General features: G+C 36.1%; 2 protein-coding genes across 4 annotated transcripts; both read left to right on the forward strand.

The window, feature by feature from the left end:
- The first annotated feature begins 1,943 nt into the window (after nt 1-1,943).
- LOC148956716 (uncharacterized) lies at nt 1,944-36,117 on the forward strand. 3 transcript variants are annotated; one of them, XM_089086992.1, is made up of 3 exons: nt 1,944-2,009; nt 27,543-27,744; nt 32,591-36,114. In XM_089086992.1, the coding sequence occupies exons 2-3, from the start codon at nt 27,558-27,560 to the stop codon at nt 34,375-34,377; spliced, it is 1,974 nt and encodes a 657-aa protein (XP_088943118.1). In that variant the 5' UTR covers nt 1,944-2,009; nt 27,543-27,557; the 3' UTR covers nt 34,378-36,114. The 3 variants fall into 3 exon arrangements, with proteins under 3 accessions (XP_088943118.1, XP_088943125.1, XP_088943110.1); XM_089086984.1 differs by lacking the exon at nt 1,944-2,009 and adding an exon at nt 2,023-2,073 and having other exon boundaries at nt 32,591-36,115; XM_089086999.1 differs by lacking the exon at nt 27,543-27,744 and having other exon boundaries at nt 1,958-2,009; nt 32,591-36,117.
- A 7,698-nt stretch (nt 36,118-43,815) lies between these two features.
- LOC148956717 (cyclin-Q-like) lies at nt 43,816-114,253 on the forward strand. Its single transcript, XM_089087008.1, has 2 exons — nt 43,816-43,913; nt 112,597-114,253. The coding sequence occupies exon 2, from the start codon at nt 112,600-112,602 to the stop codon at nt 113,362-113,364; it is 765 nt and encodes a 254-aa protein (XP_088943134.1). The 5' UTR covers nt 43,816-43,913; nt 112,597-112,599; the 3' UTR covers nt 113,365-114,253.
- The last annotated feature ends 29,926 nt before the right edge of the window (nt 114,254-144,179 follow it).

A 144,179-nucleotide genomic window follows, 5' to 3' on the forward strand; every position in this document is an offset into this window, starting at 1 on the left:
GTAGATCTTGTACCACAGTCCCGTTAATCTGCGAAGAAGGAATAGAAGGAATCTGCGAAGAAGAATTGTCTGCGAATAAGTCCCTTTCGACAACGGTAAAACCTCCTTGTCAATTCTCCACCAACTTTTTGCCGAAGCATGCTGAACCTTGGGGGAGAATTTCTCCTTATACCGAATCTGGGATTGCCGAATTGCATGAAGTGCATCCTTGTGAATATACGATACGTTTTATACGAAACTGTGAAGTATTTTTTAAAAATATTTTCATGGATGTGATTTACTTTGTTAATTTTATTGTTTTCCCACTTCAGATCAGTTTTGTTGTAGAATATCGGAAAAGGTATCTTAATTAAAGTTGAATGTTCGAGTGACTTTTTAAACAGTGACAGCCATCTTCCCATAGCAAATTGACCTTTCCCTGCCATTTGTGGTGTAATTCCAAAATTTTGGCCCACACTGGGCCTAAATGCTATCGGACGTTATTTTTAAGATATCCTACAATCACTCTTTCACATTTTATGTTTATGCTACAAATTTGAAATTCAATAAATTGAAATTTACTCGCTAGCTGTTGTTAGCGCAAAATTATTTGCTTGATTTTAGAAGAAAAGGTTGGATTCTGTTTGCAAACTTTGCAATGAAATTCAACGAGTCTTTGAGCTCTAAGTGAGAAACGTCAAAGCACCTTTCAAGATATTCCCCAAACCAGAACCAAAAACGTCGAGCCAAGGCACTGTGCCTTACTCTTGAGCGGGAAAATACAGGTTGATAATCATGGTAATTGACATAATCACAGATTCTCCTTTAAGAAATTTGAAATAAAAAAATAAAATATTGTTTAGGACAATTTGAGGACAATGGATTTCTAAATACTTGTGACATTTTTTGGATTATCAAAGGGGTTAAAGGACTTATTGGTAGTTCATATACCCTGCTACAAATTTTTGGAACTGGAACTGGTTTGTAGCAAATACGCATCGGCAAGCCCTCTTATTCTTGAAGCATTGTGAATTGGTTTCCCCTATTTTCATTTTCTTATACTTTGAATTTTCGCTCTTGTAGTATAGTGGGGCAAATTTTAAACCAATCGTAAAGTTTGAAGGTTAAAAGTGGATGACTACTGATCTGCTCATTTGAAGAGGATAATTTCTGTTCGTTTTGATTTCTTATTTCACTTTTTGTTTTCTTGGGGAAACCAAATTTGATTATGAGAAATTGCGAAACGATGTTGACCCACTTTAGAACTCCATGTTTAACGAAAAAAGACTTTATTTACGTAAAAAAAAAATGTAAAAGTTAATCCATCTTATTTCTAGGCTACCTTTACAAAAACCAAGGATGCCAATACACAAGAAAAGTATAAGGACATTTGTGATATTATGCTCCTGTTATGTGGTCTGCCATATTCTTCAGCTGCTGCAGAGACATAATTTTCCTACTTTGCAATTCTAAAACTAAATTACAAAATTGACTTCTGATGCAAAAACCTAGTTGTTAAACGAAAGTCAAATAACTTATTTGGCGTTCTAGAATGTGATGGGACTCTTAGATTGCATTTCCTCTCATGCACAAAAAGTAATCTGACTGACAAAAGGCTAGAAATGGGAGTGAAAATAATAAAGATGATGCCAGTCTTACCTACGAATAAAAATTCTCATTGGAAAATGACCCTCAAGGTCCCACAAATAATTTTTTGCTGTTTACTTATGTTCATCAGTTTTGTTATTTCACACTTAATCTTTTTATAGGAATTTTTTTTATTATATTTGACATTAAATGACCCCTTTGAAAAAGGTTTGCAATGCGTCTTTCGCTCATCAATACAAGTGGAAAAAATTAGCCTCCAGTTTTTGATTTTTCAAGGAAACATTTTGGCTAAAGAGGCTCATTTGTGAATGCCTGGGGACACATTTGCAAATTCTGAAGCCGGCAACCACGTTCGTAATTGATTCAATAAAAAAATTGTAAAAGGAGAATATAGAAATTAACCTTTCATATTTTACAGCAAAGTAGGAAATTAGATTGTTATATTTCTATATGAATGAATACTTTGATGTATTTTTGGAACCGAATGTAAAGTAAAGTTTTTAGCTGTCAATTTCCACTTTAGGCCTATGACCTTACCATCTTGGAAAGTGGACTAGGCTAGCCTAGGAGTTGGGTTCTGTGAATAAAGGTGCTAAATTTTTACCAAATCATATTATTGACGTACGAATAAAGTGAATATACCATTCGATGCCTTTTTTATGCTCTTTCCAAATATAATACTCACTTTTGTTGGAAATGAATCTTACCCCCACCCCTATATTCCAATTCAGAGTATATATTTGCACATTAGGAGGGTCAAGGTAAAGTTTAAACTTACCTCCCATTTACATCAGAAATAAAATTTGCCCCTCCCCTCTAATGTGTAAATATATAGGCTAGGCTACCCTGAATTTGTATATAGGGGTGGAGATAAAATTCTTTTCCAGCAAAAATGATTATTATATTTGGAAAGAGCATAACAAAAGGCATTGAGTGGTATATTCACTTTATTTGTAAGTCAATAATATGATTTGGTAAAAATTTACCCTTTTGGCTATCTTGGAAAGGGGTTAGGCTAGGAAAAGAAAACTTCCAGGGATTTGTCTACAGGCTAAAGTATGGGTCAATATATACGAAATCATATTATTGAGTTAGGACTAAAGTGAATAGCCTACACCATTTGATGCCTTTTTTATGCTGATTACAAATATAATAGGGTAAGACACCCAGTAGTCAGCTACCTGCCTGTTCTCGGACAGAATGTAACTAACAGGGAACCTACCTCTAGGCTAATGTGCTTAGAAAGTTTTTATACAAAGACAAAGCTGGTTTCCCTGGTCACTATTAGATATCCATATGGATATCTAATAGTCATAAAATCCATATGGTCAATAAAATCCAATAATCAATAAATCCATATGGATATCTAATAGTGACCAGGGAAATCAGCTTTGTCTTTGTATAAAAACTTTCTAAGCACATTAGCCTAGAGATAGGTTCCCTGTTAGTTACATTCTGTCCGAGAATAGGCAGGTTGCCAACTACTGTGTGTCTTACCCTAAGCATTTCTATTGGAAATGAATTTCAGCCCCCCCCCCCCAATATAGGAGATACCTAACCTAACCCTGAATTGGCATATATAGGGGGGGCTGAAATTCATTTCGGATTGAAATTCTTATTATATTTGTAATCAGAATAAAAAAAGGCATCAAATGGTGTATTTACTGTAGTCCTAACTCAATAATATGATTTCATATATATTGACCAAAGTATGTCTGGCATAGGTATTTTCAAGTAGGCTACCTGCCTCTACTCCTTCTCTCTTTAGAGGGTCCTGACCTTTGATAACCTTTAAAAACCTGTGTGTTATATAAGTGAAACCTTGCAAAATAGCTCTTCTGCTTCAATGAAGTACAACAAAATTGTTTTCAGCTTCACAACTTTGCTCAATCCCAATTTATAAGATTTTAAGGTAAAGTTCTACCAAATCATATTATTGAGTTAGGACAAAAGTGAATACACCATTCGATGCCTTTTTTTATGCTGATTACGAATATAATAATCATTTCTATCAGAAATGAATTTCAACTCCCCCTCCCCCCTTTACATGCCAATTCAGGGTAAGGTTAGGTATATATAGGGGGGCTGAAATTCATTTCCAATAGAAATGCTTATTAGGCTATATTTGTTATCAGCATAAAAAAGGCATCAAATGGTGTATTCACTTTATTCCTAACTCAATAATATGATTTGGTAGAACTTTACTGATTTTAAAGATATACAAATATATTTCCCAAATTTTGAAAACAAAACATTGATATGGCTTAAAATTCCTCTCAAGTCACAGAAATTACATTTTCATAACTAAGGCCAGAGAAAATTAAACTGAAAATTAAGGTAAAATGTTTTGTCAAAATTTCAATAGGTATAAGTGTAGACCTGTCATGAAGGCATATTTTAGGTCTGTCTAGAGGGAGAGGGAGTGGTAGGTACTTGAAAATACCTTCCCAGGACATATTTTAGCCTGTAAACCCATCCCTGAAAGTTTCATTTTCCTAACCTAACCCCTTTCCAAGATAGCCAAAAGTAGCTAAAGCAGAATTTTACCTCAGTTCCTGTTATTTCCTTAAATTGTGTTGTCTACCAAATAAGGAAGTATCCTGTAAGTTTTGGTTAATGAAGACATTGAGCCAATGCATTGGCTACATCCCATTCTTGAAGCCATGGCTTGGATGACCAGTCTTTGTCCACAGCTCCCTTCAAGGCCTCCATACACGGGGGCTGAGACTGCTCCTTCACTTAGGGAGTTCCAGAGCCCTGCAACTTTTATGTGGGAAGAAGTTGTTCTGTAGTCTGGTGTTGGCTTGTTTGCAGTACAGCTTCATGGTGTGTCCTCTAGTTCTTGTTGACTAGTCAAGTTCAGGCATATTTTGTTGCAAGGACTGAGTGTACAGCATTCTATATGCCATGATGACATTTCCATGCATCTGTTGATAGGAGAGGGTAGAAATCTTTAACTTCCAGGTTCAAATATATAGGGCCATTCATTTACTCATCTTTGTGCTAATATCTTACATCTTTTGAACAAATAATGCTTAAAAGTGAAATCTTAGCTCTAACATCTTACATCTTCTAGTGTTATTTTGCAAATGTCTTTCATCATTCTGCTCTGATCAGTGGTCTAAGAACAATGATGATTATGTCATCAAAGTTCTCTCATTATTGTTCTATGTGGCAGAAAGATGGCATCCTTCACACTTTTGCTAACATCAGTGAGCTGTAAGATCTTAGAACAAAGATGAGTTAAAAGAACAAAATCTTGGCAGAAAGATGTGAAATATTAGATGTAAGATCTTAAGGGCTAGGCACACATAGCTGATTTTGGGAACTCATTTCAGCAAGGGTGTATTCTATGTTGAGTGATTCTAATTAATGATGCTAAGAGGCAGGCTTAGTGATGGTTCTTTGGTGATTAATCATCATTAATTACATTGTAGACAAGGAATGGACTAGGGCTTTAGAGCTTTAGGCATGTAATTAATTCTTTTTAATGACTATTGTAAATTTATCGTAATTAATGAGGATTAATCACTGAAAAACGTCACTAAGCCTCGCCTCTTAGCATCATTAAATATAATCACTTGATGTGGAATATACCCTTGCTGAAATCAGTTCCCAAAAATCAGCTATGTGTGCCTAGCCCTTTAGTGCAAAAGAACAGCCCTTATGTTAGTTCCATAGCTGACATAGCCTAGTGACAAAGTAAACATACTACTCAATTCCTTGTTGGATATTCTTTCTAAATAGGCATGCTCTTCTGTTATAATTCATCTGCAAATCCACCACTTCTCCTATCTTAAAACTAAAACTCTCATAACTATGCATATCTCAAAACTAAAATAAAATTACAAAATTCTTACTTTATAATATCCAAGGTTTTCTATTAATCAAATTATCATTTTATCTTTCATTATTAGGCTAAACACTTCTTAGGTAAATTTGTACATATTAATATAGGTTAATATGTAAATTAACAGAGCATTTAGATAGCTAAGAAACAAACTTACCTCTAGAATCAGAATATCATCCTGAATCCAAATATGCCATTTGTTTCTGTTGCAGATTCAATTTTAACCTACTGTTTGTAACCTTAACCAAATATATAACCCATAATATATATTTCCTATGCATTTATTGATTCTCAATTTTGTCACTGTTGATTCAATTATGGGTAAGCAGGTTTTAACAAGATTTATGCTAACATAGGTATAGCCTGTAAGCTGTATCTAAAATAAGAGAGATGGTGTCTAACTACTAATATAGAGTATTTGAAAACGGAAAATTCTATTGAATTTATGTTTATTTTTCAGAATCTTGTTTAAAAAAGTTGTAAAGTAGTGAAAAAAGTGATTATAAAGGTTTTCCCCTGCCAAATGTATTAACTAGGACTCTTCTGCATATTATGAAGTAAGACTTGTTTTTTTAACATGTATGCTTATGTACTGGATTGCTCCTAGACTTACACCAAGGGTTTTAAAGGGCTTAATATTGAATCTGCAACTAAAACAAATGTCATGTTTGGGTTCAGGATGAAATTCTAATTCTAAAGTTAGGTTTGTTAAATATAATCAGGGACCAACTAATGCCTAGGAAACCTAGACACATGCCATTGCCTACAGTAAAATAGAAAATTTGGCTATTATATTTCAATATAAATGAATACTTTAAAGTATTTTTAGAAATGAAAGTAAAGTAAGTATTTTGAGCAGTCAATCCAAGTTCTATGTGATTAAAAAAAATATATAAATCTTCATAGGCATGAATGGTAAGGAAATAACAATCTTTATCAATAACAAAAGCATAAGCTAAATATTGACAATATTAAATTAAAGAATCAGATTTTTATGGTGATTCTAAGTATAGAAAAAGAAGAAAAACAGCTGTCTAAAAAGATGATAATTTCAATAAAAATATGCTGTAAAATTTAGCATTCATACATACCAATGAGCCAATATCTGAAGACACTATCATAAGAAAAGTTTAATTTTGTATTTTCCTCCAGAAAAGATATGTGTTTTTGTATTTTATTAATATTTGTGTTGTTTATTTGTTTCTACCAAGAGTGATTGTATTGGTCTATTTGTTCACTTTGAAATCTTTAATTTGTTATAGTTATGAAGTACAAAGCTGTGAAATATACTAGTTTTTAGTATTCATTTGTTTCTACCAAGTATTACAAAGTATTATTTGTTATTTTTATCTATTTCAAACACGGCTACTGTTTAGCCTTAGATGGTTGGCTGAAAAGGACAATCTTTTGCAATCTGTCATCCTTCATCCTCACAACATGCCCTAACCACCCAAACCTTTCGTTCGTTATAGCCCTAGAAAGCAATATTGAACCACATTCTGTGTACAGCCTACAGTCAGTCAGCCAGGTACCCAGAACAATCCATAATCAATTTCTCTAGAAAACATCTAGCAAATATTCATCTGCTTTTTGGAGTGCTCATGCTTCAAAGCAATATTTGACCAATGTCATCGCTGTAGCTTCAATATTTTCATTACCCAACATCACCTTTTCATCTTCACTTATTCCTAGCCTTAGTGACTTAGTCTTTTTAACATTAATTTTCAAACCTATTCTGGCACCCTGAACCTGCAAAATTTCTAAATATTCATTCATTTTGCTCACACTTTCATCTAGGATGCTTAAATCATCAGCATAATCTAAGTCCAGGAGACTTCTTCCTCTTCATTTGATTCTGTGGTCTCCCATTGCCTTTCCTGTGCTTCTTTGTCAAAGTCCATCAAAATAATCTATATAGAGGAGGATAGAACACAACCCTGCTTAACTCCTGATTTAATACAAAACCAGCTGCTAACCTCATTTCCTACCCTAACTGCTGCAGTGTTATTCACATACATGCCACTAATCACTTTGGGTATTTGTCTGGTATGCTATACAAGGATAAAACCTTTGCTAAAGCTCTTCCATCAACAGAATCAAATGCTTATTCATAATCTGTAAAACTGAGGACCAAAGGTGTTTGACAACTCAGGCACTTCTCAATTATTAACCTAAGAGTGAAAATTTGGTCAACACATCCACCTTTTCTAAAACTGCACTGTTCTTCTCTTAATACTTTGTCTACAGCATCTCTCAGTCTAAAAGGATCATATTACTAAGTAATTTGCTACCTACAGAGGCCAGACTAATGCCTTGATAATTACCACACTCACTATAATAATTTTTCTTATAAAGTGGCTTAATTAATGTTTCCCTAAAATCATTAGGTGCTTCCCCTTTTTCAAAAATTATATTCATAATCTTCAGTAACTCATTTCTAACTTCAGGGCCACCATATTTAAGAAACTCATTTATTACACTATCAGCACCTAGAGCCTTATTATTTTGTAATTATTTTAGTATTGTTGCTAATTTTTCCTCACAAAACAAATCTTCCTTTACATCCAAGGTATCACAAACTTTATCATTTTCCTCTATATCTTTTCCTGCAACTCTGTCTTGATTTAACAAATTCTTAAAATGTTTTGCCCATCTCTCTTTACCTCTTTCCTTATCACTAATTGTGCCCCTGTTCCTATCTTTAACTGGGACTAGTCCTGATTGACTACTCCCTCTCAATCTGTTAACAGACTGGTACAATATTTTACTATTATGCCATCTAGCTGCATCTTCCAGATCTTAGGCAATTATATCCATGGCCTCCACTTAACAGCTCCATAGTTCATATTTTAATGCTTTTTCCACTTTTTTACATTCCTTTTGTTTTCATATGATCCATCACTCACATAATTCTTGTACACGTCCCTTCTTTCTATTAAACATAAAGCTTTTTCACCAATATTCTTAGCTGCAGTAGTAGCTTCCTTCCCTAAGACACCTTCAGTAACTTCACAAATTATTTTTCTAAAATTTTTCCAATCATCTTCCACATCGTCAAATTTTAAAGTCTCAAGTTTAGTATTCAACTGTTTGTGGAAAGTTTCTCTCAAACTCTCATCCTGGAGTCTACCAACATCATAACTTCCCAGGAGGTAGTTACCCTTCTGAAATTTCTGCTTTAAATTAACCTATACACTACTAGATGGCGATCTTTACTTTTAAAATCAAAAACAGCACTCCTATATACCTTAGTATCTTGTATCGATTCTGCCAGTCTTTGGTTTACTATAACATAATCAATAAGGTTTGCTGTCTTACCATCACATGGATACCATGTTAACTTATGAGCCATTTTATGACCAAAAACTGTATTGGTTATAACTTGATTATTATACCTTCAAAATTGCAAAAGTCTGTATCCATTACTGTTTACTTTTCCTACACCTAATTTACCTAGGCTAGGATATCATTTATCCTTATTTTTACCAGCCTGGGCATTAAAATCTCTTAGTAAAATTATCATATTTCTATCTGGAACCCTGTATATTTGCTCCTCTAACTGTGAGTAAAATTCATCTGAGTCAGTAGTATCTCCATCAGTTGGTTGCATAGGGGGCATGTACTACTATAACTCATACCCTGAAATTTTAGTTGTAAAATGAGCAATTAGTATTCTATTATTAATACCTTCCAAGCCTAAACAAGACTTATCAGCTCCCTTATTCATCATGAGCCCTACTCCCTGTCTACATACCCCATCCTTCCTGCCTGAGTAAACAAACTCTATATCACCTAATTTTGTGTTTCCTACCCCTGGGATATGAGTTTCTGAAACTCCCAATAAGTCCATTTCAAATCGGGTGAATTTGTCAGTCAAAATGTTGATATGAAACTCATTTTTTAATGTTGTAAATTCCAAGTTCAAATTTTCATGTTCTTTAAATCATTGAAATTATTTTGGCCTCAGGAAAAGCAATGATGCTGGATACCAGTGCAGGATGAGGATTAATATCTCTTCTCCAGTCTACACCAAAGTGCTTAAGCCAGCTTAGAACCAGAAAGCAAGAAGTCCCTGGGATCTCCAGTATGAATGGAGGCTTTGTGCTATCCTGGGCCCATCTTGGTCACAACATGGTTTTCAGCACTTGGTGATGCTCTTCTATCAACAAGAGTCAAAATCCTGCATAGAAAATCTCAAGCATATCACCTCCAACTCATTATATCTTTGTGCCTACAAATATTATGCTACTACTCTGAGGCAGCCCATAGTAGACAAATTAGCTAGGAAGAGGTTTTCAGCCCAAAAATGCCCATCAAAGCAGACAAAGCCCAGAAGAATTGTCTGTTAATCAGAATCCTGTGCCAATGCTGTGTTGTTTACTAGGCTATAAGTTCCTTGAGGGGCGCCACTCCTCACGTGGGAATAGAGTTGACTGCAAGGTCCCCAGTCTTGCAGGTACCCTGAAAGGGTTGAGGCAGCCCTTTGCAGAGGCTGTTGTCCATAGATCTTACACCCTGCTGCAGTTGTCTTCCTATAGAGGATCCTACTGCAATGGTGTTCTGCATCACCATGCAATTTAACTCATTACTGGGAGAAGATTTGTAACTCATGGGACTTGTGGACACACCAGTGGGCCCTATTGAGTGTGCATTTGAGGGGCCTTCTTCCTCCTCCAGCTGTATTTATGGCCCTGGGCATACATTAGGGGGTGGGGGTAAAGCAAGGTGAATAACTTTTAGGATTTATTCATGTTAGCATTTCAGGTTTTCAAAATGTCGTTTTCAGTGTTTATTTGTTCCTAACACCACCAGTGCTACCACTGGCAGGGCAAGTAGGGTGCAGTAACACATTGGAGTATTCCCAAGGTTTCTACAAGCTCTTCCACATTGATATTCCAACCAGTGGGGATATGGCAAGTGTACTACCGGTTGGGCAAGTAAGGGCCCCACTATTTTGCCTGAGGTGCCATGACTTGTATCACCAATAATGCCTCTATAAATATCTCTGTGGAGGGGAGTGGGCCCTTTAGTCAAAGAGTTTGTGGTAGCAAACTGTAAGTAAGGAGTGGCCCAGTTCAATAGTAACCAAAACTCTAAAAAACGTAATTTTGATACCAGTAGATACATCAAATGAATTGTATTTTTATTCTGATTTCAAATATATAAGTTTCATCAAGTTTGATTTTACCCAACAAAAGTTAAAAGCCTGGAAAAATTTGCCTGATTTTCGGAAAAAGGGGGAAATACCCCCTAAAAGGGATAGAATCTTAATGAAAATCAAACCATCAGATTCAGTATAACAGAAAACCTTATCATAGATGTTTCAAGCTCCTATCTGCAAAAATGTGGAAATTTTTATTTTTTGCCAGAAGGAAGATCACAGATCTGTGTTTATTTGTTTTTCTTCCAGGGGTGATCATATCAATCCAGTGGTCCTAGAATATTGCGAGATCGCTTATTCAAACGGAAATTAAAAGTTCTAATGCCCTTTTTAAAAGACCAAAAAAATTGGAGGGAAATTAGGCCCTCTCCATTCTCATTTTTTTCCCAAAGTCACCCAATCAAAATTTTGAGATAGCCATTTTGTTCAAAATAGTTGAAAATGTGCTAAATATGTCTTTGATGTTGACTTAATCCCCCCACAGTCCCTGTGAGAAGGTCTACATGTTATGAACTTTACCTATTGTTTACATATAGTATTGGTTACTTGGAAATATATAGACAATTTCAGGAGGGGTCGGAGGAGGGGTTACGTGGGAGGATCTTTCCATGGAGGATGTTTTCATTGGGGAAGGAATATTTCTATGAAGGGGGTGCCGGATTTTCCAGCATTATTTAAAAAATGATCAGAAATTAAATAAGAAGAAGCAAGTTTTTTCCACTGAAAGTAAGGAGCAACAATAAAACTTAAAACGAATGGAAATTATTACGTATATGAGGGGGTTCGCCCCCTGGTCAGTACCTCACTCTTTACACTAAAGTCCTTTTCAGTTCTTTCAAAAGAGCTATCTATTCTAATTAAACAGTCTTTGTGATTCAGGGGTAATTTTTAAAGAATTGGAACAAAATTTGACTTTTAGTGTAAAGAGCGAGGTATTGACTAGGGGGCAAACCCCTTCATATACGTAATAATTTCTGTTCATTTTAAGTTTTAATGTTGCTCCTTACTTTCAGTGGAAAAAAAATGTTTTTTTAATTTAATCAATTCTATGATTATGTTAATTCTAAATACTTTTTCCCTAACCATACCAGGGTTTGGGGAAAATAATACAGCTGTAGCAAATAAATCACTTGAATTTCCAATGTCATTTTCTATAAGCCAAGGTATGAACTCAAACTAACGATGTTGCCCCAGGGACAGCCTCATGTGAACACAGCCAATCCAATTTGCCAAAGCCAAAACTAAATTTGCCTTGTCCATACATTTAGAATCAATGGTCTTGGATTTAGCTTAACAGTGCATTGACTCATACAGAATAATAATGTAAAACCAACTTATTCTCTCTTGAAAAGTTGTTGCCTTGACAATGAGAATTTAGGCCATAAATGAAAATTATGCTGTAGGTAAATATAAGCAAAAAAGGAAAAGGGGCATTTATCTGATAAAAATAGTATTTAATAGCATTTCTTTTTGAGTGGGCCTAAGTGTAGGCTAATACCAAAATTAGCCTTTCAAAAACCAAAGCTAATGAAAAAGAGATTGATAACTCAAGATAAGGTAAAATATTTTTTGTCAAGATCCAAACAGGCATCATCTATTCTACCTTCCAAGCCCTAGAAATAAGAAAAGGGAAGAGGAAGTAGTTTTGCAATACCTTCCTGGATTACACTTTTGGCCCTGGATTGATTCCTGAAAGTTCCACTCACTTGAGAACTATTTTCAAAAATAGCAAGAAGCCCCTAAGTTAGAATGTTTCTGCAAATCAAAAGACCCCTATGCCTATACATTAAGGCTATTAAATAGGATTATCTGCTATATTGTGTGAAGGACTATGGAGATGAAACCTATATTGTTCTATATTGATCTATATTGTGTGAATGGTAATGGAGATGAAACCTCCTTCTGTTATTTGAGAAAGGATGGATGGTCAACAGAACTTAAAATTCTGTGCTAGGGAGGGAAGGGGCTTCTTTTCTCTTATTATCATAAATGTTTGTACACTACAAACCCCTATAGGGCTAAGAATTTGTTCAGAGTTAAGTGAGGATTTAAATTAATAGTTTGCAAAGATATAAAAAATGTGCATCTATAATATCTCTAGAAGGCTTTCAAACTTTCAGGGAATGCTAAGGAGATAGAAGAGGTAATTGGACCTCCAATTTTGACTTGTTGAGAGGGTGGTCTAAATAATTTTGTCTCCAATCTTCCTAAAGGTTTTGGTACTATAGGGCTAAAATCCTTCTGGGGGAGCAGCAACGTAAATCAAAAGACACTATATACACCTAGGCTATCAAAAAAGCATGTGTGCAATATCTCAGAAACTGCTTGGGCTGAGTTTATATATTTTTTTAGGGTATTGGATAGGCTAGAAGTAGATCTCAGGTTTTGACTTGTAGAGAAGGGGACAGGGCAAACATTTTTGCCTCCAATCTAAGTAAAAATTTTGGATGTATTTTCATTGAAGTAGTAATGTAGACTAAACTGAAAGACACTATACAGTCATGGGTTCTCAAAATAGCTCATCTACAGTGGCTGAGGAACAGCTTGGGAGATTGGGTTGAAACACGTGTTTTTACAAAATTTTAACTTGGAAAGAGCAACTACTCTGTCAATGGCTAATGAATTATAACATAAATGATACAATTCAAGCATAACCTGATTTTTGAATGGCTCTTTTGTTTTGATGTTTAGTCACTTATTTGCTTTTTCTCTTTTTTTTTCATTTCCAAAGGTAGCTAATTTTCTTAAGCATGTTTTATTGTGTAAGCACTGAAGACAGCTTTGCAAAGATCTGTGCTGAAACATCTGCTTTGTTTTTGTGGTTCACTGGGCCAAAATTGTCCTTATTTGCATTGTCTTTCTTTATTTCTTTTTTCCTTTTTTTTGCCCATCATGCTTAGCCCGTGTTTCAGAAAGTATTCTCTTAAGCAAAAATCAAGTTTCTCTTCTTAAAATTAAGAAAAGTATAGTTGACCTTCTTAAGCCCTTAAAGAAATTTGATTTCATACAGTTGGTTAAAAGGGTTTCAAATATTGTTTTTGTTTGAACTATTTGTGATGTTTTTTTGCTTAAAAATATTTGTGGTGGCAGTTTTCAATAAATGGTATATAAACAATCAAACTTTCAAATGATTTAATGGAACTGCTCATGACTATATTAAATAAAAGTACATCTAATAGAGTAATACCAAAAGAACATCTATTTGGCTTATAAGACAGAAGTAAGAGCTTGGCTGTCTCCTCAAATTTTTGGCTGAAGTAATGAAACTTACAGAAATAGACCTAAGGCCCAAATGAAGGTAAGGGAACTTCAACCTTGTACCTCCTATATTGAGAGATAGGATGAGATGGCTAGTACATGTGCTTTAGATGAAGGAAGACAAATTGCCAAAAAACAATCCTTGTTGGTCAACCATCTAGGACCAAATGAAAAGCAGGTTGTCACCGATTGGGCTGGGAGGATTTCGAAAGTAAAGATTTAGGGCACATAGAAACTTCTTGGGAGGGTGGAAAGAGGGAGGCTTTAAATAAATTGGGATGGAGGAGGAGCTTGTACAGCTGTTTTGGCCTCAGGCGGCTTGATACTGCAGTGAGCTGCTACTAGTAGTATTTGAGAAAGGTAAAGTAGACCTTTTTTAATTCCTAGAAGTTTGATTTACCTAGCACAACAATCTTCCAAGTTAATAAAAGCTCTTAGGTGGCAGTTTACCAAAAAATTAGCTTTTCCATGTGATCTGATGCAATAGTTTGTTTTTCAGCTGCTATTTGTGAGATATTGTTATAATCTATAAGTATTTTTTGGGCCCAGTGGAGAATCATTTATCTATCTGGAGCTAGATATCTAAAAAAAATTTAATGATTGAATGGGAGTTTCAAATGAAATAAATCTAATCCAGTTATGAATATGAAGTTTGTTTTTTCATTTAAGATATCATCAAGAAGGTCTGCAAAAGCTTTTACTCATTTCTTCTCGTGATGACATTTTAAAAAGGCTGTAAAGGTTTTCAAAGATTTAGAGTCAAAGTCATACATTTCTGAAAGTTGTAACATCTACCTTGGCCTTCTGTCAGTTATATGAATTAACTGGAAAAAACCTCACTTACCAAGGCATCTGAGACTTGTACATTGATTTCACTTCGTATTTTTGTAGACATCCTTGGGGATAGGCATCATATATTCTTTTTTTGTAAGAGGTTGTATTTACCTTTAACTGTCTAAGTTTGACTTCAGTGAAAAACAACAGGGATTATGATAAGACCTTTCTGAGAGATTTACTCTTCTAGAAAGGTGACAAGATTTTGAAGTAAATCCTTATCTGAGACATTTTTAAGCATTTGAAGCTAATTGACTGCCAAACTAATGAATCAGGAGTTTTTATTGACTCCTGCTTTTTACAATTAGCATTCTTTAAGTATGGATTCCCTAGACTGAATTCCTTAGCTATTGATCCCTTAGAGATTTTGTATTTTGACATTTATGTTGATTTTATGACTTTCGGTGTAGTTATTGACTGTTTTTTTTTCAATATCAGACACACTTAGTTTTTGTCTGCTCAACTCAAAAGTGCATGTGCTCTCTTATTGCTAGTTGATATTCATCTTTTACAAGTATTTTTTGTAGACTGACGAAGGCATTTACCTATCACATCAGCTATTCTCAAGAAATATCAAAGTGGTATGATTCCCCAATATTTATTTTATCTTTATACCACTTTGTATTTTCAGATTTGTTACAACCGAAGACTTCAAAGGTGCAAGGGTCTATCAAATTTTTTTTTAAGATAAATAATCTAATAAATTCTTTCATTTAATTTGAAATTGGACTTAAAATATACTTAGAATTTACGCAAAGGAGATTTAATAGCTCTTTGACATAGCAAATTTAATTTTTATGTTTCCTTGTTTAAGAGGGTTCTTTTTGAAACACAAATTACTCGGATGGTACATCTCTATGAGGAGAATACAGCTTTCTAAGTATAAAAGGTCTGCAAAATTGTTGGAATGTATAAGTGTTAATACACACTGGGCTGTACAAGAAGCAGGGGGGGGGCATTCCAGGACTGGCCGTCATGACCTCTCATATTTGTACAACTTCTGTACAGGTGTCAAATTTACTAGTGAATATCTTTGAGTCTGATCTGTTCAACCATCAGGGGAGTTTGAAAAATTAAAGCCCAAAAATGCCACTTGGTCACATTTACATAGTTGTATCTAACTAATTTGAGGTAGCTGGGGATCATCTATGATGTAATTTTATGAAATATTATAAAGATTATCCATCTTTGAGGGAGGAGCTGCACCAATTCCTCTAGTATTTTGACATGTACTGATGAAAACAACCGTTAACTTCCAAACACATAATTTAAGTTTTAGGCACATTCTGTGTTGTGAGTTTTTGAACCTGTATTTTGGAAACAGAACGTGATTGATAGATAATTAACTACTGCGTCAGAAACATGTCTAATAATTGTTACATTTTAGCGAAGGTGTCATTATTAAAGGGAAAAGCAATTAGGTATTTTATTGCCAGAAAACTTTGCCTGTTTCAGCAAAGTGAAATTGAAGACAGTATTGGTGATGGTGAAAGAGATGTAGAAGTCGAGTTATTGAAAAACAACTCTGGCAGATTTGTAACCAGTGGTAAGTCTCCCTCATTCATCAAAAGGAAGGATGTTGAGTTAGTTCTGTATGACCCATCCATCATTGGTAGAACCAGCCACCTAGCAGAGCAACTATCATTTCCTGTTGATGTGAGCACCTACAACTTGGGATAGTCCACTTTTGATTCCGTGTTGTTTTTCATAGAAAGTTTTTGAGTATATAAAGTTTGTGTGTCATATTACCAATATATTCTCTGAGGCTAACCTGACTCTTATGCATCCTAATGGTAGCTGGTAATAAGCTTACCAAAGTTATGGATGCCAGGTCAGGATTTTGTTGAAATGATAATTTCAACGGGACCTGTGCCAGTCATCATCAGGTTCAAATTGGTAATTACTGGCACAGGTCCAAGTCAGAAAAGAAGAAATCAGATGTTTGGAAAAAAATATTTTATTTATATCCTTTTTCATCCTCAGTGATCGGAATTAAGCCTTTATTGTCATCTTTTTGGGAAGTATATTACTGCTTTTTCCTTTACCTTAAAATTACCTTTAATTGCATTTCCAGCGAGATAAGGTGGTGATGAGCCTCATGTGGAACCTCTTGCTGGTGGTGTGACATGACTAAGGTTTGGCGTCCCAGGTTAGCCTAGACTCTGCATTGGCCCAGTCCTGGTCAACTCCTTTTTTGAATGCATCTATGGTTTGGGACTTGATGGTTTCTTTGGAGAGGCTGTTCCAGTAAGGGACAGCGCGTAGAGGGAAGAATTGCTGGCGCGCTAAGACTTGACTTGGGAGAAAACTTTACTTGAGAGGTTGTTTTTTAGCAATTCGCGAGTAGTGATTGCATCTCCTCTCTTTCTTCAGTATACTAGGGTGGGGAGTTTGAGGGATACAAGGCGTTCCTCATATGGCTTGTCTTGCTAAGCTGGTGTGAGCTTTGTTGCTCGCCTTTGGACACTCGAATGCTTTAATGTCCATTTTATAATGTGGAGATGCTAGGGTCATTCCAAATTCCAGGTATGGACGTACAATAGCTTTGTACAATAGCTTCCTGACCACACAGGGTTTCCTGGTGGTAAATGTTCGTTTTATGAGCCCTAGGGCTTGGTTTGCTTCAGCAACTTGAGCTTGTGTGTGGTTGTGGAACTTCAGTTAATCATCAAAAATATCCCCCAGGTCCTTCTCCTCACTTACAGCTTCAAGCAGGTAATCTCCAATACAATAAGGTTTTAGAATTGTTGTGTCCAAGATGCAGGACTGCATTTTGACACGTTGAACTGCAAACCCCACTCAGATAACCATCTAGATAGTTGATCTAAGTCTTCCTGCATCGTTGAGTGATTGGGGCTACTTTGGGCCTGTCTTAAGAGCTTGCAATCGTCTATATATAGTGTCAGTGGGTTGTTCAGGTTTGTTGTACAGTCGTTAATATATATGCTGAACAATGAGTGCCCAAGATTGTGCCCAGTGGGACTCCACTATTGACAGAAATTTCACCTGAATAAACAGTTTTACTGGTGGTATCATAGACTACTACCCTCTGAGTTCTTCCAGTAAAAAAGGCTTCAATCCAGGCAACTATATCCTCATGTACCCTGTATGCTTCCATTTTCAGGAGAAGAAGTTGACGCTTTACTTTATCAAAGGCTTTCGATTGATCAAACAATATGACATCCACCAGAAGGCCATCATCCAAGAGTCTGGTCAGAAAGTCATATGTTTCAATGATATTTGTGTTGATTGAGTGACATTTAAGTTTATTGTGGGTAGGATTTGTTTTGGAATTTTTCTTTCCTTAACTGTATGTGTCCTAGCTCTTCTAGCCCCCTCAGAGAAGGGGGTCAACCATCAAATTGGTATTCAGAAGCTGACACCCCCGTAGCTGCCAATGCCATTGCTGTATCTCCAATCTCTAGTGATGACAGCCAGAATAACACCATAATAACAGTCTCAGAGTCTCCGAACCCAAAAACTGATTCCCAGCTCAATGATGATTTTCAGACAGTTATTAGAAAGCAGAAACGTAAGAAAGCCCTCCACAAGCCCTCCTGAAATAACAGAAATCCCTAATTCAGTTTCAGCTATGGAATTGAAGAACAAACAAATCATCCTTTTCACCGGAACAGTAAAAGACCAAGTGTTTACTACCAAAAATATCTCTAACATTAGAATGAATCTATTCAAATATCTAAGATGTAGTTTCAGTGTGAATGCTAATAGAGGTGGCTCTCTTACAGTTATGTTCCAAGACAGAAAGGAGGCCTGCAAAGCTCTTAATCAAAATAGAATTGGTAATATACCAGTTACCTCTAAATGGTGGACTCCTATAAAAAAAACAACACAGAAAATGGTGATGTATAATGTCCCAATCGAATTATTAACTGAAGACCTAAAAGATAGTCTCATGAATAATAAAGGAGAAATGCGGGAAGTCCATAGGATGGGCAAGCCAGATGCTAATGGGTTACTAAACAGTAAAAGTGTCATTTTTATCTTACCAGTGAGTATGCAGTTTGACTCATTGTTCTTTTTGGTCAACCTAAAGCTTATAAATCTTACCAAGAAAAGCCTATTCAATGCTCAAAATGTTTTAAGCTTGGTCACTCATCTAAGTACTGCTCTTCCTCAGAGACAATTTGCCCCACCTGCCTTTTTAATCACCCTGTGTCTAGTGAAACTATATGTTCTACAGCTCCTAAATGTATCAACTGTGGAGGTGATTACCACTCTGCAAATTGTATCTTATGTCCTAATTATATCCAATCGGCCAAAGTTTTAAGGATAGCCCATCAAGAAAATGTCCCATTTCCTATAGCTGCTATGGAGCTTGCTAAGCCTTCCAAAGTACCATCATCTCCAAGAATGAATGAGGCTAAGAAAGCATCCTCAAGCCTTCTACCCAACTCTTGGCTGTGCACTCCCAAAAATAACCAAACCAGGTTAAGTTATCTCCAATTGAGATATCCATCCCTCAGCAGGGTATTTAGCTCCCTAACGTAATCAAAGCAAGCCCAGCCCTCCAAAATCCTAGATTTAGTCAGAAATCATGGGCTGAAAGACTGGCAGCATCACCTAATATATCCTCTCAAATAAACACTGCTCAAAAGAGAGATGATCTTTATATGACAAAAATAATTAAATATATAGCTTCAGTGTATCAAATCATTTAATAAAATCTGCCTAAAGCCCTAAAAGCCACTATATCTAAAGATATAGCTATATACCACCTCTCTAATCATGCGTTTAAAGAAATAGGAAAGGAAGTGCCATCAATTCTCACCAAATATAGAGCGTGTCACCTATTCAACTCAACCCATGGCAATTAAACTACAGATGTTACAATGGAATTGTGTCTCTCTTAATTCAAATAAACTTGGTGATCTCATTCACTATGCATCTACGAATAAAATTGATATTTTCTGTCTACAAGAGACCAATCTTCATCAATTTAAGAAAATAAAAATGCCTGGCTTCAAGTGCTATGGGTGTGACACATCTACCAATAGAAAGGGAGGAGGAGTTGCCATTTTTGTTCATGATTTTGTCCTCATTCCCTTCGACTATTAAATCTTACAGGGATGAAATTGATATCATAGGTATTATACTTAACCTGGCTAATGGTAGTCATCTTGTCATTAAATCACTGTATAATCCATGTGAAAACAATGGTATTCAAAAGGTTTTGGAGTGTGAACTTTTAGGAAATAATTCTTTTTTTTGGTGATTTCAATCGCATAGCCCACTTTGGGAACAAATAGTCATAGTAACAAAGCAGGAAGAGGCATTGAGAATAATCTGTCCAATATTCGAGATACCTTGATGTTCACTCCATTCAACTTTCAAACCCAGAGAATATTTCATCTGATACTTTCTCAACTATTGCCTTGCTACTTGGTCCTTCTTTATGTTATGATCAAGTTCAGATGGTAAAACTCACCTCTCTACAATCTGATCACTCTTCAATTCTAACATTAATTCAAAATATATGCTATTAACCCAAACCCCACATAGTAACTTTAAACAACTCCAAAGGGATTTGGCCTAAGTTTCGGGAAATTTTGAAGGAAGCTGATTTTTGCTTTTTATCAAATAGTTCTGATATTAATGTTATTGAGTCCAATATGAAATCCATTCTGTTACAGTCAGCTAAATCTTCCATACCCATGACTAAGCCAATTTCTTATAATGGCTCCAAGAGACCCAAGAATTGGTAGAATGAGGAGTGCATGGTTGCATTATGGGTAAAATGGAAGGTTTGTAAATTGTTTCAAAAGAATCCTTCTCCAAGCAAGCATGTGCTAAAGTAAAATTGGTATGTAAGAAAGCTAAACAGTCTACATGGTCCAATTTTAGTGCAGGTATTAGCTTCAGAACCCCAATTTCAAAGATTCACAACTTCATTAGCCAACTCAATAGTGGTAAACAGTCTAATGATGACCGTAAAAATGATATCATGCAGGATGGATCTCCAGTTTCCTCAGGTAAGATGAAAGTAAATTTTTTTTTGGATATTTATAAAAATGATTGTTTCTGATTTTCATTACCCTTGACCTCCATTTTCTACCCTTCCTTGTACTTCTTTACATAGAAGGTCCTTGATGGAACCATACTCCCTAGATGAATTTAATGCAGCACCCAATTCTTATATCAAGCCTTCCCCAAGTCATGATGGTATTTATATTAAATGGATTTTGGGGTTCCGGGAGGTTTTCCATAGTGCCCTACTAAGTCTATATAATCTTGTTTGGTCAAGCCAAAAGTTCCCAGATGCTTGGAAGATTGCCCGGGTCTTTCCTGTTTTAAAACTTTCTTACCCATCTAGTGACCCCTAGTGTTACCGGCTTATATCTGTTTTACCAGCTTTCAGTAAAGTCCTTGAAAGGCTTATTATAAAAAATATAAATGTTTTTACTTTTATATCTCTAATAAATCAAATAATATTAACATTTTGATTACTAAATATCAGTATATGTATATTAAGCTGACAATGCATATTCATTTGTTTTTTTTTAAGTAAAGTGCAAATTATGTTCTGGCCTTGGGAAGGCATAGGGGTTTTGAGCCTAACTCATGTTAATTTTTGCTCGTTTTGAGTTTGACTTGGTTATTTATTGTAATTTCTGTTCGTTTTGGGTTTCATTTATTTATCGATGCTGATTTGTGGCAGTTTCACGCTTGGTAGATTATTTGATTTTATTTTTGCTCATTTTTGGCTTAATGGAGCTCTTTAATTTTCTTTGAAAACTTATTTTGTGGAAAAAGTTTTTTTTAATTAATTTCTGTTCGTTTTATATTGACATAGTCTTTTAAGGGAAAAAGAAAATAATACTTTAAATCTTTTCTTTTTTTTAAGACTATAGTTTGGCCTGCTTTTTGTTTGTTGGGGAAAAATTTTCAGCAATTTTTAACAACATACACCCTTTTAAAAATCTGGACACTTATAGCAGTGTTTAATTTAGTTTCATACCTCCTCTAGTTGACCTGAAATGGAAAACTTGATACCATTCGCAAAAAAATCCTTTTACTTTCTTTGATAGCTTGGATACACTCACGCTATTTTGATTTGGTTAAATTTTAAGAGCAAAAGTAGCCCCGAAAGTTTGAACATAATACCCTCAGTCGTTCTTGGGATACTTCTGAGATGCCCTATTGGGAATTAGCATTAACACAGTGAATTGTGATTCAACCTTAAGGCAACATTTAGTTTTTAAACATAATGGGCAAATAGAAGGGTGGGCGTGGGAGGGGGATTAGCTGCCCTCTAATCACTTTTGACCATTAAAAAGGGAATCATCCCTTTCTATTTTCAATCGAATGAGCCCTTTTCGAAGTTCCTACAACTCCTTTGATACGAAGGGCCCTGGTCGAAAGAAAAAAAAATTAAATACATTGTACCCAAATCGATCTTAACTATAAAAATGTCAAGCCTTCTAATCACTTTCGACTATTAAAAAGGGTACGGGCCTTTCGATTTCCAATCAAATGAGCCGTTTTTGAGTTTCTACGACAACGCTTTCTATAAACACCTTATATGCCTCCAGGGCATAAATTACAACCCTTACCTTAAGGGCTGTGAGGGGGGTTGTCATCCTCAAAGACTTAATTTCCAGAACTTTCAACTATGTTAAACAAAATGGCTATCTAAAAATTTGATTGGATGTGTTTTGGGAAATGGTGGGCGTGAGAGGGGCGTTAGTTGCTCTCCCATCACTTCCAACTCTTAAAAAAGGCACTACCTTTTTCAATTTCCAATCAAATGAGCCCTTTTTAAGTTTCTACGACAATGCTTTCAATAAAAACCTTATATTCCCCCAGGGCATAACTTACAACCGTTGCCCTTTCGATTTCCAATCAAATGAGCCGTTTTTGAGTTTCTATGACAACGCTTTCTATAAACACCTTATATGCCCCCAGGGCATAAATTACAACCCTTACCTTAATGTGTTTGGATGTGTTTGGGGGAATGTTGGGCGTAAGAGGGGGGTTAGTTACCCTCCAATCACTTTCGACTATTAAAAAGGGTACTAGCCCTCTCAATTTCCAATTGAATGAGCTTCTTTTGAATTTTTTACAATAACGCTACCTATAAAACCTAATATGCTCCCAGGGCATGACTTACAACCTTTGCCCTGGGGGCTCTGGGGGGTTTCTCCGTCTTAAATACATAATTTCCAGAACTTTCAACTACGTTGAACAAAATGGCTGTCTCTAAACTTTGATTTTTTTGTGTTTGGGGAAATGGTGGGGATGAGAGGGGGGTTATTTAATCTCCACTTACTTTCGACAAATTAAAAAGGGTACTAGCCCTTTCAATTTTCAATAAAATGAGCCCTTTTTGAAACTTCTAAAACAACTTTCTATATTAACCTTATATGCCCCCAGGGCATAACTTACAACCCTTGCACTGAGGGCTCTGAGGAGGTTATCATCCTAACAGACCTAATTTCCAGAACTTTCAACTACGTTGAACAAAATGGATGTCTCCAAATTTTGATTGGATGTGTTTGGGAAAATGATGGGCGTGAGAGGGAGTTAGTTGCCCTTCAGTCACTTTCAACTATTAAAAAGGGCTCTAGGCCTTTCAATTTCCAATTGAATAAACCCTTTTTGAAGTTCCTATAACAGCGCTTTCTATAAGAACCCTGTATGCCCCCAGGGAATAACTGACAACCCTTGCCCTGAGGGCTGGGGGGGATGGGTTGTCATCCTTAAAGACCTAATTTCCAAATCTTTCAACTACGTTGAATAAAATGGCTATCTAAACATTTTGATTGTTGGGCGTGAGAGGGGGGTTATTTGCCCTCAAATCGCTTTCGACTATTAAAAAGGGCACTAGCCCTTAGAATTTCCAATCGAATGAACCCTTTTTCAAGTTTCTACAACAAAGATTTCAATAAAAACCTTATATGCCCCAGGGCATAATTTATGACCCTTGCCCTGAAGACTGTGGGGGGGGGGGGAATGTCCTGCTCAAAGGTAGAATTTCCAGAACTTTCAACTGTGTGGAACGAAATGGCTATCTCAAAATTTTTATTGGATGTGTTTGGGGAAATGGTGGGCGTGGAAAGAATGTTAGTTGCCTTCCAATCACTTTCGACTATTAAAAAAGGGCACTAGCCCTTTCAATTTCCAATTGAATGAGCCCTTTTTGAAGTTTCAACAACATCGCTTTCTATAAAACCCTAATATGCCCACAGGGCATAACTTACAACCCTTGCCCTGAGGGCTTGGGGGGGGGGGCTGTCATCCTTAAAGACCTAATTTCCCAAACTTTCAACTACGTTGAATAAACTGGCTATCTAAAAATTTTGATTGGATGTGTGTGGGGAAAAGGTGGGTATGAGAGGGGGGTTAGTTGCCCTCCAATCACTTTTGACTATTACAAAAGGGCACTAGCCATTTCAATGTCCAATCGAATAAGCCCTTTTTCAAGTTTCTACGACAAAGATTTCAATAAAAACCTTAAATACCTACAGGACATAATTTATTACCCTTGCCCTGAAGACTAGGGGGGAGTGTCCTGCTCAAAGGTATAATTTCCAGAACTTTCAACTGCGTGGAACGAAATGGCTATCTCAAAATTTTTATTGGATGTGTTTGGGGAAATGGTGGGCGTGGAAGGGGTGTTAGTTGCCTTCCAGTCACTTTCGACTATTAAAAAGGGCACTAGCCATTTCAATTTCCGATCGAATGAGCCCTTTTCGAAGTTTCCACGACAACTCCTTCGATACGAAGTGTCCTGATATGGAAAAAAAATACATTATGCCAACATCGTTCTTTACTTAGGCAGCGGGATTGCGTTTCCTATGGTAGAAGTTTTTTGTTCAAGTTAATGAGTATAGGGAAGAGATGAACTCCATTACTAGAAGTCTTCCTCAATGAGTGATTTTGAGTCTCCTTTTGTTCAATTTTTATGTTTCAGAATTCCAATTATCTCACTCGTTGTTTCGTCTTCAAGCAGATAGTCGGATTATATGGAATACGAGAAAGGATACTGTAATACTTCAAAGTTTTATTAAATAGGATGCAAGATTAGTTGAGAGATTCTCTTCAGCCTTTTGTTTTCCGAATTCAATTAGTAAAACTAAAGACGTTATATTTGCTAATTGTCCAAGAGATCCTCCCAATCCTTTTCAACTTTTCTCTAGCGAAATCCCATGTTGTAGCTCAGTGAAGCTAATTGGCCTACGGATAGATTCTACAATGTTATTGCATGAACATATTAACTCTTTGAAATCCATGATCAGTCGGAGACTTTGTGTGGTAAAGAGGCTTGCTGGAAGTAAATGGGGATGCAACCCTAATGTTATTCTGGTTTTTTATAAATTATATATTAGTTCTAATCTAGAATATGATGTCAAATTCTTATTATTTCATATATCATCTGCAATTAAAACCTTAGAATCGTTGCAAAATTCGAATATTGAAATTGCTCGGGATCCGCGCTGGCATACTCATCTGTTTAAATTAATACAACTGTTTGGTTTGGTTTCCTTAAGTGAATGAGCATCCGGTAAAAGGAAGAAATACTTCTCGCGAATTCAAGCTTATGGAAGTAAGCATGTTGTGTATAATCATACCTTTGCTTTGAAGGCAGCTTGCACCAAAAGCCATTAATCTTTGTATCAGTTTGAATTGGATGTCCCAAATTGGAGTCAGTATTCTCCCTATGTGTACCCCTTTACTGGCACTCCGCCGTGAGAAATGAGTCCACCTATTTGTCAAGTAGAACTTATTCCAATAAAATAAAACCAAATTCCCAATCACGATGTTCAGGCTGTTCTTGCTATACAGACCCTGAAATTGTACCCTCTTCAGAAGAAAATTCACTCTGAAGGTTCCAATCAGGGGGAGAGAGCAGGAGCAGGAGTATGTATTCCATCACTGAACCTTAACTTTTTTTTTAACCCCTTCCTTTGGGATCTTCTATTTTGTCAGCTGAATTATGTGCCATTCGCTTGGCCCTAGATCTTCTCATAAATTATAGCATTGTAGAGGAGAATATTCTTTGCTTTTCTGACTCCAAATCGGCAATACTGTTGCTCAATAAAAATTAATAGAATTGCCAATGATAAGGACCTGTTCAACATTAGAAGACAGCATCTGAACCTCCAGGCTAAAGAAAAACAGATTTTATTTTCAACATGTTCCAAGCCATAAAGGTATCAAATATAATGATACTGCTCATTTATTGCCAACAAAGGCTTTTTTTTTAAGTACAGTCCTTCCCGACGATCTCAATTTACTTAATATTATTAGGCAAAAATCTAATGTTAATCGTAGTAAATTGACTTTATATTGCCGTCTGAAATCAGATGCCCTTCTTCTTAATAGTATGTTATTTAGTTGGAAGATCACTCCCTTCTATGCCAGGTCTGCTTCTCAACTGATGAAACTATCCAGTGTGTCTTATTTGATTGTCAGCCACTGAGTGTGGAGACTATTTCCTTTAAACGCCTCTGCTATATGGCTAATATTCCAAATACCTACACTGCAATCCTGAATTCTAACCTGCCTTGGCACGTGCATAGAAAGATTTTTAAGGCATCTATTTATATTTTAAAGAAGAGTCTAATTGATTAGTGTTTATTAATTCATACTGAAGTCATTCAAAAGAAGGAGGTTATTCATCATTTGTTTTGGAGAGTGCAGAAGAGAGCGGGAGTGAGCGTCAAAAATCGCTTTGGTAACAGCGGGCCTATAGGTCTTAAATTACTGGGGAAAGGTGAATCAAGTACCCCCACTGCACACAACCTATCAATAGAATTAAGAAGTTTAATTGAGATGATTGGTTTGTTTTAACTGATAAGAAGACTTGGTTACAGATGAGGACAATGGATTTCTAACTATCTGATGATACTTTTTGGAGAGCTAAGGGGTGAAAGGACTTATTGGTAGTTCATATACCCTGCGACAAATTTTTTTGACAGGAACTGGTCTTGTCAAAATTATCGTTTAAACAAAATCAAGACCTGAGATCCATAGCATAGGTAAGCTTATTACCATCTACCATTAGTATGTCATATTACCCATCACCGGTAGGTAGTATGACAAACTGACCATGCCCAGGATCATGCCTACTACTGAAAAACTTTTAGCAAGAAGAATATGAAAAAGATCAGAAAGATTCTACATGGAACCCAGTAGGCTATATACTATCAAAACTTTGGCAATATACATAAACATTTCATGGAAATTAAAAAAAAATGTGTCTTGCTACATGACTATCCCCTATTCATGTCCAAACCTGATCACTTTGTTTTTCAAATTAAAAATAAAAATATCAGTTTAGAGCAGTTTTTTCTTTACAACTTGCATTGACTAATGAAAAAGTTAGAAAATATACATGTGAAATCCACTTGTAGCTTCTGCACAATAGTGCCAATATAGTAACCAACAGTGACTGTTTTTATTAAAAGCCAAACTCTAATGTACTCAAATCTTTAGTGGCAAATATGGAAAGTAGTCGATTTTGTGCTGTATGACAACTGTTGGATTTAGGTGATATTCAATAGAAAAAGAAATCTACTCTTAACCTACATCTTCACTACTTGTGCTTAGGGGGTTTCCAGATGGGTTCTCCTTCTCCTCTCTAAATGTGGAACATGCACTTTTTGGTTTTGTAATACCTTGGAAAGACATGAAATAACTTTTTACATGACAAACTACTTGCTTTTTTCTGACATCTTAAGTACTCTAAGCATAATACTAAGCATTATACAAAAAATTCTACGTATCAGTATGAATGTCAAACGGAGTTTATCAATCATTTCATACTTTGCTTGTCATTGATTTTCAATTTTTTCCTATTTATGCTTTTCTTTATATACAAATGTCTTTCAGGAGCACACTACAAGCATGGATATTAATATTTATTCAAGGGATTTGGCAGTGTTGGAAGATCCAAATTCTTTTAGTCAAGAGCTTGAATCTAAAGTTGATCTAGAGGATCTGGACAAATCACAGAAAGAAAATCTTGACAATAATTATTTATTCTTGGAGCCCGAAGAGGCCTTGGCAAAAGCTTGGTTAGAAACCATTGATGGTAATTTTTCCAATTATTGCAGCAAATTCATTTTTGACTATTTCTGAAGTTGTAATATAACATGGAGATTCTCTTTTTCAACTTATATTAATAATAAATGTAACTGCATACAAAGAATAACATCCACGAGCCTGTTTTTAAAGCATTTTTGGATATCACATTCAGTTGCAAAGTTTTCCAAGTTCTGGAACTTAAAGCCAGAATTGTATCAGCATCAGACTTCCTGTCTATTATTGTGTACCGTAAGTGGTCATATCTGAGGAAGGGGATTTATTTGATGGCTTTCCCAAAGACATGGGTTAAATAATTTCAAATTATACTTTTGGGCTTAGTTCTTCAAGTTTTTCTCATCAGATTTCCTCCATATCCCATTAGTGCAGGGCAGAGGGAGAGGGTATGGATTTTGAAAATATTTGGCTGGGTATTCTATTATTTATAGTTGTAATAATAGTGTTAGTATTTTAAATTCAAATGCTGATATTTCAAGGGAGAAGGGATCTAAAATTTCTCATGTCGTATTATCCTGTTTAGTTGCTAATTTTCTGAACTCACGTTTATATAAATTACATGGACTAGGACCTTGTAGACGTTTAAATCCTGGTAACTTTTAAAAAATGTGAGGTTTTAGAAATGTGACTTATAAATACATATAGGCTAGTTAAGATAAGATTTACTACAAAAATGGACTATCACTAGCCTTTAAAGGCTGAATTTGCATTCTGAGTCAATAACAGACAATAACAAAAAAAACATACAAAATAAAGTCCAATAAAAAGATCAAAATTCTGAGGTCAGGTAAAAGATAAAATTGATTATGTACAAATTCAAAACTGTTTATTATATCAGTAAAAAAAAGGATAAAAGATTTTATGTATCGCAAATTAGTACAAGGAAAGGGAGATAAGGTGGGGATAGGCTGGGACACTGTTCGGGAAGGACGAATTCTATCAGGTGCATGGTATTCAGGGAAAGGGTTCGCAGTACAGGGGTTCGTAAGTGCCAACTTACCAAAACGGAGGCACAAATTATTTCTTCTGCGCTTGAGGGTCTCTAGTTTTGAAATTTTTAACAAATGCAGACCTTGCCCTCTTTAAAAATGATTCTTAGAGCTTTCTTTTGGACATTTTCAATCTTTCGTGTTGCTTCATTTGAGAGGCCAGGGTGTCACACAGGATAAGCATTCTCTAATATGGGATGCACAAAAGAAATTAATACTTGTAATAAATATGATTGGGGGCAACTAAATTTAGTTAAAAGTTTAAGGAGGGAAAGCGAGGAGTTTGCTGGTCGTAAGACATTATTTTTGTGGGTATCCCATTTCAAATTGGAAGAAATTGTAACACCAAGGAGCTTAAGAGATGTGACAGAGGTTTCAGGAGGTATAAAATGAAGATTTAGAAATTGCAGATTTAGGAGGGTTAACTGTCATGTCAAGGGAAGAGGCCTCACACGCAATATCTTGGAGTATGCCCATCGGGTTGCTAAAAATGTTTTTATGACATATCTCTATAACTGTCAAGTCATCCACAAATTTCCACTTATTGTCATAAAGGGTTGAAAGGGTGTTGATCAAAAGAGAAAAAAGGAGAGGGCCTAGAATAGTCCCCTGAGGAATGCCATTAAATATGGGGAGATGATCTGAGAAGCAATTTAGATATTTAACTGCTTGAGATCTATTAGAGAGAAAAGAGGCAACGAGCTTAACCAGGAAAGTTTGAATGTGGGATTCATTTATAAATTTATCATGAGTAAATTACGGTTATTCAAATCGAAAGCTTTATGAAGATCAAGAGAAATCAGATTAAGCCAAATGTTAGGTTTTTCAAGTAATTTACCCATGGTATCAACAAGATGGATCAGGTAATGAGAAGTTGACGTGGATTTGAGATTACCAAACTGTCTAAGATCAATGAGGGGGAGGACTTTAATCTTAAGCCAGTCTGCGAGAAAACTTTTGTGAAAAAGTTGTGGCGAGGGTAATAGGACTAATGCCATCAAAGCCAGGCTTCCCATTTTTCTTTTTGATTGGGGCAATAAAGCCTTGTTTCCAATATTGAGGGAACTGTCCAGATTTGGTAATCTCATTAAACAGGATGGATAGGGGCTTTGAAAGGTAATCACTGAAAGCTTTAATATGAGGAACAGGAATATCTAGTGAGAAAATATGGGGGAATGAAAAAGGAATAGGAACATCTGGAAATACGTAAGATAGGGGTGGGAGTCTCTGGACAATGGAGATCCAGGGACGTCCATTGACAAAATCTTGGGGAGTGGGATGGGAATAGATTTTGCTGTCTTGCTGGTCATTTTTACTGACTGCTTTTATTTCCTATGTAGGCTATACTAATATGCGTAATACGCGTTTCTTTGATGCCCTATAACCTAAAGACGAATCACTTCCTGTCTTGTTTTACTGTTAGAAGCATTAGGACAAAAACAAAAAAACTTGTAAAAGCTCCGCAAACAGTGTCGGATATTGAACCCTGGATTTCTGCTAAGAAAAGCAGTTGGATTAGACTCCATGTGTTGTTTTGTTAGCAGTAAATCGATGTCCTAGGTTCCAATGATTTTTCTTGATTAGTTTAGCCAAATCAACTTAAACAACCTATTGCTTAAACCTCGTATTGTTCTTGGGTAATGAAACGGTTACATGGGCGAATATATATATATATATATATATATATATATATATATATATATATATATATATATATATATATATATATATATATATATATATATATATTAGAGTAGTTAGGCTATGAAAAAAAAAAATTGGATGAGACTTTCAAAGAGCCATTCAAAGAGGGAGGGGGCCGGGACAAGCTTCCCCGAGTGCCATGGCTGGAGTGTTGCCCGCTTTGATCAAATTTTCACTTTGTTTCGGCCTTCTTTGCTTATATTTGAGTCGAAAGGAGGCACTGTAATTGATTTTTCCGTAGGTGCCACCAAACCTAGGGATGGCTCTGAACTTCTAAGCATACATGAAATTTCTTTTTCTTGCTAAGATTGAGGGACAGTTTTCACCATGCTTACTTTAGTTCTTTTACTCCACTTATAACATAGTCATATATTTCTAAATTTCGAATCTTGTTATAAAAGCCCCAGCAAGATATAAAAAGTGATTTTCAATTCTCCCCCTCAGGCAGTGTGAACAAGAGTACTAGATAATTTCTACGACCAAACTGGCTAATCATGACAAAACGATAAAAAAAACTGTCAAGAAGAGAGAAACGAGGATAAAAACAGCCAGTGAAAAAAAAATGCAGATTATAATGCAAATTCTGCACTGAGGGTGGTCAAGCGGAGGTCTTGACCGAAATATTTGCATTGTAATCTGCGTTGTTTTCACTGGCTATTTTTATCCTCGTTTCTCTTTTTTTGCGGTTTTTTATCGTTTTAACAAGAGTACTGTATATCTTACAGTACTATTTGAGTTTTTTTCATAACTCAAACTTTCAGAGTGCATCCATGAGAGGGGAAAGATACAGTGACCATGAGTTTCCCAACTTTAAAGATATGGGAGGTAGAGGGCCAATATAATCCCTCCTTCCTTGCTTGAAAAATTGAATGTTTTACGTGGACAGGTTTACTTTTTGCAACATAAAGCTAAGGCTTTATTTAAAATAAATTGCTTGCAAACTCTCTTAGTTACAGTAATATTTACAAACTAGTAAAAAACACACCATAGACAAGGCATGTCTAGGGTGTAACAGCTAATTGTAGAGAGATGTTTAATGGCTCATTCAACAGCTACTGGTCACACCCATGTGCACTGAAATGACAGTTTGGGGTCATTTCTTGAGTGGAAAGGCTGGGAAGCATAATAGGGTACCATTATAATCTCAATCGTTGGTAACTCTTAGTCTGAAGTTGACAACCTCTCCTCTGTTTTAAACCCCTCCTGGCCACCTGAGTAAGTTTCACAAAGTTGCTGCTGCAACATCTTAGAAAAATGCTTAATGGCCCGTACCAAAGCTGTTCATTATATATATACAAGCTTTTTGTAAGCTTATCTTCATAATACCGTTGCAAAGTGCCATGTGGCATAAAAATTTTGTTTTATTTGTTCTATTTCTGGAATGGAAAGGCTGGGAAATACAAGAAGGATACCATTATAATCTCTTTTGTCAAAAATATGGAACTGAAGTTTAGAGCTCCCCATTTAAAAAAAGGGAAAATTGGAGGATGTGAATTTTGCTGTGAATCCAGGGTTGATTCATAAATCATCTGCTGCTTGAAACATACTTAATGTTCCTTTGAAAGCTCTTGATAATATTTACAAGTGCTCTGTAGATTAATCCGTGAAGAGCCATATGGCTTAAAAAAATACGTTTTTTGGCCATTTGTTCTATTGTTATTTTGTGAAGAAAAAGGAAAAAGTGATTGAACATAAAAGTTATTGTTGTTAAAACAGTGTGTTAAAGAGAACAAGCCTTTTATTAATAAAATGGGCTTTAGAATATTCATTTTTTGGAAACTCTGGAGAGAAAAAAAACTCTTATTCATTGGAGTGTGCATGTCTGGCTTAACTTGGTTTTTTGTCCTACTACAGATTTAACCATAAGTGAATTAGTCGTCTCATTTTAATGACACGATTGACATTAAACAAGAATGTGGAACCTATACCCTGCAGCACTTCCCTCGTTTGAAGTTCGCTGGTGAGTTTGTCAATCCCTGCGGAGTTGAACAGAAATAATCATGGGAAATATGGCTGATCAAAGTAGAATTTTTTGCCTGACTTTTTTGAGACTTGTTTTTATTTATTGTGGTATTTTTGTTCTTTTTTTATGATAGTAACATTTTATACTGAAATTAACTAATTATTGTATTTGTTGTCTTCTAGATAGTGAAGATGAAGAAGATAATGTAGAAAGTGAAAAGTCTTGGGTTTATGTAAAAAAAGAAGAAAACGATCCTGGTGATTTTGCGAATATAAGTGACTCTGCTTTTACATTCTTTAGTGACGATGGAGAGATGTCACTTGTTTGCACACGACCTTACTGTAATGAGACGTTCGATAATGAATATGACAGGGACTTGCATATGATACATCATACTAACAATGTGAAAGCCTGTGAAGGGTGTGATGAAATTTTTAAGACCAAATTTGAACTGGACGAACATGAGAAGTTACATCCTAGCTTGTTAGAAAATTGTAAAAAATGTGAGAAAAGGGTTTTAAAGCGTTTGATGAAACAACACTTGCACAGGTTTCATTCAAAGAGGCACAAGTGTGATAACTGTGACAGAGAGTTTGATAGGCCAAACAAATTAAATGCTCATATGAAGAAATGTATTGAATACGATTCGGCCAAAGGAGAAAATCAAATTATCTGCCAATTCTGTGATGAACATATTCCTTCACCAAAAGCTATTAAGCATTATCTAGGTCATGCTGAAGATGAGCTGAGTAGTTGGTGCATCACAGATGTGAATAATATTGAATGTAGAATTTGCTCCAGATCTTTAGATAGTATGTACAAAATGAAAAACCATATATTAGGCCATTATTTTCCAGAAAGAAAAATCGAATGCACAGTTTGTTGTTTCCCATCAACCAGCAGGCGTCTTTCGGAATGGCATGTAAGACATGCTTGCAAGAAGAATGTTCAGAATCATACAGACTTTAAGACACTAGATCCACAAAGTTTCAACAAGTCCAAAAGATCGAGCAATAAAGATTCTGTTAAGTGTAATCTGTGTCAGAAAGTGTTGAAAAAAGGAAGCATGGCAAACCATAGAACTCTTGTTCACAAAATAACTGTAGATACCTACCCTTGTACTGAATGTGATAAAGTTTATTACACAAAACCAAACCTTAAGTTTCATTTGATGACTAGTCATGCTTCAACTCCAGTATTCCCATGTGGTGTCTGTCGGAAAATTTTCCTGTCCATAGGAGAAAGACAGGAACACTCGAGAACTACTCATGTTACTAAACGTGTCAGATGCTCAGTTTGCGACTTGGAAATGGTTTATTATGGTGCTAAGTGTCATTACCTGCGGCATGCTTGGGAGGAACTGGGTCTTGATGATGCTAACAGTGACACCCAGGGTGAATACACTTGTACAAGATGTGATAGAGAATTTTATTATGCACAGCATGCTGTGAATCATTTAGTGAATCATTATCAGCCTTGGAGAGCTTATGAATGTGATATGTGCTATTTGGGTTTGGGGACTAAAAGTATGCTTGACAAGCATAAAAAGCTTTGTAATGGCTTTGCTGCAGAGACAGATATGAAGAAAGATCTCAGAAAAGTGGGAACAAGAGTTGGGAAACGAATGAAGATTGGAACTGAAGCACCATTGTCCCAAGGTCTGGAGAAAGACGAGTATTATTGTGACATTGGGTCTCCTGCAATACAAATCGATGCATCTAATCATGTTGAGATATCACATTCAGATACCAACATAATTTGGCAGTGTGACAAATGCTTTAAAATATTCTCCTGTCAAAGTAATTGTCATGATCATATTAAGAATTCGCATCCAAATGAACTTGTTTCAGCGATAGAGGAAGATATTTCAAATCTGAACAGATCAATAAAAAGAGAAACATCTTCTAACACTGTTGTGGATGAAAGTAAAAAATTAGGAAAATATTTTTTCAAAATCTATGTGCAGTAAAAGTGAGACTGATATTTATAATTTTATTGAGAAGAAAAAAATAACACTGCAAAAAAACTTGCTTAACGTTTATATAAATGAATGAGAAGAAATTAACTCCATTGTCAAAATGATCAGAACCATAAACCCTTAATGATTCTTTAACTTTGGTAGACTGTGATCAATTTTGTTTTATGTCAAAATATTTGCTGCTTAGTATTGTAAATTGTGTCTGAAAATATTACGGTTAGTTTAACTGGGAAAAATACAAAGACTAGAAAGGGTAAAAGTACCTCACTAAAAAAAAGAAACACATTGCTTTCTTTTCAATTTAACAGGGAAGGTTAAGGTTAGAGCTCCATCGCTATTTTATTTCTTTGCAAGGAAGTTATCATGTCGTAAAATGAAGTGTGGTTGTCAGAAATTTTTCTGGACTCTTTGTTAATGTTTAATTTTTTCTTCAAGAAAAAGCCTATGGTATAATGAAAGTCAACAATGAACATATGTTTTTCTTTTATTATTATTAGTTTTTAGATATAAATCAGAACACACATCACTTAAAAACCTTCTTTTTTAACCAAATTTTTATTACCGAATATTATAGAGCATATAGGTAGACTTCAATACCACCTAAAAAGTCGACTTTTAAGTCATATGTACTCTGAACTTATATGGAGTTTAATTTTTCTTTTTTTCTTCAAGCAGAATAAAGTCAATATAACGAAAATTAGGACAGTAGTTGGGTAATCTGGAATCAGGAGCTAAGTTGGATTGTTTTGTATCCTTGTTTAAACGGATTATGTTGATGGACTTTGTTCTAAGAAAGACAACAAAGGCTAAAGTAGATATAGTATTAAAAGATTTGAGTATCCTAGATGAAATTTTTGTTTTTGGAAATGAAATAATTTCATAAAATTTAAGAGTTTAGGGTACAAGAATAGGTCTGGAAAGCAATGTTTGAAGCTTAAATTAGAAAAAAATTAGCATGAAGAGGTTATATTAGGTGATAAGAAGTTTGACCAAGTGGGTACCTTCACTTTTACTCATAGTATTATTATTACGGATGTTGATGCACTGTAAATTCAGAAGTAAAATAACAAGGTATATTCATTCTTTAAAAAAAAAAGTTTTGACAGAATTCGAACTTGGGCCTTAGAACTAAGATTAGGATACTATAGCCATGGTAATGACTGGAGTCAAGTAGGCTAAAACTATGAAATTTGACGTTTCGTGAAATAACACAAAATAAGAAAGGACCCCGTTAACCAGATGAATACATCAAAGAAAACTAGGAGTATAAACCGGAATATAAAAGAATTATAACACACGCTTAACAAAATAAAAGAAAAGAAGCAAACTAAGGTATACGAGTGAGGCCAGTGTAGGCACAAAGATGCTTATAAGCAGTTTGGGTAATTTTCCAACGAACTCTGTAAGTTTTGAACCGATATCTGGTAAACTATAAACAGAAACGAGCTTTCGATTTCTTTACCATTGGGACAGATACAATAGAAAACGGAAAAATCGGAAATAATAAAACGAACTGAATTAATATCTTTTTCTATGAAAAACAGGGTAAATACCAGAAAGAAACAAAACTGAGTCATTGGTAAACACAAAAATAGTTTAGTAAGAGAGGCTAATCACGTGAAGTTTAAGTGCTACTGTTGAAACAGACAAGGAAAGTCCGTTTTTCGTCTTAGTTATTAATAGAATATCATTCGCATAAGCAAGATGAGAAATATTTACTGAATTAAGAAAGAAAGTGGAAGGAATAGTAGAAATGACATATGATATACACAGTTTAAAATTAGAAGTAGAGAGGACAGCATCCCACGCCGCATATAAATTTTATTTTCTGAAAATCCCATATCAGTTTTAATCCGCAAAAAAAAAGAATTTGAATACCAATATTGAAGTTTACTCCATGACTAAATAGGGAAAATATACCCTGGGAGACCGTAAACGTGCCAAAAGCTTTTGAGAAGTCTAAGGTGTTTTATCCGAAATTCGATGGGCCTGCTAGCAACCTACCCCATCTGTAAATCCGATCTAATTTTCATCAAAACATGCCAATGAATTAATTGTTGGGAGGAGATGATGCTCAAAAAATTGGCATACATTGTAAGGAACTAATTGGGCTATATGATGCACACTCTGTCAGATTCTATCCTTTTTTCTGGAATGAATTAACTGTTCCGCACAAAAAACTTTCAGGAACAACCGAGGCACATGAACACGTCTGAAAAAGAAGTTGTGCGTGTTGGACAACAGCTGGACAATCTACATTTAAACGTTTAGCACTTATACTACAATAGACAGAACTAGACTTAAGTTTCGTTATAGCTTGTGCAATCGAAGATAATACGACTAATACTGTGAGAATCTGGTTCTGACGGAGTGGTGTTGGAAGCGCAGAATTAAAAAGCTTCATAAAAGTAGTATTAACAAAATAGTGCTATTTTGTTATGTACTTCAGATGTTTCTGAACTAAATTTTAACTTAGAACTAAAAAAATCATCGCTAGATTTAAATTGAAGGATTTAATCTTAAAAAAATAATTCTAAGTCATGGAAAGATTTTCAATTCGTATGGTTTAAGGGCACAGAATGGCCGGGCCTTTTGAACTCCCTCCCCTACAAATTCGCAAATATCACCGTGTTTATCTCTTTTAGTTCTTGACCATTTAGGGCTTTTATAAATAATTTTATAAATTAATAAAATATTTCTGACCAAGTTAAAACCCATAAGGTACGTGTTTTCTTTGTATGAAGTTTCAAAGGGTTCATTCAATTGAATCAAATTAGGAGTTTGAAACAATGGCGTATTTAGGGGCCTGCCCTCCCCCTCCAAAAAAAAATTAAGAGTTTAATTTCTTGCTGTCAGCAGTCCCCTTTGTTTTTTGTTGTATACTTAGATTATATATGCTGTGCGGTTAGCACCGCACAGCAATAAAATCTTTACCTTTAGAATTTTTTTCCGTTTATATATCTGTCTAGATCCAATCTGTTAAAATTTCCCTTACGTCCTTAGCTGAGAGATATCAACCCCTTGGTCATTCTATCCTTTTGCTCGAGTCTCCGGAAATTTATTTTATACTTATTGAGGTCACGTTTTCCGAACTTTAAATTTCCAATTCTGAAAATGAAGATTTATTATCTAGTGTGGATCAGGTTGCGTCTTAATGGAATTTTTGTCTTGAAAATTGGAACATGGAAAATTCTCGTGCATGTTAGTTGTTATAAAGTGGAACAGGAGAACTTTTACGGCATGTTCTGTCCTACTAAGGGAGTCTTAGAATGGGCTTTAGTCAGTTCTTCTCTTGCCTTGGCTCAGTCAAGTTCTGGTCTTGTGATATTTACCCAGTGATATTTAAAAAGAGTGTGAAAGAAAGAGTGACCCAGTGATATTTAAAAACAGAAAATATATTGGCAGATATAATGGCGAAACGAAAAGGTCAACAATTTCTTTTTAATTTTTTTTTTTTTCAAAGGAGTAAGTATGGTTGATGAAGATGGTCCTTTGAATCCTATTGTTCCAGTTGTTGAATTAGGGGTAGAAGGTATTCGTCTAATCTCATTCCAAGCAAAACCATTCCACTCAAAAGGATTGTTAATGGCTGGTCTTTTATTGCAGCTTTATACACCGTTTTCATTATTTCACGTTTTGAATGGTCTTGAAAGTTTGAACATTAAAAAGAAACCATATTAGCCGTATAACAACATTGAATTGACATTATTTGTCTAGATTAGTTTTCAACAACGGTTTAAATTCTTTATTTCATTCTAATTCCTAATTGAATAGTTTATTTGTAAATCCTATTCTTACTAATGCACTGACTTTCTTTAATGCCTTACAGAAGCTTCGAAATTCTTAAAAATTTTTGTTGTTATAAAGTAGCCGACCTAAGTCCCTAACTCTACTAGAGAAGCTACGCTGCCCAGCGGAATAGCTTCTTTGACAGAGAGTTTCGATTAACATTGCAGTTTTTAAAAAAATAGTTTATTGGTTGTCTAATTGTTGTTTTTTTTTCGCGAATTGGAGCTACATAGAAAGGGGAAGGTTGTTTAATTTATTGGGAAATATATGATGAAATGAAGACAGATAAAAGAACTAGAGTTACCGTGGGTGCTTTATAACGACCAACTTTATAATATGATAACTGAGACTGAATAAAAAACAGCTTAGCCGGATGCTGCTGGTTTCTTACCAACAATATGTGCCATAAAATCTTTTTTGGAAAAGAGAGGAAGATTGCTGTTGAGCCAAGTAACTCAAGAGCAGGTTGTAGGGACAATACTTGCTATTTTTGTTCCCTGTCTTTCGAAGTCTTGGTTTTTTTACCCGTCTTTTGAACTGAACCCTTTTTTCTAAGAACTGTAACGAAAAGAGAGCGGTGACTCTGGAGTCAGTTGTCCTATCTCCTCTTGGAATTAACAGTTATGGAGTTGTGAAGGTTACAAGAACTGGAAACAAAAAATATTTTCATTTACTGCTAAAAAGAAAAAATGCTTAAAAAGATGGTTTTCTCGGCTCCATGTCTGACTATTTCAGTTACTATCTATGAAAAATTGTTGTTAAGTCAAAAAGATGAAATGCTTGTGTGAGCGGGACAAACTTTATGGTTCGTACTTTCATGACAAACTTTATTGATGCCGTGGGAGCCCCGCTTTAGAAGGAAGGCCTATGGCCTTTTTGTTCCAAAAAAATGTGGCTAATGTTGATTAACAGAGCCACACAAAACATCAATTGGTTATTGGATCGAAAAATCTTCTATTTTGTGCTTTAATCTCTGAGACAGGTTTGAATGTTTTAGTTTATAAATTTGTGAATTAAACTAATTTTACAAGCTAACTTGCATAAGATATTAGAATAACTTCTAAGATAAACCAATAATAATCCCTTTCATGAAATTGACTAGCAACCAGAAGAGGCTTCACTCACTGAGCCCAGAATTATCTTACTTGACATTGGTCAGGAATCCTTCAAAAAGCAAGAACAGATTTCTGATGTTCGAAAGCTGGACTTAGTCTATAGGCACTGGAAATAAGGAAAAGACTATAAATTTCCTGAAGCAGTTAAGCAGAATGCCGAGGATATAGTGATGTAAAGTCTATCTGGAGTATAAATTCTTCAGACCTTTCAGGGTGTCTGATTTCTAATGGGGGTTTGCTCATTTATATGTCAACGAAAGTTCTTTCCAGGGGGCTTCTGGGACTATATCGAAATCGTTAGAACAGTTTCATTCCCAGGGATAGTCAAATTGCTAATCGCTGATACTTCCGTTCCAAAGAAATTCAGGCCAAGTTTGTACTACTAAGAGTTAGTCCATATTTGGCCTTCGTCTACACTGCACACTTATCTTTTACCATCACTTTACTGCATGTGTGATTTTAACGTTATTGAATAAAGACCATATTTAGAAGCTAATGTTCTTGACTATATATGAGAACTTAAGTAAACCTTTACATCAGCCGATATAAAAGGCATAAACAAGAGTTTTGCAGTGACAAAACTTCTTTGCTCGTTAAGTAGTAAGCTCCAAGAGTATTTATGGTTGATGTTCAGTCCTTCAAAGAAATGTACATTCTGTAAACAATGCTTCCTATTTCCCAAACTCGAGACTGGTAAAGGCTCACATCAGACACTTGGATACTTAGTTTCGAAACAGTATATTGATCTTAAAGATACTCTCGCTGACTTCAAATATCATAAGGAAAGGCAGTATCATAATACTGCAGAACAAAAATCTATTATGTTTACCAAATACAAGAAGGAAATAGCATTCCAATGGACCAGCAATTGAATTTGCAAAATCAGGAAGAAAAGATTAAAAACAGAAAAAATAAATAAGCTAATTGTCCAGGCTGTTCTATTTTGTGTTTATCATGAACTGGTCCTGCAGGGTCATCGTGAAAAAATAGATCTCCTTGCAGAAAGTGATGAAAAAAGGGATATTAAGAGGGTTGTTGCGATTTACCTTGTATTGCGGAAAACAAAATTGGAGGGGGGGAGGAGGATTTTAAATCATCTGCTAAAAATGCAAAATATGTGTCTCCTCGAGTCCATAATGAAATCCTTGATAATGTAAGCAATGTCATTCGGCACACAATTTTAAATAAAGTCAAACATGCAAAGTGTTTTTCGATATTGGCTGATGAGACGAGGGATGTCAGTTCAAAAGAACAGCTTGTTCTTGTGGTCCGTTTCTATAACACTAATCAAATAGAATAAAGGTTTTTTTGCGTCGGCTCTACAAATGACTTGTCTGGTTTGGGTCTTGATAAGTTGATTCTTAGAAAGTGCTGAGAGTTTGGATTCAACATGATCAATTTAGTCGGAATTGGATTTGATGGAGGTAGCAATATGTCTGGTTTTTACAAGGGCGCTCAAGCACAAATTTAAAAGCAGTTGCCACTTACCATCTACACGCATTGTGCTTCGCATTGTTGGAACCTTGCCCCAGTGAAGGCCTTTAGACTGGACTCAATTCAAACGTTGTGTGGATACTTTGAAGAGTTTGGTGTTCTTTTTTTCCTTTTGTCCCAAACGACCTCAGTCATTAGCTTTCTCTCTTCCATCTGTTCTACCGCATACAAAAAGCAAAAGCTCTTTCGCTTTTGTGACACATGGTGAGTTGGAGGTTTGGTAGTGTTATCACTTTTCTGGAGCCTTCCCTGATGTTGTTGGAGTACTGAAGAGCCTTACTGACAACCATTCCGATTCAAGTCTAATGGTGAAAGCCAACTCCTTAGTAGCAGTCATAACAGAGTTTAGCTCTGTTTTCTCTCTGACTTGTTGAAAAAGGAAGTTCTACTCTAATTTCAACTTCTATTTCTCTGCCGAAGAAAAATTTAAGTCTACATGCCTGCTGTAAACACATTGATCTATGCAAGTCTGCATTAAAAGATCTAGCACAAGCGGATTTTCCTTCTATTTATGGAAAAGCAGTCTAGACAGGTGAATGTGTAGGGACACCCGCATTAATACCAAGACGTCATCGTCAGTCATTTTCCTCTTTAGGCAATAGTATTTTTGCAAGGACTGTGTCTTTACCCTATACTTGTATCTTTGTTTTTACTCTGTATCGAGCAGCGGGAGTACTTCGATATGATATTTTTTAATCACCACCCTATTCAAATCCATCTTCTGCTCTCTCTTTTTTTTGTCGATGCTGTATTACAAGCGGTAATTTTTCTATAAGATTAGTCTCCTTGCTGAGCCGACTGTCTGGAAAATAAAATGGAGGTCTATAGGTAAGTCTCGCCGTCCTGATAAAGTTTCTGAAACCCTTGGTTTGTGCAACAACCACTATTTTCCAGCCGTGTATTCACTCTTGATTATATTCTCCACTCTCACTCTTGACGCAGCTTCTGCGAAGCGTTCATTTACCCCCTTACGTGGCTTGAAACATACTTTAAAATCGCACAGGAGTGGGCAGATTGAATGGTTTTGCCAATACGTCTATCAAACGAGATGTCAACGTAGATTTCGACGATGTTTTAAGCGACTTTGGGAAGAAATCGAGACGGATTAAAATTTAACAGTTTACAATGATTACGTTGAATATATCTACAGTGAATTATTTACAGTGACTGCAGTGATGGGTTATCGTTGATTATGTTGCTTTCTATTTGATTCAAGGATTGGCAAGATTAGAGGTTCTGAATTTGGTTACTTGAATTCACTATTTAATTTTTTTAGTAGCATAGTAATAAATTAGCTCAAAAGTAGGACTATGACAGTAATATACTTATTATTTTGTAAGTCTCTGGACTCTTAGGAGTCTTCAGCGAGTGTCCCACCATCCCCCATCCCTAACGGAAATCTTAAATACGCCATTGGTTGCAAGAATCTTTTTAAATGCCGAAACCTGATGCCTTTCCAGCATGCTATGTCTTTTGATTTGCATCGCTCTGCGTAGCTTTTTGAAGGTTTAGCAATATGGTTCTGTGTCATTAGTGGTTCGATTTTGTATGAAGTTGACCGACAAAACACCATGCCTATCCAAAAACACTGACGCGATGATTTTGCACTTGAACAGAGTTTGTTTGGACGTCACATTTGCGCGGGATCGTGTGTTTCCATTCCGCACTCTGTTGCTTTGGTTCGGGCGTAATAGAAAAAACCCTTGTCTCATCTATAGCTACGCTCTAACTCAAAAAGCTGTCACCTTCTTTTTTATAACAATAAAAAGTCAATAATACCATCGTACACTCAAATATTTGGTCTTTGTCGTCCTTTCTTAGGAGTTCGAGACCCAACGGGAGTAGAGTTTCCTAGACTGTAGACTCCGAAATAATATTATAAAGTAGTGACTTCAAAACCTTGGAAAAGTCATGTGATAGATTTTTATTGTGAAGCGCCTATTCTCACGAAACCTCACTTCAACTGAAGCCACTAAATCGTCTGTTATCAAAGAAAGGTGACCGGAACAGACCTCATCATGGTTCATGAAGTTTGTCACGGCTTTCTTTGAATTCTCGTACCAACTCACGCACTTCGCTTTCAATTATAGTTGTGTCACCATACACCTTGCAAATCTTTCAATGAACTTTTTCAGAAGACAGGATCCTTGCTGACAAAAACCGTATCCCTGAGCAAACCAGACACATGGAGGCCATGTTGATATTCCTGAACATCTTGAAAGCACAGAACAGAGCCATACAGGTGATCTACACACCTGAAACTAAGCACAATTGCTCCCGTAACATACTGATACGCGACGCACGTACTCTTTTCAGTATGTGCAAGAAGTACTAGTCTCTACAACAAAACGGACCTTAATTAAAAAACAAAACATCTCCTACAGGAGTCTTTTCGCTCATATGGTGCGAAATGCGTAAAGCCATGCATTTGAGATAAAATAGAACAGTTGCCTAGTTGGGTATGTTAATTCGTGCTATAGAAAATGTCTAGCCGTGTGAAAAAGTCTACTTTTGGCAAAGAATGTCTATTGACCAAAGATTTAAGTAATTCCAGCTGCTATTAAAGAAATCAATATTTTGATAATGTCTGTTTTATAGGATAATTTATCTGATTTTAAATTGAGTGTATACGGAATTTGTTTTTCAGTGTGTGTGCAAAGAAGCATGGCCTGTGAGCAAGGCCGTGCCCAGGATTTTTTCTCGGATGGGGTTTTACTCTAAGATTTTTTTTTTTTTTTTTTTGGGGGGGGGGGTTTACACAAAAAAAAAACTCAAAAACGCATACAAAAAGTTTATATCCATTTTTGTTACGTTTTTACGAGTCAAACAAACATTTCGGGGGGGGGGGGGGTTCAAATTCCCCCTCTCTGAGTACGGCCTTTCCTGTGAGTAATCACCTCTAGATTGAGAATTGAACGATTGTATGCATTGTATAACTGCGGCTTTAAAGGATTCTGTCAAAACGAAAGATCCATTTAGCACCTTGTTTTTGAGAATACAGCATGTTTTGACTTTGAATTGTGGCAACGTTTCCAAGTAGACGAAGAAGACGAAATTAAACTCATCTACTCTTTCCCATTTTGTTGTGTTCCCAAGTCACAAGTACCATTAAGTCCTTTGAAACCTAAGGTGTGGGCTATATACTTGTTAATTTTTAGGATGCTTTGAAGTTATAAATAGCTTTTTATGTCACTGCTCTGTTCATTAGGCCTATTTAGGTTATGCTATACCCTATTTAGCCTATAAATTGTCTTCAAAGTGTTGTAGCTAGCTGATAACCTGCTCAAAGGGCATTTAAAAAAATTTATTTGGTAAATATTTAACAAATCATATTATTGAGCTATGACTAAAGTGAATATAGCCTACCACTTGATGCCTTTTTTTATGCTCTTTACAAATATAAGATGACCTTTAACCTTTGATGACCTTTAAAAATCTGTGTGTTATAAAAGTGAAACCTTGTAAAATAATCTTCTGCTTAAAATGAAGTCCAACAAAATTGTTTTCAGCTTCACAACTTTGCTCAATCCTGATTTATAGAGTTTTAAAGATATGCAAATACATTTCCTAAATATCAAAAATTAACATTGATATGGCTTAAAATAATACTCAAATAACAGGAATTGCATTTTCAGAACTAAAGCCAGAGAAAAAGAATCTTATAACAGAAAATTAAGGTAAAATTTTGTTTTGTCAAAATTTCAATAGGGCCTAGCCTAGGTATAGACCTGTCATGTAAGTTCAATGGACAAGTTGCTGGCCAAGTCTGTTGATTTTGAATTGTAGTTAGTTTAGGTTTTATTAATATTTTGTATTTTCACCACTGCTCATGATTGGGAAGAATAACTGCTATCTACAGAACAACTTATTTGGCAATTCATAGTGGCAATTTCAAAAGATTTACAAGTTTTGTCAGAATGGACTGGAAAAAGAAGGATTTTTAGAGGAAGGACTTGATAATAAAGATTCTCCCCTTGGATAATATGTTAACTAGGATCATTATACATATTTTACTGTAAGAATTGTTTTCTGAATATGTCTCCTTATCAGGAGCCACAATTCTAAATTTATACCAAAAAGGCATCAAGTGGTATATTCACTTTAGTTACAATTCAATAATATGATTTGGTAAATATTTACCATAAAATACCCCCAGCCCCCTAATGTGCAAATATATACCCTGAATTGGTATATATATATATGGGTGGGGGTAAAATTCATTTCCAACAAAAATGATTATTATATTTGTAAAGAGCATAAAAAAGGCATGATGTGGTATATTCACTTTAGTTGTAACTCAATAATATGATTTGGTAAATATTTACCATAATATGTAACCTAGGCCTATAATGATACTAGTTAACATATTATCCAAGGAGAAAACCTTTATCCTCAAATCTTTCCTCTTTTTCCCTTCTTTTTTCAACTTAAAAGAAACAAATTAGCCTACTTGTTTTGCCATGCTTTATTTCAAAACATTTATAGGTTTTGAAATTTGTGCTATAATTTGTTTCTATAGATGGCTTTAACCCAGCATTCAATCCCCATATTAAGTTTGATTTAAAAAAATAAATAAATTAAAATATGGTTCCAAGAAATTGATGAATATCTTAGAACATATATATTAATAGAGTTTATACCCCCCCCCCCTAATGTGGAAATATATACCAAAAATTACATTCTGAATTGAAATATAAACAAATGAACTTTACCAAAATCCCCTAAATATATCCAAATCAGGGTATATATATGGACATCATATGGGTGGGGGTAACATTCATTTTTGATACAAATAAAGGTTATAATGGCTCAGAATACAATTTTGGGTATATATTTGCACATTTGAGGGGTGGGGTACATACTCTGTTAATTAACAGAACTTGGTATAGGGATTGAATGCCAGGGTGAATGCCATCTATAAAAAAATTATAGCAGAAATTTCAAAACACATAAACATTTTGAAATAGGCTAAAGCATGGCAAAAATTGATATTTTTTCTTTTCAGTTTGAAAAAGAAGGAAAAAGGAGGAAAGATTTGAGGATAAAGGTTCTCCCCTTGGATAATATGTTAACTAGGATTATTATACATATTATAAAGTAAGAATTGTTTTCTTAACATGTCTCTTTGTGACAAGGAGAAATTGTAAATCTTCACCATTTCCTAAATTTTGAAGAAAAAAAAAATATTGATATTGCTTGAAATTCTACTCAAATAATAGGAATTGCATTTTCAGAACTAAACCCACAGAAAAAGAAACTGATAACTGAAAATCAAGGTGAAATGTTGTTTTGTCAAAATTTTAATAGGTGTACACCTGTCATGTAGGCAAATCTCAGGACCCTCTAGAGGGAGAAGGAGTGGAGGTAGGTACTTCAAAATACCTTCCCAAGACATACTTTAACCAGTAGACCCATTGCTGGAAGTTTCAATTTCCTAACCAAACCCCTTTCCAAGATAGCCAAAAGTAGCTAAAGTAGAATTTTACCTTATTCTTCTATTGAATGAAAGAATAATATCTAACTTCTGTCAATATCCATCCAAAATATTGACTAGGCTAGATAGATAATATTCAACTAGATGCATAAAATTAATTCATTGGTTTTAATATAAGCTAATCTGCCTATGTAGCCTAGGTGGATAGTTGATTATTCATGTCAGAAATAAAAGGTAGTAAATAGTATATATGAGATTCCATAACAGACATAGGCTAGAGGTAAGCTAAATTCACAAACCAATTCTGGTAAAATTCTAGACAAGTTACTTTTTGCTATCTTAAAGAGGTTAGGCTAAAGAATAAACTTTCAGTAATGAATCCAGGGCCAAAAATACACTCTTTGAAGGTAGGGTATTTTCAAAGGTTTCCAAATTTCTTTCCTAGATTTAGAAGAAAAAAGTCATTGATATGGCTCAAAGTTTTATTCAAATAAGAGGAATTACATTTTCAGAACTAAAACCAGAGAAAAAAAAGCTGAAAACTGATAATTAAGGCAAAATGTTATAGACTTGTTAAGCATGCAAATTTCCAAGATATAGTAATCAGAAGATGGTTTACATAGTAGCTTGGCAATAGGCTACATAAATTAAGACTAAGCAAAGTTGTGAAGCTGAAACTACTTTGTGTCCTTCATTTAAGCAGAAGATCTATTTTGCAAGGTTTTAGTTTTTTAAAACAAAGATTTTCAAAGGTCAGTGCCCTCTAGAGGTAGAAGGAGTAGAGGTATTTAGGCCACTTAAAAAAACCCTCCCAGCGCCTACTTTAGTCTATAGATCCATTCCTGAAAGTTTCATTTTCCTGAGCTAACCACTTTCCAAGATAGCAAAAAGTTGCTTGTCTAGAATTTTACCCTCATTTGCAACTAGCCAATATAGGATTTATTTATTGGTGTTAGTTACAATGACTCCTCCTCTGAAGAAAAAACTTTTAGCCTATTGTTTATTGAAAACTTATCTTCCTACAAAAAGAAAATCACAGAATCCTACAAAAAAAACAAAGGGGTACTATAGGCTTCAGCTATGGGAATGTACCTAGTAGAGAAGGAGTTGGTTCCAATCATGTTTTGAAATTTTGTGGCTGTGTTTTTCTATAAGTTTAGCAAACAGCTACAGTAGGATCTACTATATGAAGCCTATTAATTAGCCTTGAACTGCTTGTCAAAATTGAATATATCAGTAGACATTTTGCAAAATGGAAGAAAGAAGAGTGGATTTTCAATTCATTAGAATATATAAAAATCTTCAAAAATGGTGCAATGTACAGGATCTAGGGCAGGGGGGGGAGAGGCAACATAGCTTTACAGTGATTGAAACAAAGCTTAGCAGAGACTATGGAAGCATATGAACCTGATACAAAGTGTTTAGTGTGTTCTGTTAGGAGATGATAAGTGTGAGAAATTGTATTTCCAATGGGAATGCCAAGATAAACAGTTGGGTCAGACAGGCGGGTATTTGAATTTCCAAGTACAATTTCATCATGAAGTTGGCTCTTCCAGTTAAAAAGCACTGCATCAGGATTTTTAGTATTGAATTCAAGACCAGATTTTAAGTATTCTGTTTGTAGTTTTGAAAGTCTCAGAAATTTTGTCTAAAGTTTGGCTGAGGCTAAAAATGTCTTTTTTATAAGTGACTAAGGAGATATTGATGCTAGAAAGAACTCAAGACATTGACACAGGTCTTGAGCTTTGAGGAAATAATTATTGAAATAACAAGATGTGGCAATGGCACCTTGCCTGGCTCCTTTCTTAACTTGTACAATTCTATTCACTGACCTTGCCATTTCATCTTTTTTAAGAGGGATTTTAAGTTGGACTTGTAGCTTAGCATACATATCCCATTGAGATCTGATAATAGCCAGATTTAATCGTCTTTGAGCAGCCCTTAAAAAATATTTGTGGTATTTTGTCTAACCTGTATCTATTGTAACAATCCCATAATCTTTCTGGTATTTATCTTTATTAATTAAAAAAACTTTTTCCACAATATAAGTTTTTCAAAGAAATGTAAAGAAATCCATTAAACCAAAAATGAGCAAAAAATAAAATAAAATAATCTACCAAGTGTGAAACTACCATAAATCATCATTGGTAAATAAATTAAACCCAAAACAAACATAAATTACAATAAATAAGCAAGTCAAACTCAAAACGAGCAGACATTAACATGAGTAGGGCTAAAATCCCCTATGCCTTCCCAAGGCCAGAACATAATTTGCACTTTACAAAACTTCAAAGTATTATTGTCTTTGAAAAACTTATTTTGTGGGAAAGTTTTTTTTTAAATTAATTTCTGTTTGTTTTATATTGACATTAGTCTTTTCAGAGAAAAAGAAAATAATACTTTAAATCTTTTCTTTCTTTTCAAGACTTTATAGTTTGGCCTGCTATTTGTATGCTGGAGAAATTTTTTTTAGCAGTTTTTAACAACATACACCCTTTTAAAAATCTGAACACAAATAGTAGTGTTTAATTTAGTTTCATACCTCCCCTAGTTGACCTGAAATAGGAAACTTGATACCATTTGCAAAAACAAATCTGTTTAATTTCTTTGATAGCTTGGATACATTTATGATATTTTGATTTGGTTAAATTCTAAGAGCAGAAATAGCCCCGAAAGTTTGAACATAACACCGTCAGTCATTCTTGGGATACTGCTGAGATGCCTTATTGGGAATTAGCATTCACACAGTGCATTTGGATTTAATCTTAAGGCAACATTTAGTTTTTAAACATAATGGGCAAGGGAGGGGGACTAATTGCCCTCCAATCACTTTTGACTATTAAAAAGGGCATTAGTCCTTTCCATAATACAAAGTATCCTGGCCTAAACCAAAAAAAAAAAAAAAAAAAAAAAATCTGCAATAATAAATTGTACCCAGATTGATCTTAACTATAAAAATGTCAAGCCTTCCAGTCACTTCTGACAATTTAAATGGGCACTAACCCTTTCAATTCCCAATCAAGCAAGCCTTCTTTGAGTTTCTATGACAATGCTTTCTATAAACACCTTATATACCCCCAGTGCATAACTTACAACCCTTGCCCTGAGGGATGTGAGGGGGTTGTCATCCTCAAAGACATAATTTTAAGAACTTTCAACTACATTAAACAAAACGGCTATCTAAAAATGTTGATTGGATATGTTTGGGGGAATGGTGGGTGTGAGAGAGGGGTTAGTTGCCCTTCAATCACTTTTGACTATTAAAAAGGCTACTAGCCCTTTCAATTTTCAATCAAATGAACCTTTTGAAGTTTCTACAAAAAAACTTTCTATAAAAGCCTTATATGCCCCCAGGACACAACTTACAACATTTGCCCTGAGCAAAAAATTAAGCAAGAAAAACAGGTTTTAATTTTTATAAAGCAGTGAATAAATACAATAAAATTAACACTTAATTAAACAAACACACTCCAAATATTTTGGCCCCATGTGTGGAAGCCTTTCTCAATGGAAAAAAAGGGAGAAACAAAAAATGTTCTTTTTTAAAACTTAACTTACATGAAAATAAAACATACTAAACACACAAAGAGAAAAAAATACGAAAGAAAAAAATATAAATAAATAAGTAGGAATCAAAACTCACATATTAAATGACACGTCCATGCACTGGCATATAAACAAAATTGAATGTCTATAATGATACACTTGTCTTCTCACAGTATATAAATGGATATCTATAAAAAATGAACAATATATTTATACTTAAACCAAAACAATAAAGGTCAGTTAACTTCCAGCCCATAACCCCTAATTAAATCTGACAAGTTCATCAACCCAAATTTATGAATTCTAAATTGAATAGATTCGTTTGGTTGGAAGCCTAGCTGCAGTTCATTTACTTTTCCCAGCATTTAACCCATTCTGACCTTTGTTTGCAAGGTCAACATTTGTTTCAGAACAATTATTAAAATCAATACTGGTTGAATATCTTACCTGCTTTTTAATTAAACTATTGTAAATTGAAATGATCCTAAATTCTGTGGCAACTTTTACCACAGCAACCAATAATTAGAACCCAAGTCCTAAAATTGGTCTCAATCAGAAACCCTTATTGCTGTCTAAATTCACCAAGTGTAAAGATTTTCAAACAGAGGTCTTTATTCTACAAAGTTCAGGAAAGGTCTGACCATTTCATACAAACAAAAATTCATTCAAAACGAAACTAGCTTATATTTTGGCTCTCTGCTAAAACAGGTAATTAGCCCTTTTCTATTCTCACGCAATTATGAACTACAATCTCAGAAAATAAATATTATGATGTGAAAATAAGAAAAGAAAAATGATAAACCATCACATCCCCTCCCCCTTAGGTGCAGTTTTGTGAGTTCCTCCTCTGAGGCCTCATTTATGATGAAAAAAGAGGAAGGGCCACTTTAAACACTATTTACAAGAGAGGTGCCACTTTGGCTTAACCCTATGACACACGCGTGGCTACAGACTGACCCTGTCTCAACTGAACTGCCTGACAATGGTTACAATTCTATCTGTAATTTTTGACATCTGTAAATAACCCAGGCCAAAAGTATTCCAGCAAAATATAATCAGCCACCTCTTTGTCGGACCTATGAAAACCATCTTGTATGATGTGCTACTCCATGATTAGGCACTCACGGAAAAATCCCATGGGCATGACAATTTGGGGAAGTTGATCGTTGAAGAACCTTCTTAAGATTCCTTGCTCATCCCATGTGTATTTCGCGTAACTTGTATCCGTTATTTCAAACACCGCCAGTTCTACGTAATACTGTAGTGTGTGGTCTGCTACTTGCAACTGGATTACCTCACTGTAGGTGAATCCATACAGGTGCTCCAGCAGATCTATATTCTCTGCGACAACGATTTGTTCTGGATCCTGCAATGAAAAATGTATGTACAGTATTTACAAAACAAGGAGGGGTTGCCTATTCCTGATATCTTGACAGGGCGTTAGCATTTGCGTTCGCAACCCCTGGATGGCTACTAATGGTGAAATCACATGCTTGTAGGGCAAGAATCCACTGAGCTAATTTCTTGTTCTAATTTAACATCACATGAAGCCCCTGTAACGGATCACTGTCAGTTTTGACAAAGAAATGCTGACCCACCAGGAAGTAGTGGAACTTGGATATTGCCCATTTTATTGCTAGTGCCTCCTTCTTGATTGTGCAGTATTGACTCTCAGCAGGTGTCAGTTTCCTGCTAATTAAGCCGATAGGATGTTCCTCCCTGTCAGTCCGCTGGGTCAAGACTGCCCCCAGTCCTTTGCCACTTGCGTCTGCTGTGTCCAAAGCTGTGAAATTCTGGATAAAGGGACCATAGTATCTAACTAGTCCCATAAATGCTCAAACATCCGTTTTTGAAAGGGGCCTTGGATAATTGACGATCCCCTGGACCTTGTTCGTCAATGGCTTAACAACTCCACCTCCTACTTTATGTTCCAAAAAACTTTGCTTCTGTATCCCCAAACCTGCAATTCCTTGGATTGACTGTCAGCCCTCCTGACTGCAATCTCTGTAGCACCATTTTGATATGTCGCAGGGGGTCCTGAAAAGTGTCACTGAAGATCACAATATTGTTGATGTGCTGCGACAAAATTTCAAATCTCTGAGAACATGATCCATGAGCTTTTGGAATCTTCCACTTGCTCCTTGAATACCGAATTACATTACAAGAAACTCATATGAACCATTTGACGCCACGAATGCCGCCATGTGTATGCTATCAGGGTGCATTTTTATCTTCCATTATTCTCTAGTTAAATATAACTTGCTGATGGATTCAGCCGTTTCCATTCCCCCAAGGATCTCACCTGTGCAAGGTATTAGGTAACAATTCTGCCTTGAAATTTTATTTAGTTCCCAATAGTCAGCACAAAACCGCACTGTCCCATCTGCCTTTGGTACTTGTACTATCAGTGATGCATAATCACTCTCCAACAGTCTTATAATTCCTTCTTGCAGCATCTTAGCCACTTTGGTTTGTACCAGGTGCTGTTTTGCTGCTGGAACTCGATAAAGTTTTTTCCGCACTGGTGGGTTACTGCTTGTATCCATCTCATGCATCACAAGATTGGTCTTCCCAGGTCTGTCCGAAAGGGTCGTTCTATATCTTCTCAAGATTTTAGCTAAATTCTTTCTCTGACCACGACTCAAAATTCCATATATGGATGTCTGGATGGCTTCTTCGAAGTCTCCGTCATTTCCTGTACCCTTGTAATCCGTCATTTCTTTTAGATTTGTGTCCGCATAGTTGTTTGCCTGAATAAATAAGATTTCATTCGGATTTGCCCTGTGGTACTTTCTAAGAAGGTCTACGTCGAGAAGCTTTGATTTCTTTTTCACTGAAAAAATATATATGTTTTTACTTTTATTACTTAAATATATCAAATAGTATTAAAATTTTGACTACTAAGTATCAGTATATCTAAATTGAACTAACACTCCACATTCATTTTTATTTATTCAGTAAAGCACAAATTTTGTTCTGACCGTGGGAAGGCATTGGGGTTTTTCGCCCTACTTATGTTAATTTCTGCTCATTTTGAGTTTGACTCGGTTATTTATTGTAATTTCTGTTCGTTTTGGGTTTCATTTATTTATCGATGCTGATTTGTGGTAGTTTCACGTTTGATAGATTATTTGACTTTATTTTTGCTCATTTTTTGTTGAATGGAGTTCTTTACTTTTCTTTGAAAAACTTAGTTTGTGGAAAAAGTTTTTTTAATCATTTCTGTTCGTTTTATATTGACAAATTCTTTTCAGGGAAAAAGAAAATAATACTTTAAATCTTTTCGTTTTTTTTTATTTATAGTTTGCCATGCTATTTGTATGCTGGAGAAAAATTTTCAGCAATTTTTAACAACATACACCCTTTTAAAAATCTGGACACAAATAGTACTGTTTAATTTAGTTTCATACCTCCTCTATTTGACATGAAATGGAAAACTTGATACCATTTGCAAAAAAATCTGTTTACTTTCTTTGATAGTTTGGATACACTTACGCTATTTTAATTTGGTTAAATTTTAAGAACAGAAGCAGCCCCGAAAGTTTGAACATAATACCCTCAGTCGTTTTTGGGATAATGCTGAGATACCTTATTGGGAATTAGCATTATCACAGTGCATTTTGAGTTAATCTTAAGGCAACATTTAGTTTTTAAACATAATGGACAAATGGGAGGGTGGGCGTGAAAAGGCGGGAGTGGGATGAGGACTAGCTCCACATCAATCCCTTTCGACTATTAAAAAGGGCATCAGCCCTTTCTATTTTCAGTCGAATGAGCCCTTTTCGAAGTTCCAACGACAAGTCCTTCGATAACTGCCCTGGTCTAAACAACAACAACAACAACAAAAAATAATACATTATATCCACTTTGATCTTTACTATAAAAATGTCAAGCCTTCCAATCACTTTCGACTATTAAAAAGGGCACTAGGCCTTTCGATTTCCAATCGAATGAGCCCTTTTGGAAACGACAACGCTTTCTATAAACACCTTATATGCCCCAAGGGCATAAATTACAACCATTACCCTAAGGTCTGTAAGGGTGGTTGTCATCCTCTAAGACCGAATTTCCGGAACTTTCAACTACATTAAACAAAATGGCTATCTCAAAATTTTGATTGGATGTGTTTGGAGAAAGGGTGGGTGTGAAAGGGGTGGTAGTCGCTCTCCAATCACTTTTAATTATTAAAAATGGCCCTAGTTTTTTCAGTTTCCAATCAAATGAGCCCTTTTGAAGTTTCTACGACAAAACTTTCAATAAAAATCTTATATGCCCCAGGGCATCACTTACAATTCTTGCCTTGAGTGCTTGGGGGGTTGTCATTGTCAAAGACCTACTTTCCAGAACTTTCTACTACGTTGAAAAAAATGGATATCTCAAAATTTTGATTGGATGTGCTTTGGGGACTGGTGGGCGTGAGAGGGAGATTAGTTACCCTCCTATCACTTTCGACTATTACAAAGGGCACTAGCCCTCTCAAGTTCGAATTGAATGGGCCACTTTTGAAGTTTTACGGCAACTCTATCTATAAAAATCTTATATGCAATCGAATGAACCTGTTTTGAAGTTTCTACAACAACGTCTTCTATAAAAACCTTATATGCCCCCGGGCTTAACTTAAAACCCTTGCCCTGAGGGTTGTGGGGGAGTGTCCGCCTCAAAAACATATTTTCTATGTGGAAGGAAATGGCTATCTCAAAATTTTGATTGGACGTGTTCTGGAGAATGATGGGCGTGGGGGGGGGGGGGCTAGTTGCCCTACAATCACCTTTGACTATTAAAAGGGCAATATAACTCTCAAATTCTATTGAATGATCCCATTTTGAAGTTTCTACGACGACCACTTCCATATGAAGTGCCCAGCTCTAAAGGAAAAAAAAACAACAAAAACCAGTACCTTATGCCAACATCGTTCTCATATGCCCTCAGGGAATAACTTAAAACCCTTGCCCTGAGGGTTGTGGGGGAGCGTCCTCCTCAAAAACATATTTTCTATCTGGAAATCAACTATGCTGAACAAAATGGCTATCTCAAAATTTTGATTGGATGTGTTTGGGGAAATGATGGGCTTGGGGGGGGGGCTAGTTGCCCTCCAATCACTTTCGACTATTAAAAAGGGCAATAGCCCTTTGAATTTCCAATTGAATGAGGCTTTTTGGAAATTTCTACGACAACGCCTTCTATTAAAACCTTATATGCCCCCAGGGCATAACTTAAAACCCTTGCCCTGAGGGTTGTGGGGGATTGTCCTCCTCAAAAACATATTTTCTATCTGGAAATCAACTACGCTGAACAAAATGGCTATCTCAAAATCTTTATTGGATGTGTTTGGGGGAATAATGGGCGTGGGGGGGGGCTAGTTACCCTCTAATGACTTTCGACTATTAAAAAGGGCACCAGCCCTTTGAATTTCCAATCGAATGAGCCCTTTCTGAAGTTTCTACGACAAAGTGTTATATAAAAACTTTATATGCCCCCAGGGCATATCTTAAAACCCTTGCCCTGAGGGTTTTGGGGGAGTGTCCTCCTAAAAACACATTTTCTATCTGGAAATCAACTACGCTGAACAAAATGGCTATCTCGAAATTTTGATCGGATGTGTTTGGGGGAAGGATGGGTGGGGGGGGGGGCTAGTTGCCCTCTAATCACTTTCAACTATTAAAAAGGGTACTAGCCCTTCAAATTTCCAATCAAATGAGCCTGTTTTGGAGTTTCTACGACAGCGCCTTCTATAAAAAACCTTATATGCCCCCAGGGCATATCTTAAAAGCCTTGCCCTGAAGGTTTTGGGGGAGTGTCCTCCTCAAAAACACATTTTGTCTCTGGAAATCAACTACGCTGAACAAAATGGCTATCTCGAAATTTTAATTGGATGTGTTTGGGGGAATGATGGGCGTGGGGGGGCTAGTTGCCCTCCAATCACTTTCGACTATTAAAAAGGGCCCTAGAACTCTCGATTTCCAATCAAATGAGCCCCTTTTGAAGTCTCTTAGACGACCCCTTCCATATGAAGTGCCCTGCTCTAAAGTAAAAAAAATTATATATGGTACATTTTGCCAACATTGTTCTTATATGCCCTCAGGGCATAACTTAAAATCCTTGTCCCGAGGGTTGTAAAGATATTTTCTATCTGGAAATCAAATATGCTGAACAAAATGGCTATCTCAAATTTTGACTGGATGTGTTTGGGGGAATGATGGGCGTGGGGGGTTGCCATCCAAACACTTTCGACTATTAAAAAGTTTCTACGACAACTCATTCAGTACAAAGTGCCCGTTGAAGAAAGAAGAAGAAGAAAAAAAAACACATTGTGGCCATATCGTTCTTTACTTAGGCAGCGCTAGCGCGCTGCCTGTGATCCACCACTTGAAACCAGTTTTACTACACTCTAAAGATCCCACCAGGTCCATTCCTATTTTGTGGAAAGGAGTTTCAATGATCGGGAGGGGTTTTAATGGCACCTTATCTATCTGGCGTTTTCTGGTTGTCATTTGGCAATCATAACATTGTTGGCAATGCTTTGCTACGTCCAGATAAACATTCGGCCAAAAGAATCTTTCAAGAATCCTGTCGGTAGTTCACTGCCTGCCCATATGCCCTCCCATAGGTGAATTTTGGACCTGTTTTAGCAAGTCTGTTCTGTAGGGTGAAGAAACTACTAATTGACACTTCTGCTCATCCAGGTTTTTATCCTTGACTGATCGGCTAAGGATATCAACCCCTACAAAGAAATATTTTATCTCTGTTGGTTCGGCCCTAGCCTGCGCCCGAAATTTTTTCAAGGTGTTATACATCCTCTGGAACTTAGCAAAGTCTTTCCCTTTCTCTCCAAGTTTCATGGGAGCCTTCTCTAAGTTTCATGGGAGCCTCCTCCCCGTCTGACTTGCCCTGAGAAGTGGCCTTCTTTTCTCTACGCTTCCGCCCCGACTCTTTCGTGCTTTTCCTCCTCCAGAAAACATTCAATCGTCAAAGTCAAACTGTGTTGCCTCCGAAATATCCGTTTGTAACTCAATCAGCTTGCTTGCTCTGGCTCTCGTTGTTAAAACACATCAACTGTCGAATCTACCAGCCTCGACAGTTCTGGAAATATTTGTCCCAACCAGGAACTTCTTTGGTATCTAATCTAAGACTGCAATCTTCACTGGAAGCTCAACAAGCAAACCGTCCGCTTATTTTAACCGTTCATCCACTACTACCATAGGGTGTTCGTGTGTGTTACCATGTACACATCTCAAGCATCTAGGCTTCTCCCAGCACCATAACTTTTCTGGTACCGAATCCGAGTGCAAAACTGTTATATCCGCTCCACTGTCCACTAGCATTTCAACATTCCTTCCGTCTACTTTGCCATGAAGCACTACCGCTGCCCCTGCCGACTCCTGGTGATCCGCCTTTCTTGGCTCTCAGCCAGGAAACCCTGCCGCGTATTTTCTGGCCTCTGCTTTTTCTTCGGACAGTTCTTTGCAAAGTGTGACGTATCGTCACACACAAAGCAGGCTCTCCTGTTTCCTGCTTGGTGACTCTCGCGTGAGATTCCTTCCTTGTACTAAGCTCTTGCCGTATGACTGCTCACCCCTCCTATATGACTGCCGTCAAAACTCCTCTGTTTCCTTCTCTCCTTACCTGGACGGTGATCTTTGTTATCGCCACCCGTCTTCAAACAATCTTTCGTTGTTTTACGAGCTAGGGCGCTAGCTTCCGCAAAAGAAACAGCTTCTTTAAAAGTTTTAAACTGCCTCTCCCGAAGGGCTACCTGCAGGTGGTACGGTACTGCAACCGTAAGCTGTTCTACTTGTAAAAGTTCAAAAATTTCTTCTACATCCTTCAATGACACAACCACTCTGGCTGGCCGGGTGCTTGTTGCTGCCAGGTTCTCTGCCTGTGCTCTCAGCGATGTTAGACTGAGCCATCTATTGAAGTTGGTTGCCAGCTTCCTTCCAAATTCTCCTTAGGACTCCTATTCTTCTTTTCTTCCACCTCGGAATCGTATGCGATACGTGTCATTTGTGACAGAATACTTATCAAGTATTGCTGTCTTAACGGCGTCATAATCAATAAATGTATACGCCGATAAACCTGACATCGTCTCCAGTGCGGGACCGGATAGAACTGGATACAGTTGGGTAGCCCACTGTTCCCTAGGCCAGCCACTGGCCGTCGCCGTGCTCTCAAACATGCTTAAAAACGAGTCTATGTCGTCACTACGGTAAAGGTACCGATGATTTGACAGTTTTTGTAAAAAACCAGTTTTTCTACTCTAGAAGTCTTAATTTAAAGACTTTCGTTTTGAAAAGAGTTTCAGTATGTAGGAAAAACATCTATGAATCTAACTGTTTGATGAGAAGTTTGAAGTTTTGTCTGAAAAGGGTACACAACTCCAATTTTCCGAAATTAAAGCATTTTCACCTACAAATTCGACACAACAAAAAAGTTACCTGTTTTCAACGCAAGTCGGAACCCAATTCGACACCCGTATTGGGTGTCGTACTGATGATTCTACAGTTTTTGTAAAAAACAAGTTTTTCTACTCTAGAAGTCTTAATTTAAAGACTTTTGGTTTAAAAAGGGGGTTAGTATATAGGAAAAAAATCTAGGAATCTAACTGTTTGATGAGAAGTTTGAAGTTTTTTCTGGAAAGGGTATAAAACTCAAATTTCCGAAATTAGAGCATTTTCACCTACAAATTCGACACAAAAAAAAAGTTACCTGTTTTCGACGCAAGTCGGAACCCAATTCGACACCCGTCTTAATACTTGGGGAATATTTCTGGGCGGAACCTTGTGTATTTGACGCGTATATTCTTGTTTCTCTGTTTTTCTTCAACTTCATTTAATGTATAAAAGTATAAAAGACTATGCAAAAAGTAGAAGTAATAAAACTAACAAAATTGTTTCAAGTATGTAGTATTTGGTATAACAAAATCGGTAAAAAAAATTTTAATATACATTATTAAATACAAATAGTATTTAGTATAACGAATTTGGTATAACAAAATTGTTTCACTAGCGTTTAGGAAGGGATAGGGTCTAGGAAAACGGAAGTGGATTTCAAGAAATTTAAGAAGTTCATTTGTTTTAGTGGATTTTATTTTCATATGCAGATTCTTAGTTTCGTCCAAAACATAGGACTACGTGTCATTTTGTATAAGACTTTGTATTCAATATAATTTGTATATTTTATTTGGATGAAGGATAAATAAGGGTATAATCTAAAAAAAATCTGGGGGGGGGGCAAAATCAGATCCGGGGGGGCAAAACGAGGTCTGGAGGGGCACCTGCCCCCCCCCCCCTGCCCCATAGCAATTTACGCCCCTGCATGGTATGAGGCCAAGCGGCAGTTCCTTAGATGATGTAAAAATCCAGTGTCTGTAAGTAAAGCTTCAAAGTTTAAAAAAAACCTTTTGTTTAAATGTTCTTTCATCCGAAATATTATTAAAAATAATAATCATCGAAATCTCTCGTTGCGCAGAAAGCACCCGTAAATTCGACAGCTATGGTGCCTATGGTTTCGTCAGTGGATCCTGGAATTTCGACACCTATTATTTCTCATCTGTTTTACATGTTCAGTGAAGTTTCGACAAATTCACCTATATTTCGACAGGGCCCGTTGCTGTCTGTCAAAAATTTTGACAAGATTACTACGAGATATTCGCAAAATAAATAAATCCCTTGATAGAAACCGATATTTACGTTTGAATGCGGCTGAAGGAACATTTTTAGTCTGCCTGGTATTCCACTACGTCAAACAAGAATTTTCGACACTTGGAACCTAGTTTCAACAATGCATTCCGTCGCCATTTTCATTTAATTTTATCAAGAAAAAGCTAATGTGGCTACATTTCAGAGAAGATCAGATGTATCTCGACACATTGGCGCTTATCCCTACTTTTTCTTGCAATAAATAACCAAGTAATGACAGTTTGAACATTACATACCTGAAAAATTGTCGGGAGCTCCTTTCGTGTCGAAAACAGGAAACTGACCAAATTGAATGTTCTTTTCTTATCTGGGTGTGCTGGATATAGCGTCCACGTTTTGCACTGTCGAAATATAATGACGGCTCCAAGAGATGGCACTCTAAGTCACGGCTAAGCAGAGCTATCCCGTTTTGAAGGAAAATTTTGACAGTGGTTCCGAAATTGCACTGTCGAATCATCGGTGCCTTTACCCTATCTGTCAGCTTCATTAGCTTGGACCTATTTGTGGCTTGTGCTGCTGTAGGCTGCTGCTGATTTGCTGCAGGTTAACCCGCCAAGCTAGTTGTTAGGGCGTTTAGTGCTGTCATAAGCTGATCAAACTGTGCTGCATCCATTGGAATCGGATTTTTATTACCAAAGATCTGGATACTTGCTGAAACTTCTGGCAATGCTTCATCCCTATCTTTCCTTCCGCTTTCTCTGTCCTTGCCTTACTATCTTCTGTTTCAGAAATAGCCTCAGGCAAAAACTTCACACTCTGTTGTTCTCCCTTCTTGTAAAGACAACTGATCTCCTCCGCCGGGCTCTCAGCCCCACCAACAACCTCTGTAATATGTGACTGAAATACCTGTTCCGTCTTAGAGTTAAACTCTTTAAGAGAGTCTACTTTAGTCCTCCTCTTAGGAATCGCTGATGCTCCGTCGTTTATAGTGTCGGGTAATTTCACGTGAACTCGCCCCAGGGAACTGGACCTAGTCTGTCTCACAGAATTGGTAGGATTCTCGGCCATGCGACTTCACCAACCTTAGGTTACAGAATTTTTTTTTTCTTATACTAAAATAAAATTCCTATAATCTCTTTAAGTTTTACGAAAATATTGCCTTTTTTTATCGGCGAAGTGTCACTCCAATAGGAAAACAGGAAAATTTGGTAGGCGGGTTTCAGAATATAATCAGCTGGAAAATATAGACTATTCTCAAAAGTCTAATAGGATAACAGAAATGCTATAAAAACAGCAAAATTGTCGTAACGTGAATTACTTAATCAAGTTTTGACTTTTCTCTAAAGCCTAAACGGAGAATTGCAGTTCTAAAAAACAGCAAAAAGTCGGTAACGTAAATTAATTAATTACGCTTAGACTTTTCTTAGAAGCCTAAACCGAAAACTGAAATTGTAAAACAGCAAAATGTCGGTAACGTGAATTCATTGATTAGGTTTAGACTTTTCTCAAAAGCCTAAACGGAAAACTTAAATTATGCAAAACAGCATAATGTCACTATCGTTATTAAATTAATTACCATTAAATCAGGAGCTCTTCAAACGGGTTGACTTGCAAGATAGAAGACAGTTTACCACTATTACAGATCTACCTTTCAATATCTCTCTAAATTCAGGTATTCTATCCCTCTACCTGCCACCAAATTTGGCAACTTTTACTACAGCAATCAGTAATTAGAACCCGAGTCCTAGAGTTGGTCTCAATCAGAATCCCTTATCGCTGTCTAAATTCGCCAAGTGTAAAGATTTTCGAACAGAGGTCTTTATTCTACAAAGTTCAGGAAAGGTCTGACCATTTCATACGAACAAAAATTAATTCAAAACGAAACTAGCTTATATCTTGGCTCTCCGCCAAAACAGGTAATTAGCCTTTTTCAATTCTCACACAATTACGAACTACAATCTCAGAAAATAAATATCACGATCACGATGTGAAAATAAAAGAGAAAAATGATAAACCATCACAAATTCCCCTTCATCTCTATTGATACTAATACCCCCATAGATTATCTTCTTTATTTCTATAATTTCCCTGAAGCTTTGTAAAAGTCCTACAGACGTATCTACTATTTTTGTTTGATCAAATAAAATACTGTGATGAGGAAAATAATTTCCAGAACTTTCAACTACATTGACAAAATGAACATTTGAAAATTTTGATTGGACGTATTTGGGGAAATGGTGGGCATGAGAGGGGGATTCTTTGCACTTCAATTACTTTCGACTATTGAAAAGGGCACTAGCCATTTCAATTTCCAATCAAATAAGCCCTTTTTGAAGTTTCTACAACAACGTTTTCTATAAAAACCTTATACGCCTCCAGGGCATAACTTACAACCCTTGCCATCAGGACTGTGGGGGGGGGGTTTCATCCTTAAAGACCTAATTTTCAAAACTTCCAACTATGTTGTACAAAATGGCTATCCAAAAACTTTGATTGGATGTGTTTGGGGAAAAGGTGGGCGTGAGAGGGGGGTCAGTTGTCCTCCAATCACTTTCAGCTATTAAAAAGGGCACTAGCCATTTGAATTTCTAATCAAATGCACCCTTTTTTAAGTTTCTACGACAAAGCTTTCAATAAAAAACCTTATATGACCCCAGGCCTTAACTTGTAACCGTTGCTCTGAGGGGGAGGGGTTGCCATTCTCAAAGACCCAATTTCCAAAATCATAAACAATACTTAACAATCTGGTTATCTAAAATTTTGATTAAGCTCGATATGATAAATGGTGAGTAGTGAAGGGGGTTTAGTTGCCCTTCACTAACTTTCGCGTAGCATATGGTATACTGGCTCTGGGGAGTTTCAATCAACCGCGCCCTTTTTCAGTCACTGACGACAAAACTTGCTATGAAAACCTTTTATACCCACAGTGCGTACCTTAATACCTTGACCCTGAAGACTTTGGGGGGGGGGGGGTGTCCTGATCAAAGGTATAATTTCCAGAACCTTCACCTACATTGAACAAAATGGCTATCTCAAAATTTTATTCGGTTATGTTTGGGGAAATGGTGGGTATGGAAGGGGTGTTAGTTGCCTTCCGATCACTTTTGACTATTAAAAAGGGCACTAGCCATTCCAATTTCCAATTCAATTAGCCCTTTTTGAAGTTTCTACGACAACGCTTCTTATGAAAACTTTATATGCCCATAGGGCATAACCTACAGCCCTTGCCCTGAGGAATGCGGGGGAGTTATCATCCTCAAAGACCTACTTTCCAGAACTTTCAACTACGTTGAACAAAATGGCTATCTAAAAATTTTGATTGGATGTGTTTGGGGGAATGATTGGCGTGGGGGGTTGCCATCCAAACACTTTCGACATTTAAAAAGTTTCTACGACAACTCCTTCAATACAAAATTGCCTGTTGAAGAAAGAAGAAGAAGAAAAAACACATTGTGGCCCCATCGTTCTTTACTTAGGCAGCGCTAGCGCGCTGCCTGTGATCCACCACTTGAAACCAGTTTTACTACGCTCTAAAGGTCCCACCAGGTCCATTCCTATTTTGTGGAAAGGAGTCTCAATGGTCGGGAGGGGTTTTAATGGTACCTTGTCTATCTGGCGTTTTCTGGCTATCATCTGGCAATCATAACATTGTTGGCAATGTTTTACTTCGTCCAAATAAACATTCGGCCAAAAGAATCTTTCAAGAATCCTGTCGGTAGTTCGTTGCCTGCCCATATGCTCTCTCATAGGTGAATTTTGGACCAGTTTTAGCACGTCTGTTCTGTAGACTGAAGGAACCACTAATTGCCACTTCTGCTCGTCCTGATCTCCATCATTGACTACTCGGTAAAGGATCTCAACCCTTACAATGAAATCTTTTGCCTCTGTAGGTTCGGCCTTAGTCCGCACCCAGAATTCTTGCAAGGTCTCATCCATCCTCTGTAACTCAGCAAAGTCTTTCCCTTTCTGTCTAAGTTTCATGGGAGCCTTCTCTCCGTTTGACTTGCCCTGAGAAGTGGCCTTCTTTTCTCTACGCTTCCGCCCCGACTCTTTCGTGCTTTTCCTCCTCCAGAAAACATTGAGTCGTCAAAGTCAAACTGTGTTGCCTCCGAAATATCCGTTTGTAACTCACTCAGCTTGCTTGCTCCGGCCCTCCTTGTTACAAACACATCGACTTCCGAATATACCAGCCTCGACAACTCTAAAATATTTCTCCCTACCAGGAACTTCTTTGGTATCTGATCTGAGACTGCTACCTTCACTGGAGGCTCAACAAGCAAACCATCTGCTTGTTTCACCCGTACGTCTACTACTGCCGTAGGGTATTCGTGTGTGTCACCATGTACACACCTCAGGCTTTTAGGCTCCTCTCAGCACCACAACTCTTCTGGTACCAACTCCGAGTACAGAACTTCTATGTCCGCTCCACTTTCCACCAGCATTTCAACATTCGTTCTGTCTTCTTTGCCATGAAGCACTACCGCTGCCCCTGCCGACTACCGGTGATCCGCCTTTACGAGCTATCAGCCAGGAAACCCTGCTACGCATTTTCTGGCCTCTGCGTTTTTCTCGGACAGTTCTTCGCAAAGTGTGATGTGTCATCACACACATAGCAGGCTCTCCTGTTTCCTGCTTGGCGACTCTCGCGCGTGCTTCCTTCCTTGAACTCAGCCCTCGCTGTATGACTGCTCACCCCTCCTTTATGGCTGCCGACAAAACTCTTCTGTTTCCTTCCTTCCTTGTCCGGAAACTAATCTCTTTTTTCGTTACCCGTCTCCAAATCATATGTTGTTGTCTTACAACCTAGGGCACTCGCTTCTACAAAAGAAACAGCTTCATTGAGAGTTGTAAACCGCCTCTCCCAAACGGCTATATGTAGGTGGTATTACGCTGCTTCTGTAAACTGTTCTACCTGTAAAAGCTCAAAAAATTTTTCTACATCCTTCATTGGCACAACCACTCTGGCTGGCCGGGTGCTTGTTGCCTCCAGGTTCTCTGCCTGCGCTCTCAGCGATGTTAGACTGAGCCATCTAATGACGTTGGTTACCAGCTTCCTTCCGAATTCTCCATAGGATTTCTTTTCTTCCGCTTCGGAAGCGTATGTGATACGTCTCATTTGTGACAGAATACTTCTCAAGTATTACTGTCTTAACACCATATTCAGCAAACGTATACACCGATAAACCTGACATCGTCTCGAGTGCGGGGCCGGATAGAACGGGATACAGCTGTGTAGCCCACTGTTCCCTAGGCCAGCCACTAGCCGTCGCAGTGCTCTCAAACATGCTTAAAAACGAGTCTATGTCGTCACTATATGTCAGCTTCATTAGTTTGGGCCTAATTGCGGCTTGTGCTGCTGTAGGCTGCTCCTGATTTGCTGCAGGTTAACCCTCCAAGCCAGTTGTTAAGGGCGTTTAGTGCTGTTATAAGCTGATTAAACTGTGCTGCATCCGTTGGAATAGGATTTTTAGTACAAAAGATCTGAATACTTGCTGAAACTTCTGGCAATACTTCTATCCCTACCTTTCCTTCCGCTTTCTCTGTCCTTGCCTTACTATCTTCTGTTTCAGAAAGATCCTCAGGCAAAACCTTCACACTCTGTTGTTCTCCCTTCTTGTAAAGACAACTGATCTCCTCCGCCGGGCTCTCAGCCCCACCAACAACCTCTGTAATATGTGACTGAAATACCTGTTCCGTCTTAGAGTTAAACTCTTTAAGAGAGTCTACTTTAGTCCTCCTCTTAGGAATCGCTGATGCTCCGTCGTTTATAGTGTCGGGCAATTTCACGTGAACTCGCCCCAGGGAACTGGACCTAGTCTGTCTCACAGAATTGGTAGGATTCTCGGGCATGCGACTTCACCAACCTTAGGTTACAGAATGTTTTTTTTCTTATACTAAAATAAAATTCCTATAATCTCTAAGTTTTACGAAAATATTGCCTTTCTTTATCGGCAAAGTGTCACTCCAATAGGAAAACAGGAAAATTTGGTAGGCGGGTTTCACAAAATAATCAGCTGGAAAATATAGACTATTCTCAAAAGTCTAATAGGAGAACTGAAATGCTATAAAAACAGCAAAATTGTCGTAACGTGAATTACTTAATCAAGTTTAGACTTGTCTCTAAAGCCTAAACGGAGAATTGCAGTTCTAAAACACAGCAAAAAATCGGTAACGTAAATTAATGAATTAAGTTTAGACTTTTCTTAGAAGCCTAAACCGAAACCTGAAATTGTAAAACAGAAAAATGTCGGTAACGTGAATTAATTGATTAGGTTTAGACTTTTCTCAAAATCCTAAACGGAAAACTAAAATTATGCAAAACAACAAAATGTCGCTAGCCTGATTCCCCTCCGCTCCGGCCCGCACCTCGGGCCGGGAAGCGCCGCGGCCTGGGAAGCGCTGTTGCCCGGGAAGCGCCGCGGGACGGGAAGCGCCGCGGGTCGGGGCGGAGGGGGCATTAAATAGTGGAATTTGTGAGGAAATTGCTCTACCTTGCACACACACACACAGAGACATTGTTACTTACTTACAATTTTTTCGTAATTTCTTGAATGAAATTTCGGCATTGTGTATTCAAGAGGTGAAGAAACTTTTTATAATTTTATATAAAAATTTAGTTTAATATCTGATCGCTAGGGAGCAGACCATGGTTGAAGTTGTTTTCACGTAAAAATAGCCTTTCCCTTGCCTATGGTAAAGTTACGCCTAGATATTTCAAGTTATGTCGACGGGTGGAGGGTTTTCCCCATTTTCGATAAAAAGATAAGTTTCAGAAGCTCATAGCTTTGATGATTTTTTTGATTAGCCTATTGATTACAAGTGAACCCTTACTTACAATTTTTTCATAATTTCTTGAATGAAATTTCTGCATTGTGTATACAAGAGGTGAAGAAGTTCCCTTTTATACGGTCGAAAGTGATTGGGGGGCAACTAGCCGCCCTCTCGAAACTAGAGTTTACGGTCAAAAACCCTTATTAGCTCAGATTTTACAGAAATAGTTTATTTTTCGATCCAAAAATAGACTAAAGTTTCAGATTTGAACCAGACAATTGTATTTTCCATACTTTTCTTACAAAAAACTAGAGCTTACGGCAAAAAACCCTTATTAGCTCAGATTTTATAGAAATAGTTTATTTTACGATCCATAACTGGACTAAAGTTTCAGATTTGAACCAGAAAATTGTATTTTCCATAATTTTCTTACAAAAAACTAGAGTTTACGGCAAAAAACCCTTATTAGCTCAGATTTTACAGAAATAGTTTATTTTTCGATCCAAAAATAGACTAAAGTTTCAGATTTGAACCAGAAAATTGTATTTTCCATAATTTTCTTAAAAAAAACTAGAGTGTACGGCTAAAAACCCTTATTAGCTCAGATTTTACAGAAATAGATTATTTTTCGATCCAAAAATAGAATTAAGTTTCAGATTTGAACCAGAGAATTGTATTGTCCATAATTTTCTTACAAAAAACTAGAGTTTACGGCCAAAAACCCTTATTAGCTCAGATTTTACAGAAATGGTTTATTTTTTGATCCAAAAATAGACTAAAGTTTCAGATTTGAGCCAGACAATTGTATTTTCCATAATTTTCTTACAAAAAACTAGAGTTTGCGGCCAAAAACCCTTATTAGCTCAGATTTTACAGAAATAGTTTATTTTTCGGTCCAAAAATAGATTACAGTTTCAGATTTGCACCAGAGAATTGTATTTTCCATAATTTTCTTACAAAAAAATAAGAGTTTACTGCAAAAACAAACTACTCTCGAGTTACACTCCCATTTGCAAATCCCTTACCCCTTTTTGCAAATGTCAGTCAAACAATTCTGATTGTAGCATCCAATTTTTTAATAACAAACTACTCTCGAGTTACACTCCAATTCGCAAATCCCTTATCCCTTTTTTGCAAATGTCAATCAAACAAATCTAGACATGTTACTTTCTTATTCAAACTACCCTCGAGTTAAAACCAGACCATTGGGGAATCCCCGCTCGTTTGGAAAGGTATCAAGAAAACATAAACCAAGCAAATCAATAAGTACATGTTCTGGAAAGGTGCCAAGGAACGTAATCCACCCAAATCCATAAGTACATGCTCTGGAAATGTTTTTCCTATGGCCGTAAGCAAATAGCATGGGAATTCCTATGGCCGTAAGCAAAATGGTACTTAGACCTCTACTGCCAACATTGTTCTTTCCTTAGGCAGCGCATCGCGCTGCCGTTGCCAGCTTCCTTCCAAATTCTCCGTAGGACTCCTTTTCTTCTTTTCTTCCACCTCGGAAGCGTATGCGATACGTTTCATTTATGACAGAATACTTCTCAAGTATTGGTGTCTTAACTGCATCATAATCAAAAAATGTATCCACCGATAAACCTGACATCGTCTCCAGTGTGGGACCGGATAGAACTGGATACAGCTGGGCAGCTCACTGTTGCCTAGGCCAGCCACTGGTCGTCGCGGTGCTCTCATACATGCTGAAAAACGAGTCTGTTTCGTCACTGTTAGCTTCATTAGCTTGGGCCTAATTGTGGCTTGTGCTGCTATAGGCTGCTGCTGATTTGTCGCAGGCTGACCCGCCATGCTAGTTGTAAGGGCGTATAGTGTTGTCGTAAGCTGATTAAACTGTTGTGCATCCATTGGAATCGAATTTTTATTACCAAAGATCTGAATACTTGCTGAAACTTCTGACAATACTTCCATCCCTATCTTTCCTTCCGCTTTCTCTGTCCTTGCCTTACTATCTTCTGTTTCAGAAAGAGCCTCAGGCAAAACCTTCACACTCTGTTGTTCTCCCTTCTTGTAAAGACAACTGATCTCCTCCGCCGGGCTCTCAGCCCCACCAACAACCTCTGTAATATGTGACTGAAATACCTGTTCCGTCTTAGAGTTAAACTCTTTAAGAGGGTCTACTTTAGTCCTCCTCTTAAGAATCACTGATGCTCCGTCGTTTAGAGTGTCGGGTAATTTAACGTGAACTCGCCCAAGGGAACTGGACCTAGTCTGTCTCACAGACTCGGTAGGATTCTCGGGCATGCGATTTCACCAACCTTAGGTTACAGAATTTTTTTTTCTTATACTAAAATAAAATTCCTATAATCTCTTTAAGTTTTACGAAAATATTGCCTTTCTTTATCGGCAAAGTGTCACTCCAATAGGAAAACACCAATAGGACTGTCACTCCAATAGGACTATTCTCAAAAGTCTAATAGGATAACTGAAATGCTAAATGTCGGTAAAACAGCAAAAGGTCGGTAACGTGAATTAATTGATTAGGTTTAGACTTTTCTCAAAAGCCTAAACGGAAAACTAAAATTATGCAAAACAACAAAATGTCACTAGCGTTGTTAAATTAGTTACCATTAACCCAGGAGCTCTTCAAACGAAATCACTCGGGGAAATAGTAGACACTTTGTCCCTATTCCAGATCCACCGTTCAACTTCTTTCCAAATTCAGGGATCTTATCCCGCCACCAGACACCAAATGTGGCAACTTTTACCACAGCAACCAATAATTAGAACCCTATTCCTAAAATTGGTCTCAATAAGAAACCCTTATTGCTGTCTAAATTCACCAAGTGTAAATATTTTCAAACAGAGGTCTTTATTCTACAAAGTTCATGAAAGGTCTCCCCATTTCATACAAACAAAAATTCATTCAAAACAAAACTAGCGTATATCTTGGCTCTCCGCCAAAACAGGTAATTAGCCTTTTTCTATTCTCACACAATTACGAACTACAATCTCAGAAAATAAATATCACGATGTGAAAATAAGAAAAGAAAAATGATAAACCATCACAAATTCCCTTCATCTCTATTGATACTAATACCCCCATAGATTATCTTCTTTATTTCTATAATTTCCCTGAAGCTTTGTAAAAGTCCTAAAGACGTATCTACTATTTTTGTTTGATCAAATAAAATACTGTGATGAGGAAAATAATTTCCAGAACTTTCAACTACATTGACAAAATGAACATTTCAAAATTTTGATTGGACGTGTTTGGGAAAATGGTGGGCATGAGAGGGAGTTTCGTTGCCCTTCAATTACTTTCGACTATTGAAAAGGGCACTAGCCATTTCAATTTCCAATCAAATAAGCCCTTTTTGAAGTTTCTACAACAACGTTTTCTATAAAAACCTTATACGCCTCCAGGGCATAACTTACAACCCTTGCCCTCAGGACTCTGGAGGGGGGGGGTCTTTCATCCTTAAAGACCTAATTTTCAAAACTTCCAACTATGTTGTACAAAATGGCTATCCAAAAACTTTGATTGGATGTGTTTGGGGAAAAGGTGGGCGTGAGAGGGGGGTCAGTTGTCCTCCAATCACTTTCAGCTATTAAAAATGGCACTAGCCCTTTGAATTTCTAATCAAATGCACCCTTTTTCAAGTTTCTACAAAAAAGCTTTCAATAAAAATCTTTTATGCCCCCAGGGCATAACTTGTAACCCTTGCCCTGTGGGGGAGGGGTTGTCATCCTCAAAGACCTACTTTCCAGAATTTACAACTATGTTGAACAAAATGGCTATCTCCAAATTTTTGATTGGATGTGTTTGGATAAAAAGTGGGCATGAGAGGGGGTTTAGTTGCCCTCCAATCACGTTCAACTATTAAAAAGGGCACTAGCCCTTTGAATTTCCTATAGAATGACCCTTTTTCAAGTTTCTACGAAAGAGCTTTCAATGAAAACCTATGCCCCTAGGGCATAACTTAAAACCCTTGCCCTGAAGACTTTGGGGGGGGGGGGTGTCCTGATCAAAGGTATAATTTCCAGAACTTTCACCTACATTGAACAAAATGGCTATCTCAAAATTTTATTCGGTTATGTTTGGGGAAATGGTGGGTATGGAAGGGGTGTTAGTTCCCTTCCAATCACTTTTGACTATTAAATAGGGCACTAGCCATTTCAATTTCCAATTGAATGAGCCCTTTTTGAAGTTTCTACGACAACACTTCTTATGAAAACTTTATATGCCCACAGGGTATAACTTACAGCCCTTGCCCTGAGGAATGCGGGGGGTTGTCATCCTCAAAGACCTAATTTCCAGAACTTTCAACTACGTTGAACAAAATGGCTATCTAAAAATTTTGATTGGATGTGTTTGGAGAAATGGTGGGCGTGAGTGGTTTGCTAATTAGCCCCAAGACAATTTCGAATTTTAGAAAGGGCACAATTTCTTTGGACTTCTAATCTAAAGAAGCCTTAATCAAGTTTCTACGGCAGCGTCGTGTCTAAAAAAAACCTTATGTGTCCTTACGATAATACCTGCACTCATCTCCCTGAGGGTTGTGGCGAAGTGTCCTCCTCAAAAACATAATTTCTACCTGGAAATCAACTATGCTGATCAAAATTGCTTTCTCAAAATTTTGATTGGATGTTTTTCGGAAAATGGTGGGCGTGGAAGGGGTGTTAGTTTCCTTCTGATCACTTTAGATTATTAAAAAGGGCACAAGCCACTCCAATTTCCAATTGAATGAGTCCTTGTCGAAGTTTCTACAACAGCTTCTTTGATACTATGTCTCCTGGTCTAAAGAAAAAAAAAATAATATATTGTGCCAACATTGTTCTTATATGCCCCCATGGCAGTAGAACCCTATCAGAAGGTCCCACGAGTACAAAATTCGGTTATCAAAAGAACGTATCTCCGATCAGTACACCAAATAAGGGCATAGCCTCCCTAGGGAGAAAGATTGCGTAATCGGTCAATGACCTCTTTTTCCAAGGTCGATTTATTTGATGTTTCTATGTGTAATAACTCCGGGACGAAGGTTGCACATGCGCATTGAATTCTAACGGGAACAATGTTATTGATCTAGGACTCGAAGGGGACGTGAATTTCCGAGAACTTGATTGCGTAATCGTTCGTGAATGTCATGGTGTCCAGAAATAAGGGCATAGAATACTGACGGGAGTCCATACATGGGCATAGAATGACGTAATCGACTAGGAAAATGGATTTCTGAGAAATTGATTACATAATCAGTAGAACCCTTATCAGAAGGTCATGACGGGAGTCCATACATGGGCTTAGAATGACGTAATCGACTAGGAAAATGGATTTCTGAGAAATTGATTACATAATCAGTAGAACCCTATCAGAAGGTCATGACGGGGGTACATACATTGGCTTAGAATGATTTAATCGACTAGTAAAATGTATTTCAGAGAAATTGATTACATAATCAGTAGAACCCTATCAGAAGGTCATGACGGGATTCCATGCATGGGCATAGAATGACGTAATCGACTAGGAAAATGGATTTCTGAGAAATTGATTACATAATCAGTAGAACCCTATCAGAAGGTCATGACGGGAATTCATTTATGGGCATAGAATGACGTAATCGACTAAGACAAGCAAGTTACTTTCTTAATGTCCCTCCTAAACCCATTTTCCAACTTGAAGTACTTATATTTTTCATCCACAACTATACTTTACAGCTTTTTGAATACCTCAACACCAATAAATACCTTTCAAGGACCATTTCAGAGCAAGTTACTTTCTTAATGTCCCTCCTAAACCCATTTTCCAACTTGAAGTACTTATCTTTTTCACCCACAACTATACTTTACAGCTTTTTGGATACCTCAACACCAAGAAATACTTTTCAAAGACCATTTCAGAGCAAGTTACTTTCCTAATGTCCCTCCTAAACCCATTTTCCAACTTGAAGTACTTTTCTTTTTCACCCACAACTATACTTTACAGCTTTTTGAGTGTCCCAACACCAAGAAATACTTTTCAAAGACCATTTCAGAGCAAGTTACTTTCTTAATGTTCCCTCCTAAACCAAGTTTCCATCTTGAAGTACTAATCTTTTTCACCCACAACTATACTTTACAGCTTTTTGGATACCTCAACACCAAGAAATACTTTTCAAAAACCATTCAGAGCAAGATACTTTCTTAATGTTCCCTCCTAAACCCATTTTCCAACTTGAAGTACTTATCTTTTTCACCCTCAACTATACTTTACAGCTTTTTGAGTGTCCCAACACCAAGAAATACTTTTCAAAGACCATTTCAGAGCAATTTACTTTATTAATGTTCCTCCTAAACCCATTTTCCAACTTGAAGTACTTATCTTTTTCACCCACAACTATAATTTACAGCTTTTTGAGTGTCCCAACACCAAGAAATACTTTTCAAAGACCATTTCAGAGCAAGTTACTTTCTTAATGTCCCTCCTAAACCCATTTTCCAACTTGAACTACGTATGTTTTACACCCACAACTATACTTTACAGCTTTTTGAATACCTTAACACCAAGAAATACTTTTCAAAGACCATTACAGATGTAATTCCATTCTTAATGTTCCTCAAAAGCTCATTTTCCCACATGAACATCAAATCTCTAACACCCACAACTGTAATTTGACGCTTTTTTGAGACCTTAAGATCAAGAAATACTTTTTATTTGAGATTTCTGATAAAGTTCCTTTCTTAATGATCCTCCTAAAAACATTTTCCAACTTGAAGTACTTATCTTTTTCACTCACAACGAAACTTTACAGCTTTTCTTTTACATCAACATCAAGAAATACTTTTCAATTATCATTTCAGAGCAAATTTATTTATTAATGTCCCTCCTAGACCCATTTTGCAACTTTAAGTACTTATATTTTTCACCCACAACTATACATTACAGCTTTTTGGATACCTCAACACCAAGAAATACTTTACAAAGACCATTTCAGAGCAAGTTACTTTCTTAATTTTCCTCCTAAACCCATTTTGCAACTTGAAGTCCTTATCTTTTTCACCCACAACTATACTTTACAGCTTTTTGTTTCTCACAACACCAAGAAATACTCTTGAAAGACCATTTCAGAGCTAGTTCCTTTCTTAATGTCTCTTCTAAACCCATTTTCCAGCATGAAGTACTTATCATTTTAATTCACAACTATACTTTACAGCTTTTAGTTTACATCAACACCAAGAGATACCTTTCAAAGACCTTTTCAGAGCAGGTTAATTTTTTAATGTCCCTTCTAAACTAGTTTTCCAACTTAAAGTACTTATCTTTTTTACACACATCTATACTTTACAGCTTTTTGAATACCTCAACACCAAGAAATACATTTCAAAGACCATTTCAGAGCAAGTTCCTTTCTTAATCTCCCACCTAAACCCATTTACAAACTAGAATTACTTATGTATTTCACCCGCAACTATACTTTACAGCTTTTTGAATACCTCAGCACCAAGAAAAACTTTTAAAAGACCAATTCAGAACACGTTACGTTCTTATGGTCCCATCTAAAACCAATTTAAAACTTTAAGTACTTATCTTTTTCACTCACAACTATACTTTACAGCTTTTTGGATACCTCAACACCAAGAAATACTTTTCAAAGACCATTTCAGATCACGTTACTTTCTTAATGTCCCTCCTAAACCCATTTTCCAACTTGAAGTACTTATCTTTTTCACCCAAAATTATACTTTACAGCTTTTTGGATACCTCAACACCAAGAAATACTTTTCAAAGACAATTTCAGAGCAAGTTACTTTCTTAATTACACTCCTAAACCCATTTTCCAACTTGAAGTACTTATCTTTTTCACTCACAACTATACTCTACAGCTTTTTGGATACCTCAACGCCAAGAAATACATTTCAAAGACCATTTCAGAGCAAGTTACTTTCTTAATTTCCCTCCTAAACCCATTTTCTAACTTGAAGTACATATCTTTTTCACCCCAAACAATACTTTACAGCTTTTTGGATACCTCAACACCAAGAAATACTTTTCAAAGACCATTTCAGAGCAAGTTACTTTCTTAATGTTCCTCCTAAACCCATTTTCCAACTTGAAGTACTTATATTTTCCATCACAACTATACCTTACAGCTCTTTGGATACCTCAAAACCAAGAAATACCTTTCAAAAGGCATTTCAGAGCAAGTTACTTTCTTAATGTTCCTCCTAAACCAAGTTTCCAACTTGAATTACTTATCTTTTTCACTCACAACTATACTTTACAGCTTTTTGGTTACCTCAACACCAAGAAATACTTTTCAAAGACCATTTCAGAGCAAGTTCCATTCTCAACCTCCCTCCTAAACTCATTTTCCAACTCGAAGAACATATCTTTTTCACTCACAACTATACTTTACAGCCTTTTGAATACAAAAAAACAAGTAAACACTTTACAAGGTCAAATAAAGAGCTATTTACTTTCTTAATGTCCCTCATAAACTCATTTTCAAACTTGAAGTACTTATCTTTTTCACTCACAACTATACTGTACAGCTTTTTGTTTGTCACAACACCAAGAAATACTTTTCAAAGACCATTTCAGAGAAAGTTACTTTCTTAATGTCCCTACTAAACCCATGTTGCAATTTGAATTACAAATCTATTAAAACAAACACTATAGTTTACATCTTTTTGTATAAATAAACACCAATAAATACCTTTCAAAGAGCATTTCAGATCAAGTTACTTTATTAATGTTCCCTCCTACACCCATTTTCCAACTTGAAGTACATATTTTTTTCACCCACAACTATAATTTACAGCTTTTTGAGTGTCCCAAAACCAAGAAATACTTTTCAAAGTCCATTTCAGAGCAAGTTACTTTCTTAATTTACCTCCTAAACCCATTTTCCAACTTGAAGTACTTATCTTTTTCACCCACAACAATACTTTACAGCTTTTTGAGTGTCCCAACACCAAGAAATACTTTTCAAAGACCATTTCAGAGCAAGTTACTTTACAGCTTTTTACAAGTTACTTTCTTAATGTTCCTCCTAAACCAAGTTTCCAACTTGAATTACTTATCTTTTTCACTCACAACTATACTTTACAGCTTTTTGGTTACCTCAACACCAAGAAATACCTTTCAAAGACCATTTCAGAGCAAGTTACTTTACAGCTTTTTACAAGTTACTTTCTTAATGTTCCTCCTAAACCAAGTTTCCAACTTGAAGTACTTATCTTTTTCACTCAAAACTATACTTTACAGCTTTTTGTTTACCTCAACACAAAGAAATACCTTTCAAGGACCATTTCAAAGCAAGTTACTTTCATAATGTCTCTTCTAAAACCATTTTACAACTTGAAGTACTTATATTTTTTATCCACAACTATACTTTACAGCTTTTAGAATACCTCAACACCAAGAAATACTTTTCAAAGACCATATCAGAGCAAGTTACTTTCTAAATGTCCCTCCTAAACCCATTTTCCAACTTGAAGTACTTTTCTTTTTAACCCACAACTATACTTTACAGCTTTTTGAGTGACAACTTTACAGCTTTTTACCTCAACACCAAGAAATACTTTTCAAAGACCATTTCAGAGCAAGTTACTTTCTTAATGTCCCTCCTAAACCCATTTTCCAACTTGAAGTACTTATCTTTTTTACACACATCTATACTTTACAGCTTTTTGGATACCTCAACACCAAGAAATACTTTTCAAAGACCATTTCAGAGCAAGTTACTTTCTTAATTTCCCTCCTAAACCCATTTTCCAACTTGAAGTACTTATCTTTTTCACTCACAACTATACTTTACAGCTTTTTGGATACCTCAACACCAAGAAATACTTTTCAAAGACCATTTCAGAGCAAGTTACTTTCTTAATTTCCCTCCTAAACCCATTTTCCAACTTGAAGTACTTATTTTTTTCACTCACAACTATACTTTTCTTGGAATTTTCCAACTTGAAGTACTTATCTTTTTCACCCACAACTATACTTTACAGCTTTTTGGTTACCTCAACACCAAGAAATACTTTTCAAAGACCAGTACAGAGCAAATTAATTTCTTAATATCCCTTCTACACCTATTTTCCAACTTGAAGTACGTATATTTTTTGCCCACAACAATATTTTACAGCTTTTTGGTTACCTCAACACCAAGAAATACTTTTCAAAGACAATTTCAGAGCCAGTTACTTTCTTAATGGACCTCCAAAACCCATTTTCCAACTGGAAGTACTTATATTTTTCACACACAACTATACTTTACAGCCTTTTTGTTACCTAAACACCAAGAAATACTTTTCAAAGACCATTTTAGAGAAAGTTACTTTCTTAATGTTCCTTCTAAACCAATTTTGCAAATTAAAGTACTTATCTTTTTCACCCTCAACTATACTTTACAGCTTTTTGGATACCTCAACACCAAGAAATACTTTTCAAAGACCATTTCAGAGCAAGTTACTTTCTTAATGTCTCTCCTAAACCCATTTTCCAACTTGAAGTACTTATCTTTTTCACCCACAACTGTAGATCATACAGCATTTTGGATACCTCAACACCAAGAAATACTTTTCAAAAACCATTCAGAGCAAGTTACTTTCTTAATGTCCCTCCTAAACCCATTTTCCGACTTGAAGTAATTATTTTTTTCATCCGCAACTGTAGTTTACAACATTTTGGTTACCTCAACACTAAGAAATACTTTTCAAAGACCATTTCAGAGCAAGTTACTTTGTTAATGTCCCTCCTAAACCCATTTTGCAACTTGAAGTACTTATCTTTTTCACCCACTTTCTCAATGAAAAATAAATTAGTATTTAATCAATTCTTTTTTTCCAAATAATATAAAAATTTTCCACTTCGGTTCAGATTTTTCTCAAGGGAATGAAAAAATTTAAAATAATGTTCCAAATTTTCTCAACAAAGTGAAGAAAAGTTTTTGATCTCTTCTGAATTTTACCAAAGAACATGCTCCAATTCTAATTTCTCCAGAGAAAACAAAAATCTTCCAATTCAGTTCCTTATTTCACAAAGACATAAAGAAATTTAAAATTCAATTCTAATTTTTCGGTGGAAGATGGAAAAAGTAATACCATACTTGTGAATATTTTCAAGGAAGATGAAAAGTTCTTGTTCAATTTAAAATTTTCTCAACGAAGTGAAGAAAAGTTCAAGTTCTCTTCTGAACTTTACCAAAGAACAAACTTCAATGCTAATTTCTCCAGAGAAAATAAAAATCTTCCACTTAAGTTCTTAATTTCACAAAGACATAAAGAAATTTAAAGTTAAATTCTAAATTTTTCGGTGGAAGATGGAAAAAGTAATACCATACTTGTGAATATTTTCCCGAAGATAAAAAGTTCTAGTTCAATTTACAATTTCCTCAACGAAGTGAAGAAAAGTTCAAGTTCTCTACTTAATTTTACTACAGAACACAATACAATTCTAATTTCACCAGAGAAAATAAAAATCTTCCACTTAAGTTCTTTATTTCACAATGACATAAAGAAATTTAAAGTTCAATTCTAAATTTTTCGGCTAAAGATAGAAAAAGTAATACCATACTTGTGAATATTTTCATGGAAGATAAAAAGTTCTAGTTCAATTAAAATTTTCTCAACGAAGTGAAGAAAAGTTCAAGTTCTCTTCTGAATTTTACTAAAGAACACAATTCAATTCTAATTTCACCAAAGAAAATAAAAATCTTCCACTTAATTTCTATATTTCACACTGACATAAAGAAATTTAAAGTTCATTTCTAAGTTTTGCGGTGAAAGATAGAAAAAGAAATACCATACTTGTGAATATTTTCATGGAAGATGAAAAGTTCTAGTTCAATTTAAAATTTTCTCAACGAAGTGAAGAAAAGTTCAAGTTCTTTTCTGAACTTTACCAAAGAACACACTTCAATGCTAATTTCTACAGAGAAAACAAAAATCTTCCACTTAAGTTCTTAATTTCACAAAGACATAAAGAAATTTAAAGTTCAATTCTAAATTTTTCGGTGGAAGATGGAAAAAGTAATACCATACTTGTGAATATTTTCCCGGAAGATAAAAAGTTCTAGTTCAATTTAGAATTTCCTCAACGAAGTAAAGAAAAGTTCAAGTTCTCTACTGAATTTTACTAAAGAACACAATTCAATTCTAATTTCACCAGAGAAAATAAAAATCTTCCACTTCAGTTCTTTATTTCACAATGACATAAAGAAATTTAAAGTTCAGTTATAAATTTTTCGGTGGAAGATAGAAAAAGTTATACTATGATTTTGATTATTTTCCAGTGAAGATAAACAGTTCCACTTTAATTATAATTTTCTTAAATTCAATTCCGATTTTTGCAAAGAGATGAAAAACTTAAATTTTTTAAGTTAGGTTAGGTTAAATTATCATTAGCGCTCATGATAAGTTAACCTAACCTTTTCCGGCGAGTATGGTTAGGTTAGGCTAGATTAAGTTAGGTTAGGTTAAGTTAGGTTAGGTTAGCCCACGTACGCTTCACTTAGGTTAGCTTAGGTTAGGTGAGAGACAGGCAAAAAGTTAGGTGTATGATTAGGTTAGGTTAGGTTAGATTAAGTTAGGTTAGGTTAAGTTAGGTTAGGCTAGGTTAGCCTACGTACGCGCGCGTACGTAGGCTAACCTAGCCTAACCTAACTTAACCTAACTTAATCTTTTTGTTTTCCCTGGAGAAATTAGCATTGAAGTGTGTTCTTTGGTAAAGTTCAGAAGAGAACTTGAACTTTTCTTCACTTCGTTGAGAAAATTTTAAATTGAACTAGAACTTTTCATCTTCCATGAAAATATTCACAAGTTTGGTATTACTTTTTCTATCTTCCACCGCAAAATTTAGAAATGAACTTTAAATTTCTTTATGTCATTGTGAAATAAAGAACTTAAGTGGAAGATTTTTATTTTCTTTGGTGAAATTAGAATTGAATTGTGTTCTTTAGTAAAATTCAGAAGAGAACTTGAACTTTTCTTCACTTCGTTGAGAAAATTTTAAATTGAACTAGAACTTTTTATCTTCCATGAAAATATTCACAAGTATGGTATTACTTTTTCTATCTTCCGCCGAAAAATTTAGAATTGAACTTTAAATTTCTTTATGTCATTGTGAAATAAAAAACTTAAGTGGAAGATTTTTATTTTCTCTGGTGAAATTAGAATTGTATTGTGTTCTGTAGTAAAATTCAGTAGAGAACTTTAACTTTTCTTCACTTCGTTGAGGAAATTGTAAATTGAACTAGAACTTTTTATCTTCAGGGAAAATATTCACAAGTATGGTATTACTTTTTCCATCTTCCACCGGAAAATTTAGAATTGAACTTTAAATTTCTTTATGTCTTTGTGAAATTAAGAACTTAAGTGGAAGATTTTTATTTTCTGTGGAGAAATTAGCATTGAAGTGTGTTCTTTGGTAAAGTTCAGAAGAGAACTTGAACTTTTCTTCACTTCGTTGAGAAAATTTTAAATTAGACAAGAACTTTTCATCTTCCATGAAAATATTCACAAGTTTGGTATTACTTTTTCTATCTTCCACCGAAAAATTAGAATTGAACTTTAAATTTCTTTATGTCTTTGTGAAATAAGGAACTGAATTGGAAGATTTTTGTTTTCTCTGGAGAAATTAGAACTGGAGCGTGTTCTTTGGTAAAATTCAGAAGAGATCAAAAACTTTTCTTCACTTTGTTGAGAAAATTTGGAACATTATTTTAAATTTTTTCATTCCCTTGAGAAAAATCTGAACCGAAGTGGAAAATTTTTATATTATTTGGAAAAAAAGAATTGATTAAAAACTAATTTCTTTTTCATTGAGAAAGTGGGTGAACAAGATAAGTACTTCAAGTTGCAAAATGGGTTTAGGAGGGACATTAAGAAAGTAACTTGCTCTGAAATGGTCTTTGAAAAGTATTTCTTAGTGTTGAGGCAACCAAAATGTTGTAAACTACAGTTGCGGATGAAAAAGATAAGTAATTCAAGTTGGAAAATGGGTTTAGGAGGGTCAGTAATAAAGTAACTTGCTCTGAAATGGTCTTTGAAAAGTTTTTATTAGTGTTGAGTTAACCGAAAAGTTGTAAACTACAGTTTAGGTTGAAAAAATAAGTAAATCAATTTGGAACATGTGCTTAGGAGGGAAATAAAGAAAAGTAACTTGCTCAGAAATGGTGTTTGAAAAGTATTTCTTGGAGTTGATTCATCCAAAAAGAGGTAAAGCATAGTTGTGGGTGAAAAAGATAAGTAATTCAAGTTGGAAAATGGGTTTAGGAGTGACATTAAGAAAATAACTTGCTCTGAAATGGTCTTTGAAATGTATTTCTTGGTGTTGAGGTATTCTAAAATCTGTTAAGTATAGTTTAGGGTGAAAATGATAAGTACTTTAAGTTGGAAAATTGGATTAGAAGGAACATTAAGAAAGTAGCTTGCTCTGAAATGGTCTTTGAAAAGTATTTCTTGGTGATGATGTAACCAAAAAGCTGTAAAATATTGTTGTTGGTGAAAAATATAAGTACTTCAAGTTGAAAAATGGGTTTAGGAGGGACATTAATAAAGTAACTTGCTTTGAAATGGTCTTTGAAAAGTATTTCTTGGTGTTGAGGTAACCAAAAAGCTGTAAAGTATAGTTGAGGGTGAAAAAGATAAGTACTTCAAGGTGGAAAATGGGTTTAGGAGGGACATTAAGAAAGTAACTTGCTCTGAAATGGTCTTTGAAAGGTATTTCTTGGTGTTGAGGTAACCAAAAAGCTGTAAAGTATAGTTGTGAGTGAAAAAGATAAGTAATTCAAGTTGGAAACTTGGTTTAGGAGGAACATTAAGAAAGTAACTTGCTCTGAAATGGTCTTTGAAAGGTATTTCTTGGTTTTGAGGTATCCAAAGAGCTGTAAGGTATAGTTGTGATGGAAAATATAAGTACTTCAAGTTGGAAAATGGGTTTAGGAGGAACATTAAGAAAGTAACTTGCTCTGAAATGGTCTTTGAAAAGTATTCCTGGGCGTTGAGGTATCCAGATAGGTGTAAAGTATTGTTTGGGGTGAAAAAGGTAAGTACTTTAAGTTATAAAATGGGTTAAGGAGGGATATTAAGAACGTAAATTGCACTGAAATGGTACTTGAAAAGTATTTCTTGGCGTGGAGGTAACCAAAAAGATTTAATGTATAGTTGTGATAAAAAATATAAGTACTTAAAGTTGGAAAATTGGTTTATGAGTGAAATTAAGAAAGTAACTTGCTCTGAAATTGTCCTTGAAAAGTATTTCTTGGCGTATAGGTATCCAAAAAGCTGTTAAGGTTATTTGAGTGATGAAAAATATAATTAAATCCAGATCGAATATATGTTTAGTAGGTATATTAAAAAGTAACGTGCTCTGAAATGGTACTTGAAAAGTACTTCTTGGTGTCGATGTATACAAAAGGAAGTAAACAATAGTTTTGAATGAAAAACATAAGTAATTCAAGTTGGAAAATGGGTTTAGTAGGGAACATAAGAAAGTAACTTGCTCTGAAATGGTCTTTTAAAAGTATTTATTGGTATTGAGGTATTCAAAAAGCTGTAAAGTATAGTTGTGTGTGAAAAAGATAAGTACTTCAAGTTGGAAAATGGGTTTAGGAGTTACATTAACAAAGTAACTTGCTCTGAAATGGTCTTTGAAAGGTATCTCTTGGTATTGAGGTATCCAAAAAGCTGTAAAGTATAGATGTGGGTAAAAAAGATAAGTACTTCAAGTTGGAAAATGGGTTTAGGAGGGACATTAAGAAAGTAACTTGCTCTGAAATGGTCATTGAAAAGTATTTCTTGGTGTTGAGGTAATCCAAAAAGCTGTAGATTATAGTTATGAGTGAAAAATATAAGTACTTCAAGTTTGAAATATGGTTGAGGAGGGACATTAACAAAGTAATTTGCTCTGAAATGGTTTTTGAAAAGTATTTTTTGGTGTTGGGTCACTCAAAAATCTGTAATGTATAGTTGTGGGTAAAATAGATCTTTACTTCAGTTTTCAAAATATGTTTAGGAGGAAAAGTAGGTAAGTAATTTGCTCTGACATGGACTTTAAAAAGTATTTCTAGGAGTTGAGATCTCAAAAAAGATGTAAAGTATAGTTGTGAGTAAAAAATATGAGTACTTAAAGTTGAAAAGTGGGTGTAGGAGGGGCATTAATAAATAGACTTGCTCTGAAAAGATCTTTGAAAAATATTTTTTCATGTTGAGGTAACCGAAAAGCTTTATAGTTTTGTTGTGAGTGAAAAAGATAAGTACTACAAGATAGAAAATGTTTTTAGGATGAACATAAAGAACAGAAGTGTCTCTGAAAGGTTAAATGAAAAATATTTTTTTGCGTTGATGCAACCTAAAAGCGGTATAGGATAGTTTTGGGTGACAAAGATAAGATACTCATGAGGGAAAATGAGCTTTTAAGTAATATTAAGAAATGGACTTGATATGAAATGGTCTTTGAAAAGTATTTCTTGGTGTTAAGGTATTCTAAATGAGGTAAACTATAGTTGCGAGTTAAAATGCTAAGTACTCCAAGTTGGAAAATGGGTTTAGGAGGGACATTAAGAAAGTAACTTGCTCTGAAATGGTCTTTGAAAAGTATTTCTTTGTGTTGGGACACTCAAAAAGCTGTAAAGTATAGTTGTGGGTGAAAAAGATAAGTACTTCAAGTTGGAAAATGGGTTTAGGAGGAACATTAAGAAAGTAACTTGCTCTGAAATGGTCTTTGAAAAGTATTTCTTGGTGTTGGGACACTCAAAAAGCTGTAAAGTATAGTTGTGGGTGAAAAAAATAAGTACTTCAAGTTGCTAAATTGGTTTAGGATGGAACATTAAGAAAGTAACTTGCTCTGAAATGGTCTTTGAAAAGTATTTCTTGGTGTTGAGGTATCCGAAAAGCTGTAAAGTATAGTTGTGGGTGAAAAATATAAGTACTTCAAGTTGCAAAATGGGTTTAGGAGGGAACATTAAGAAAGTAACTTGCTCTGAAATGGTCTTTGAAAAGTATTTCTTGGTGTTGAGACACTCAAAAAGCTGTAAAGTATAGTTGTGGGTGAAAAATATAAGTACTTCAAGTTGCAAAAGGGGTTTAGGAGGGACATTAAGAAAGTAACGTGCTTTGAAATGGTCTTTGAAAAGTATTTCTTGGTGTTGTGACACACAAAAAGCTGTAAAGTATAGTTGTGGTTAAAAAGATAAGTACTTAAAGTTGGAAAATGGGTTTAGGAGAGACATTAAGAAAGTAACTTGCTCTTGAATGGACTTTGAAAAGTATTTGTTGGTGTTGAGGTATCCAAAAAGCTGTAAAGTATAGTTGTGGGTGAAAAAGATAAGTACTTCAAGTTGGAAAATGGGTTTAGGAGGGACATTAAGAAAGTAACTTGCTTTGATATTGTGTTTGAAAAGTATTTCTTTGTGTTGAGGTATTCAAAAAAAGCTGTAAAGTATAGTTGTGGGTGAAAAAGATAAGTACTTAAAGTTGGAAAATGGGTTTAGGAGGGACATTAAGAAAGTAACTTGCTTGTCTTAGTCGATTAAGTCATTCTATGCCCATAAATGAATTCCCGTCATGACCTTCTGATAGGGTTCTACCGATTATGTAATCAATTTCTCAGAAATCCATTTTCCTAGTCGATTACGTCATTCTATGCCCAGGTATGGACTCCCGTCATGACCTTCTGATAGGGTTCTACAGATTATGTAATCAATTTCTCATAAATACATTTTGCTAGTAGATTACGTCATTCTAAGCCCATGTATGGACTCCCGTCATGACCTTCTGATAGGGTTCTACTGATTATGTAATCAATTTCTCAGAAATCCATTTTCCTAGTCGATTACGTCATTCTATGCCCATGTATGGACTCCCGTCATGACCTTCTGATAGGGTTCTACTGATGATGTAATCAATTTCTCAGAAATCCATTTTCCTAGTCGATTACGTCATTCTATGCCCATGTATGGACTCCCGTCAGTATTCTATGCCCTTATTTCTGGACACCATGACATTCACGAACGATTACGCAATCAAGTTCTCGGAAATTCACTTCCCCCTCGAGTCCTAGATCAATAACATTGTTCCCGTTAGAATTCAACGCGCATGTGCAACCTTCGTTCCGGAGCTATTACACATAGAAACATCAAATAAATCGACCTTGGAAAAAGAGGTCATTGACCGATTACGTAATCTTTCTCCCTAGGGAGGCTATGCCCTTATTTGGTGTACTGATCGGAGATACGTTCTTTTGATAACCGAATTTTGTACTCGTGGGACCTTCTGATAGGGTTCTACTCATGGCATAACTTAAAACTCTTGCCCTCAGGGCTGTTGGGGAGTGTCCTCCTCAAAAACATAATTTCTATTTGGAAATCAACTAAGCTGAACAAAATCGCTATCTCAAAATTTTGATTGGATGTGTTTGGGGAAGTGGTGGGTGTGAAAGGGTTGTTAGTTGCCTTCCAATCACTTTCGACTATTAAAAAGGGCACTAGCTGTTCCATTTTCCAGTCAAATGAGCCCTTTTCCAAGCTTCTACGACAATTCCTTTGATACGAAGTGCCCTGGTATGGAAAAAAAATTAGTACATTGTGCCCACATTGTTCTTTCCTTAGGCTGCGCATCGCGCTGCCTATGATCTAATGTAAATGATCTGTATCTAGCACTCTTAGACAAGAGCTTTTTATTATTTCTATTGGATGTAAAAATATTTTGGTTTAAAGGACTAATGGACTATTGAATATTTAATACAGTTGATCTGATTTATTACAATGCTTCCCCCATTAAGAGGAGATGTTAAATCTATCAGTGTCTTCATTTCAAAAGTGTTTTATTCCTTGAACATCTCTGCTTTACCTCAGTCTTGATGTGCAAGATACTATTTTGTCACTTAAGATTTCATACCCTGAGAGGTCACTTTTATGGGCAATATAAACATACCCAGAGTGCTTCGTAGTTATTTGAACTGTTGTTTACTTTATGCTTGTGGTTTACTGCTGGTTTACTGTGTTGTTTATATGTTATGGTTTATATGCTGTGGTTGACTTCGTGCTAGTGTAAGTTCTCTTTTTATCTTTTGCTTTCTTTGGTACTATTCTCAGAGATTGACTAAATAGACCATTTAAGAAAAATACATACTTGATTATGTACTGATGACAACTCAAGCAAAAGACTGAATGGTAAAGAAGAATGAACAAGCATCATTGAATAAAAATAAGACTAAAAATTATTTTTATATTTATCTTTTTTTGATTTTAAAATATGCCTGGAAAAATCTTTTCCCTCATTTTTTTTTATTTTTCCAACATCATAGTCAAGCCCATAAAAGGATTGAAGTAAAGTACCAAAGGAAAAATTGTTTAGCTCACTTCTTTTTTTAAGATATCACAGATTGTTTTGACTGTAATAAATATTTATGTATATATTGTATATTATGTATATATTATGTATTAGAGTCAAATATTTATTTGACTGTAATAAATATTTTGGAGCAATTACTGCTGGCAAAAAGGAACCATATAATTGGAATTTGGAGACATGGCAGTCAGGCGTTAAGCTGGCTTGGATATTATTATTGCACTTGTGAAAAGTTTTCATAACACCTATGTTTTTTTTGTATGTTATTTATTGCTGACTTTTCTGGTGCTTCATGGTCTGAAGTATTTTGCCCATTAAAAGGCTGTTTACTTGTGGTCCTATTTGAGTTGATTATCTATGATTGGGTTGTACCCATATTCCAAAATTGAAACATACATTGGTGGCTCTGGTACGCATATGCAATCCAGTTTTTTGAAGGCTCAAAAACTACATCTACAATGAGATTTAAATATATATATATATACGATATATATATATATATATATATATATATATATATATATATATATATATATATATATATATATATATATATATATATATATATATATATATATATATATATATATATATATATATATATATATATATATATATATATATATATATATTATCGGCGCTGAATATGGCACAGACGAATTTACATCTCAACCCAATCCTGAACTTTCTCCAGTCAAACAGAAAGCTGGATCTAGCGTTGCTGTCGAAAATGACTTGCGATTTCTTCGAGTTAACAGCATTACGCGACGCTAAATTGGAGCTCATTCAGATAACATTCCTGGATTTATCCTGGATTAATAATCAAACACCATTTTGTTCAAAATAATCCAAAGATCATATTACAATGTGCCTTGGGTTGACATCCAAGGCACATTTACTCATGCATTGACTTCTGGAATGGGTGGTCATGTAAACTTTAGAGAAGGCTCATTTGATTGGAAATTTAAAGTTCTAGTTTTTTTTTTAATAGTCAAACACCATTTTGTTCTAAATAATCCAAAGATCATATTACAATATGCCTGGGGTTGACACAACCCCCCAAAGCCTGGGGGGTTGCACTGAAAAAAAAATACAAATGAATATGGATTGTCAGTTTAATATACATATACTGATATTTAGTAATCAAAATGTTAACATTATTTGATTTATTAAAGTTGTAAAAATAAAAACATTTGTACTTTTTTCAATGATGTTCAAATTGTTTTCCGGCCCTGGGAAGACAAAGGGGTTTAGAGCCCTACTTAGGTTACTTTCTGGTCTTTCTTAGTTTGACTCGATTATTTGTTGTAATATCTGTTTGTTTTGGATTTCATTTATTTATCGATGCTGATTAGTGGTAGTTTCATGTTTGGTAGGTTATTTGATTCCATTTTTGCTCATTTTTGGTTTAATGGAATTCTTTGCTTTTCTTTGAAAAACTTATTTTGTGGAAAGTTTTTTTTTAATTAGTTATAGTAAAGAACCAATTTTTACCATTACAAAATCCATATAAAGAATCCATATATAGAAGCCAGCCGTGTACCGAGTACCAAGAGCCCAATGGCAAAAACCTTAAAAAATAGAACCAAAAGTTTTGATCACACCATCAGATTCAGCATTTCAGAGAACCATGCTATAGAGGTTTCAAGCTCCTGTCTGCAAAAATGTAGAATTTTTTTATTTTTCTTAATTTCGGTCAGCAATTCTATATTTTCAATATTTACAGTATTTTCAATATTTTTCCTCCTTTCAATATATTTTCAATATTTCAATATTACAACAAGGAGCCCTTTTCCTACTTTTTCCCTGTCTGAGATAGAAAGGAGAATTAAAAAACTAAGAAAAACAAGTGTTTGTCCTTAGGATATCCTGTTTCCTCTTATTAGTGCCTTCACTGAATTCCTTTCTAAACCCTTGTCTATCCTGTTTAACAAGATTACCGAGTCTGGGAGAATTCCAACTATTTGGAAACAGGGTTTCATAACCCCTTTGAAAAAGAAAAATGGAAATCCTGGTTTTGAAGGCGTTCGTCCTATTTCTCTTACTCCTATTTTTTCAATACTTTATGATGGATTCCTTGCAGATTGGCTAAAGGAAAAAATACCACCTCTTACTAACCTGAAACAATTTGGAAGCCTAAAATCCACTTCTACTTCCCATCACCTCGTTTCCCTTATGACCACTTTGGGAAAATCCTCAAAAAGCGCAATTTCAGGCTAAATTTAATTTCAATCGACCTTCAAAAAGCATTTGACCTTGTTAACTACAATATTTTAATTGAGAAACTTGTCAGCAAGTTCAATATTGATCCCTTACTGGTAAAACTGGTTGCCTCCTTCTTAACAAATAGATTGCGCGTTGTCAAATACCGGAATCATTATTCAAATCCTCTCCCTGTCCACAATGGCATACCCCAAGGTAGTCTCCTAGGTCCCCTCCTTTTTTCAGTCATGATTAACAGCCTTGTGAAGGAATTTTCTGACCAATGGAAACTTGTTGATGACCTAATGGTTGTTGAAACTTCGCTTCAGAAATTTAGTGAGCAACCCTATGAGTGTCCTCAATGAAATTGGAGATGATGCCTTGAACCTAGGCATAGCAGTAAACCTCTCTAAGTCCATGATAATGCCGATGTGTTTTCTCTAATCCTTACCCGGATTTCTTAATCCTATCCCTCCTGAAATTTCTGTATCCTCATCTAAACTACTTGGCATCACAATTTCTTCACATTTAAATTGGAATGTCCACATTAAAGACATCATCCCTTGACCAAATTGTCAATCACCCTCCTTAAGCTCCTAGATAGACTTAGTTTCCCTACTGCCTATTTCTTGAGGATTTACACGTCTTTTGTCCAGCTGCGTCTAGAATGTGCTTGTTCAGTTTGGCACCCTGGAATCTCTCGCACAAAATCAGAAAAAATTGAATCAATCCAAAAAGAACCTTGCGAATAATTTTCGAAGAAGGCAAGGTGGCATACTCTCTGCTCCAAAAAAAAAAGCTAGTTTAAAAACCCTTGAGCGAAGGACGATTTCGTTATGAAGGAAGGTTTTCTGTTTTGCAAAAAAAAAAAAAAAATGCAATAAAAAACCCTCAGACGGCAAGCATTTTCCCCAAACGGCACTCCCCATCCAGATTACGACCGCCTCGAGCTGTTTCTGAGCCCAGCCCCATTTTGTACCCTATTTACTGCGTTACTGCCAGGTATGAAAAAAAAAACTTTGGTCCACTTCATCACAGGAAAAATGAATAAAATATCTAACGTGTATATCCCTCGTTTTCTCTTTTTTTTTATTGGCTGATGGTGCTGCCCAGGTTCTTGCACTTATTTGCTTGCCCCCCCACTCTTTTCTTAGTTTCACTTTTAATTTTTAGATTTTTATATTTTGTGTTTTTTTTTTTGTGTGTTTATTCACTTATTTTTGTCCCCTCTTTTTTGGCCAGTTTTTATCTTCTTAACTCTTTTATTGACTTTACGCAATTAAATTATTGACACTTTTTTAGTGTCCCTTTTAATTTTTATATACATTTATGTCTCGTAATTTTTGTATTTATTCGCTTATTTTGCCCCCCCCTTTTTTTTAGTGTCCCTTTTAATTGTTTTTCTGATTTGTATTTGTTGAAGTTGAGTTTGACTAGTTCAATCTTTTTAATTGATTTTTTACAGTTAAATTATTTACTCATAAATGATTATTCATTATGATTTTTTTTTTCTTGTTGTTTTTTGTGTTTTTGCCAGTTTTCGTGCAAGCATATGATTTGTCGACTCCGAAGTCCGAATTCGGCCCTTTGTGGGCTTGGGATAGAGATTTTTTTTTATATATAAGTATTTTATCTCTTATCTCTGTAAGTTTGGCAATTCATCCATAGTATATGTTATTGAGAAAGGTGGGCTTGTTTCACCTTTACTTTCAAAGTAAATAGAACACTTGCAAATTTCAATTGCCCCTAGAAAATTCCCATGAAAAATGCGTCCCCGCGGAGAGTAATGTTACTCTTGACTTTCATAATAAGAGCATAGATACGAGAAGTGATTCCGGAAATAATGAGGGATTAAATATCAATTCCCCCACCCCCTTTCCTTCCATAGAACTAATTTTGTATTTATCTGAAGGCTCAATGAAAGTTAGGATTTTGGCTTCTTATTGCACACAAATGTTTTTGGCGTTTATTTTAACGCTTTATTTAACTAAAGTGATTTGCTTCATAATACAATTGTGTATTATTAAGGCGTAGCGGTTGCTCTTTGTTTATATACTATTGACAATAGTTTATTCTTTAATATAATCGAATGAGCCTTATCGCTAACTTCTAGGACCAAGGGGTCGGTACGATCACCCCTGGGAAAAATAAAGAAAAAAAAACAACAAATAAACACGCACCCGTGATCTTTCTTCTGGCAAAAAAAAACAAACAAATGCCACATTTTTGCAGATAGGTGCTTGTCACTTGTTGTCACTTGTGCAGTGGAGTAAGGACTTTCCTTTAATAAGGAAGGATTTGAGTTCAAAACACTCTGTGGCAACGATTGATCTTGAATGATACTTTAACAGGAGAATAACAGTCCCAAGAAATTAATTGCTCCTGTAAATATTGAAAATATAGAATTGCTGACCGAAATTAAGAAAAATACAAAAATTCTACATTTTTTCAGATAGGAGCTTGAAACCTCTATAGCATGGTTCTCTGAAATGCTGAATCTGATGGTGTGATCAAAACTTTTGGTTCTATTTTTTAAGGTTTTTGCCATTGGGCTCTTGGTACTCGGTACACGGCTGGCTTCTATTTATGGACTCTTTATATGGATTTTGTAATGGTAAACATTGGTTCTTTACTATAATTAATTAAAAAAAAAACTTTCCACAAAATAAGTTTTTCAAAGAAAAGCAAAGAACTCCATTAAACAAAAAATGAGCAAAAATGGAATCAAATAACCTACCAAGTGTGATACTACCACAAATCAGCATCGATAAATAAATGAAATCCAAAACGAACAGAAAATACAATAAATAACCGAGTCAAACTCAAAACGAGCAGAAATTAACATAAGTTGGGCTCAAAACGCCTATGCCTTCCCAAGGCCAGAACATAATTTGCACTTTACTGAAAAAAAATATGAATGTTTTTACTTTTATAACTTTAATAAATCAAATAATGTTAACATTTTGATTACTAAATATCAGTATATGTATATTAAACTGACAATCCATATTCATTTGTATTTTTTTTAGTGCAACCCCCCCCCCAGGCTTTGGGGGGTTGTGTCAACCCCAGGCACATTGTAATATGATCTTTGGATTATTTAGAACAAAATGGTGTTTGACTATTAAAAAGAAAACTAGAACTTTAAATTTCCAATCAAATGAGCCTTCTCTAAAGTTTACATGACCACCCATTCCAGAAGTCAATGCATGAGTAAATGTGCCTTGGATGTCAACCCAAGGCACATTGTAATATGATCTTTATATTATTTTGAACAAAATGGTGTTTGATTATTAAAAAGAAAACTAGAACTTTAAATTTCCAATCAAATTAGCCTTCTCGAAAGTTTACATGACCACCCATTCCATACGAGCCTTATATACCCTTAGGACATAACTGAAAAGCCTTGCCACCAGGCACTGATAGTTGCCATCTAATCACTTTTGACTCCAAAAAAGGGAACTAAAACTTTCAATTTCCAATCAAATGAGCCTCCTCCAGAGTTTATATACCACCCCTTCCACAAAAAAACGTACATGGCCCTGGGGCATAACTTACAACCCTTGCTGTAAGGCTCTGTGGGTTTGTATCAGCCCTAGAGACATTGTTAATTGCTCTTTGGACTGTTTTGAACAAAACGACAGTCTCAAAATTTTTATTGGATGCATTTGGGGAAAAGAGGCCAAGGGGACGGGGGCTAGTTGCCCTCCAGTCCCTTTTGACCTTTCAAAAAGGCACCAGAACTTCTGATTTCCAATCAAATGAGCCGCCTTTGAAGTTTATACAACAACCCTTTTATAAAACACGTATGTTAACAATGGGCAATTGGCACAGCTTATGGCCTTTGGCTGGAGGGATATGGGAGGGGGAAAGGTTGACAAACCCAAAAATGTAATCACTGAACCTTTCATGTCAAAGGTAACAATTCCAAAAAAAATATGACAATTTGACTGGTCCCAGGAGCTTCTCGTGTTTCAACAAGAATAACATTACATTATCAGGATATGGCAATGGAGCAATAACCTGTAGGGCCATATCTAGGGGGGGTTACCCGGTTTGAACCCCCTCCCCCTTGAAATTTTTGAAGAGTCGAAAATTAGTCTAAAAAGTACCTGTAAAGAAAAAACCTTACCAGAAAAAAATATGCTCCCACTCTAAATCCTACTGCATTTTGTGGGTAAACGGTTGTGCAATCGCTTACGCAATTACTAATTGCGTTCCTAATTTACAATCCCATAAATCCTAATTTACTATGCAAGGTCAGGTGAACATGGGGTTACCTAATTGTCAATTAGGTAACCCCGTGTAAACCAGACCTTGCGTAGTAAATTAGGATTAATGGGCGCTGGAAGTAAATGTTATAGGAGGAGGGTGCAAGATTGTCAGTTCAGTTCAGTTCAATTTTGGACTTGGATAAGAGAAGAGGGATTTTCAACATGAAGAGGAAGTGTGACATTGCGTCGTTTTTCGCGCCCAAGAGGACCAAGTCTGCAGAGCATTCATCTACACCTGTTGATCTGGAGGGCACTGGGTCCATCGTTGGATCTTCTAAATCACGCACACTGTCCACTATTTGGCTTCTTTTTGTGTTAACTGTTTTTGCTGTCTTAAAAAAAAAAATAGTTTGTAGTTTTGACTGTATGTAAATACTTGTCTTGTTTTTGCGTTACTAAAAAAAAAGAAAAAAAAACCTTAAAGATACGAAAGTATGCCTAGTGGACTCGTCCTCGTCCACAAGGGGCGGACTAACGGTCTCGAGCTAACGTAATTTTGGTCAAGGCTGTTAGACAAAGTCCACGGAAAAAATCGGATACCCCCCCTCCCAAACAGAAATCCTGGATACAACCCCTGATACCCTATTCATGCTTTTTTACTAAGAGGGGAAAAAGAAAAATTGTTAATCAGCATCTGCTAACTTGTCAATGTTGCTACCAATTTGAAAGAAAATAGACAGCATATTGGATATCATTATATATATATTATATATATATATATATATATATATATATATTTAAATCTTATTGTAGATGTAGTATTGAGCCTTCAAAAAACTGGATTGCATATGCGTACCAGAGCCACCAATGTATGTTTCAATTTTGGAATATGGGTACAACCCAACCATAGATAATCAACTCAAATAGGACCATAAGTAAACAGCCTTTTATTGGGCAAAATACTTCAGACCATGAAGCACCAGAAAAGTCAGCAATAAATAACATACAAACAAAAACATAGGTGCTATGAAAACTTTTCACAAGTGCAGTAATAATATTCAAGCCAGTTTAACACCTGACTGCCATGTCTCCAAATTGCAATTATATTGTTCCTTTTTGCCAGCAGTAATTGCTGAAAAATAGTAGTAATGTTGATCCAAAAATGTCTATTGGATCTATGAGCCAGCACTGAAGCAATGCATCTGATACCTGCCTTTAGTTAGGTTTAGTAAATTTAAGTTGGCCTTTAAATATTTATTACAGTCAAAACAATCTGTGATATCTTAAAAAAAGAAGTGAGCTAAACATTTTTTCCTTTAGTACTTTACTACAATCCTTTTATGGGCTTGACTATGATGTTGGAAAAATAAAAAAAAAAATGAGGGAAAAGATTTTTCCAGGCATATTTTAAAATCAAAAAAAGATAAATATAAAAATAATTTTTAGTCTTATTTTTACAGGCACATTGTAGTATGATCTTAGGATTATTTTAAACAAAATGGTGTTTGACTATTAAAAAGAAAACTAGAACTTTAAATTTCCAATCAAATGAGCCTTCTCCAAAGTTTACATGACCACCCATTCCATAAGTCAATGCATGAGTAAATGTGCCTTGGATGTCAACCCAAGGCACATTGTAATATGATCTTTAGATTAATTTGAACAAAATGGTGTTTGATTATTAAAAAGAAAACTAGAACTTTAAACTTCCATTCAAATTAGCCTTCTCGAAAGTTTACATGACCACCCATTCCATACGAGCCTTATATACCCCTAGGACATAACTGAAAAGCCTTGCCACCAGGCTCTGATAGTTGCCGTCTAATCACTTTTGACTCCAAAAAAGGGAACTAAAATTTTCAATTTCCAATCAAATCAGCCTCCTCCAGAGTTTATATACCACCCCTTCCACAAAAAAAAAACGTACATGGCCCTGGGGCATAACTTACAACCCTTGCTGTAAGGCTCTGTGGGTTTGTATCAGCCCTAGAGGCATTGTTAATTGCTTTTTGGACTGTTTTGAACAAAATGACAGTCTCAAAATTTTTATTGGATGCATTTGGGGAAAAGAAGCCAAGGGGACGGGGGCTAGTTGCCCTCCAGTCCCTTTTGACCCTTCAAAAAGGCACCATAACTTCTGATTTCCAATCAAATGAGCTGCCTTTGAAGTTTATACTACAACAACCCTTTTATAAAACACGTATGTTAACAATGGGCAATTAGCACAGCTTATGGCCTTCGGCTGGAGGGATATGGGAGGGGGAAAGGTTGACACACCCAAAGATGTAATCACTGAACCTTTCATGTCAAAGGTAACAATTCCAAAAAAAATATGACAATTTGACTGGTCCCAGGAGCTTCTCGTGTTTCAACAAGAATAACATTACATTATCAGGGTATGGCAATGGAGCAATAACCTACAGGGCCATATCTAGGGGGGGGGGGGGGGTTCACCCGGTTTGAACCCCCTCCCCCTTGAAATTTTTGAAGAGTCGAAAATTAGTCTAAAAAATACCTGTAAAGAAAAAACCTTACCAGAAAAAAATATGCTCCCACACTAAATCCTACTGCATTTTGTGGGTAAACGGTTGTGCAATCGCTTACGCAATTACTAATTGCGTTCCTAATTTACAATCCCATTAATCCTAATTTACTATGCAAGGTCAGGTAAAACTGCTCAGGTCAGGTAAAAGTCGGTAAAACTGCTGCGTTTACTGACCAAGTTCAAAATTTCTCTTGATGACACGTTAGGATTTTCGTAGTCTTTATAGAACTGGACAAAGAATTTTACCGACTTATTATTTTTACCGAGTGAGCAAAAACATTGGGGGGGGGGGCGTACAGTGATTTTTATGGGGGATGCTGAACTAATCAAAAAACAATATTCGCATCCTAATGCTACTGCTTCTACTCGTACTGCTGCTACTACTACTAAAGCTAGGGCTGCTACTATTAATTCTACTGCTACTACTACTACTGATGCTACTATTACTGCTACTACTATTACTACTGATGCTACTGCTACTAAAGCTAATGTAGGGTAAAAATTTTGGGCAATATATAAACAGAAGCCTATTCAACTAAAACAAAACATACTACGCGCATATAGGTTGCCAAGAGGACATATCAGCGATACTTTAGGACCAGTTTATGTTATTAAGTTGAAATCTTGAGCATATGTTGAGGGGGATGCTGAAAAAAACCATAGGCGCTGTGTGCATGCTGCTACTAATGCTACTCCTGCTACTATAACTATTGCTACTACACACGTTAAGCGTATAGAGGTGAAGCTTTCAAGGAATATTTAGGCAGATATTGATCTATATCAAAACGAACTATGAGCTTGTAGATTGTTAAGAGGGTAACACAGCAATATATCAAGAATGGCTTACTTTATCAATTTAGATCTTTCAGGGTCAAGCTACTACTACGATTGGTATAACTAATGATGCTAAGGTTATTAAGGTGGAACTTTTACTGAACGTATTGGGGGAGTTTCAGTGAAACAAAAATCTATATCCATGCAGGTTTTCAAAAGGCATATAAGCAAATCACAGGCAGCACATTACGATCATCAATAGCAATAACATAGTAATTTTTATAGGAGCGAATCTAATTGGAAATTAAAAGTTCTAGTGCCTTTTTTAAGAGTCAAAAGTAATTGGATAGCAAGCAGCTCTCTTCCCAATCCCACTAATTTTAAAAAACAGATCCCTTCGAAGTTTTGAGATGGCTATTTTGTTTAGTATCTTGATCAGTGCAATAACTATGTCTCTAAGGATATTGGCTATGTCAACCCCTCACAGTTATATAATTCGCCCATTATGTTTTAGAAATAAAAGTTGCCTTAAATATAAATCAAAAGGCACTGTATGTAGGCTATGCTGGTTACCTCTCAGCAATAAAGCATCTCATTAATATCCAAGGAATGACTGAAGGTATTAAGTTAAAACTTTCAAAGCTACTACTATTATTACTTCTGCTCTTGTAATTTAACTAAACAAAAGAGTGTAAGTGTATCTGTGTTGTCAAAGAGCATAGATTCAATATATTGGGTATGGTATTAAGTTTTAATTTTAAGGTCAACTTGAGAATGTTTAAAATTAAATAATACTATTTGTCTTGAGATTTTTAAAAGGGTGGTGCCATTAAAATTACTGAAAAAATATACAAATAGCAAGCCAAACTATGGATTCTTGTAGAAAAACAAACAAAAAGATTTAAAATATTATTTTCTTTTTTCATGAACGTGACTGTCAATTAAAAACGAAAAGAAATTAATTTAAAAACTATTACCATAAAAAAAATTTCAAAGGAAAGGGAAGAGCTCTTTTAAATGAAAAATGACCAGATATAAAGTCAAATAATCTTCCAAGTGTGAAACTACACAAATCACCGTCAATAAATAAATGACCCCCCCCCCGGAAAAAAATAACAAAAAACAGAAATTACAATAAATAACCAAGTCAAACTCGAAATAAGCAAACATTAACATCAGTAGGGCTGAACCCTCCCCCCCCTGCTTTATGAAGACCAGAATATAATTTGCACTTAACTGAAATAAAGTGATAATTTTTTATTTATTCAAGTTAAAAATTGAAAACATTTAATATGTATTTTGTCTTCAGTAAAGTGAAAATTATTTTATGGTTTTCAGAACAAAAAGGGGGTGTCATATTAGCAACAGTCTAAAAAAGCAATGCAGAAAATTGAAACTTTCTTTAGCTTAGTTTGGGTGTAACAGGGGGTTTAGTACCTTACACAACTTTGCAAGTGTTAAAGCCCTTGCTGTCTATAAGGTTTAATCTACTAAACTTGAAGATGAGCTATGCGTTTTTCCATAATCTACAATAACTCTGTTCTGTATAAGGGGTTCTGTAGCCAAGTGTTCTATCAGATTTAAAATATACATACATTTTCCATGAGTTCAATTTAAGCCAGCAACCTTTTTATTTTGAGCTAGCCAGAGCGATTTCCTAATATTTTTATAAAAAAAAAATTATTTGACTTGCTTTTTAATATTTATTACAAATTTCACTAATGGTGCTTGCATGTTTGACATAATTGCTTCGTGTGAAGAAAACATAAAAGCAAACAAATAAATAATTGTGCGTGATTGGCCATTGTTCTTCAGAAATGTATTATTTTGTATTTTTGTGTATTGGGGCCTTGCCATAGGGTTTTTGCACATGGTGAGTAGACAGGGGGGTCCGACTCCCGTACGAACCACGTGGTTTATGGTTTTCTCAGAGAGAATGGAAAAACTGGTATTTACTCACTTGAAAAACCAGAAATTTTGATGTTTTTATGGGTTTTTGTCAGTGAGAATGGAAAAACAGAAACTTTCTCACTTTCATGGATGTCAACAGCACTTCATGTCTATTTAATGGTTTTTGTCAGTGAGAATTTGAAAAACAGGAACTTTGTCACATTTATGGATGTCAACAGCAATTCATGTCTGTTTTATGGTTTTCTCACTGACAATGAAAAAACAGAAACTTTCTCACTTTCATGGCTGTCAACAGCAATTTATGTATGTTTTATGGGTTTTCTCAGTGAGAATGAAAAAACAGGAATTTTCTCACTTGGAAAAACATGAATTTTGTCACATTTATAGTTGTTTTCATGGATGGTTATGTGTGTTGTTCAATTTATTTGATGTTTTTCTCGGATGTCAACATCAAATTATGTCTGTTTTATGGTCTTTGTCAGTGAGAATGGAAAAACAGGAACTTTCTCACTTGGAAAACCATAAACCACGTGGTCCTGTCACGACTAGCACCTGTGCTGTCGACCTCAATTCACCTCTCGTGAATCAATAATTCCCCTTAGAAACAACAAATTAATTTCCCCTTTCTTGACAGATCAATCAATCAATGACATCATCTGTCAGACTTTAAAAAGTTTCGCCTAGAAACATTTCTCCAGGAATAGATCCAAATCATTAATGTCTTTGCCTCGGGAACAGTTCTACTGGTCGAACTCCAAAAGATATTAGTAACCAAAGGCCATGGAAACAATTCTCCAAGAAACATCTTAGCGATGAATTGTTTTAGCGCGCGAAAAGGTTTCTTATTAATTTGAAATGTGCCAGCGCAGGGATGCCAAACAAAAGGAACACGCTGAACTTACGTTTAGGGATTATTTGGGCGAAACCGTTTTAGACAGGTTATGGAACTATTTCGGCGAAACAGATAGAGACATTTTAAAAGATGATTTTTGAAGAGATTTTAGAAGAGAATTTAATGGTGAAACTCTGTGGTCGTTATAGTAAACAAGTTCTATTTGAACAGTGTTGCGAGGTCCTCTACCCCAACCCCAAAGGGTTTCAATCCTCCTACCCCAGACCCCCAAAGACCATCCCCGGGCCCCACAAAGGCCCCCCAAGCTCCCAAAGGGCCACCGGCGCCCCAAAGGCCCACCCAGACCCCCAAAGGCCATCCCCGGGCCCCACAAAGGCCCATCGAGCTCCCAAAGGACCAACGGGGTCCCAAAGGCACACCACCGGTCCCCAAATGTCCCCCAGGCCCCCCACTGCCCCCCCCCGGCCCCCAAAGGCCCACCCGGTGCCCCCAACGCCCGCCCTGTGCCCCCAAGGCCCTCCCCCGGCCCCCCAAGGTCCCCCGGACCAGAGAAGCGCCGCCGGGATGCGCCGTTGGCCAGGAAAGCGCCGCAGGATGCGCCGCGGGTAAGGAAAGCGCCGCAGGGGATGCGCCGCAGGGAGGCACCGCAGGAAAGCGCCGCAGGATGCGCCGCAGGGATGCGCCGCAAAAAAAGTAAAGTAAAAATTTCGATCACAGAAGGGCACCCTCCCCCAAGGGTCCCCAAACGCCCTCCCCGGGCCCCCCCAAAGAGTCCCCTCTCCATTTTTTAATACTTTTTTATGGCTTTATTATATCCTTTCTGAACAAGTTCCATTCAAAATGTCATTACTAAACCCATTTTCCAACCTCAAAGAGTCCCCTCCCCAATTCATAAATACTTTCTTGAATTTTTTTAACATGGTATTTTTTTAACTTTTTACGTATCTTAAAATGAAATGAAATATGTGTACGGCTCTACCAATCATACTCTGTGCTTGTTCATGGACACGACGCGGCTTTTCCACTGGTACTCTATGGCAGGTTATCGACACTAGCGAGTTTATTGCATGCATTAAATCAGTATTTTTTACGCAGTGGAAGGATCAACACACAATTCATTTCTGTAAAAAGTGAAGATGAATAATTCGACGAAAGTATGCGCACATGAAAAAATCATTGTCGTGTTGAACGCTGACAAGGAGAAATACCTGAACTATGAAACGAGTGCAAGTGGAGATCTTATTGGCAATGTATGCACACGTTGTCATAACAGTGAGGAGTTAAATTCCTTTGGTCTACCCAAGAATTTCCATCATGCAAGTGGTGGATATGCGAGAGTAACATTACCAGATAAATTCGTAGTCAAAGAGAATTCAAACTTAAAACTAATAGTTGATGAAGAGGGACAACGTCTAGATAATGGTTCTGGTAACATGTTAGACGTTGACAGGTCTTATCGCAATTCTTCCAGTGTTAGCATTCGAATGAAAGCAAAAGGAAAAAGAAGACATGCATACAGCTGCATCAACATCGTAAATCATATCATGTCAATGTGCCAAAACTGCTATCTATGTAAAAATAATGTGACAATAGACAGTGAGATCGCAGGCAGAATAAAAAGGACATTAGCAGACAATATCATCAATGAATATAAAGATGAATTGACGGAAAGTGAAGCGCAAGTGTACTAATAATGTATAATAATGTATTTAACATATTTTTATATCATTATTCTACATATCCTTATTTCATTAAAAATATCTTATGCATTATTTTGTTAAGTGTTCATTATTTTTAGGGTATGCTAGAACGTCAAACGTTCAGAATATCTATTAAAAAGGTCAGAGATGTAAGAAAAATAATTTTAGAGATGATGATACTACTAGCAGGCTCAATTTTTCATAGAAGATAGAAAAGTTCAAGTTCTCTTCTGAATTTTACCAAAGAACACAATTCAATTCTAATTTCACCAGAGAAAATAAAAAGCTTACTCTTCACTTTTAAGTTCACCAAGACATGAAAAATATAAAGTTCACTTATAAATTTTTCCGTAGAAGGTAGGAAAAGTTATACTATGAAAGGGATTCTTTTCCATGAAGTTAAAAAATTTCATTCTAATTCTAAATTTTCCTGAATTCAATACCGACATTTCTCAAAGAGATGAAAAAATTTAAAGTTCTATTCCAAATAATTCCCCGGAAGAAGAAAAGTTCAACTTCGATTCTGAATTTTCCCATTGAAAATGAAATAAGTTATTGATCAATTATATTTTCCAAAAATAATATAAAATTTACCAATTCAATTCAGATTTTTCTCAAAGAGATGAAAAAATTTAAAATATTGTTCCAAATTTTTCTTAGAAGATAGAAAAGATCAAGTTCTAATCTGAATTTTACCAAAGAACACACTTCAATTCTAATTTCTCCAGAGGAAATAAAAAGCTTCCACTTCAGTTCTTTATTTCACAAAGACATTAAAAAATTTAAAGTTCAGTTCTAAATTTTTCCTTAGAAGATAGGAATAGTTATACTTTGATTGTGATTATTTTCTATGAAGATAAAAAGTTTCACTTTAATTCTAAATTTTCTTAAATTCAGTTCCGACCTTTCTCAAAGAGATGAAAAAATTTAAAGTTCTGTTCACTTCGTTGAGAAAATTTTAAATTGAACTAGAACTTTTTATCTTCCAGGAAAATATTCACAAGTATGGTATTACTTTTTCTATCTTCCACCGAAAAATTTAGAATTGAACTTTAAATTTCTTTATGTCTTTGTGAAATAAAGACCTGAAGTGAAAGATTTTTATTTTCTCTGTAGAAATTAGAATTGAATTGTGTTCTTTGTTAAAATTCCGACGAGAACTTGAACTTTTTTATCTTCAGTGAAAAATTTGGAACAGTATTTTAAATTTTTCATCTCTTCGAGACAGATCTGAAATAAAGTAGAAAATTTTTATATTATTTGGAAAAATAGAAATGATCAATGACTAATTTCTTTTTCATTGAGAAAATTCAGAAGAGAACTTGAAATTTCCTTGACTTCGTTGAGAAAATTTTAAATTGAACTAGAACTTTTTATCTTCCGTGAAAATATTCACAAGTATGATATTACTTTTTCCATCTTCCACCGAAAAATTAGAATTGAACTTTAAATTTCTTTATGTCTTTGTGAAATAATGAACTGAAGTGGAAGATTTTTGTTTTCTCTGGAGAAATTAGAATTGAAGTGTGTTCTTTGGTAAAGTTCAGAAGAAAACTTGAACTTTCCTTGACTTCGTTGACAAAATTTTAAATTGAACTAGAAATTTTATCTTCCGTGAAAATATTCACAAGTATGATATTACTTTTTCTATCTTCCACCGAAAAATTATAAATGAAATTTAAATTTCTTTATGTCTTTGTGAAATAAAGAACTGAAGTGGAAGATTTTTGTTTTCTCTGGAGAAATTAGAATTGAAGTGTGTTCTTTGGTAAACTTCAGAAGAGAACTTGAACTTTTCTTCGCTTCGTTGAGAAAATTTGGAACAGTATTTTAGATTTTTCATCTCTTCGATACAGATCTGAACTAAAGTGGAAAATTTTTATATTATTTGGAAAAAATAGAAATGATCAATGACTAATTTCTTTTTCATTGAGAAAATTCAGAAGAGAACTTGAATTTTCCTTGACTTCATTGAGAAAATTTAAAATTGAACTAGAACTTTTTATCTTCCATGAAAATATTCACAAGTATGGTATTACTTTTTCCATCTTCCACCGAAAAATTAGAATTGAACTTTAAATTTCTTTATGTCTTTATGAAATAAAGAACTGAAGTGGAAGATTTTTGTTTTCTCTGGAGAAATTAGAATTGAAGTGTGTTCTTTGGTAAGATTCAGAAGAGAACTTGAATATTCACGATCAAAGTATAACTTTTCCAATATTCTATGAAAAATTTGGAACAGAACTTTAAATTTTTTTCATCTCTATGTGAAAAGTCGGAACTGAATTTAAGAAAATTTAGAATTAAAGTGAAACTTTTTATCTTCACTGAAAATAATCACTATCATAGTATAACTTTTCCTATCTTCTACAGAAAAATTTAGAACAGAACTTTAAATTTTTTATGTCTTGGTGAACTTAAAACTGAAGTGAAAGCTTTTTATCTTTTCTGGAGAAATTAGAATTGAAGTGTGTTTGTTGGTAAAATTCAGAAGAGAACTTGAACTTTTCTATCTTACATGAAAAATTCGGAATAGTATTTTAAATTTTTCATCTCTTTGAGAAAAATCTGAAGTGAAGTGGAAAATTTTTATATTATTTTGTGAAAATAGAATTGATCAATAACTTATTTCATTTTCAATGAGAAAATTCAGAATCAAAGTTGAACTTTTCTTCTTCCGATAAAATATATTGAACAGAAATTTAAATTTTTTCCTATCTTTGAGAAAGGTCGGAACTGAATTTAAGAAAATTTAGAATTAAAGTGAAAATTTTTATCTTCATAGAAAATAATCACAATCACAGTATAACTATTCCTATCTTCTAAGGAAAAATTTAGAACTGAACTTTAAATTTTTTAATGTCTTGGTAAACATAAAACTGAAGTGGAAGCTTTTTATTTCCTCTGAAGAAATTAGAATTGAATTGTGTTCTTTGGTAAAATTCAGATTAGAACTTGATCTTTTCTATCTTCTAAGAAAAATTTTGAACAATATTTTAAATTTTTTCATCTCTTTGAGAAAAATCTGAATTGAAGTGGAAAATTTTATATTATTTTGGGAAAATAGAATTGAGCAATAACTTATTTCATTTTCATTGGGAAAATTCAGAATCGAAGTTGAACTTTTCTTCTTCCGGGGAAATATTTGGAATATAACTTTAAATTTTTTCATCTCTTTGAGAAAGGTCGGAATTGAATTTAAGAAAATTTAGAATTAAAGTGAAACTTTTTATCTTAATGGAAAATAATCACTATCATAGTATAACTTTTACTATCTTCTACGGAAAAATTTAGAAGTGAACTTTAAATTTTTTATGTCTTGGTGAACTTAAAAGTGAAGAGTAAGCTTTTTATTTTCTCTGGTGAAATTAGAATTGAATTGTGTTCTTTGGTAAAATTCAGAAGAGAACTTGAACTTTTCTATCTTCTATGAAAAATTGAGCCTGCTAGTAGTATCATCATCTCTAAAATTATTTTTCTTACATCTCTGACCTTTTTAATAGATATTCTTAACGTTTGACGTTCTAGCATACCCTAAAAATAATGAACACTTAACAAAATAATGCATAAGATATTTTTAATGAAATAAGGACATGTAGAATAATGATATAAAAATATGTTAAATACATTATTATACATTATTAGTATACTTGCGCTTCACTTTCCGTCAATTCATCTTTATATTCATTGATGATATTGTCTGCTAATGTCCTTTTTATTCTGCCTGCGATTTCACTGTCTATTGTCACATTATTTTTACATAGATAGGAGTTTTGGCACATTGACATGATATGATTTATGATGTTGATGCAGCTGTATGCTTGTCTTCTTTTTCCTTTTGCTTTCATTCGAATGCTAACACCGGAAGAATTGCGATAAGACCTATCAACGGCTAATATGCTACCAGAACCATTATCTAGACGTTGACCCCCTTCATCAACTCTTATTTTTAAGTTTGAATTCTCTTTGACTACGAATTTATCTGGTAATATTACTCTCACATATCCACCACTTGCATGATGGAAATTCTTGGGTACACCAAAGGAATTTAACTCCTCACTGTTATGACAACGTGTGCATACATTGCCAATAAGATCTCCACTTGCACTTGTTTCATAGTTCAGGTATTTCTCCTTGTCAGCGTTCAACACGACAATGATTTTTTCATGTGCGCATATTTTCGTCGAATAATTCATCTTCACTTTTTACAGATATGAATTGTGTGTTGATCCTTCCACTGCGTAAAAAATACTGATTTAATGCATGCAATAAACTCGCTAGTGTCGAAAACCTGTCATATAGTACCAGTGGAAAAGCAGCGTCGTGTCCATGAACAAGCACAGAGTATGATTGGTAGAGCCGTACACATATTTCATGTCATTTTAAGAGACGTAAAAAGTTAAAAAAATACCATGTTAAAAAAATTCAAGAAAGTATTTATGAATTGGGGAGGGGACTCTTTGAGGTTGGAAATTGGGTTTAGTAATTACATTTTTAATGTAACTTTTTCATAAAGTATATAATAAAGCAATAAAAACTTATTAAAAAAGGGCGCGGGGACCCTTGGGGGGGGCCGGGGGCGGGTGTTGGGGGGACCCTGGGGGGAGGGTGCCCTTCTGTGATCGAAATTTTTACTTTTTAGTTTACTTTTTTTTTTGCGGCGCATCCCTGCGGCGCATCCTGCGGCGCTTTCCTGCGGTGCCTCCCTGCGGCGCATCCCCTGCGGCGCTTTCCTGACCCGCGGCGCATCCCTGTGGTGCATCCTGCGGCGCTTCTCTGGTCCGGGGGACCTTTGGGGGCCGGGGAGGGCCTTTGGGGCACAGGGAGGGCGTTTGGGGCACAGGGAGGGCCTTTGGGGTCCGGGGGTAGTTGGGGGCCCGGGGGTACATTTGGGGACCGGTGGAGGGCCTTTGGGACCCCGTTGGTCCTTTGGGAGCTCGATGGGCCTTTGTGTGGCCCGGGGATGGCCTTTGGGGGTCTGGGTGGGCCTTTGGGGCGCCGGTGGCCCTTTGGGAGCTTGGGGGTCTTTGTGGGGCCCGGGGATGGTCTTTGGGGGTCTGGGGTAGGAGGATTGAAACCCTTTGGGGTTGGGGTAGAGGACCTCGCAACACTGTTCAAATAGAACTTGTTTACTATAACGACCACAGAGTTTCACCATTAAATTCTCTTCTAAAATCTCTTCAAAAATCATCTTTTAAAATGTCTCTATCTGTTTCGCCGAAATAGTTCCATAGCCTGTCTAAAACGGTTTCGCCCAAATAATCCCTAAACGCAATTTCAGCGTATTCCTTTTGTTTGGCATCCCTGCGCTGGCACATTTCAAATTACTATGACACCTTCTCGTGTGCGAAAACAATTCATCGCTAAGATGTTTCTTGGAGACCTGTTTCCATGGCCTTTGGTTATTAATATCTTTTGGAGTTCGACCAGTAGAACTGTTCCCGAGGCAAAGACATTAATGATTTGGATCTATTCCTGGAGAAATGTTTCTAGGCGAAAATTTTTAAAGTCTGACCGATGATGTCATTGATTGATTGATCTGTCAAGAAAGGGGAAATTAATTTGTTGTTTCTAAGGGGAATTATTGATTCACGATAGGTGAATTGAGGTCGACAGCACAGGTGCTACTCGTGACAGGACCACGTGGTTTATGGTTTTCCAAGTGAGAAAGTTACTGTTTTTCAATTCTCACTGACAAAAACCATAAAACAGACATGAATTGCTGTTGACATCCGAGAAAAACATCAAATAAATCGAACAACACACATATCCATCCATGAAAACAACTATAAATGTGACAAAATTCCTGTTTTTCCAAGTGAGAAAATTCCTGTTTTTCATTCTCACTGACAAAAACCATAAAACATACATAAATTGCTGTTGACATCCATGAAAGTGAGAAAATTCCTGTTTTTCCATTCTCAGTGAGAAAACCATAAAACAGACATGAATTGCTGTTGACATCCATAAATGTGACAAAGTTCCTGTTTTTCAAATTCTCACTGACAAAAACCATTAAACATACATAAATTGCTGTTGACATCCATGAAAGTGAGAAAGTTTCTGTTTTTCCATTCTCACTGACAAAAACCATAAAAACATCAAAATTTCTGGTTTTTCAAGTGAGAAAATTCCTGTTTTTTCATTCTCAGTGAGAAAACCATAAACCACGTGATTCGTACGGGAGTCGGACCCCCCTCTCTACTATGGTGCAATTAATTGAACAATTTTTTTTTTAATTGCTCCCCTTTTGCGTATGTTAACCTCGTGGCTCTAAAATTTACACAGCTCTGCATGTTAACTAAACGTACAACTTTTCAAATATAGTGAGTGTTTAGTGAAAGTAGTAGTGATAGTTTTAATATGTATATTGTTATTAAGCTTATGCTTCATGAGATCTTTTTTTTTCAGTATTAATTTTTATTCATATCCCTGAATGATTTGACTTAATATAGTTTATATGCTGCTATATTAAACTTTAATTTAATCAACGAGCTTTGTGTGAGTTGTTTAGGACACTAAAAAGTCAATGATTTTCTATGAGTAACGTTTAATATTTAATTACCTTACCATAAATAGTTACTGAATGATTTTGGATCAAACCAGGCATAATATATTGGTATGTGAGAGTGGGGTAGGGGAAATAGGGCCACATGCTTTTCTAGGTATTATATGGCATTTACGGCATTTCTAGACATTAGGGGAATATTTGATGAAAAAATGTCTGTTGAAAGTAGTGTTAGTAAAATTAGGAATCCTAATTAGGTTAGTAGAATTTCTAATGAAAATGTATGAGGTGGTTAATGTAGTTGTAAAATTAGGTATTTGTTATTCTAGGCCAGTTTTAAGCAACATAGGACTTAAACAGAGGTGCACTCTAACATCACATTTGTTTTTTCTTTTTATTGATGAGTTTTGTTTTAGAATTGTAAATGTCCCAATGTTAAAGTTAATGTCATTTGAACTGGTTTGTTTATTATGTTTTGTTTATTGTACTTTGACTTGACTTACTTATTTGACTTAACGCTCTTACTCAGCAGGGTCGCCAGCGTAGAGGGAACTGCTTGACAGCACTGTCAGTCTTCTCCAAGTAGCCCTGTCCAGGGCTAGGAATGGGGCCTGATTAGGTACGATGTTGCGGCTGAAGAGGCTTTGATTTATAACATCAGCTCATCTAGTGCGCGGCCTCCCTCGAGAACGTTTCCAGACAATCGAGGGTCCGGAATGATCCTTGCAGGGGAATTGGGCGGGAGGCGGAGTAAGTGGCCGTACCATCTTAGAGAACGAGCTTCTACTTGGTAGAGAGGTTTGCTAACTTAAAGGTCTTCAGGATATCAGTATTGCGGATCTTTTTATACTATTTGAAGCCTTCAACTCGACGCAGGTATCTAGTCTGGATGGTATTAAACTTTCTTATCTGTGTCTGGGCTATCAGCCATGTCTCAGAAGAGTACAGTATGATGCTTGAGACTGTGGTGTTATAAATTTGGGCTTTTGTAAGTCAACTAATTTTCGGTTTGTGGAAGACTGCTGTATGGAGCCGTCTGAATACAGAATTTATCTTGGCTGATTTGGCCGAGATTTCGGCGTCAAATGTGCCATTTGATGATATAATTGATCCGAGATAAGTGAACTGCCTTACCACGTCAACAGATTTGCTGTTGATCGCAACGGTTAAGTGTGATGCCGATGCGGTATTTTCTATGGGCATGATTTTCGTTTTCTTCCAGTTGATTTGCAGCCCAACTCCAGAGGCAGTGGAGGAGAGGGTCTTGAGTGCAGACTTAAGTTGGTCGAAATTTTTGCTTAGGACGGCTACATAGTCGGCAGAGTCAACATCAGACAAAGTCCTCCCAGCATAACTTATGCCAATAGGGTGGACACGTTGTGTCTTGTTCAAAATGTGGTCAATGATGCAGTTAAACAGCTCAGGTGCAGCAGCGCATCCTGGCCATACACCATTTTTGATGGGGCAGGAAGAGGAAAGCTTCCCGTTCACAAGGGTGGCGATTTCTGTGCTGCTGTAGAGTTCTTTAAAGAGGCTGACTATCTTTGTTGGTAGGCCCGCAGCTTTCAGGATTATCCAAAGGGACTGTCTGTCAGCGGTGTCGAAGGCAGAACGAAAGTCAATGAAAGCTATGTAAGCTTTTTTTTTGTGTCTTCTCAACGATCTGTCTGACCATATGATTCTGTTCAGCTGTTGATCTTCCTGGCATGAATCCAGCTTGTTGGGGGCGGCGTAAAGCATGTAGGAAACTTATTGCACGTTTCAGCAGGAGCATTCCAAACGGCCTTCTAGGAACAGAGAGTAGGGTGTTACCACGGTAGTTGCTGCAATCTGTCTTGCTGCCCATGCGCTTAAACATTGGCACAATGATTCCTATCTTCCAGTCTGACGGTATAACTCCAGTGAGCCAGATCACGCTGAAAACCATCTGCAGCCAAAGTATCATTGTAGGGCCGCCCGTAGTAAGTATCTCTGAAGCGATGCCACAGGTGTCAGCTGCTTTATCGTTTTTCAGTTTCCTGATGACCAATTTGATCTTTTCAGGAGAAAATTTGGCGCCGTCGGGGGCAGGAGTAGCTTCTGCAGCAGCGGCAAGTAGCCCTGGGTCAATGCAATCGGACAGACCTGAGCTTAGCAGCTTATTAAAGTGTTTCTCCCAGAGACCAACACATTGAGACTGATCGTGTATGGTTTCTTCATTCGCTGCTTTCAGGCTTATGGATGTCATGGCATGTTCGCGAGTCAGCTCACGCAGGATCTTGAATGTTGCGCTTATGTCTTACTTTTGGGCAGATTGCTCGAGCTCAGCGGCTTTGCCTTCAATGAAGTCTTTCTTGTCCTTGTGAAGCAAGGAGTTATGTTGTTTGTTGAGCTGTCTGTAGAGTGTCATATCTCCTCCTAATGTCACTCTCCGTCTCTGATCTATTATTTCAAACGTCTGGTTGCTAATCCACTCTTTCTTCTTTTACAGTTTCGAGAACACAACTTCGGTAGCTGATCTGAGAACATTGTCTTTGAAAGTGGTCCATTCGGACTCGCTTTCCGAACACTGCTGGAGAGCCTCAAAGCGGTTAGAGACTTCAACCATATACCGCTCGCGAACCGAGGGATCTTGCTTCAGTCGAGAGGAATCTATCTTCTTGGCGGATGAGGAGTTACTCTTATTGGCCCTCAGCCGGAGTTTGATCCTTGCAGAGATGTGACGATCGTTGGCATTTCCGAGCTCGGCACCTCTGTATGAGTGTCAGTTCTGGACAGACGAAAGCCAGCGTTTTCAAACAATGATGTAGACAAGTATCTTTTTTGTCCTGCCATCATTGCTGTACCATGTGTACTTTACAATGTCTTTTCTCACAAACCAAGTAATTGTGACTGATAGAGAGTGGGTGATGCAGCAATTAATCAGCCGCTCACCATTATCATTCAGAGCGTCAACTGCCACAGGTCCAACAGCAGCATCGTACAGACCAGAGCTGTTGGCCACACCAGCGTTAAAATCTCCTAGGACTAGGAGGTAGTCGCGAGGAGGTATGGAGGAGAGCTCGGAGGACCGTACCGCTTAGAAGTCGTCCTTATCTTCATCTTTGGCCTCGTTTGTCGGCGCATAGCAGGTAAGAACAGTTATCTTCCCGTGCTTGCCGTCGATTCTCGCTCTCAGTAGACGTGGTGAGATAGGCGTAAATGACAATAGGTCTTTCTGAGCGAAGCTGCTGAGAACAAGGCTCATTCCCCCTCTTCTTTGAGGTCCACCAGACCAAAGCAGTGTCTCTCCTTCTCCAATATCTTCTTCGTCACTTCCCGTAAGGTGAGTTTGTGTTATGCCTGCGATCGTCACTTTGTATATTCTTATTTGTTTTGCTAAAAGAAGCTTAGAACCAGGCTGGTTCAGCGTCAGGACATTCCAGCTGGCGGCTTGGTCAACGATGTTCAAAGGGGTACGTCCTTGGGCAGGCATGGGTCCAATTGGGATAGTAGGTGGGGCATCTGAGGCTGTATATCCAGTTCCATTCGTAGCAAGTAATTTCAAGAGGAGGGTTGCTAGCCAAACCGTCCCTAGGTGCATTTAGTTCTCCGGTGGCTAGCCCGATATCCAGAGACACGTGGAGTCAGCTCTGAATGTGCCACGAATGAATGGGAGCAGATTTCGGACGAGCACCATTGAGAAATGTACTGTTTGAGAAATTGGCTCAGGATTAGCAGAAGTTGTTAGACATATTGGATAATTACTTGGAAAGTAACAGCTTAGTTTGAAATGTTGATAAATCCGTTACATTAGTTTTTGGGAAAAATGATTGGGAAAAGAATAAGTCTTTTCTTAACGGATTCTTGGGAGAGATATCAAGGAAGTAATGGGTTCTGTTTATTGGGATTGTTAGTTAACAAAGCTCAGAATGGTGGACTGACCAAGTGCTATTGAAGAATTGTAGAGGCCAGATGGCTTCATGGGTGCTACTGAGTACCCCCTTTAGACATCTAGAATCTAGATTGGTCAGAATGACAAGATACTGGGAGCTTATCGAACAATAAGTCATTGGATACAGCTTATTTGGAAGTGCTGCTGGATTGAAGTTCCTGGGCTTTGTCGTGGGATCAATTTTAAATGGTTGTTGGTTATCAGTTGTTTGGAATAAAAGAATAGGGATAGAACTAGAGATAGGAAATATAGGAAACATGCGGTAGTTTGAAATCGCAGTTTGAGTGTCCCTGTGAGTTTACCGGTAATGGAAGGAGGTCTTAGGTTATGATGTCTATTTTCTAGGGGGTTTGAATAGCGTTGAAATTTATGTGGCATATTTCAGGGAATTGTAATTTTTTCTAGAGCTTTGAGAAAGAAGGAATGGTTCAAGGAGGGCAAAAGCAATGGATGGCTCTTACTCATGCCCTATGTGTGGAAAATTTGGCAAGGATATGCTTTACTTTATGGCTCTTTGCTCTGAGTTACTGAATTTAAGGAAATATTAATTTTTCTTTAAAATAAGAAAATGTTTTCCTTTATTTCAAACTGAATTTTTGGTGTGGTTTTGTTTCTATAACGGGTTTGAATTATTTTGGGACAATTAAAAATATATTAAATTTGTAATGACACCAAGAAAAATTTTTATAGGGAAAGGGAGAGGGTGGATCCTTAAAATATTGTTTTATGAATGTAGATTTGTTTTTGTTGTTTTAATTCCTGTTTTATTTCTTATTTGTTGTTGAATTGTTTATTTGTGTCTTAAGAATAGTAGTTTGTGTATTTCCATGGCTCTGTGGCTTTTTTGCAATAGTTAGTTCTCTAACTATCTATCTATACCATGCATTTTCAGTTTCGGAACTCTTTTAACCACCTCATAAAGTATATTTCTATAAATAACCCTTTGTTTACATGCAAGTATTCCCGTCTAACATCTTGATAACTGGGATCCAAATTTACATTTTCTTAGTCACTGATTTCTGGAAACGTTTCATGACGACGCTATATCAGTTCATAATTCCAATGAGGGTGATCCTAAAGGTGTTATAGAACAACTTAATCGTTACATTTAAAACCCGTGGTTCATTCCAGAGCTAGAAGTAGATGGTAAAACACCTTTCCCAGATGTATTGATTATAGGTAGTGTTGATAATCTCCATTTTCGCAATTTACAAAAAATCTGTACAATATAATAGATACTTTCATTTTAAGGCTAGCCATCCTCCACGGGTTAAAAGAGTTATCGCAATATCTCTTAAGGATTGCGTGCTTAATTTCTGCTCAGTCACGAATTCAAAGGAAATTAGCTTTTGTTAGAGATACACTTTTCAGAAATGTTCACTCTGTCTCTCTCATTAGTTTTGTAGTTGCTCTAAGGTTAAATACATTGTCTTAAAGTCACAATTTCATATCAAAAGGAGATTATCAGAAACCTGCAAATACGGTTCCCCTCCCTTTCTTTCTCAATATAACAGTAATAGCTCTTATGAATCTCCTCAAATTTGATTATATAAACCGCAGTTAATCGCCAGAGAGAGCTGTAACAAATATCATGTGATCGCAGAGATTATTACTTTGGGAGAACACATCAAAACTTATAAAATATCTGTAGCAACACAAAGAAAGCATAACAGAAAAAGTAGATTCTAAAGGTAGTTTAAAATCTTTTGATCCAGCTTTAAGCTGCCACATTTTTGAAAATCCTAACTATTCCATACCTTTAGAGGAAACATTGCTACTTAGTAAGGACCTGGGAATTAAGAAAATTTTCAGTGAAGAAATTTAAATAGTAATACATCCTTGAATAGAGAATCAGATGAATGCACCCTCAATCCTATGTATGCAAATTGAATAATAATAATAATAAAAAGAAATATCTCACCTTTGTGAGAAAATAATTGCTAAGACTCTATCCATAATTTATACATATTCTTGTTGCTGTTTTAGTTAGGTTACATTTTATCGATTAGTTTTTGAAAGCCATTTTCTTCTTGGTTTCTTTGTTTTACATTGTATTTTACTGAAAACAGCTATTAGTCATATTGCTGAAATACACGCTTGGTTCATATATTATATCTTATTCACTGTCTTTGGGAAATTGCCCTTTAACTTTCTATACTTTTTAAGATATTATATGCACATGTTTCCAAATTTAGGACGGGAGAACGGAGGTCGGCTGTTCCTGACCCCCATTTGGTTTTGGTCCTTGCTATGTACGCTTTGGTTTGTTTTTCATCGAATTTTCGTGCTCAATGTTGCGACTGCAGGGGAGATCGTAAATTTGAATACTAAACTATATTGATGCACTCGCTAAAATTCAAAAGAGCAGCGCCGGAGTAACTTTTTCGGATGAGAGGGGGAGGGATGGTACCCCTCAAAGACTGTTTTTAGGGGTGAGCTGCCGTATGAACAGTAGCCCTCTATTTTTTTCTGTTTATGCTTATTCCCTTGGAAGTGTCTGATAATTCCATGTTTTATAGGGGATGGCGAATGTTGACGTTTTCCAAAGACACTCGACTTCCTGGAAAAATTCCCAAATGCTTGACTACAAAAAATCAAAGCATTCGTTTTATGTTGCAAGATTTATATCTGAATGCGGACTGAAGCTTATAATGGAGGCTTGGACAATTTCTCTTGCAGCTTCTTACTATCACAAATTTATGAAATCTGTGTCTGAAAAAGATGTGGACCCATATGTCGTAGCAACTTCATGTTTATATTTAGCTTCAAAAAATGACAACCGACCTCTTCGATTGCGCGACATTTTAAATGTAGCTCAATCAACTATCCACCGAGATTCTGGAGTCCTAGACTTAACTGAGGAATATTGGTCCTTAAGAGATTCTGTGGTTCAAGCTGAGCTGCTATTACTAAGGACTCTTGAATTCAATACCACAGTCAATCTTCCTCATAAATATATGCTCTATTACCTTGACTCATTGCGACAGTGGATCTCACCAGAAGTGTGGAGCCAAGTACCAATTGTTAGAACTAGTTGGTCCTTTCTACAGGATTTCTTTCATGATTCTTCTTCAATAGACCATCGACCGCAGCACATTGCAATATCTGTTGTTTACTTAACTTTACAGTGCTATGGGGTGACTATCCCTGGAGCTTGTGATATTGAAGGGAAAACTTGGTATGAAATATTTTGTAAAGACCTGAGAAAAGAAACCATTTGGTCAATCATTGACAAGATTGTGAATATATATGAAAAGGAACAAGCAATTGTTGAGCAAAAAGACTGAATTTCAAAATTTTAGGCGTTTTAAGGCATTATCTAGTGCTATTATTAAAATAATACCTTACTGTCAATCACTGTTCTAAAAGAATTCTTGTAAAATTGTTTTGGTACAAAGCCTTCTGTGAAATCTAAGTATCCTAGGTACTACGGGCAAGAAATTATTTGATTTGGATTTATTGTTAATTATAATTTTTTTTAAACATGTTTGTCCTTGTCAGGATTTTGATGAGTTTCAAAGCTTGTGTTAAATGTTCAGTTAATGAAAATGAAACTACTTTGTATCACCCATATCTGAGTAGCAAGTCTTGTTTTGGTTTTTAAGTGAATTATAACGCCAGACCTTTGCAGCTTGTCCGCATATTTGTCTGCACTTTGCCTAAAACCTGATATTTCTATTCGGAATTTCCCCGAGTTTCAGAAAATTTTACATTTTGGTGTTTTTTTTCCTGTAATAGCACTGTAGCCTTGCACTTGGAGATGTAGCTAATATTATTATGTACAATGTATACAGATTTTTAGATAACGAGCAAGATGATTTGTTTTGTTCTATACAATCAGGATTAATTACCTAAAGCTTTGTTTTTCTTTTATTCGGTCTAATTTAATTTTCATTGGTTCATGAGGCACCCATGGCTTACAGCATGCGTAGTAAATATTTGCTTTTTGGTTATATGTATATATGTAGGCCTATATATAAGGGCCGTATCCAGGGTTTGAGTCCCCCCCCCAAAAATTTTTCACAGAGTCAAAAATTAGTCTAAAAAATACCTGTAAAGACAAAACCTTAACAGAAAAAAAAATATGCTCCCACACTAAATCCTATTGCATTTTGTGGGTAAACGGTTGTGCAATCGCTTATGCAATTACTAATTGCGTTCCTACTGGAACGCAATTAATGGGATAATACTATCCCATTAATCCTAATTTACTATGCAAGGTCAGGTGAACATGGGGTTACCTAATTGGCAATTAGGTAACCCCATGTTCACCTGACCTTGCATAGTAAATTAGGATTAATGGGATAGTATTATCCCATGAATTGCGTTCCAGTAGGAACGAAATTAGTAATTGCATAAGCGATTATTAGAGCAAACCACGAACAAACCACGACATTAGAACAAACCACGGGGGAAAAAAATATCCCGTTTAGCCGGAATGTTGTAGTAGCTGCCACTTTTCTTGATTTTCAAGCCAATATATTTCCCTTGCTGTTCAAGCCAAGGGACAGGAAGTTTCCTATACAGGGGTTTCGAACAAGACGGTTCTAATGGTATACTTTTTGTTTTGATCTAACTCCTTTTTTAGGAACTATGGGTTTTTATATTTCTTTACATTGGACGTGATCGTCTCTTACTAGGTTGCTAGCAACCGCTGCAACCCGGATTGCTAGCTACCGCTGCAACCCGGAGACTATACAGTTCGTTACTACGAACTGTTTGATTATAACTTGTGGCTTATTTATGCTACCATGTAGGTTTCTGCGTAAATTTCTTCTTAGACCTCAAACAATCGAGTAGCTAACTAAATTCAGTTTGTACAATGGTTTTTTATTCCAATGATCGTCTTTTAATGTAATACTATACAGTTCGTTACTACGAACTCTTTGATTATAACTTGTGGCTTATTTATGCTACCATATAGGTTTCTGCGTAAATTTCTTCTTTTCAAAATTAAATTAGTTACTATGGCCTAGAAATCGTTCTTTACCATAAACAACTATATCAGTCCTTTATGAAAACTTTACTAACCTGTACTATAGTTAAGTTGCCTATAAAATTTAGTATGGGCAAGAGGTCGTTCCTTGTTATATTCTGAATGTAATTTTTCCCTTTGTCCTTATACGTTCTTCGGTACAACCTCGCAGAGAATTTAATTTTTTCATTATAGCTTTTGTCACCCCAGTATCTACCCATTATTCTTATGTTTGTTTAATATATATGTTTTCTTATATAGTTTATTCTATAAAATAATAAGGGAGAAGAAAAAGTTAATTGCTCCAAAATCGTATGGGATAATTTTCAAACTTTTTTTTAAATCTTAGACACCATATACTGAATGGTATATTTATATTAGCAGTTACCACGGTACTGTGGAGATGAACTTGTCATTCTGCTAAGAAGGATTTGAGTTCAAAACATTATGTTGTAACGATCGATCTTAAATGATATGCCGCTGTTGCTTCCTGCATCTTATCCAGATTTTCTGGTTAGAAAACTAACCTATACTATAGTTCAGTGGCCTATAGAATTTAGTATAGGCAAGAGGTCGTTCCTTATTATATTCTGAATGTAATTTTTCCCTTTGTCCTTATACGTTCTTCGGTACAACCTCGCAGATAATTTAATTTTTTCATTATAGCTTTTGTCACCCCAGTATCTACCCATTATTCTTATGTTTGTTTAATATATATGTTTTCTTATATAGTTCATTCTATAAAATAATAAGGGAGTAGAAAAAGTTAATTGCTCCAAAATCGTATGGGATAATTTTCACACTTTTTTTTAAATCTTAGACACCATATACTGAATGGTATATTTATATTAGCAGTTACCATGGTCCTGTGGAGATGAACTTGTCATTCTGCTAAGAAGTATTTGAGTTCAAAACATTATAACGATCGATCTTAAATGATATGCCGCTGTTGCTTCCTGCATCTTATCCAGATTTTCTGGTTATTTTTATATAAAAAAAAGTGCGCGAAGAGCCTTGTTCTTCAAGATTACTTACTACGGCCAGTCAAAAGTTCAACGGCCAGTCAAAAGTTAATAAGGATCCAAAGAAGATGTATGGATGTTCTAAGACGAAGATTAAGAATCCAAATTCTTTTGACGGACATAACCTGTCCTATGCTTTTGAACAAGACAAGATATCATTCAAGATCAATCGTTGCCACAGTTGTCACAACTCAAATCCTTCCGTACTAAAGGAAAGTCCTTACTCCACTGCACAAGTGACAACTAGTAGTATAAATATACCATTCAATTTATGATGTCTAAGACGTGATAAAAATGTGTGGAAAATTTTTAATGGAACGTCACTACATTTTTAATAATCCTTGAAAACAGTGTCCAACCTGTCAAGGTGGAACGAACACTTTTCATCTCTGCTTAATGGTTGATTTGAAAGTGATTAAATTATCGGAGTGAAACTCTTCATCAACATCTTTTGTCGGATACATAGGAAAACATTGACAAAATCGAAGTATCAGAGTGAATAAATTTTACATTAAAGAACAAGCTGTAGTCCATAGTAATTGAATAGTTACAGTAAGGACCAAACTCTATCTCATAGTAACTGACGCAACAGGGAAAAGAAAAAGAGGTCTGTGGTATATATGACGTCATACAAGGTTACATTTGATTTTAAATAAATGTGAACAGCTAAAACAGAAAGCCTGAAAAATGTCTTAGGCAATGTTATAGTAAAGAACGAACTATAGCCTACAGTAATAGACTTAAAAAAGGGAAAAGCCCTTCGGAAAAAAAACTAGCGCAACGCCCAATAGAATCTTCACAACCTGCAAAAAGTTATATTATAAGCCAATGTCTTAGAGACAAAGCTTATGCATCTACATCAATTTCCTTGCAACACGTGGGATTGAATCTACCAACCTTCGGTCAGAAGGTGCGGCTTTATCCAAAACACCATCGCAAGGTATTATTGACAATAATTCTTCTATAACATTATTAATTTACTTTAACCAGTAATAATTTAATGGCTAATGTATATAGTTAAACTAAGATGAACGTGAATACACAACATGGTGCCTTAAAGTTTGAGCCCCAAAAGGTAACCCAAAATTTAAAATATATTCCTAAGAAAAGCTTAGCAATTTTTTCTTTACCTCAGATAGCGGGGCACAGAAACATCATAGTGAGCTGTTTCATAGCTCATTTTAAAGGAAATTAATGGGGTTGAAAACATATTGTAATAACGAAAAATATTTATAAAGTATAATAAGCTTATTTACGAAAAATTGCATTTCCTGGTCAAGATTGATTAACTTCATAATCTTAGGTATTTTAATCACAAAAATAGAAAGCTGTTTAATGGATCATTTTAAAGGAAATTGCTGTATATAGAAACCTTTTGTGATTAACAAGATAATTTTTAATATAAAATAAACTTTCACGAAATCAAACAGTTTGTGGTAACAAACTGTATAGTAGGGGAGACTTGTCTCAATAATAATCGAAACTATAAAAAAGAAAATTTTGATACCAATATATACATCCAAAGAATTGGATTTTTATGCTGATTTTAAATGTATAAGTTTCATTAAGTTTAATTTTACCCATACAAAGTTACGAGCCTGAGAAAATTTGCCTTATTTTCGAAAAAAGGGGACCCCCCCCCCTAAAAGTCATAGAGTCTTAATGAAAATCACACCATCAGATTCAGCGTATCAGAGAATATTACTGTAGAGGTTTCAAGCGCCTATCTGCAAAAATGTGGCATTTGTTTTTTTTTGTTTTTTTTTGCCAAAAGAAAGATCACGGGTGCGTGTTTATTTGTTGTTTTTTTTTCTTTATTTTTCCCAGGGGTGATCGTACCGACCCCTTGGTCCTAGAAGTTCGCGAGAGGGCTCATTCGATTATATTAAAGAATAAACTATTTTCAATAGTATATAAACAAAGAGCAACCGCTACGCCTTAATAATACACAATTGTATTATGAAGCAAATCACTTTAGTTAAATAAAGCGTTAAAATAAACGCCAAAAACATTTGTGTGCAATAAGAAGCCAAAATCCTAACTTTCATTGAGCCTACAGATAAATACAAAATTAGTTCTATGGAAGGAAAGGGGGTGGGGGAATTGATATTTAATCCCTCATTATTTCCGGAAGTACTTCTCGTATCTATGCTCTTATTATGAAAGTCATGAGTAACATTATTCTCCGCGGGGAAGCATTTTTCAGGGGAATTTTCTGGAAGGCAATTGATATTTGGAAGTGTTCTATTTACTTTGAAAGTAAAGGTGAAACAAGCCCACCTTTCTCTATAACATATACTATGGATGAATTGCTTAACTTACAGAGATAAGAGATAAAATACTTATATAAAAAAAAATCTCTATCACAAGCCCACAAACGGCCGAATTCGGACTTCGGAGTCGACAAATCATATGGTTGCACTAAAACTGGCAAAAATGCAAAAAACTAGCACGAAAAAGAAAAATCATAATGAATAATCATTTATGGGTCAATAATTTAACTGTAAAAAATCAATTAAAAAGATTGAACTAGTCAAACTCAACTTAAACAAATACAAGTTAGAAAAAGAATTAAAAGGGACATTAAAAAAAGGGGGGGGGACAAATTAAGCGAATAAATACAAAAATTACGAGATATAAATGTATATAAAAATTAAAAGGGACACTAAAAAGTGTCAATAATTTAACTGCATAAAGTCAATAAAAGAGTTAAGAAGATAAAAACTGGTCAAAAAAAGAGGGGACAAAAATAAGTGAATAAACACACAGAAAAAGAGAACAAAATCTAAAAATTAAAAGTGAAGCTAAAGAAAGAGTAGGGGGGGGGACAAGCAAATAAGTGCAAAAACCTGGGCAGCACTATCATCCAATAAAAAAAGGGAGAAACTAGTGGGATATTTTATTCATTTTTCCTGTGATGAAGTGGACCAAAGTTTTTCTTTTTTATCTGGAAGTAACGCAGTAAATAGGGGACAAAATAGGGATGGGCTCAGAAACAGCTCGAGGCGGTCGTAATCTGGATGGGGAGTGACGTTTGGGGAAAATGCTTGCTGTCTGAGGTTTTGTTATTGCATTTTTTTTTGCAAAACAGAAAACCTTCCTTCATAACAAAATCGTCCTTCGCTCAAGGGTTTTTAAACTAGCTTTGTTTTAGGAGCAGAGAGTATGGCACCTTGCCTTCTTCGAAAATTATTCGCAAGGTTCTTTTTGGATTGATTCAATTTTTTTCGATGTTGTGCGGGAGATTCCAGGGTGCCAAACTGAACAAGCACATTCTAGACGCAGCTGGACAAAAGACGTGTAAATCCTTAAGGAATGGGAAGGGGAGACGCTAAATTTATTTAGGAGCTTAAGGAGGGCGATAGACACATTAGCTCTGTGGATGATGTATTTAATGTGGACATTCCAATTTAAATGTGAAGAAATTGTGATGCCAAGTAGTTTAGATGAGGACACAGAAATTTCAGGAGGGATAGGATTAAGAAAACGGCGAGGATTTGAGGAAACAAATCGGCATTATCATGGATTTGGAGGGGTTTACTGTCATGTCTATGTCCAAGGCCTCATCTTCAATTTCATTGAGAATACTCATAGGGTTGCTTATTAAATTCCTGAAGTAAGTTTCAACAACGATTAGGTCATCAACAAGTTTCCATCGGTCAGGAAATTCCTTCGCAAGGCTGTTAATCATGACTGAAAAAAGGAGGGAACCTAGGAGACTACCTTGGGGTACGCCATTGTGGACAGGGAGGATTTGAATAATAATTCCGGTATTTGACAACGCGCAATCTATTTGTTAAGAAGGAGGCAACCAGTTTCACCAGTAAGGGATCAATATTGAACTTGCTGACAAGTTTCTCAATTAAAATATTGTGGTTAACAAGGTCAAATGCTTTGTGAAGGTCAATAGAAATTAAATTTAGCCAGAAATTGGGCTTTTTGAGGATTTTCCCAAAGTGGTCAATAAGGGAAACGAGGTGGTGGGAAGTAGAAGTGGATTTTAGGCTCCCAAATTGTTTCAGGTCAGTAAGAGGTGGTATTTTTTTCTTTAGCCAATCTGCAAGGAATCCATCATAAAGTATTGAAAAAATAGGAGTAAGAGAAATAGGACGAACGCCTTCGAAACCAGGATTTCCATTTTTCTTTTTCAAATGGGTTATGAAACCCTATTTCGAAATAGTTGGAATTCGCCCAGACTCGGCAATCTTTTTAAACAGGACAGACAAGGGCTTAGAAAGGAAGTCAGTGAAGGCACTAATAAGAGGAAACAGGATATCCAAACGACAAACACTTGTTTTTCTTAGTTTTTTAATTCTCTTTTCTATCTCAGACAGGGCAAGTTGAAACTTCTGAGGCATCATCAGGAACTAACCAAAAGGCAAAATTTACATAGTACTACTTCTGTTAATACTGCTGTTACTACAGTTGCAACCAGCGCCGTTACTAGCCAAAATGTTTGAGGGGGGGGGGCAAGAAATTTTACCGACCGGCTGGTCTTTTTTTACCGACTATTTTTTGTCAATAAATAGAATAATTGTGTTTTGTTTTAGTTGAATAGGCTTCTGTTTATATATTGCCCAAAATTTTTACCCTACATTAGCTTTAGTAGCAGTAGCAGTAGCATCAGTAGTAACAGTAGTAGCAGTAATAGTAGCATCACTAGTAGTAGTAGCAGTAGAATTAATAGCAGTAGCTTTAGTACCAGTAGTAGTAGTAGCAGCAGTACGAATAGAAGCAGTAGCATTAGGATGCGAATATTGTCTTTTGATTAGTTCAACATCCCCCATAAAAATCACTGTACGCCCCCCCCCCAATGTTTTTGCTCACTCGGTAAAAATAACAAGTCGGTAAAATTCTTTGTTCAGTTCTATAAAGACTACGAAAATCCTAACGTGTCATCTAGAGAAATTTTGAACTTGGTCAGTAAACGCAGCAGTTTTACCGACTTCCATGAGCGCCCATAAGCTGAATTCCAGGGGGGGGGGGCAAACCTTGGCTAATTGGTACTTTTAATACTATATAATAGAAATCTCAGAAAAATAAAATAAAAATAAGGCAGCATCATTCAGCCAGGGGGGGCGGGAGCCCCCCCCCCCCCCCCCCCCCCCATATGGGTGCCCATGCCGACTTCTGCTGTGATTTTACAGATACTGCCACAACTTTCCATTTGGTTAAATAAACAGCATTAAAATAGTGACATGATATGTACCGAAATCTAAATCTCGGTCGGTAAATGCAGCGGTTTTACCAACTCGTGCAGTGATTTTACATATTGTTTTCAAAAAGTAATATAATGTTTTTACTTTTATAACTTTAATAAATCAAATAATGTTAAATTTTGATTACTGAATATCAGTATATGTATATTAAACTGACAATCCACATTCATTTGTATTTTTTTTTCAGTGCAACCCCCCCCATGCTTTGGGGGGTTGTGTCAACCCCAGGGACATTGTAATATGATCTTTGGATTATTTTGAACAAAATGGTGTTTGACTATTAAAAAGAAAACTAGAACTTTAAATTTCCTATCAAATGAGCCTTCTCCAAAGCTTACATGACCACCCATTCCATAAGTCAATGCATGAGTTAATGTGCCTTGGATGTCAACCCAAGGCACATTGTAATATGATCTTTGGATTATTTTGAACAAAATGGTGTTTGATTATTAAAAAGAAAACTAGAACTTTAAATTTCCAATTAATTAGCCTTCTCCAGAGTTTACATGACCACCCATTCCATACGTGTCTTATTTACCCCTAGGACATAACTGAAAAGCCTTGCAACCAGGCTCTGATAGTTCCCGTCTAATCACTTTTGACTCCAAAAAAGGGAACTAAAACTTTCAATTTCCAATCAAATAAACCTTCTCCAGAGTTTATATACCACCTCTTCCACAAAAAAAACGTACATGGCCCTGGGGCATAACTTACAACCCTTGCTGTAAGGCTCTGTGGGTTTGTATCAGCCCTAGAGGCATTGTTAAATGCTCTTTGGACTGTTTTGAACAAAATGACAGTCTCAAAATTTTTATTTGATGCATTTGGGGAAAAGAGGCCAAGTGGACGTGGGCTAGTTGCCCTCCAGTCCCTTTTGACCCTTCAAAAAGGCACCAGAACTTCTGATTTCCAATCAAATCAGCCCCCTTTGAAGTTTATACAACAACCCTTTTATAAAACCCGTATGTTAACAATGGGCAATTAGCATAGCTTTCGGCCTTTGGCTGGAGGGATATGGGAGGGGGAAGGGTTGACACACCCAAAGATGTAATCACTGAACCTTTCATGTCAAAGGTACCAATTCCAAAAAAACATGACAATTTGACTGGTCCCAGGAGCTTCTCGTGTTTCAACAAAAATAACATTACATTATCAGGGTATGGCAATGGAGCAATAACCTACAGGGCCATATTTAGGGGGGGGGGTTACCCGGCTTGAACCCCCCCCCCCCCCTTGAAATTTTTGACCGAGTCGAAAGCACATTCTAGACGCAGCTGGACAAAAGACGTGTAAATCCTTAAGGAGTGGGAAGGGGAGACGCTAAATTTATTTAGGAGCTTAAGGAGGGCGATAGACACATTAGCTCTGTGGATGATGTATTTAATGTGGACATTCCAATTTAAATGTGAAGAAATTGTGATGCCAAGTAGTTTAAATGAGGACACAGAAATTTCAGGAGTGATAAGATTAAGAAAACAGCGAATATTTGAGGAAACACATCGGCATTATCATGGACTTAGAGGGGTTTACTGCCATGACTAAGTTCAAGGCGTCATCTTCAATTTCATTGAGAATACTCATAGGGTTGCTTATTAAATTTCTGAAGCAAGTTTCAACAACCATTAGGTCATCAACAAATTTCCATTGGTCAGAAAATTCCTTCACAAGGCTGTTAATCATGACTGAAAAAAGGAGGGAACCTAGGAGACTACCTTGGGGTACGCCATTGTGGACAGGGAGAGGATTTGAATAATAATTCTGGTATTTGACAACGCGCAATTTATTTGTTAAGAAGGAGGCAACCAATTTCACCAGTAAGGGATCAATATTGAACTTGCTGACAAGGTTTTTAATTAAAATATTGTGGTTAACAAGATCAAATGCTTTGTGAAGGTCAATGGAAATTAAATTTAGCCAGAAATTGCGCTTTTTGAGGATTTTCCCAAAGTGGTCAATAAGGGAAACGAGGTGATGGGAAGTAGAAGTGGATTTTAGGCTCCCAAATTGTTTCAGGTTAGTAAGAGGTGGTATTGTTTCCTTTAGCCAATCTGCAAGGAATCCAAGGAATCTGGTGAACACGGGGTTACCTAATTGGCAATTAGGTAACCCCATGTTCACCTGACCTTGCATAGTAAATTAGGATTTATGGGATTGTAAATTAGGAACGCAATTAGTAATTGCGTAAGCGATTGCACAACCGTTTACCCACAAAATCCAGTTGGATTTAGTGTGGGAGCATATTTTTTCTGGTAAAGTTTTTTCTTTACAGGTAATTTTTTAGACTAATTTTCGACTGGGTCAAAAATTTCAAGGGGGAGGGGGTTCAAGCCGGGTAACCCCCCTAGATATGGCCCAGTAGGTTATTTCTTCATTGCCATACCCTTATAATGTAATGTTACTCTTGTTGAAACACGAGAAGCTCCTGGGACCAGTCAAATTGTCATGTTTTTTTTTGGAATTGTTACCTTTGACATGAAAGGTTCAGTGATTACATCTTTGGGTGTGTCAACCCTTCCCCCTCCCATATCCCTCCAGCCAAAGGCCATAAGCTGTGCTAATTGCCCATTGTTAACATACGGGTTTTATAAAAGGGTTGTTGTATAAACTTCAAAGGGGGCTCATTTGATTGAAAATCAGAAGTTCTGGTGCCTTTTTGAAGGGTCAAAAGGGACTGGAGGGCAACTAGCCCACGTCCCCTTGGCCTCTTTTCTCCAAATGCATCCAATAAACATTTTGAGACTGTCATTAAGTTCAAAACAGTCCAAAGAGCATTTAACAATGCCTCTAGGGCTGATACAAACCCACAGAGCCTTACAGCAAGGGTTGTAAGTTATGCCCCAGGGCCATGTACGTTTTTTTTGTGGAAGAGGTGGTATGTAAACTCTGGAGGAGGCTCATTTGATTGGAAATTGAAAGTTTTAGTTCCTTTTTTTGGAGTCAAAAGTGATTAGACGGCAACTATCAGAGCCTGGTGGCAAAGCTTTTCAGTTATGTCCTAGGGGTATATAACGCTCGTATGGATTGGGCGGTCATGTAAACTTTGGAGAAGGCTAATTAATTGGAAATTTAAAGTTCTAGTTTTCTTTTTAATAATCAAACACCATTTTGTTAAAAATAATCCAAAGATGATATTACAATGTGCCTTGGGTTGACATCCAAGGCAGATTAACTCTGCATTGACTTATGGAATGGGTGGTCATGTAAACTTTGGAGAAGACCCATTTGATTGGAAATTTAAAGTTCTAGTTTTCTTTTTAATAGTCAAACACCATTTTGTTCAAAAAAATCCAAAGATCATATTACAATGTCCCTGGGGTTGACACAACCCCCCAAAGCATGGGGGGGGTTGCACTGAAAAAAAATACAAATGAATATGGATTGTCAGTTTAATATACATATACTGATATTTAGTAATAAAAATGTTAACATTATTTGATTTATTAAAGTTATAAAAATAAAAACATTTACATTTTTTCAGTAAAAAGCAAATTATGTTCTGGCCTTGGGAAGGCATAGGGGTTTTGAGCCCAACTTATGTTAATTTCTGCTCGTTTTGAGTTTGACTTGGTTATTTATTGTAATTTCTGTTCGTTTTGGGTTTCATTTATTTATCGATGCTGATTTGTGGTGATTTCACGCTTGGTAGGTTATTTGATTCCCTTTTTGCTCATTTTTTGTTTAATGGAGTTCTTTACTTTTCTTTGAAAAACTAATTTTGTGGAAAGTTTTTTTTAATTAATTATAGTAAAGAACCAATTTTTACCATTACAAAATCCATATAAAGAATCCATATATAGAAGCCAGCCGCGTACCGAGTACCAAGAGTCCAATGGCAAAAACCTTAAAAAACAGAACCAAAAGTTTTGATCACACCATCAGATTCAGCATTTCAGAGAACCATGCTATAGAGGTTTCAAGCTCCAAAAGAGTTATCATCTTTTGATTATTTTATCCCCGTCCTCAAATTTTAAGCATTCTTTCTCAATAACTTATGGCGCCTGCCGCTCTCTTCAAAATTCTGGTCTTCTTTCTTTTGGTATGTGGCTGAATACTGAAGATTGGTCTGATATTTATCTTGATCATGAGAAAATGGCTACATTCCACAAAAAGCTAATTGATAAATATCAAATTTTTTTCCCAGAAAAGATTTAGAAGGTGCTCTAGTGATAAACCCTTTTTTAACCAGGGTTCAGTTTGGCACCCTGGAATCTCTCGTACAAAATCGGAAAAAATTGAATCAATCCAAAAAGAACCTTGCGAATAATTTTCGAAGAAGACAAGGTGCCATACTCTCTGCTCCTAAAACAAAGCTAGTTTAAAAACCCTTGAGCGAAGGACGATTTCGTTATGAAGGAAGGTTTTCTGTTTTGCAAAAAAAAAAAAAAATGCAATAACAAACCTTCAGACGGCAAGCATTTTCCCCAAACGGCACTCCCCATCCAGATTACGACCGCCTCGAGCTGTTTCTGAGCCCAGCTCCATTTTGTACCCTATTTACTGCGTTACTGTCAGGTATGAAAGAAAAACTTTGGTCCACTTCATCACAGGAAAAATGAATAAAATATCCCACTAGTTTCTCCCTTTTTTTCTTTTTTTTTATTGGCTGTTGGTGCTGCCCAGGTTCTTGCACTTATGTGCTTGCCCCCCCCCCCCCTACTCTTTCCTTAGTTTCACTTTTAATTTTTAGATTTTTATATTTTGTTCTCTTTTTTTGTGTGTTTATTCACTTATTTTTGTCCCCTCTTTTTTTGACCAGTTTTTATCTTATTAACTATTTTATTGACTTTACGCTGTTAAATTATTGACACTTTTTTAGTGTCCCTTTTAATTTTTATATAAATTTATGTCTCGTAATTTTTTTATTTATTCGCTTATTTTGCCCCCCCTTTTTTTAATGTCCCTTTTAATTGTTTTTCTGATTTGTATTTGTTTAAGTTGAGTTTGACTAGTTCAATCTTTTTAATTGACTTTCAACATTTAAATTATTTACTCATAAATGATTATTCATTATGATTTTTTTTCTTGTTGTTGTTTTCTTGCATTTTTGCCAGTTTTCGTGCAACCATATGATTTGTCGACGCCGAAGTCCGAATTCGGCCCTTTGTGGGCTTGTGATAGAGATTCTTTTTATATAAGTATTTTATCTCTTATCTCTGTAAGTTTAGCAATTCATCCATAGTATATGTTATTGAGAAAGGTGGGCTTGTTTCACCTTTACTTTCAAAGTAAATAGAACACTTGCAAATTTCAATTGCCCCCAGAAAATTCCCCTGAAAAATGCTTCCCCGCGGAGAGTAATGTTACTCTTGACTTTCATAATAAGAGCATAGATACGAGAAGTACTTCTGGAAATAATGAGGGATTAACGATCAAGTCCCCCACCCCCGTCCTTCCATAGAACTAATTATGTATTTATATTAAGTATAAATAAAATTTATGAATTAGTCTTCTTATTTCACACAGTAAAGTTATATAAGAATTATTTTCAATAATAAATTGAGATGGTGTTTTGGATAAAGCCGCACCTTCTGACCGAAGGTTGGTAGATTCAATCCCACGTGTTACAAGGAAATTGATGTAGATGCATAAGCTTTGTCTCTAAGACATTGGCTTATAATTTAACTTTTTGCAGGTTGTGAAGATTCTATTGGGCGTTGCGCTAGTTTTTTTTCCGAAGGGCTTTTCCCTTTTTAAGTCTATTACTATAGGCTATAGTTCGTTCTTTACTATAACATTGCCTAAGTCATTTTGTAGGCTTTCTGTTTTAGCTGTTCACATTTATTTAAAATCAAATGTAACCTTGTATGACGTCATATATACCACAGACCTCTTTTTCTTTTCCCTGTTGCATCCGTTACTATGAGATAGTTTGGTCCTTACTGTAACTATTCAGTTACTATGGACTACAGCTTGTTCTTTAATGTAAAATTTATTCACTCTGATACTTCGATTTTGTCAATGTTATCCTATGTATCCGACAAAAGATGTCGATGAAGAGTTTCACTCCGATAATATCGATAATTTAATCACTTTCAAATCAACCATTAATCAGAGATGAAAAGTGTTCGTTCCACCTTGACAGGTTGGACACTGTTTTCAAGGATTATTAATAATGTAGTGACGTTCCATTAAAAATGATAGAGGAGACGAAAAAGTTATTGTTCCTCAATCGTATGGGATAATTTTCCACACATTTTTATCACGTCTTAGACATCATAAATTGAATGGTATATTCATACTGCTAGTTGCCACTTGTGCAGTGGAGTAAGGACTTTCCTTAGTACGGAAGGATTTGAGTTCAAAACACTCTGTGGCAACGATTGATCTTGAATGATACTTTAACAGGAGAATAACAGTCCCAAGAAATTAATTGCTCCTGTAAATATTGAAAATATAGAATTGCTATATTTATAATATATCAATAAAAGTTAGGACTTAGGCTTCTTATTGCACACAGTAAAGTTATAGAAGAATTATTTTCAATAATAAATTGCGATGGTGTTTTGGATGAAGCCGCACCTTCTGACCGAAGGTTGGTAGATTCAATCCCACGTGTTACAAGGAAATTGATGTAGATGCATAAGCTTTGTCTCTAAGACATTGGCTTATAATTTAACTTTTTGCAGGTTGTGAAGATTCTATTGGGCGTTGCGCTAGTTTTTTTTCCGAAGGGCTTTTCCCTTTTTAAGTCTATTACTATAGGCTATAGTTCGTTCTTTACTATAACATTGCCTAAGTCATTTTTTAGGCTTTCTGTTTTAGCTGTTCACATTTATTTAAAATCAAATGTAACCTTGTATGACGTCATATATACCACAGACCTCTTTTTCTTTTCCCTGTTGCGTCAGTTACTATGAGATAGAGTTTGGTCCTTACTGTAACTATTCAGTTACTATGGACTACAGCTTGTTCTTTAATGTAAAATTTATTCACTCTGATACTTCGATTTTGTCAATGTTATCCTATGTATCCGACAAAAGATGTCGATGAAGAGTTTCACTCCGATAATATCGATAATTTAATCACTTTCAAATCAACCATTAATCAGAGATGAAAAGTGTTCGTTCCACCTTGACAGGTTGGACACTGTTTTCAAGGATTATTAATAATGTAGTGACGTTCCATTAAAAATGATAGAGGAGACGAAAAAGTTATTGTTCCTCAATCGTATGGGATAATTTTCCACACATTTTTATCACGTCTTAGACATCATAAATTGAATGGTATATTCATACTGTTAGTTGCCACTTGTGCAGTGGAGTAAGGACTTTCCTTAGTACGGAAGGATTTGAGTTCAAAACACTCTGTGGCAACGATTGATCTTGAATGATACTTTAACAGGAGAATAACAGTCCCAAGAAATTAATTGCTCCTGTAAATATTGAAAATATAGAATTGCTGACCGAAATTAAGAAAAATACAAAAATTCTACATTTTTGCAGATAGGAGCTTGAAACCTCTATAGCATGGTTCTCTGAAATGCTGAATCTGATGGTGTGATCAAAACTTTTGGTTCTATTTTTCAAGGTTTTTGCCATTGGGCTCTTGGTACTCGGTACGCGGCTGGCTTCTATATATGGATTCTTTATAGGGATTTTGTAATGGTAAAAATTGGTTCTTTACTATAATTAAATAAAAAAAAAAAACTTTCCACAAAATAAGTTTTTCAAAGAAAAGTAAAGAACTCCATTAAACAAAAAATGAGCAAAAATGGAATCAAATAACCTACCAAGTGTGATACTACCACAAATCAGCATCGATAAATAAATGAAACCCAAAACGAACAGAAATTAAAATAAATAACCGAGTCCAACTCATGACGAGCAGAAATTATCATAAGTTAGGCTCAAAACCCCTATGCCTTCCAAAGGCCAGAACATAATTTGCACTTTACTGAAAAAAATATAAATGTTTTTATTTTTATGATGTTAATAAATCAAATAATGTTAACATTTTGATTACTAAATATCAGTATATGTATATTAAACTGACAATCCACATTCATTTGTATTTTTTTTAGTGCACCCCCCCCCTGGCTTTGGGGAGTTGTGTCAACCCCAGGCACATTGTAATATGATCTTTGGATTATTTTGAACAAAATAGTGTTTGACTATTAAAAAGAAAACTAGAACTTTAAATTTCCAATCAACTGAGCCTTCTCCAAAGTTTACATGACCACCCATTCCATAAGTCAATACATGAGTTAATGTGCCTTGTATGTCAACCCAAGGCACATTGTAATATGATCTTTGGATTATTTTGAACAAAATGGTGTTTGATTATTAAAAAGTAAACTATAACTTTAAATTTCCAATCAAATTAGCCTTCTCCAAAGTTTACATGACCACCCATTCCATACGAGCCTTATATACCCCTAGGACATGACTGAAAAGCCTTGCAACTAGGCTCTGATAGTTGCCGTCTAATCACTTTTGACTCCAAAAAAGGGAACTAAAACTTTCAATTTCCAATCAAATGAGCCTTCCCCAGAGTTTATATACCACCTCTTCCACAAAAAAAACGTACATGGCCCTGGGGCATAACTTACAAACCTTGCTGTAAGACTCTGTGGGTTTGTATCAGCCCGAGAGGCATTGTTAAATGCTCTTTGGACTGTTTTGAACAAAATGATAGTCTCAAAATTTTTATTGGATGCATTTGGGGAAAAGAGGCCAAGGGGACGAGGGCTAGCTGCCCTCCAGTCCCTTTTGACCCTTCAAAAAGGCACCAGAACTTCTGATTTCCCATCAAATGAGCCCCCTTTGAAGTTTATACAACAACCCTTTTATAAAACCAGTTTGTTAACAATGGGCAATTAGCACAGCTTATGGCCTTTGGCTGAAGGGATATGAGAGGGGGAAGGGTTGACACACCCAAAGATGTAATCACTGAACCTTTCATGTCAAAGGTAACAATTCCAAAAAAAAAACATGACAATTTGACTGGTCCCAGGAGTTTCTCGTGTTTCAACAAGAATAATATTACATTATCAGGGTATGGCAATGGAGTAATAACCTACAGGGCCATATCTAGGGGGGTTACCCGGTTTGAACCCCCTCCCCCTTGAAATTTTTGACCGAGTCGAAAATTAGTCTAAAAAAATACCTGTAAAGAAAAAACCTTACCAGAAAAAATATGTTCCCACAGTAAATCCTACTTCATTTTGTGGGTAAATGGTTGTGTAATCGCTTTCGCAATTACTAATTGCGTTCCTAATTTACAATCCCATAAATCCTAATTTACTATGCAAGGTCAGGTGAACATGGGGTTACCTAATTGCCAATTAGGTAACCCCTTGTTCACCAGACCTTGCGTAGTAAATTAGGATTAATGGGTGCTGGAAGTAAATGTTATAAGAGGAGGGTGCAAGATTGTCAGTTCAGTTCAATTTTGGACTTGGATAAGAGAAGAGCGATTTTCAACATGAAGAGGAAGTGTGACATTGCGTCGTTTTTCGCGCCCAAGCTGACCAGGGATATTTCTGACTGTGGTGTTAGCAGGACGTCTGCAGAGCATTCATGTACACCTGTTGATCTGGATGGCACTGGAGCCATCGTTGGATCTTCTAAATCACGCACACTGTCTACTATTTGGCTTCTTTTTGTGTTAACTGTTTTTGAGGTCTTAAAAAAAAAAAAATTAGTTTTTAGTTTTTACTGTATGTAAATACTTGTCTTGTTTTTGCGTTACTAAAAAAAAAAAAAAAAAAAAAAAAAACCTTAAAGATATGAAATTATGCGTAGTGGACTCGTCCTTGTTCACAAGGGGCGGACTAACGGTCTCGAGCTAACGTAATTTTGGTCAAAGCTGTTAGACAAAGTCCGTGGAAAAAATCGGATACCCCCCCTCCCAAACAGAAATTCTGGATACAACCCTGATTTCCTATTCATGCTTTTTTACTAAGAGGGGAAAAAGAAAAATTGTTAATCAGCATCTGCTAACTTGTCAATATTGCTACCAATTTGAAAGAAAATAGACAGCATATTGGATAGCATTTTGGGAGAACAGCTATGGAATGAATCCTATGGGAGAAAACTTTTCATTTTATAATTATGTAAGAAAACAATTAATAACAATAACTTGGAGAATAGACCCATATCCAGATTGAAGCTTCCTTGGGTCAACTCATGTAAATATTTCAGGAATCTGTTTTAAGAATTATATTTTCATTTATTGACTTTGAAGCACCAGAAAAGTCAGCAATAAATATTATACAAACAAAAACATAGGTGCTATGAAAACTTTTTCACAAGTGCAATAATAATATCCAAGCCAGTTTAACACCTGACTGCCATGTCTCCAAATTGCAATTATATTGTTCCTTTTTGCCAGCAGTAATTGCTGCAAAATAGTAGTAATGTTGAACCAAAAATATCTATTGGATCTATGAGCCAGCACTGAAGCAATGCATCTGATACATGCCTTTAGTTAGGTTTAGTAAAATTAAGTTGGCCTTAAAATATTTATTAAAGTCAAAAAAATCTGCGATATCTTAAAAAAAGAAGTGAGCTAAACATTTTTTCCTTTGGTACTTTACTCCAATCCTTTTATGGGCTTGACTATGATGTTGGAAAAATAAAAAAAAATGAGGGAAAAGATTTTTTCCAGGCATATTTTAAAATCAAAAAAAGATGAATATAAAAATAATTTTTAGTCTAATTTACTATGCAAGGTCAGGTGAACATGGGGTTACCTAATTGCCAATTAGGTAACCCCTTGTTCACCAGACCTTGCATAGTAAATTAGGATTAATGGGCGCTCGAGGTAAATGTTATAAGAGGAGGGTGCAAGATTGTCAGTTCAGTTCAATTTTGGACTTGGATAAGAGAAGAGCGATTTTCAACATGAAGAGGAAGTGTGACATTGCGTCGTTTTTCGCGCCCAAGCTGACCAGGGATATTTCTGACTGTGGTGTTAGCAGGACGTCTGCAGAGCATTCATGTACACCTGTTGATCTGGATGGCACTGGAGCCATCGTTGGATCTTCTAAATCACGCACACTGTCTACTATTTGGCTTCTTTTTGTGTTAACTGTTTTTGAGGTCTTAAAAAAAAAAAAATTATTTTTTAGTTTTTACTGTATTTAAATAATTGTCTTTTTTTTGCGTTACTAAAAAAAAAAAAAAAAAAAAAAAAAAAAAAACCTTAAAGATATGAAAGTATGCGTAGTGGACTCGTCCTTGTTCACAAGGGGCGGACTAACGGTCTCGAGCTAACGTAATTTTGGTCAAAGCTGTTAGACAAAGTCCGTGGAAAAAATCGGATACCCCCCCTCCCAAACAGAAATTCTGGATACAACCCTGATTTCCTATTCATGCTTTTTTACTAAGAGGGGAAAAAGAAAAATTGTTAATCAGCATCTGCTAACTTGTCAATATTGCTACCAATTTGAAAGAAAATAGACAGCATATTGGATAGCATTTTGGGAGAACAGCTATGGAATGAATCCTATGGGAGAAAACTTTTCATTTTATAATTATGTAAGAAAACAATTAATAACAATAACTTGGAGAATAGACCCATATCCAGATTGAAGCTTCCTTGGGTCAACTCATGTAAATATTTCAGGAATCTGTTTTAAGAATTATATTTTCATTTATTGACTTTGAAGCACCAGAAAAGTCAGCAATAAATATTATACAAACAAAAACATAGGTGCTATGAAAACTTTTTCACAAGTGCAATAATAATATCCAAGCCAGTTTAACACCTGACTGCCATGTCTCCAAATTGCAATTATATTGTTCCTTTTTGCCAGCAGTAATTGCTGCAAAATAGTAGTAATGTTGAACCAAAAATATCTATTGGATCTATGAGCCAGCACTGAAGCAATGCATCTGATACATGCCTTTAGTTAGGTTTAGTAAAATTAAGTTGGCCTTAAAATATTTATTAAAGTCAAAAAAATCTGCGATATCTTAAAAAAAGAAGTGAGCTAAACATTTTTTCCTTTGGTACTTTACTCCAATCCTTTTATGGGCTTGACTATGATGTTGGAAAAATAAAAAAAAATGAGGGAAAAGATTTTTTCCAGGCATATTTTAAAATCAAAAAAAGATGAATATAAAAATAATTTTTAGTCTTATTTTTATTCAATGATGCTTGTTCACTCTTCGTTACCATTCAGTCTTTTGCTTGAGTTGTCATCAGTACATAATGAAGTATGTATTTTTCTTAAATGGTCTATAGTCAATCTCTGAGAATAGTACCAAAGAAAGCAAAAGATAAAAAGAGAACTTACACTAGCAAGAAGTCAACCACAGCATATATACCATAACATATAAACAACACAGTAAACAAGCAGTAAACCACAAGCATAAAGTAAACAACAGTTCAAATAACTACGATGCACTCTGGGTATGTTCATATTGCCCATAGAAGTGACCTCTCAGGGTATGAAATCTTAAGTGACAAAATAGTGTCTTGCACATCAAGACTGAGGTAAAGCAGAGATATTCAAGGAATAAAACACTTTTGAAATGAAGACACTGAGGGCAAGAGTTTTAAGTTATGCCATGGGGGCATATGAACAATGTTGGCACAATGTATTTTTTTTTTTTTTTTAGACCAGGAGACATAGTATCAAAGAAGCTGTTGTAGAAACTTCGAAAAGGACTCATTCAATTAGAAATTGGAGTGGCTTGTGCCCTTTTTAATAGTCGAAAGTGATCAGAAGGCAACTAACACCCCTTCCACGCCCACCATTTTCCGAAAAACATCGAATAAAAATTTTGAGAAAGCAATTTTGATCAGCATAGTTGATTTCCAGATAGAAATTATGTTTTTGAGGGGGAACTCCCCCACAGCACTCAGGGCAAGGGTTGTAAGATATGCCCTGGGGGCATATAAGGTTTTTATAGAAAGCATTGTTGCAGAAACTTCGAACAAGACTCATTTGATTGGAAATTCAAAGGGCTAGTGCCCTTTTTGATAGTCAAAGGTGGTTTTAGAGCAACTAACCCCCCTCTCCATCCATTTTCCCAAAAACATCCAATCAAAATTTTGAGATGGATATTCTATTCAACGTAGTTGAGTACTTTAGAAATTATTTCTTTGAGGATGACAACCCCCCGCATTCCTCAGGGCAAGGGCTGTAAGTTATACCCTGTGGGCATATAAGGTTTTTATAAGAAGTGTTGTCGTAAAAACTTCAAAAAGGGCTAATTCAATTGGAAATTGAAATGGCTAGTGCCCTTTTTAATAGTCAAAAGTGATTGGAAGGCAACTAACACCCCTTCCTCACCCACCATTTCCCCAAACACACCCAATCAAAATTTTGAGATAGCCATTTTGTTCAATTTAGGTGAAAGTCCTGGAAATTACACCTTTGATCAGGACACTCCCCCCCCCCGGAGTCTTCAGGGCAAGGGTTTTAAGTTATGCCCTGGGGGCATATATGGTTTTCATTGAAAGCTCTGTTGTAGAAACTTGAAAAGGGGCTCATTCAATTGGAAATTCAAAGGGCTAGTGCAATTTTTAATAGTCGAAATTAATTGGAGGGCAACTAACCCCCCTCTCACGCCTACCATTTATCCAAACACATCCAATCAAAAATTTTGAGATAGCCATTTTGTTCAACATAGTTGTAAATTCTGGAAATTAGGTCTTTGAGGATAACAACCCCTCCCCCTCAGGGCAAGGGTTACAAGTTATGCCCTGGGGGCATAAAAGGTTTTTATTGAAAGCTTTGTTGTAGAAACTTGAAAAAGGGTGCATTTGATTAGAAATTCAAAGGGCTAGTACCCTTTTTAATAGCTTAAAATGATTGGAGGACAACTGACCCCCCTCTCACGCCCACCTTTTCCCCAAACACATCCAATCAAAGTTTTTGGATAGCCATTTTGTACAACATAGTTGGAAGTTTTGAAAATTAGGTCTTTAAGGATGAATCCCCCCCCCCCACAGTCCTCAGGGCACGGGTTATAAGTTATGCCCTGGAGGCATATAAGTTTTTATAGAAAACGTTGTTGTAGAAACTTCAAAAAGGGCTTATTTGATTGGAAATTGAAATGGCTAGTGCCCTTTTCAATAGTCGAAAGTAATTAGAGTGCAACAAATCCCCCTCTCATGCCCACCATTTCCCCAAATACATACAATCAAAATTTTTGAGATAGTCATTTTTTTCAATGTAGTTGAAAGTTCTGGAAATTATGTCTTTGTTGAGGACAACCCCCCACAGCCCTCAGGGCAAGGGTTGTGAGTTATACCCTGGGGGCTCATGAGGTTTTTAATAGAAAGTCATAGAAACTTCAAAAAGGGCTCATTCAATTTGAAATTGAAATGGGTAAAGGCCTTTATAATAGTCAAAAGTGATTGAAGAGCAACCAACCCCCCTCTCACGCCCACCATTTTCCCAAACACGTCCAATCAAAATTTTGAAATGTTCATTTTGTTCAATGTAGTTGAAAGTTCTGGAAATTATTTTCCTCATCACAGTATTTTATTTGATCATACAAAAATAGTAGATACGTCTTTAGGACTTTTACAAAGCTTCAGGGAAATTATAGAAATAAAGTAGATAATCTATGGGGGTATTAGTATCAATAGCGATGAAGGGGAATTTGTGATGGTTTATCATTTTTCTTTTCTTATTTTCACATCGTGATATTTATTTTCTGAGATTGTAGTTCGTAATTGTGTGAGAATAGAAAAAGGCTAATTACCTGCTTTGGCGGAGAGCCGAGTTTCGTTTTGAATTAATTTTTGTTCGTATGAAATGGTCAGACCTTTCCTGAACTTTGTAGAATAAAGACCTCTGTTTGAAAATCTTTACACTTGGTGAATTTAGACAGCGATAAGGGTTTCTTGGTTGCTGTGGTAAAAGTTGCCACATTTGGTGTCTGGCGGCGGGATAAGATCCCTGAATTTGGAAAGAAATTGAACGGTGGATCTGGAATAGGGGCAAACTGTCTACTATTCCCGCAAGTGATCCCGTTTGAAGAGCTCCTGAGTTAATGGTAATTAATTTCATAAGGATAGTGACATTTTGTTGTTTTGTAAAATTTAAGTTTTCTGTTTATGATTTTGATATAATTCTAAACCCAATCAATTAATTCACGTTAAAGACCTTTTTCTGTTTTACAAATTCGGTTTTTTGTTTAGTTTTCTAAGAAAAGTCTAAACCTAATTAATTAATTTACGTTACCGACTTTTTGCTGTTTTTTAGAACTGCAATTCTCCGTTTAGGCTTTTGAGAAAAGTCTAAACTAAATTAAGTAATCCACGTTACGACAATTTTGCTGTTTTTATAGCATTTCAGTTCTTCTATTAGACTTTTGAGAATAGTCTATATTTTCCAGCTGATTATATTGCGAAACCCGCCTACAAAAATTTTCCTGTTTTCCTGTTGGAGTGACACTTTGCCGGTAAAGAAAGACAATATTTTCGTAAAACTTAAAGAGATTATAGGAATTTTATTTTAGTATAATAAAAAAACAACCTGTAACCTAAGGTTGGTGAAGTCGCATGCCCGAGAATCCTACCGAGTCTGTGAGACAGACTAGGTCCAGATCCCTGGGGCGAGTTCACGTGAAATTACCCGACACTCTAAACGACGGAGCATCAGCGATTCCTAAGAGGAGGACTAAAGTAGACTCTCTTAAAGAGTTTAACTCTAAGACGGAACAGGTATTTCAGTCACATATTACAGAGGTTGTTGGTGGGGCTGAGAGCCCGGCGGAGGAGATCAGTTGTCTTTACAAGAAGGGAGAACAACAGAGCGTGAGAGGTTTTGTCTGAGGCTATTTCTGAAACAGAAGGCAAGGACAGAGAAAGCGGAAGGAAAGGTAGGGATAGAAGTATTGCCAGAAGTTTCAGCAAGTATTCAGATCCTTTTTACTAAAAATCCTATTCCAACGGATGCAGAACAGATTGATCAGCTTATAGCAGCACTAAACGCCCTAACAACTGACATGGAGGGTCAACCTGCGGCAGATCAGCAGCAGCACAATCCACAATTAGGCCCAAGCTAATGTAGCTGACAGATGGTAACGACATACACTCGTTTTTAAGCATGCTTGAGAGCAAGGCGACGGCAAGTGGCTGGCCTAGGGATCAGTGGGCTGCACAACTGTAACCAATTCTATCCGGCCCCGAACTGGAGACAATGTCAGGTTTATCGGCGGATACATTTGCTGATTATGATGCTGTTAAGACAGTAATACTTGAGAAGTATTCTGTCACAAATGAGACGTATCACATACGCTTCCGAAGCGGAAGAAAAGAAATCCTATGGAGAATTCAGAAGGAAGCTGGTAACCAACGTCATTAGATGGCTCAGTCTAACATCGCTGAGAGCACAGTCAGAGAACCTGACGGCAACAAGCGTCTGAACAGCCCGAGTGGTTGCGCTACTGAAGGATGTAGAGGAATTTTTTGAACTTTTACAAGCGGAACAGTTTACGGAGGCAGTACCGTACCACTTGCAGGTAGCCCTTTGGGAGAGGCAGTTTAAAACTCTTAAGGAAGCTGTTTCTTTTGCGGAAGCTAGCGCCCTAGCTCGTAAAACATCGAAAGATTGATTGAAGACGGGTGGCGATAACAGAAACCAGCGTCGAGGCAAGGAGGGAAGAAAACAGAGGAGTTTTGACGGCAGTCATAAAGGAGGGGTGAGCAGTCATCAAGCGCGAGCTGAGTCCAAGGAAGGAAGCTCGCGCGAGAGTCACCGAGCAGGAAACAGGAGAGCCTGCTTTGTGTGTGACGACACGTCACACTTTGCGAAGAACTGTCCGAGGAAAACGCAGCGGCCATAAAATGCGCGGCTGGGTTTCCTAGCTGAGAGCCCGGAAAGGCTGATCACCAGGAGTCAGCAGGGGTTCGGTAGTGCTTCATGGCAAAGTAGACGGAAGGAATGTTGAAATGCTAGTGGACAGTGGAGCGGACATAATAGTTCTGCACTCAGAGTTGGTACCAGAAGAGTTATGGAGCTGGGAGGAGCCTAGAAGCTTGAGATGTGTACATGGTGACACACACGAACACCCTACGGCGGTAGTAGACGTACGGTTAAAACAAGCAGATGGTTTGCTTGTTGAACTTCCAGTGAAGATTGCAGTCTGGGATCGGATCCCAAAGAAGTTCCTGGAGGGAGAAATTTTACAGAGTTCTCGAGACTGGTAGATTCGGAATTTGATGTGTTTGTGACAACGAGGGCCAGAGCAAACAAGCTGGGTGAGTTACAAACGGATATTTTGGGGGCAATTACGTTAGCTCGAGACGGCTAGTCCGCCCCTTGTGGACGAGGACGAGTCCACTAGGCATACTTTCGTATCTTTAAGGTTTTTTTTCTTTTTTTTTAGTAACGCAAAAACAAGATAAGTATTTACATACAGTCAAAACTACAAACTATTTTTTTTTTGAAGACAGCAAAAACAGTTAACACAAAAAGAAGCCAAATAGTGGACAGTGTGCGTGATTTAGAAGATCCAACGATGGATCCAGTGCCCTCCAGATCAACAGGTGTAGATGAATGCTCTGCAGACTTGGTCCGCTTGGGCGCGAAAAACGACGCAATGTCACACTTCCTCTTCATGTTGAAAATCCCTCTTCTCTTATTCAAGTCCAAAATTGAACTGAACTGAACTGACAATCTTGCACCCTCCTCCTATAACATTTACTTCCAGCGCCCATTAATCCTAATTTACTACGCAAGGTCTGGTTTACACGGGGTTACCTAATTGACAATTAGATAACCCCATGTTCACCTGACCTTGCAAAATAAATTAGGATTTATGGGATTGTAAATTAGGAACGCAATTAGTAATTGAGTAAGCGATTGCACAACCGTTTACCCACAAAATGCAGTAGGATTTAGTGTGGGAGCATATTTTTTTCTGGTAAGGTTTTTTCTTTACAGGTATTTTTTAGACTAATTTTCGACTCTTCAAAAATTTCAAGGGGGAGGGGGTTCAAACCGGGTACCCCCCTAGATATGGCCCTGTAGGTTATTGCTCCATTACCATACCCTGATAATGTAATGTTATTCTTGTTAAAATACGAGAAGCTCCTGGGACCAGTCAAATTGTCATATTTTTTTTGGAATTGTTACCTTTGACATAAAAGGTTCAGTTTTTAAATCTTTGGGTGTGTCAACCTTTCCCCCTCTCATATCCCTCCAGCCAAATGCCATAAGCTGTGCTAATTGACCATTGTTAACATACGTGTTTTATAAAAGGGTTGTTGTATAAACTTCAAAGGTGACTCATTTGATTGGAAGGGTCAAAAGGGACTGGAGGGCAACTAGCCCCCGTCCCCTTGGCCTCTTTTCCCCAAATGCATCCAATAAAAATTTTGAGACTGTCGTTTTGTTCAAAACAGTCCAAAGAGCAATTAACAATGTCTCTAGGGCTGATACAAACCCACAGAGCCTTACAGCAAGGGTTGTAAGTTATGCCCCAGGGCCATGTACGTTTTTTTGTGGAAGGGGTGGTATATAAACTCTGGAGGAGGCTCATTTGATTGGAAATTGAAAGTTTTAGTTCCTTTATTTGGAGTCAAAAGTGATTAGACGGCAACTATCAGAGCCTGGTGGCAAGGCTTTTCAGTTATGTCCTAAGGGTATATAAGGCTCGTATGGAATGGGTGGTCATGTAAACTTTCGAGAAGGCTAATTTGATTGGAAATTTAAAGTTCTAGTTTTCTTTTTAATAATCAAACATCATTTTGTTCAAAATAATCTGAAGATCATATTACAATGTGCCTTGGGTTAACATCCAAGGCACATTTATTCATGCATTGACTTATGGAATGGGTGGTCATGTCAATTTTAGAGAAGGCTCATTTCATTGGAAATTTAAAGTTCTAGTTTTCTTTTTAATAGTCAAACACTATTTTGTTCAAAATAATCGAAAGACTGACCTAATTGGCAATTAGGTAGCCCCATGTTCACGTGACCTTGCATAGTAAATTAGGATTTATGGGATTGTAAATTAGGAACGCAATTAGTAATTGCGTAAGCGATTGCACAACCGTTTACCCACAAAATCCAGTAGGATTTAGTGTGGGAACATATTTTTTTCTGGTAAGGTTTTTTCTTTACAGGTATTTTTTTCAACTAATTTTCGACTCGGTCAAAAATTTCAAGGGGGGGTTCAAGCCTGGTTACCCCCCCCCCCCCCCTAGATATGGCCCAGTAGGCTATTGCTCCATTGCCATACCCTGATAATGTAATGTTATTCTTGTTGAAACACGAGAAGCTCCTGGGACCAGTCAAATTGTCATGTTTTTTTTTGGAATTGTTACCTTTGACATGAAAGGTTCAGTGATTACATCTTTGGTTGTGTCAACCCTTCCCCCTCCCATATCCCTCCAGCCAAAGGCCATAAGCTGTGCTAATTGCCCATTGTTAACATACGGGTTTTATAAAAGGGTTGTTGTATAAACTTCAAAGGGGGCTCATTTGATTGGAAATCAGAAGTTTTGGTGCCTTTTTGAAGGGTCAAAAGGGACTGGAGGGCAACTAGCCCACGTCCCCTTGGCTTCTTTTCCCCAAATGCATCCAATAAAAATTTTGAGACTGTCATTGAGTTCAAAACAGTCCAAAGAGCATTTAACAATGCCTCTAGGGCTGATACAAACCCACATAGCCTTACAGTAAGGGTTTTAAGTTATGCCCCAGGGCCATGTACGTTTTTTTGTGGAAGAGGTGGTATATAAACTCTGGATGAGGCTCATTTGATTGGAAATTGAAAGTTTTAGTTCCTTTTTTGGAGTCAAAAGTGATTAGACGGCAACTATCAGAGCCTGATGGCAAGGCTTTTCAGTTATGTCCTAGGGTATATAAGGCTCGTATGGAATGGGTGGTCATGTAAACTTTGGAGAAGGCTAATTAATTGGAAGTTTAAAGTTCTAGTTTTCTTTTTAATAATCAAACACCATTTTGTTAAAAATAATCCAAAGATCATATTACAATGTGCCTTGGGTTGACATCCAAGGCACATTAACTCTGCATTGACTTTTGGAATGGGTGGTCATGTAAACTTTGGAGAAGGCCCATTTGATTGGAAATTTAAAGTTCTAGTTTTCTTTTTAATAGTCAAACACCATTTTGTTCAAAATAATCCAAAGATCATATTACAATGTGCCTGGGGTTGACACAACCCCACAAAGCATGGGGGGGGTTGCACTGAAAAAAAAATACAAATGAATGTGGATTGTCAGTTGAGTATGCATAGATTGATATTTAGCAATCAAAATGTTAATACTATTGACTCATTAAAGTTGTAAAACTAAAAACATTTTTTTTTTCAATTATATGTAGATTATTTCATTCCCTTGGGGATGCACAGGGGCTAAGAGCCCAACTCATGTTAATTTTTGCTCTTTTTGAGTTTGACTCGGTTATTTGTTGTAATTTCTGTTCATTTTGGGTTTCATTTATTTATCGATGCTGATTTGTGGTGGTTTCACGCTTGGTAGGTTATTTGATTCCATTTTTGCTCATTTTTTGTTTAATGGAGTTCTTTACTTTTCTTTGAGAAACTTATTTTGTGGAAAGTTTTTTTTAATTAATTATAGTAAAGAACCAATTTTTACCATTCCAAAATCCATATAAAGATTCCATATATAGAAGCCAGCCGCGTACCGAGTACCAAGAGTCCAATGGCAAAAACCTTAAAAAATAGAACCAAAAGTTTTGTTCACACCATCAGATTCAGCATTTCAGAGAACCATGCTATAGAGGTTTCAAGCTCCAAAAGAGTTATCATCTTTTGATTATTTTATTCCCGTCCTCAAATTTTAAGCATTCTTTCTCAATAACTTATGGCGCCTGCCGCTCTCTTCAAAATTCTGGTCTTCTTTCTTTTGGTATGTTGCTGAATACTGAAGATTGGTCTGAAATTTATCTTGATGATGAGAAAATGGCTACATTCCACAAAAAGCTAATTGATTAATATCAAATTTTTTTCCCAGAAAAGATTTAGAAGGTGCTCTAGTGATAAACCCTTTTTTAACCAAACTATAAAAACACTAATTAGAACCAAATTGAAGCTTTTCAAAAATGGTAAATCAGATGAAGCTCAGGTGCTCCTGTGATGATCCCTCTATTAATCAAACTATAAAAACACTAATTAGAACCAAATTGAAGATTTTCAAATATGGTCAACCAGATGAAGCCATTAAACTAAGAAAATTAATTAAAGGAGAAGTTTGTAAATTGGCACAATTGTAGTACAAAAATAAGGTCAAAGAATTGTTCACTAATAAACCAAAAAATTGGTATTCCAAGGTTAAAAAGTTGTGTGGCACGAAGTATGGGCAGCTTAACTTCAATCTACCCGAGTCCCTGATGTTACTGCCAATAATCTAAATAAATTCCTCACTTACGTTGTCCAGTCTCCAAGCATTATCTGACCAATTACCAACAGGAGCCCTTTTCCTACTTTTTCCCTGTCTGAGATAGAAAGGAGACTTGAAAAACTAAGAAAAACAAGTGTTTGTCCTTAGGATATCCTGTTTCCTCTTATTCTAAGAATAAGCCCTTGTCTGAATTCCTTTCTAAGCCCTTGTCTGTCCTGTTTAACAAGAATACCGAGTATGGGAGAATTCCAACTATTTGGAAACAGGGTTTCATAACCCCTTTGAAAAAGAAAAATGGGAATCCTGGTTTTGAAGGCGTTCATCCTATTTCTCTTACTCCTATTTTTTCAATACTTTATGATGGATTACTTGCAGATTGGCTAAAGGAAAAAATACCACCTCTTACTGACCTGAAACAATTTGGGAGCCTAAAATCCACTTCTACTTCCCATCAACTCGCTTTCCTTATTGACCACTTTGGGAAAATCCTCAAAAAGCCCAGTTTCTGGCTAAATTTAATTTCCATTGACCTTTACAAAGCATTTGACCTTGTTAACCACAATATATTAATTGAGAAACTTGTCAGCAAGTTCAATATTGATCCCTTACTGGTGAAATTGGTTGTCTCCTTCTTAGAAATAGATTGTGCGTTGTCAAATACCGGAATTATTATTCAAATCCTCTCCCTGTCCAGAATGGCATACCCCAAGGTAGTCTCCTAGGTCCCCTCCTTTTTTTAGTCATGATTAACAGCCTTGTTAAGGAATTTTCTGACCAATGGAAATTTGTTGATGACCTAATCGTTGTTGAAACTTACTTCAGAAATTTAATAAGCAACCCTATGAGTATCCTCAATGAAATTGAAGATGAGGCCATGGACTTAGACAAGACAGCAAACCCCTCCAAATCCATGATAATGCCGATTTGTTTCCTTAAATCCTCGCCGTTTTCTTAATCCTATCCCTCCTGAAATTTCTGTGTCCTCATTTAAACTACTTGGCATCGCAATTTCTTCACATTTAAATTGGAATGTCCACATTAAATACATCATCCATAAGGCTAATGTGTCTATCGCCCTCCTTAAGCTCCTAAATAAATTTAGCGTCTCCCCTTCCCATTCCTTAAGGATTTACACGTCTTTTGTCCAGCTGCGTCTAGAATGTGCTTGTTCAGTTTGGCACCCTGGAATCTCTCGCACAAAATCAGAAAAAATTGAATCAATCCAAAAAGAACCTTGCGAATAATTTTCGAAGAAGGCAAGGTGCCATACTCTCTGCTCCTAAAACAAAGCTAGTTTAAAAACCCTTGAGCGAAGGACGATTTTGTTATGAAGGAAGGTTTTCTGTTTTGCAAAAAAAAATGCAATAACAAACCCTCAGACAGCAAGCCTTTTCCCCAAACATCGCTCCCCATCCAGATTACGACCGCCTCGAGCTGTTTCTGAGCCCATCCCTATTTTGTCCCCTATTTACTGCGTTACTTCCAGATATGAAAGAAAAACTTTGGTCCACTTCATCACAGGAAAAATGAATAAAATATCCCACTAGTTTCTGCCTCTTTTTTTCTTTATTGGCTGATGGTGCTGCCGATGT

This window comes from Artemia sp. Qi Xiang Cuo, chromosome 1 (assembly GCF_049724085.1).
Source record: "Artemia sp. Qi Xiang Cuo chromosome 1, ASM4972408v1, whole genome shotgun sequence".
Lineage (NCBI taxonomy): Eukaryota > Metazoa > Arthropoda > Branchiopoda > Anostraca > Artemiidae > Artemia > Artemia sp. Qi Xiang Cuo.

Excerpts from the sequence above, each read along its gene's own strand:
- LOC148956717 (XM_089087008.1), top strand. The coding sequence starts at position 112,600 with ATGGCGAATGTTGACGTTTTCCAAAGACACTCGACTTCCTGGAAAAAT.
- LOC148956716 (XM_089086984.1), top strand. The coding sequence starts at position 2,038 with ATGAATGAATACTTTGATGTATTTTTGGAACCGAAT. Across the intron at positions 2,074-27,542 it reads ATGTATTTTTGGAACCGAAT|GAGCACACTACAAGCATGGA; the intron begins GTAAAGTAAAGT and ends AATGTCTTTCAG. Across the intron at positions 27,745-32,590 it reads TTGGTTAGAAACCATTGATG|ATAGTGAAGATGAAGAAGAT; the intron begins GTAATTTTTCCA and ends GTTGTCTTCTAG.